The 142,479-nt window shown below is 38.7% G+C and overlaps 10 protein-coding genes, 1 long non-coding RNA gene and 1 pseudogene across 18 annotated transcripts in view; 6 read left to right on the top strand and 6 right to left on the bottom strand.

Moving 5' to 3' along the window:
- LOC110040763 (Na(+)/citrate cotransporter-like) overlaps positions 1-32,527 on the bottom strand; it is a 41,131-nt gene extending 8,604 nt beyond the window's left edge. Inside the window, exons 1-7 of one of the 2 annotated variants that reach the window (XM_020746033.2) lie at positions 32,430-32,527; positions 31,987-32,230; positions 24,398-24,663; positions 21,926-22,097; positions 20,523-20,680; positions 17,749-17,791; positions 16,023-16,156 (exon numbers count right to left, since the gene is read on the bottom strand). In XM_020746033.2, the coding sequence (XP_020601692.2) occupies positions 16,023-16,156; positions 17,749-17,791; positions 20,523-20,680; positions 21,926-22,097; positions 24,398-24,663; positions 31,987-32,217 (1,004 nt within the window). In that variant the 5' untranslated portion in view covers positions 32,218-32,230; positions 32,430-32,527. Of the gene's footprint in view, positions 1-16,022; positions 16,157-17,748; positions 17,792-20,522; positions 20,681-21,925; positions 22,098-24,397; positions 24,664-29,131; positions 29,656-31,986; positions 32,231-32,429 lie in introns of those variants that run through there. The other variant, XM_089278827.1, reaches the window with a different exon arrangement.
- LOC149097466 (histamine H2 receptor-like) lies at positions 1,044-13,843 on the top strand. Of its 2 annotated transcripts, XM_089278830.1 has the most exons (3): positions 1,044-1,936; positions 11,468-11,524; positions 12,636-13,843. In XM_089278830.1, exon 3 carries the CDS (start codon positions 12,689-12,691, stop codon positions 13,559-13,561), a length of 873 nt encoding a protein of 290 aa, XP_089134956.1. In that variant the 5' UTR covers positions 1,044-1,936; positions 11,468-11,524; positions 12,636-12,688; the 3' UTR covers positions 13,562-13,843. The 2 variants fall into 2 exon arrangements, with proteins under 2 accessions (XP_089134956.1, XP_089134957.1); XM_089278831.1 differs by lacking the exon at positions 1,044-1,936 and having other exon boundaries at positions 9,701-11,524.
- On the top strand, positions 18,351-41,272 carry LOC110040765 (melanopsin-like). 3 transcript variants are annotated; one of them, XM_089278828.1, is made up of 5 exons: positions 18,351-18,616; positions 22,916-22,985; positions 23,166-23,263; positions 37,263-38,040; positions 40,787-41,272. In XM_089278828.1, exons 4-5 carry the CDS (start codon positions 37,409-37,411, stop codon positions 41,268-41,270), a joined length of 1,116 nt encoding a protein of 371 aa, XP_089134954.1. In that variant the 5' UTR covers positions 18,351-18,616; positions 22,916-22,985; positions 23,166-23,263; positions 37,263-37,408; the 3' UTR covers positions 41,271-41,272. The 3 variants fall into 3 exon arrangements, with proteins under 3 accessions (XP_089134954.1, XP_089134955.1, XP_020601693.2); XM_089278829.1 differs by lacking the exon at positions 18,351-18,616 and having other exon boundaries at positions 22,765-22,980; XM_020746034.2 differs by lacking the exon at positions 18,351-18,616 and having other exon boundaries at positions 22,765-22,985.
- Positions 41,273-42,857: 1,585 nt separating this feature from the next.
- Positions 42,858-46,935, bottom strand: LOC110040817 (visual pigment-like receptor peropsin). Its single transcript, XM_020746089.2, has 3 exons — positions 46,629-46,935; positions 45,752-46,096; positions 42,858-45,095 (listed from the first exon to the last, which is right to left on the bottom strand). The coding sequence occupies exons 1-3, from the start codon at positions 46,910-46,912 to the stop codon at positions 44,609-44,611; spliced, it is 1,116 nt and encodes a 371-aa protein (XP_020601748.1). The 5' UTR covers positions 46,913-46,935; the 3' UTR covers positions 42,858-44,608.
- Positions 46,936-52,649: 5,714 nt separating this feature from the next.
- On the bottom strand, positions 52,650-54,399 carry LOC149097465 (uncharacterized; annotated as a pseudogene).
- A 766-nt stretch (positions 54,400-55,165) lies between these two features.
- Positions 55,166-67,107, top strand: LOC110040804 (solute carrier family 68 member 1-like). The gene is made up of 17 exons (XM_020746074.2): positions 55,166-55,474; positions 57,089-57,173; positions 57,504-57,577; positions 57,878-57,987; positions 58,454-58,529; positions 59,268-59,331; positions 59,926-60,058; positions 60,892-60,963; positions 61,387-61,415; positions 61,684-61,761; positions 62,437-62,481; positions 63,212-63,289; positions 64,453-64,529; positions 64,793-64,876; positions 65,177-65,285; positions 65,689-65,725; positions 66,369-67,107. The coding sequence occupies exons 1-17, from the start codon at positions 55,341-55,343 to the stop codon at positions 66,512-66,514; spliced, it is 1,431 nt and encodes a 476-aa protein (XP_020601733.1). The 5' UTR covers positions 55,166-55,340; the 3' UTR covers positions 66,515-67,107.
- Positions 67,108-67,755: 648 nt separating this feature from the next.
- On the bottom strand, positions 67,756-70,706 carry LOC110040758 (CD2 antigen cytoplasmic tail-binding protein 2-like). Its single transcript, XM_020746026.2, has one exon. It carries the CDS (start codon positions 70,644-70,646, stop codon positions 69,606-69,608), a length of 1,041 nt encoding a protein of 346 aa, XP_020601685.1. The 5' UTR covers positions 70,647-70,706; the 3' UTR covers positions 67,756-69,605.
- A 10-nt stretch (positions 70,707-70,716) lies between these two features.
- LOC110040797 (leucine-zipper-like transcriptional regulator 1) lies at positions 70,717-88,404 on the top strand. Of its 3 annotated transcripts, XM_089279913.1 has the most exons (27): positions 70,718-70,814; positions 70,996-71,251; positions 72,393-72,455; positions 73,458-73,514; positions 74,333-74,424; positions 74,606-74,702; positions 75,514-75,597; positions 76,039-76,093; positions 76,900-77,039; positions 77,570-77,716; positions 78,494-78,548; positions 78,672-78,782; positions 79,257-79,349; positions 79,628-79,723; positions 80,341-80,473; positions 81,012-81,070; positions 81,415-81,531; positions 82,382-82,504; positions 83,279-83,327; positions 83,421-83,527; positions 84,010-84,032; positions 84,623-84,674; positions 85,179-85,276; positions 85,522-85,573; positions 86,597-86,650; positions 86,855-86,935; positions 87,471-88,404. In XM_089279913.1, exons 2-27 carry the CDS (start codon positions 71,070-71,072, stop codon positions 87,576-87,578), a joined length of 2,328 nt encoding a protein of 775 aa, XP_089136039.1. In that variant the 5' UTR covers positions 70,718-70,814; positions 70,996-71,069; the 3' UTR covers positions 87,579-88,404. The 3 variants fall into 3 exon arrangements, with proteins under 3 accessions (XP_089136037.1, XP_089136039.1, XP_089136038.1); XM_089279911.1 differs by having other exon boundaries at positions 70,717-70,814; positions 78,494-78,782; XM_089279912.1 differs by having other exon boundaries at positions 70,744-70,814; positions 71,027-71,251; positions 78,494-78,782.
- Positions 88,405-94,487: 6,083 nt separating this feature from the next.
- Positions 94,488-96,258, bottom strand: LOC110040759 (uncharacterized). Its single transcript, XM_020746027.2, has 2 exons — positions 95,832-96,258; positions 94,488-95,680 (listed from the first exon to the last, which is right to left on the bottom strand). The coding sequence occupies exons 1-2, from the start codon at positions 95,977-95,979 to the stop codon at positions 95,250-95,252; spliced, it is 579 nt and encodes a 192-aa protein (XP_020601686.1). The 5' UTR covers positions 95,980-96,258; the 3' UTR covers positions 94,488-95,249.
- Positions 96,259-96,382: 124 nt separating this feature from the next.
- Positions 96,383-103,742, bottom strand: LOC110040799 (S-acyl fatty acid synthase thioesterase, medium chain-like). Of its 2 annotated transcripts, none has more exons than XM_089279915.1 (6): positions 103,609-103,742; positions 102,430-102,571; positions 101,538-101,637; positions 100,742-100,905; positions 97,657-97,736; positions 96,383-97,014 (listed from the first exon to the last, which is right to left on the bottom strand). In XM_089279915.1, the coding sequence occupies exons 1-6, from the start codon at positions 103,739-103,741 to the stop codon at positions 96,887-96,889; spliced, it is 747 nt and encodes a 248-aa protein (XP_089136041.1). In that variant the 5' UTR covers position 103,742; the 3' UTR covers positions 96,383-96,886. The 2 variants fall into 2 exon arrangements, with proteins under 2 accessions (XP_089136041.1, XP_089136040.1); XM_089279914.1 differs by having other exon boundaries at positions 102,430-102,574; positions 103,609-103,741.
- Positions 103,743-104,042: 300 nt separating this feature from the next.
- Positions 104,043-130,458, top strand: LOC110040757 (rabphilin-3A-like). The gene is made up of 17 exons (XM_020746023.2): positions 104,043-104,192; positions 104,787-104,933; positions 107,558-107,687; positions 110,344-110,430; positions 110,959-111,048; positions 111,227-111,305; positions 112,185-112,502; positions 112,648-112,869; positions 115,150-115,226; positions 119,106-119,180; positions 119,892-120,001; positions 120,134-120,260; positions 120,415-120,429; positions 121,179-121,321; positions 125,838-125,919; positions 126,785-126,881; positions 128,075-130,458. Exons 1-17 carry the CDS (start codon positions 104,119-104,121, stop codon positions 128,203-128,205), a joined length of 2,004 nt encoding a protein of 667 aa, XP_020601682.1. The 5' UTR covers positions 104,043-104,118; the 3' UTR covers positions 128,206-130,458.
- Positions 130,459-135,715: 5,257 nt separating this feature from the next.
- LOC149097464 (uncharacterized) lies at positions 135,716-136,683 on the top strand. The gene is made up of 2 exons (XR_016204357.1): positions 135,716-135,812; positions 136,098-136,683. It is a non-coding gene; the product is annotated as an uncharacterized LOC149097464 (long non-coding RNA).
- The last annotated feature ends 5,796 nt before the right edge of the window (positions 136,684-142,479 follow it).

Genomic DNA, 142,479 nt, shown 5'->3' with positions numbered 1-142,479 from the left:
TTCCTTCTAGCGACTTGCAATGTTTGCCCCCTGGCGATCCCAGAGTTCTTTGCGCATAACATGGGCATCCGATTACTGGCAAATCATCCATTGGGGTTCATACGAGCCAAGTGCGACCGGAAGGAAGATCATACTTTAAATTCTTTAAGGCAAAAGAATACATGTCCAATATCTTCTAATGAACAACATTGAACTGAGATAGCTCAACCCGCAAATACAAGAACCAGCACTTAGTTGAAGCTATAAGCGAGAAAGGCACTTGAAAAATAATTGTCATCCATAGGAAAAAAAAAATGAGGCTAAATTGTTGTGGAAAACAAAGTACGTCAGAGGAACGAACATTGCACGGTCGTCAGAGGAAGGAAGCGTAAATAACGAATAAACGAATACATACCGTAGAGTGCCGGTTATAAGCGCAATTATTTAAGGCGGTGCTACGGGGTATAATTGGTCAGTACTCTTTGGAAGACGAAGACGGCTTTACAGGTGACTCCTGCTAGTGAACCAGCACTTAGTTCAAGCTATAAGCGAGAAAGGCACTTGAAAAATAATAGCCTGCGAACAGGCTCCCGGCGAGGACGGAAAAAAATTTCGGCAAGCGCGAAACAGACAAAGGCAAAAGAATACATGTCCAATATCTTCTAATGAACAACATTAAACTGAGATAGCTCAACCCGCAAATACAAGAACCAGCACTTAGTTGAAGCTATAAGCGAGAAAGGCACTTGAAAAATAATTGTCATCCATAGGAAAAAAAAAATGAGGCTAAATTGTTGTGGAAAACAAAGTACGTCAGAGGAACGAACATTGCACGGTCGTCAGAGGAAGGAAGCGTAAATAACGAATAAACGAATACATACCGTAGAGTGCCGGTTATAAGCGCAATTATTTAAGGCGGTGCTACGGGGTATAATTGGTCAGTACTCTTTGGAATACGAAGACGGCTTTACAAGTGACTCCTGCTAGTGAACCAGCACTTAGTTGAAGCTATAAGCGAGAAAGTTACTTGAAAAATAATAGCCTGCGAACAGGCTTCCGGCGAGGACGGAAAAAAATTTCGGCAAGCGCGAAACAGACAAAGGCAAAAGAATACATGTCCAATATCTTCTAATGAACAACATTAAACTGAGATAGCTCAACCCGCAAATACAAGAACCAGCACTTAGTTGAAGCTATAAGCGAGAAAGGCACTTGAAAAATAATTGTCATCCATAGGAAAAAAAAAATGAGGCTAAATTGTTGTGGAAAACAAAGTACGTCAGAGGAACGAACATTGCACGGTCGTCAGAGGAAGGAAGCGTAAATAACGAATAAACGAATACATACCGTAGAGTGCCGGTTATAAGCGCAATTATTTAAGGCGGTGCTACGGGGTATAATTGGTCAGTACTCTTTGGAAGACGAAGACGGCTTTACAGGTGACTCCTGCTAGTGAACCAGCACTTAGTTCAAGCTATAAGCGAGAAAGGCACTTGAAAAATAATAGCCTGCGAACAGGCTCCCGGCGAGGACGGAAAAAAATTTCGGCAAGCGCGAAACAGACAAAGGCAAAAGAATACATGTCCAATATCTTCTAATGAACAACATTAAACTGAGATAGCTCAACCCGCAAATACAAGAACCAGCACTTAGTTGAAGCTATAAGCGAGAAAGGCACTTGAAAAATAATTGTCATCCATAGGAAAAAAAAAATGAGGCTAAATTGTTGTGGAAAACAAAGTACGTCAGAGGAACGAACATTGCACGGTCGTCAGAGGAAGGAAGCGTAAATAACGAATAAACGAATACATACCGTAGAGTGCCGGTTATAAGCGCAATTATTTAAGGCGGTGCTACGGGGTATAATTGGTCAGTACTCTTTGGAAGACGAAGACGGCTTTACAAGTGACTCCTGCTTTAGTTAACAAACGTCGAAAGGCTAACTGAATATAAAGAGGTAAATTTTGTTTCATTTATTTAATTTCTATTTGATCCGGCACAACAATCACAATGACCGGGGTAAAGTCTCCGTACAGTTTCGTCTAGATTTCATTTATTTTGAAGTTGAAGCTCTTCGCAGTTGTAAACGCTTCTTTGAAAAAAGCGAAATTAGGGAAAGTCTAAAAAGTTACTGCACATTAACAAATCTCATCTCTGATACTGACTTTCGCGGGAAAAAAATTAAAAACCCAGCGTTCGTCAAAAATTATATTTTTTCAGCAGAAATTTGGCTCGGAACATATACATATTTATATTCGTTTGAATCATCGATGAAATGACATTTTCCGGATATTTTTTCCTTCGGGGTCAACAAATATCTCCGATTACAAAATCACGCCGAGCCCACACGTTGCAAAAAACTCTGTTCAAAACCCTGATTTCGAAGCGATATATCACTTAAGCGTTAATAGCTACCACACATTGGCAGGCGGTAAATCTATTCCTCAACAATCCAGCTTTATCGTGTTAAAATTTCAGCGAAATCGAACAAAACCAGAGTTAATAAGAATTTTTTTGTGACCTCACTCCACAGACTTGACCTAACAAAGGAAGCCACGGTCGCCCATAGCAACCGAAAAACACGCACATAACAAAGCCGACGTTTCGGCCAAAAACCTCCAGAATTATCGCCTGAGAGCTTAAACTTGAATGGGAACATCTTTATCGAACTTTTTTCAACTGATTTAGACGAAAGACTGGCCTCGGCGGGCTACAAAAAAGACCAAGAGAAAAAACAGAACAAGTCAGCAGAACAAACCGATAATATTTCATCGCGTGGCTTTCGGCACGAAAACGAAAATACAGCTTACTTCTGGATAAACTCAGCCTTAGAAGCCAGCAACTGGTCCCAAATTACTTTCTGTATCCTTACAAATGTCCTGATTTCCATCTCCGAAAGATTTTGCCCCAATTTTGAGCAAATAAACATTTCGTCGCGGCGACCGCCATTACGGTGGCTTGCATACTAAATTAGCTAACTTAACAAAATTCTCCCGAGGGGGGGATATGACAAATTTGGTGAGAATCAAAAGTAACGCCAATTTTCTGTCACGTTTTCAATCTGTGGTCACTGGAGTGACCAAAATCGATACATCGGTCGGGATAGGGTTTTTTTATATGACTTGTGTGACTACTTTGCTAGCCCTTTACTCGTGGAAAACACCAATTAAATTTAATCATGACTTTTAAGAAAGCTGTTGTTAATAGTGTTATTATTGTGTCGTTCATATCGTTCATGCCCATACATATCCCGAAGAAAGTTCTAGATTAAGACCATTACGTCATTGGAGATTTGTCAACGGCTACCACTGATGGTGCAATAATACAGTTTGTGTTGATCAAGTGATGTGATGTCTACAGTAAGAAAAGAATCATCAATGACTGCTTTGGAATGTGCACAGCGTTCTGACGGTAGTGCTAAGCGAACCGTTTCATTTTTAAAGCGCGGTTATAAGATCTAACAGATCTTCTTGTTCGATTTGTATCCGACCAGACCCAAGCTTTCACTCGGCCAAATTTTGAGTCACGCAACCTGTGATGTTTACTCGCCAAAAGCTGTTGAAACATTAACAAATCTCATCTCCGATACTGACTTTCGCGGGATAAAAATTAAAAACCCAGTGTTCGTCAAAAATTATATTTTTTCAGCAGAAATTTGGCTCGGAACATATACATATTTATATTCGTTTGAATCATCGATGAAATGACATTTTCCGGATATTTTTTCCTTCGGGGTCAACAAAAACCTCCGATTACAAAATCACGCCAAGCCCACACGTTGCAAAAAAACTCTGTTCAAAACCCTGATTTCGAAGCGATATATCACTTAAGCGTTAATAGCTACCACACATTGGCAGGCGGTAAATCTATTCCTTAACAATCCAGCTTTGTCGTGTTAAAATTTCAGCGAAATCGAACAAAACCAGAATTAATTAGAATTTTTTGTGACCTGACTCCCCAGACTTGACCTAACAAAGGAAGCCACGGTCGCCCATAGCAACCGAAAAACACGCACATAACAAAGCCGACGTTTCGGCCAAAAAACTCCAGAATTATCGCTTGAGAGCTTAAACGTAAATGGGAACATCTTTTTCGAACTTTTTTCAACTGATTTAGACGAAAGACTGGCCTCGGCGGGCTACAAAAAAGACCAAGAGAAGAAACAGAACAAGTCAGCAGAACAAACCGATAATATTTCGTCGCGTGGCTTTCGGCACGAAAACGAAAATACAGCTTACTTCTGGATAAATTCAGCCTTAGAAGCCAGCAACTGGTCCCAAATTACTTTCTGTATCCTTACAAATGTCCTGATTTCCATCTCCGAAAGATTTTGCCCCAATTTTGAGCAAATAAACATTTCGCCGCGGCGACCGCCATTACGGTGGCTTGCATACTAAATTAGCTAACTTAACAAAATTCTCCCGAGGGGGGGGATATGACAAATTTGGTGAGAATCAAAAGTAACGCCAATTTTCTGTCACGTTTTCAATCTGTGGTCACTGGAGTGACCAAAATCGATACATCGGTCGGGATAGGGTTTTTTTATATGACTTGTGTGACTACTTTGCTAGCCCTTTACTCGTGGAAAACACCAATTAAATTTAATCATGACTTTTAAGAAAGAAAGCTGTTGTTAATAGTGTTATTATTGTGTCGTTCATATCGTTCATGCCCATACATATCCCGAAGAAAGTTCTAGATTAAGACCATTACGTCATGGGAGATTTGTCAACGGCTACCACTGATGGTGCAATAATACAGTTTGTGTTGATCAAGTGATGTGACGTCTACAGTAAGAAAAGAATCATCAATGACTGCTTTGGAATGTGCACTGCGTTCCGACGGTAGTGCTAAGCGAACTGTTTCATTTTTAAAGCGCGGTTATAAGATCTAACAGATCTTGTTTATTTCAATGTAATTCCTAAATCGAGAAGATAAAGCTACTGATCGCCATGTAAACGTAAGTCATATGTATATAAACAATAGCCTCCATTTGGCGCGAAACTATGCTAGGATACATCTCCGCGGACATTATCTGTTCCGAGAAGCGAACAGTTTTGTGAGAGCGTAGCTCGAGGAAAACTGTGAGCTAATGTAATACTAATTAACTGATGTAATACTAATTAACCACTAACGTAATACCACCATGCTTCTTTATTATAATACATTAGTGGTTAAAAATTTATTACATTAAAAGTTAGCTTTTGTATTACATTAGTGGTTGATTTTTATTACATTAGTGGTTGGTTATTACATTAGTGGGTGGTACGAGTGACCGATATTTCAGCATATCTAACAGGCCCGGAAATAACCCTAAAACGTTACTGCACTTGAAAGATTGCTTTCGTATATTACTATTTCTTTTCGACACTTCATTTCTTTTCCTGTTTCGGTCCATTTTCAAAATTCCTTGTTTCCGTTCCAAATTTTGGCACGTTAAGTAAAAGGTGCGTATGTGTTTGTTTAGTGCGAAAAATACATTAACCTCTTCCACTTGTCGATTGACGCGCTTGCATCAAGCATGAACAGAGAAAATTGCGCTCGCTTCCCTTACCAAAGTTTCGATGATGCTAATTGGAAGGCGCGATTAGTGTTGGACTGTGCATGAATACATGTATCGTACTTCAGTAAAATCATATTAAAGAAGAGCAAACAATCTGATTGACGTTTCCGGCACGAAAAGAGTTTGTCCGGCATAATCTCAGTGCGACCGTGATTACTAAACAAAAACTTTTAAAGCCAAATATTTTTCCTGAAACCAATTTTTTGTTGCCTAGTGCGACTGGCCCCCAAAAATGCGACAAATGTTCCAATTCACCAAAGTAATACACTCTTTATTTCTTATAAAAAGAATATTGTTTTTCCGGCCGAGGCTGAACTTTCTTATTTTACTGCCGATTTTAGGCTGAAAATATTCTTGTGAACATTCTTAGATTATAGCGTATGACATTTCTGTTTTTGAATGTATTTTGTGTCTGGATGGTGTTAAAGTAATTTTGGAGCCAGCCTGCGGGTATTAAAGCCTGAGTGACGCACGTGTAGAAATGTACTGGTGCTGTTTTTGTTGCTCATTTTTTAGCAAGTTTTTGCCGTTTGGAGAAAGGAAGAATTTTTATTGCATTTACAAACTTTCAACACGCAAAATTACATTCTTTTCAAAATCTCAGCCTCAGGTTTACTCTTAAAATTTCGCAAATTTCAGCGTCAAAATTCTTATTCCTACAAGAAACGATTTGGAAATACATGAGACAAGAAATATAAGTGATAGAAACTGACGTTTTGGTACATCTTGCACCATTATCAAGGTTACATAATTAAAGATAAAAAGCGGATTGTGAAGAGGCTAAGTTGAAGCGAATTTGCATAAGAGAGTGCCAAGGTAGTTACATGAATACTTAAGCACGAAGAGAATCAGACTGTACATTCAGTGCTGATTTAAGATCTTGAATAGCATGGCACTCTCTTATGCAAATTCGCTTCAACTTAGCCTCTTCACAAACCGCTTTTTATTTTTAATTATGTAACCTTGATAATGGCGCAAGATGCACCGAAACGTCGATTTCTATCACTTATATTTCTTGTCTCAAAATTCTTATTAAACATATTCTTATAAAAAAGAAAGAGTGTATTCCGGAATGGATCTATATATCAGAATTTGCTTTTTCTCGCCTTGTAAAGTTGAAAAGAAATATCCTCGTCGTCAAAAGAAAGTGAAAAACCGACACGTTTTTAACAAAACTGGAAACAACCATGAGAGGCCATGATAATTATACAGATTGTAGAAATTATATGCTTCACACAAACGAGGTAGTGAGAATTTCAAATTACTAAATGTAAGGGGGAATAAAACCTTTAGTCAATTGAAAAACATACAAACCGCTCCAGACATCCTGTGACACTTATAAGTATAGTTTCTTGCCAAGAACTATCATTGACTGGAAAAATCAATCAATCAATCACTTATTTTAACACGTTTCGCCGAGGAGCTAAGAGCTCGTTCAAAATACGAAAGTGTCTTCCACTGCTTAACAATTAGATTATGAGCTCGAGATTTCTATCACGTGATAGTTGACGAGGGCTGTGCCCTCGTCAACTGTTGCGTATAGAAATCGAGAGCGAATAATCTAATTATTTTAGTATAAATCTTCCAGTCGTTCAAAACTTTATCTAAATCCTGTTCACAGACACCTAGAAAACGCAAAAGAAGCGGTCGTCATTGTGCTAACAAGGGCACACTGCTACGCTACTCACCATCTACAACAGAATAGATAGTGAGTAGCGTAGCCAATCAGAGAACGGCATTCGTGATAGAACACTAATAGATATATACTTATTGTCGATACAATCTTCCACAAATTTAAAGGCCACGTTTTACTGGCCACTTTCATTTGTTGTAATTTTATTCCATTTTATCTAATTTTTCTCTATTTATTTTTTCATTTAAATTTTGATTAATATTGTGACTTTGCACTGAGAACCTAAATGTAAATCTAAATGCTAACAGCTGAAAGTAAGCCGTAACGAAATGCACATTTTCAAAACTGGTTAAGTTGTTTTTCAAATAATATAATACCACACCCAAGCATTAAAACCAAGTAAGTTATCTTCTCCGGCGAAATATGTAGCTAAAATGACTTGCTTTGTGAATGTTAACGAAGCTACCTTTAAAGTGAAGTCGAGTATTAAGAAGAAAGAAGCAATGTTTCGTCTTGACTCATTCATGTTATGAGAGTAGACGACAGTCAAACATGTCCTTGAAGAAAGAACACAAAGCAAAAGAAGGAAGGTCTGCTAATTAAGACAATTAAGGCAAGATAACTGAATATGACGACAATGAATCAACTTAAAGAGGTGCTGCGAAAATTGACAATTGTTCTTTAATGCTTCACGACCAATTTCTAGTCTTTAAGCCTGATGTATAGTTGTTGATTCAGGCTGCTGAAAACTGAAATAGGAGAAATGTAACCAATAATTTAAATCAACAGCATGGCATACTGTCATATTATTTACATGGGGTCTAGTAAATCATTAATTCTGAAACGTATTTTCAGTTTCCAGTTTGGTTGTTCTTGAACGGAACTGCGTTTTTTAGTGGCACTGTAGGTTACAGAGTCCCTGGACATATTTCCTAAAATTTTTACCACAGATATCATCCCTTCTGATAGAAATAACACTGACTGTTTCGTCGCTGAGTCTTGCCATGGGTTTATTTCCGGCTTCAAACTAAATTAGAAACCAGACGTTTTTTATTTTGATCTTGGACAGCTGAAAATCGAAACCGAAAAATGTTCATTCAATTAATAGTTATTTACCATAAGAGCATTTTGACAGATTGTTTACATTTAATTATTCTACTTAAACAACATGAAATTTATCTTTGTATTGTGACCGTTCTCCATTGGCACTGAGACCTCTCGCTTGGAACTAAGTCTCCTTTCGGTGACTTCAACTCTGTACTTTTTTAACTGATAGTTACTATCGCTGTAGGTTTATCCTCTCTTTCGTAAAGCACTCTGTTTTGCAGGTAGGTGAAACCATTTTCTCCAGTAGTAGGATCATGATTGCTGTTTGAAAGCATTGTATTTAAATAAGAACTCAGTTAAACATATAAAAACGGAAGGAACTGAGTTCTGTACTCATTTTTGAGTCAGTTCGCTTCCGCCACTTTTTTGTTGCATGAAGAGATGAAGTACCTCAGCACTAAGCAGACAGTTGTGATACTAATGTGAGTCTAAAGCTGCACAGTTTCAAATTATCTTATTCGAACACTTGTCTTTTGCGTTACGGTCATTTCACTGTTAATTGCAATGTCTCGTGCGAGTCAGTAAGAATAAATATTTTATGCAATACTTTTCAAAAATTAGGAAACGGCTGCCAAATTGGAACTTTGCCTCTCGAATTTTATTTTTCGTTAATAGAGCTAGCTGCTAAGACGTTGGGTTGAACTGGACAAAAGACGTGTACAGCCTGTCTATATGCAAACGCTTGTTGACTGTAAAGACATATTTTTGTGAGATGACCTCCCTGTATAGCAGAACTTAGAGAATATTCCTACGACTAGAGTTGCTCGAGAGTACTTTCAGGAATTTGATCTGCGTTAACGTATGAACTCCTTAGCAGCGAGAACTAGTCGGAAAAAGAAAGAAAAGCTCCGAATGCAAATATTGAACAATGTCTATTTTACTGGGCTGAGTTATTTCATTGCTACACGGTTCTTTTCGGTTCAATTGTGGCAAATTACTTGATTCCGACTGTTAGAGAAATTTCGAAGTACTGAGCGACAAAGAAACAGACGAATTTTAAAATCGAAATTCGCTTAAGGTGGCCGCACACAGTTTTCGCGCGCGCTTTTGCTGATGCAATTCAGCGCGCGCACAAGGATTGAAAAACAAACATGCCTTCAATAGAGCGATCATTTTATTTACTCAACACCCGCACTATATGCGCTATTTTTCTCCATTATTGAACGCAGTGTATTGGTGCCTTTAGTCTTTTATTACAAAGCTATGTTAGAAAAGGTAACGACGCAAAGAACCCAGCAATTCTCAGCTTTTTCTTTGTTACCGAAAGAACCCAGTTAAATGCAGCGCATGCGCAGTTGCTCGAAAAATTGAGACCGATTGCTTTTGCAGAAACTTGCCGATTTCTAACGATCCAGCCGATAGAATTTCAAGAAATTTGGCAAAAAAATAATTCAGAAACCACTTGAATTATCTATCGCAAAAAATCTGAATTTTGACACAGGGAATTTTTAATAATACAGAACATGCAGTGAAAACAATTTACGGCGAATTACGAAAGTCGCCTATGTCAAAATTTTATTAGAGCAGTGTTGACAGAAGGGATTTAATGTCAATTCATAGTGGGCAAATGATGAAAAAAATCTAACGACTGAATTTTTTTTAAATAAACAAAAACCATTTTTAAGCCTTGTTTTTAACCAGCCCCGTTGCCATGGCAACAGCACTCACCTTAGCCAAAATGTGAGAATAAACCATTCTGTGGTTAACCTTGACTCTTGCAAAAAACGGGCGCCAAAGCATAAATAGCTTTAAAGTAATGGTGAATTAGGCAGAGGCTCTTGAAAACTGTGTTCGGCCACCTTAACCCTTTGAATACCAACTACGCATATATGCGTAATTAGTGGTCGTGCTCTTTGTACCACTTGTGACGTCATCAATTTAAATGTCATCAGATATTCTTGATAAGCAGATAGTAGTGCTAGGCTAGCCCTTTCCGCACAATGGTCAGGTTTAGATATCGACGACATTCCGACGTCGCAAATCGAAAAACAACGTTATCAGTTTTGGTGCAAAAACGGTGGTAAAATGGTCGACAACGCCTATGATTGATCAAGGTCCATTTCTAGGCTTCGCCCGTAATTAACATCCAACTTTTCACTGCAGCCAGAAAGAAAATACAATGCAAAAGGTAGCCAGTGTAAAAGGGCCGAGAAAAACAGAAAGGAAAGGGCCAACAAACAAAATTGAGAACGGTTAATGGCATGCCCGAAATTGAAGTTTTCATCAATTTTGTACCCAATCCTCGAAAAATCTCTCCTTTTAGTAAAAAAAAAAGCGTTTTTAGCAAAACTTAGGCTTATTTAGCGTCACGGCAGCTCAAAAAGCTGACTAAACGGTTAAAAACGGTATTTTTTGGCGAAAGTTTGGTATTCAAAGGTTTAACTCCAGGTCATGCTTCGCAAACTGCAAGCCGACTACAGGTAAACAAAATTCGACAAAATGTTTTAGAATAATTTTAATTAAAAAAGCTCCGGCTTAACAACAACTCTCATATCATGCTCCTTGGACAATGAATCGCTTGCAAACATGAATTGATGTACAGCAATAATTTCTGACACTGTGCAAACAGCAAAAGACCAACGACTGCCAGTGGGTTTTCCAGAGGACAAAAGGTTTGAATTTGATCACGTGCGTACATGACGAGGCTATGTCACTGTAATTTTGTAAGGGCAGCAGATATTGTCAGCAGTCTCTTAAACGGATACAGTTTTGAATCTTATCTGTCACGCATAAGTTATAGTATCGGCTAAAACTCGTCAACACCAGTATTTTTAATTTATTGGTCCCTGGTTGTGGATGGCAGCTGATGATCAAACAACTGAGCGGCTGCGAGCAGAGGTTCCCTCTCGTCTCAGTTTTACTGTGAAGAAAGAGAAGGGAAACGCAATCCCGCAGGGCAAGACGGTTATTTACGTTTCGGCTTCAATTTGTTCCAAATTTATCGGGGATCACAACATGACCATTTTCGCCTGGAAAAGATAAATTTGCACTAAAGAACTTTGTCGCTGAAAAGCAGGTGGTTTTGCAGACTTAAATGCGATTTAAGAAGCTATGCATTAAAAATTTAAATAAATATGGCAGAAGCGTTTTGTTTTTCTGATATGATATTGTCCGGGTAATAATTTTTGTCTGGCTACGGCCCTGTTCGAACTATTGTTAATTAAAACTGGTATTTTCCTTTGCAGTCAAGTGACTGGTGCTTTAAGAAAAAATTTTCCAGAGGAGAACTTTTTGTTGAAACGGTTAGTGACAGGTTTTTATGAACGTCTTTGTCCTCTATGAACATTTCCATCTTGTTAATACAACCGTTCTTTTATCTAAACATTATTTATCAGTCCGATAATCTAAGAGGATAATTGCTCCCTTTAAACTGCTGATATACCCCAGGCATGAGTTGGGTTTCTTTGCTGGATGGGTTTCAAGCAAGAAGGTTGTGATTAAGCTTTCCTTGCCTAGTTCCTAGCAGGCCTCAATATTTCGCCGTGGTCAATCGCTTTTGGGTCACGTGGTCAGGGGCGAAAAGTGTGACCCGGGCCGTTCGTCTCGGATACATCACCGAAATCAATTGACCGTGAAGGCCTAGAAAAAAGCCGCAAAGGAACTACGCAAAAACTTTCCTACAAGTCGAGCTACGATAGCCGAGCTCGGAGCGAGAACATGTCTGCGATGCTCGAGAGCGCGAGGTAAAGAAGCGCGGGACCACCTACTCAAATCGTAAAGAACTTTCTGAAATAAATCTAGATTGTGACTAATCAGAAGGTTCTTAAAGAGGATATGAACGTAAATTTTGGAATTAATCTAGCCAGGAGCCCATAACTAGGAGCGTGCAACTCCCACACTAAGGCTATGTCACGGAATATTTTACAGACCGGTCTATTTTTAGACTTTTTTTCCCGCGAAATAGGTCAGTTCCGGTCTACATGAGCGCGAATCGGTAAGGAAAAAAATGGCCGCCCTCACATCAGGAGCCCATCACTTCTTCCGGTGAAAATTAAGTCCGTGCTTGTAATTGGTCACTGAGGTTTCTGCGGGGTCTGAATTCTCGGTAAATTCAAACTAAAAATATATCAGTCTGTGAAAACGCCGTGACAGGAGTATGGGGTAGTTGAACGCTCCTAGTGATGGGCTCCTGATCTAGCTAATGGTTCGCGCAGGTTGCCTTTTCAAGTCCCTTTGACGCGCTGTGCTTAGATGAAATACAAAGGAGGCATTCACACAGTAACTAGTCAAAATTCAGTCGTAGATGTGCTAAAATAAAATCGATGATGTGATCTTTGAATCGCTGTTAACTGAATGCCGTATGCCTTGTGAAAAAAAAAGTCTGACAAAAATAATTCTGACTTCTTTCCGCAGACAGACGAGTAATTACGTCGAACAGCAATACGAACAAAGGGCATAGCTTTGAGATGTTTTCTCTATCTGAGTGCATAGCATGGATGACTATAGACTTAACCGTGTCTGTCGCTATTGTAGCATGCAATCTCTGTACGATAGTTGTTTTTACAAAAAGCCGTAATCTCCGCAAGCGTAGTACGTACCTGCTGATAAATTTGGCATTTGTGGATATGTTGGTTGGAGGATTTTCTGTGAATGCTCTGTTCTATTTGGTTGGAGCACGCTGTAATGTGTGGAAGAGACATTCAATTGATGTTTGGGCCAATCATACACTATTTACACTCTTACTTTTTTTCTGTAGTGCGTCATTAACAAACATTGCCATTATTGCTTTAGAACGGGCACACGCGACGTTATTTCCATTTCGACATCGCGTGCTAAAGAAATGGGTGTATGGAATAATAATTGCCATTGTTTGGGTTACAGCAGCGTTGGTATCAATTACTTATGTTCTTCATAAACGATTTGAATTTCTTTACCTAAGAATTACATTTTGCTCGATTTGCCTTTTGATCATTTGTGTTTCCTACACGTCCATTGTCGTTAAAGTCCGTCGTGGAGCGCAGCCTCACCACCATAGTGCAACCAGTAGAGAAAGAAAACTGAACATGACATTGTTGATTGTGACTGTTGTATCTCTTCTGTTTTACCTGCCATACGTTATATTAGCTTTTATCGTTTCTAGCTTTGCATCTGAATTGTGGCGTTCACTGCCCGATTCAGTAGATCATGCCATATTTGTTTTATTTTATGCAAACTCACTTGTAAATCCTATATTATATGCTATCCGCCTGCCAGAATACAGATCAGCTGTACTTGTTCTCTTTCGCAAACGACCTCGGCGACAAAGACAAGTTGGAGATTTGCCTCTCCGGGACGTGTAATGCCAACGTTTTGTTATTTTGAAATATTGATTAACTGAAATCTTTAAGTGTCTATACGGCCAACACAGTTTTTTTGCTGGTTTTGTATCTCTCCAAAAGGTCTAGATAGCAGCAGACATGTAAAGATTTTAAGGAAAACGACCAATTTTTTAAGTTTGCAAGACATGTTTCGACAGAGCTTCTGTCATCTTCAGTTGAATGAATGATTACAAAGCAAGTTGAATAATAAGTAGGCAAAAATGCTAATTAAGACAAATAGTAACAACAGAACGTGAAAAGGTGTAAGTTAATTTTTATCCTTTTAACTTACACCTTTTCACGTTCTGTTGTTACTATTTGTCTTAATTAGCATTTTTGCCTACTTATTATTCAACTTGCTTTGTAATCATTCATTCAACTGAAGATGACAGAAGCTCTGTCGAAACATGTCTTGCAAACTTAAAAAATTGGTCGTTTTCCTTAAAATCTTTTGTATCTCTATAATGTGTAAAAAGGTATTCTAAGAAAAAATAGTGGATTCCAACATTTTAACGCCCAAAGATCTAATTTCAAAGTTCCCGCTTCAGCCACGCCCAGTGAGGTTGACCGTGAGTCAATGTAAAAAAAGAGTCTAGGTTTCTGAATGGGTCGTGGCGACAAGTCAGGAATTGCCAAATCCTGCTAGTTCAGGTCACTGTTGTTTAAGTAGTGGTTAGGACTGAGTTTCGGTCGACAAAAAGCAAACAAACCGAAGTTGGTGAAACAATGCGGTCGTCAATCAAACAAAATAAAAACATGAACCTTTGAGATGTTCCTGAAGTGACGTCATTCGCCACCAATCTTTCATTACGCGGTCAACTTCATTGGGCGTGGTCGAAGCGGGAAATTTAAAGCTTGATTTCATGGCAAAAAAGCACCAGAATTAATTTTTTTGTTTTAAATACATTTTTACAAAACCACAAATACCCTTTTGGCCGTATGGACACTTTAAATGATAGTATTATGAGGCAAAGAAATCATTAACTTCGTAAGAAAGTTTGACTTAAAACAAAGAAACATCGTTTTCATTTTAAGGAAAGTTAACAAGACACTGCTGTTTAAGCTTAAACGTATATATAACAGGTGTTGGATTGTCTATACCCCGAGTGTCAGCGGATGACTCGGTTGAGACCTGTTTGGTTGAATTCGTGAGCATCTCATTATTGACAACCTTGTCAATTTTTAGAGATTCAGTTTATATTGAACGTGAGCTGAACAAAAAGCTTGCAATTATTAGCTAGTGTTCAATCTCCATTCAGAAATAGAACACTTCAGCCTTATGCCCAGTGGGGTTTTCCTCTCAAGTTGAGAAACAAAGGTCCCAAAAAAAACAGTACTGAAAGAACTGCCACAAAGCCGCAAAATCGAGCACAAATCCTTTTCGCTGTTGGCTTCGCCGACATTTTCTCCATCATTTGTAATCGAAATTTTAAAATTTTTGCACATTAAAATGTCCATAAATTATCTTATTCGGTATAAATTATAAAAATCAAGAGACCAATAAAATGGCAGAATCCAGGACCTCTTTCCGTACATCTCACTTTCGCAGTCAAGCGCCCCAGGTTGAATGGAGTTGTAAAGCATTTTTAATGTACATTATTAAAACTTCATAGCTATTTAAAAGTATACTTATTGCTATATTACATCTTTGATTTTGTTTATCGCTGTAAATAATAAAACAAATAAAGATTTACTGATGTTACACTTTTCTGTGTGTGTGAGATGTTTATCTAACAACATTGGTTCACAACTTCATTTCGCCCAGTTTTAACTAAAATTTTCATGTGCAACTTAATCCAACAGCAGCATAAACTTAGCATTACCAAGTTAAGTGCACAAGAAGTTGAGCATGAATTGAATAAATACTTAACAATGGAGTTATGCATTGGCGTGCATCATCTTGTTTCTATTTAACAATCAGATTATGAGCTCGAGACTTCTATCGCTTGATAGTTGACGAGGACGCAGCCCGGGTCAACTACCACGCATAGAAATCAAGAGCGAATAATCTGTTATAAACCTACTAGTCGTTCAAAACTTTATGGTAATTTATGACGTCAGTATGGAGTCTACAGAAGAAGATTTCTCGTTGGGAACTGTACATATTCATCTGGAATGTGATTCATAAACGATTAGATGCACTTCTATATATCACGCGACGCTGTATTTTAAAAACGCCCTACCGCGCATCAAGCTTTGCAAAAATAAACATGGCGGCGCGCGGGAAACTCGAAATGCTAAAATAGAAGGAACGAAACGCAAGCATTCAAAACGGGCAATCAATTATTATCGCCTTCAGATCGCTGAAACAATTTAACACGAACACCAACCTGTAATTTTGAACTAACTGTTTCCAGCGAAGATTTTCTTTAAGAGGTAGTGTTCGTCTGTTTATTTATTTTGCTTTCGTAAAGAAAACAACAGGCGCATTCGAGTTACATACCTGTTAACCTGTCCACTGAAGACCAGATTCGGAGCAGTTCCCGTCAGTGTAGCTGTGCCGCCAATATTTGCAGCGTACGCAACAGCTAACATCATAGCCTTGCACAATCTGTTGTAGTACATAGTTTCTGCTGCCTGCAGATTCAAAACAAAACAAAATCTGGGAAAGTGGATTTATAAGGTACTCCTACAGATACATAAACAACGACAACTGCTAAGGAAAGAAATGACGGTAAATATATATTAAGCTTGCTAATCTTTTTTTTTAATTATGGAGCTTAGCTTCCACTAGCTTTCACGAGATCTATTATTGCTACTGCTTATTGTCCAGTTACTTTATTAGACAGTCCAATTGTTATATGATTACCAAGTTGCGATTCTTTCTTGTAGCTGTTTAAGCAACCTCTAGAGTCTTTACAATTACACACAGTGACCCCCATAGTTTATCCACAATATATCTCGATTTGAAGAAAAGTTTAAAATTCTGTTTAAAAATGTTTTAATTTTAATGCTTTAAAGAACACGTCTTTAAGGGTATGTGCGCACGCAGAGAAGTCTTAAGTTTGTAATATAATCGTAACTCCTGTTTAACTAACATGGTTTAAAATGTAATTTCAGGGTCTATTTTGTTTAACTTAGTCTAATAAATTAATCCAATAAGTGCTTTTCCTAGAATTTCTAGTGCCCCTTTCTGCTAATTAAGGTTAAGTAATGACAAACTCGTCGGTCGCAAAGTTGTTATAAAAGCCATCCATGTTGTGCACAAAATGGGCACGGTGACCCCTATCTTTTTTACATTTTTCTAATATACATAACATGATAACCAACTGGATGAAATTTGAGACATTTTTAAATACTCTTTCTTTTTAAGAGGAATCACCTTAAGATTTAATCCTATGTATTATTTTTGTGGCGCGTACATTGTATCGTATCGATCTTGTCAAAAGCGTTTTCCCACATGAACCCTATATTAATTGGTGATTCGCGTCGGCCTCTCCACAAATACACGGATATTTTTTGGGATATTTAGAAGTTTCCGAGATATTTAGGAGATAAAAGTAAATATATGAAAGAACGTATACACCTGATTGAATAAACGTTGTCGGATGAAAAGTATAAACCATGAACGACATGACTTCATGAAATTATGGAAAGACTGAGGAAGCGTGTGCATATAATCGTGAATATTCAAACACTAAGGCCGCAATTTTCCTAGTCTCCTCCGCAGCCGTTATTAGGGTCGTCACGCAACGCAACGTTAGTGGGGGAGAAGCGTTGCGTGACGACCCTAATAACGGCTGCGGAGGAGACTACAATTTTTCCAAAATGGCACATGCTTGTAACATCGAGGTGCCTGAATCTTCTTCCTCTTGTCCTTTTACTGCTGCAAAAAGTTTTTAAAATTGTTCCCTAAGTGATTCAAAATCGGTTCGTTTTAAAATATTAACAGGGTCTTTCGACTGAGATATTTAGAATTAAATTTTTGGAGAATTTCCAGAAATAAATTTAGGCCATATTACGTGATATCTGTGGAGAGGCCTTGCTGATTAATAATTAATTTCCAATCACAATATTAATAAATTATAAAGCAGCTGACAGCTGACGAGAACAACGAAAATAATAGCAGCGAGAAATAGTCTATTTTGTGAAACACTAAATTCTCATAACTAACGTTGAGGGAAATGTAAGGAAACAGAGAAGGGGAAATTAAGAAGTGCATCACTCACCTCAATCTCGTTTTCCTCTCTCAGTAAGTTTACGGCAGACGTTCTTTAATTAAAAAAAGTTAACTCAAAATTAATTAAATCGGTGTCACTACCTTTTAGTGGATCAGTTTTACAACGCGCGAAATAGTCAAAGTCTTGCCCTAATTTCTGACAAACATCACGTAGCCAAAAATAAAAAAGATGATATCTCACACCACTCAACTTTTGAAATCAAACACAAAGCCCGCATTGATAATTTACACTTCAAACAATAAAGATACAGCAGTAGGCTACAAAACGTTTTCATTTAAGTATGCTTTCGGAATTACACTTACACAGTAGACAAAATACTATATGGCGATGTTATCAAAATACTGGTCTATGTTGTAAGTTGAAAATTAAAATTAATGCTTTAAATTGTATTGCCATATGTGTGTTTTCTTATAACCCTACCGCTTTATATTACACATGAAGCTTTAGAGTGCTTTCAAATCCGGAACTTGGCGGAACTGAGACGTCACAAATCAAAACTAAGTTCAAATCACAAAACGTTTCAAAAAAAAAAGATAAATGAACACTTGAGTCGACTTAAAACAAAAAAACATAAATCAACGAATCACTTTACTCAAAAAACAGGAACATTCAGCTATATACTGAGTCTAGTCCAGCCTTCAGTTGTGTTTTACTTTGGTTTGTTTGCTTGTTAGAGATAAACGAGTGGGATCAATTTTGAAACCTAGTAGGCCGGTGTTTGAATTTCTTTCAATGAACTAAAAAAACGCAACTAAAAAACCGAACTTATTTTCGTTTTCTGTAGGTTTTGATCACTCGTGTTGCATAGACGCCATCTGTAATAAACATTGGTACAGTTACAGCACAAACATCCGAGGTGAGTGGCAAGAATCAAAACTGGAAAGGCCGCTGTTCATAGTTAGATTAATGAACTTTGACTTCTTGGCGAATTTCATGTTACACTAACAGGGGGGAACGATGGAACTATCTAAAAGTACACTTCGCTACATGCTTTTTATTAGAAAATCAGCATTCAGATACATTACGTAGTTGCTTTTGATTTTCGTTTTGCTTACTGTTCGCATTTTGAATCATAGGTGGGATAAAGTCGAGCTCTTTTTCTGTTTCTTTACAGAGAATGCGTCAAGATTTTTGGCTGAAACGGTTAAATGAGAATGTTCAAAATTGCCACTGATCATGCAAATTGATTTTCTTGTAAAGATACATGTTTTGTCATGCGTTTTTTCATGGTAGCTCGCTAGATTTACGCTGTGATCTACCGGCAACTTTTTGTCATACCATTGAAATTTTGCAAAATGAAAACTGACAGACAATCAGTTTAAACCTGTCTGAATGCCTGCATGAGAAGTATAATCAAATATTGGCTGCGTTCTTGCAATCTTGTCGTTAAAACACAGCTAAATAATAGACTGAACAGTGGTCAGGGGAAGCAAACATGACCCTTTTCCTTCTTGTCCTCACATGTAAACTAACATGTATTTTTAAATTTAATTAGTGCGGCATATATGGGAAATTCTAACCCTCAGCCACTCCCTCAGTTTGAAAGCAATCAACGTTATCAAGGCTGTAAATAAGACGACTGTTTTTTTTTTTTACTATAAATAAGATTGTTTTGCTGGCTGCTTGCAATTGTCGGGTAACTCAAATGAAACCGAAAACACGGCAGTCAAAGAAAGCCGAGCAAAAACCAGAAACCTTTTGTAAGAACATGTATTTTGTCACGCGCCATTTTGGACAACCTCCAGGCAGCTATTTCCGCTGAGGGGTTCGTCACGAAAAACAAATTAAACCAAATCACCGTCTAGTTGTGTCTACAAGCACAAAAGCTTCCTCGTACATTACCTAATTATGTTTGAAAACTTACAACTAACCCACCCCCACTATGTCTGTATAGCTTACAAAATATTCCCCAGTAGACTCCGGTTGGGTACGAAAAATATCACTAACGATAGACAAGTCTGAATACAGGTGAGAAAACTCTTTTGGACGGGAAACATAGTGGAAATGTCTTCAAACATTAAATAAAAACACAGAAAAATGCAATATTTGATATGTTAGCGCGTTCAAATTCAGTGAAACTAAAAGAGAATCCACGATAACGGTCAAACGCCGCGTCAAACGAAAACGACTTACTTCGCCATTTGATTCACCCTGCATCCGTGCGAATTCTCTTAATATTTTCTGTCTGGCTTCTACCATTATATTATCATCACCTATTAATCAATTAGATTTTGACCTGGAGATTTGACCTGGAGCATAAAATATAATTGTTTTTGAAGAATTCTAAATTTTTTGAAAATAATTTCCAATTATTTCTCTGCAATTTAAGTAGTAATGCATTTTTCGCTTTAGCTACAACGCCTAGGGGCTGAATTAGCTCTAGGTGGATGTGAACTTGCGCTCATGAGTTCAAACGACAATTTTGAGCTCTTTGAGGGTCTTCAGGATGGATGTCTTTCTTTATATCCTCTCGGGAATTGAATCATCTAGTGATGTTTCTAAACCTTTATCGAAAACTTCGCAGAAACGAGAAAAAGTCGATAGTCCATACCTCTCTATCAAAGCGAGGCCTAGTGCTCAACCATTCATATGAAAATCTGTTTAATTTGCATGTGAATGAAATCTCATTTTCATATGAAAGGATGGGCACCAAGACTCGCTTTGGGAAAGAGGCTTAAGGTAAATCGGAAATGGCCTATTACATCAGTATACTGTACCATCTGGGGTGTGCCGTTATATGATTTATACACTCCAAACAATACCTCTCATCTTTCTTGTACTGGAATCCGCCATCGTTTTCATTTTTCTCCCTGGTGATCTCGGGTTCCTGGATACTGACCGTCTTCCTCTCGTCGTTTTCGTTGCGCTCTTTCATGTAACCAAGCTGAAATGTTGCATGTTGAGGAACAACTTCGTCAATCTGTGGTTATCAGGAAAAGCAAAATCGAGGTGTATGAGTAAAGTGAATTAATAGCAGGCCAGGCAAAAATGACTTGAACTGGGGTTGCCACAAACGCATTACGAATCACTTGTAAACTGATAGCCAACTGGTCTGCTTCCTGGCAGTTGGGATTTCTAACCATGTTATGTTCATTTGCATCATTTGTTTCATCATTTGGTTTCATTGGCCTTGTAAAGCCCCATTGGGGGAGTGGTCAATTAAGATTTATTAGTTTATTAGTTTATTAATAGTGCATATGTTACATTACAAATTATGACAAGTCTCATCTCACGATAAAACCATCTGCATGAGGTCCCAGTCATGAATCGCAATTTGATTCCCTATGCACTGATACCGTTGTCTCTTTGCTTTCAGACCACACGTGTTACAAAAATCCCTTTGGTAGACCAAAATGTCACTAGCTTTGGGTAATAGAAATTGAGAATTTTCAGCCGTTCGTATAGTGAGGGTAGCTCTGAAAAGAAATGTTGTTGGTGACTGACTTTTTGACAGCCTGAGCGGAAGTTATCACCAAAGTCAAGCAAATAGTGTTTGTCAGTCGATGGTGTTATAAGTCTGGTCCGTTGAATCGGATTGGTCAGTTAAGCCGTGATGGTATTTGCTGCAATACCCGTATAAAGTTTGCCGACAGTCATTGGTCAGTTTCAGCAAATTTCGATCCGTCTCCCTTTATTTTGAGTAAAAAAAAAGAAAAAAAATCACGAAAGGAAGAAAAGCCCGGTAAGGCAAGCAAAACAAAACCCTCACCCCCCTTAGCTCAAGGTCTGGATCCGCCACTGTAATGTGAGTACAACCACTATATTCTAGCTGGCCGCTTGTTAACTAGTCACTCATTATGCTTGAACCCAGTCTTTCTTCATTCGATTTCGGTCTAGGAAAAGATTGGACAGGATCTCTCCTCGCCCAATACACCTGTACATAACGTTTGGGAATCGGCCAGGACCAGGAATTAAATCTAATAGCAACACATGTTATACACTATGAGGAATCCCTCTTTCGCTTAGTCTGTCGTCCGTGACGCGAAAGAAAACCGCGAGAAAAAAATGGTCGCGCGAAATCCTGGGGGCGAGAAGCACGCGCGCGTCTCGCCCCCAGGATTTCACGCGGCCATTTTTTTCTCGCGGTTTATTTTACGGTCTCGCTCGACGTACTAAGTGAAAGAGGGACTACTCGTAGTCTAGACACGTAAGCTCTGCTTTTCACCTCGTCCGCCTGAGTATTATCCTGGTTGTTTTTCTCAAGTTGATTCTTAATGCTCTCATTCTTTATTTCACCCAACACCGCCTCAACAATCGGCACCATCATGGCTGTTGTAGCTGTGTTGCTGATCCACATGGAGAGAAATGCTGTCGTCAGCATAAATCCAAGCATCAAACTGCAAAACAAGATTAAATAGCGTCTTCATGCATTTGATTTAAAATCACGGGCAGAGAAATAGAGAATGGCGTGTGTGTGTTTCGGTTTGAAGATTCAGCTAGCTATCTGGCGAGTGAGTTACTGAGTTCAGTTCGAAAAGAAAAATAGCCATAGTTCGAATCTGTCTCGCTATATTCAAATGTTAACCTGACTACCGAGGCCAATTGTTCCTGTAATCTTTGTATCGATTAGTTTAAATATTTAAATTTTTATAGTCTAATTCAATTTTATAGTCTAGTTTTTCAATTTTCAATTTTATAGTCTAGTTTTTGTACTTTTATTGAGTAGATCACATATTTAAATTTTACATTTTTAATTTAACATGCACGTTCACATTTAAACGAGCCCCAGGCTCACTGGTGAAATGTGTCTAAATAAAGTACTTACATACTTACTTAGCTCATTAATATTTTATTTTAGGCTGTCAATCTGTCATTATCATTTTGAAATAACAACGTCTCCTTCAAAACACACACGGATATTTGCCTGCAGACATTATCTGTTGCCGAGTGAACAGCTCCCTGAGAGCCTCAAATAACAGATGTGCTCCAAGGACATCCGTAACTACGCTTCTAGGTTGATCAGGACATATGGCAAATTGTTACACGGTTGATATAGCATTTCGTGGCAACGCATAAATTTTAAGCTCTCTGATTGGTTAAAACTCTTTTGCCGACTTTTATCATAAGAAAAGTCCGATTTCATTGTATTTTTCCGATAATGTGATACGATATATATATAAAATAATCACGCCCTCTCATCTATTGTTTTTGATAGAGGGCTAATCTGTAACGAAGCTTAGGCTGACTTCGAAGAAAAATATTGGGAAAGAAAAACTTCCTGTACGGTAAGTCACTCTAAATTTTGTAACCGCACGAACTTAGAACGCTAACAGTCACGGTGATATCACTGTCCTCCATTCCCTGCACAGCGCTAGACGTGTGGTAGAAAATAATTTCACTCTGAAACCTGTTCCTGTTTGAACCGAGAAGTTCAAGACTAACGTATAATATATTTTGACACACAGAGAGCCGGTCTGCAACCAAAAGTTGACAAAGAAAATAAAGGAATTCTAGGACTTCTTTTACTTGGATTACGAAAGGACAAAACGGTCGCTAGAAAAAGGTGGGTTTCCTTTTTAATTAAGTGGCAAAACTATATGTGAATGATATTGTTTTCGCAGCTTATTAAAAAAAAAAGGTTGACCATCGTCGAATAGTCATATTAACAGATTAGCGCAGTACTCTAAGACGCCAAATGGTGGATACCTATAGTGCCTATTCCTCGACATCCTTTAAGAGAGAAAAATTCATTGCGGCATATACTGTGCAAGATATATTTCGTACTTGGTGGCTGTCAGTTAATGCTTGTGGAAACCATTACTGTCGTCAAGGTTCGAAAAGCTATGCACTGTTTGCACGTAGTTCTTTTTCTTTCCAGGCGGTTGGTCTCGTGAATTCCTTAAAGGGTAAAAACTATTCTTCTCACCAATGTCTCATATGGATATCAACAACCGATCGCTAGACTTCATAATTGGGAAAAAGGACTGTTGCGTTAGCGAACAGTTTACACGCTTCACAACCTCGGGATAGAACTCTTCGCATAAATTTCCGTGGCGCACGTACGCACGTACGCACCCACCCACTTACGCACGTACGCACCTCCGAAAATCCAGAGAAAAAAAAATAGATAATTATAGCGTCCGGTTGGATTGACAATCTCTAGGAACTCTCCTATTGAACCTAGTAACATGACATGTAAGTAGCATAAATTACTAAATATTCAACGTCAGTTCCAATGTTTGTTTTGATGTATGAAAGCATTGCTTGGAAAACGGCATTTTCCAGCCCCAAATGATATCATTTCCTGGGCACGCACTCAAGCCTCTCTAGCGGCTCGAGACTTTGGCACTCCATTAACTTTATCTTGGTGCGTATTCCATGAAAAAAGCACTCCACGCCTCTTTATAAGCTTTATCCTAACGATTTTTAACGACTTCCGACAACGTTCCGAGGATTTAATTCAGGTAGATTAGACGAACATCATACGAACGTTTTCGGAGGTTTCTCAGCATTTCCGAAGATTGCCGAGGAACACTTGATGTTTCGACTATACCGGCCATCACTCATTGGCCATCCTCAGCGAACACGACACTTTGCTGCCTAAGTCTAATCATCCCACCTCATCCCTACCGCACCAACCTCGCCCCCTCTCCTCCCCCAACCCCTTTTCATCGACTGAACAGACACAAATTCATACCTCCGAGGTTGAGCTCCAACCAACAGGAGAACTCGAAGAGCAATTCGTTTGTGTAAGTTCCACTGCTCTACAGCGACTGCCACAATCAGGCCACCAAGGAAAAGCACGTTAGTATCCTTGAAGTAAGGAGTAGAGACTTGTTTAGAGCCCAGGACCCCAAACAAGGGGAAGAGAACCAATGGCAGAAGAGCTGTGACAGCTAACTCCACAACCTCGGTCACCCAATACACCGCCATGATCAGAATACAATACGCACAACGGGATTCCTGGTAAAGTAAAGGCAATGATCATCAATAAATCACACAATAAATAAATTGGCTCATTATATATACAACTTAAAAATTTTAAAGTATAGCCGAGTTAAGGTCACGCAGGACCCTTGCTCAAAAATTCATTAGCAGAATTTCTTAAGTGCATAAAAAGAGGATAAATTTTACAAATGCTTCCATTATTTGAAGTTGTTAGGCCCACCACTCCCTGCTACTCTCTATAGCTTGATTCTGATTGCATGTTTTAAGTGATAAAAGTAGGCGGGGTTTTTCTGGAGGCGGTGCTTTTCTCTCGTGGCTTGCAACGTCCGTTGTGGCCGCTTCACCGCTAATTTTTGCGGCACCGCCGCTAAAACGTTACAAGCAACAATGCCACCACTGAACTATGACTACATTTGAAATACTTCTCGATCTTGGCTACACAAATTTCGGACATTTCTCGGTTGTGTTTTCCCAAGGTAAAGCCTATTGGTGGCAATTTTGGAAGGGACAATTTCGTCCATAAATTCCCACCACGATCCGCTATTCCGTAAATTTTTCTTCGCTATCCCGTTAGCCCATCTGTGATTATGTAGCCGGGGATATCACTATTTTCAACAAAGCGCAAATATAAGATCAAATCCTTTATTTAACGTAGTTAACAAAAAAGTAATTAAAAACTGGAGGAAACATTGTCACGAAAACATTGTTTCCGTACCAAATAGTTCATTGTTTGCGCACCAATGAAACAACTTGGCAAACAAATGTTTCCACACTTGCGTGTACCTTTACTATAATGCTTGTTTGACCAAAGCAAGATGTAAGTCAACAGGCAAGTTAAAAAATGCTATTGTTTTTTAAAGCCATGGTTTGATTAGCTAAATTAACGAAAATTAGCATGTTACACGTCCGTTCTAATATGAGATTGGTGAGTTCTCCGGCATCGTTTTAGCATCACATCGTTTTTAGGCGGAAATATATAGGTAGCAATGTAAAGACAGTGTCATTAAAAACCAGGATGAAGAAACATCAAGTGTAATTGGCCGCATTTATCGAGGAAGACGTGTTATTCGCTGTGAAATAATGCTTTTCATGATCAAAAGCTTCGCATCCTCACTGCCGCTGTCAAAGCGTTTTCCCCGTTCACGCTAAAACGCTCGAGAACACTGATGAGCTATGAGAAAAACCACAACCGTCGTATACGCATGCGATGTGGTCAGCAACAGCGTTTTCAAAAGCCTACGTTTTCGCTGAACTTGCTAATACGATAGTGCTCCGTTTAAAATTTGATAAGGTCGGTACCTGTACTTATTTATTGGCTTAAACTTAAAAGGATCCGTTTGTTAACTTATGTTAGGGTGGCTCTATAGGGTAATCATTTTTCGTGTTGCGCGCGCTACTGAAAGCTTGTTGTGCAGTCGTTTACAACCAGGTTAGTCAAACCAGTTTACTCAAACTTGTACAAATGTAATAGTGCTTCACAATCATCTCTGATAATTTTAGTCTTGACTTGAAAACTGCTCTAGAAAATGCATCTTTCACCGTTTATGCGTTTATGTGGTTGTTGTGATTTTCTTGAAGTTTCTTCGGTGAAATCTTCCAAAATTTTCAGAGCACATCGAATCTTGCCGAACAAGAATTCAAATACGATAAAAGAGGTACTAGTGCAAGCATCTCTCTCTTTTTTCGTTTTTTTGCAAATTTATGTTTTTTCCTGACGTGTGAAAACTGGTAAGATAGATTTCCATGAAAATCGAGCTCCAACAAAAGTAAAATATTTATAACGAGTCCGACAAATTTCATTCAGTTTCTCAATAGAAAATGCGAGAAAACAAAAACACCGTCAGCTTTGCTTTTTGTGGTCATGCTGACGTCATACAATTTTGGAAAACCGTGACGCTTTTCTCTAGCGCCTTTAAACTTCTAAAGCTTCCGTCCTCAGCCCGTGTGCGGTCGTAAGACTATAGGGAGTCGGCATACAGATAAGAAAAAGATCGTAGCCATGTGTGCGTTTACTTTTTTTAAACATGTATTATCATCCGTGGTTAAATCCTCAATGCCGAATCCAATTTTTAAGGCAATTAATGTTAACTGTGTATTCTACCTGCGTTGCGGTACAAAAAAAAAAAACAGGAATCGTGAAAAAATTTGTCCCTGATCTGATTAGAAGAACGGGTGATGTTCAATATTTAATGACACTTATAACAATAAACATTTCAGAAGGCTTCTTTTAATTAAGCTCTCGTCAGGTCTCCGACGCTAAGAAGCTTTTGTAAACTCACTGCAGGGCGGACCGGAGAAGGGTGTCCTCCTAGCTTTAAACAGAGTTCATTTGAAGACGTTTCTCGTGATTTTCAAATAGAAAAAAAAAAGAGAGAGATAAGTTTCGCAAATCCAGGCAAAGAGGTTAACACTGTCACATTACCGCAGTGGGACTCAAGGCGACCGCAATTCGTTCAGATAAATCTCATAAGTGTTATTTTTCTTTTATCGATACGTGCTACCGGCCCTGAAGTTCAAATCCCTAAATCTGATTGGCTAACCGCGCAAACTCCGCTAGTCCAGCTTTTTCCAAACGGACGGGATTTATCGGCTCGGATTCCACCCGAAGTAATTCAGTTTGCAGCGAGAAGGACACAGCGATGGAAGCTTTACTGTCAGACATAAGAGTTGCTGCTCATCAAAGTAACGTGAACGGATAACTAAACAGTGGAGTAACAAACAGACATTTAAATTCTCGAAAGGCAAGTATTCTTTCAGTCAACAAAATTAATTCGTAGTTTAGTTACCTTTGTTGTTTGCATTTCGTCATACAGTTTAATATTTCCCACGCCATAGCAGCTAAATAAACTGCGAGACTCCGAATTAAGACTACATTAGGCAGTTAAAATATCTTGCTTTCCCGCGTTTTACTAAAACTAAACACTGTGTATACCCTTCATTGGGATAAGAGAAATACTTTAATTACGATCTAATTATTTCTTGTAAGATTGTGCTCATTTCAGCATCATTTTCATCAAGATGTATTGCTTTGGGAATCAATGCACAGGATGTTTCTTTAACAAATGTGCAAAGCTAGAAAAGAAATTGTCTTGCAGTTGCTTTTTCTACGGTGAAACAGGCTCAAATACCTAATTTATCGAGATAATTAAACTTCACAAACTGCGATTGATGATTAACCTGCTGCTGATTTGCGATGCCTTTGTTTTTGTGCTGCATTTGAGCTGCATGTAAGCTTATTTCAGTCGCTTCTTAAGAATCTCTCATTTGTGTAATTCATAGCGGAGCTCCCGCGCATGCTAAACGCGCACGCAACCGGAGCCCTATATCTTTAAAACTTTTGTACCATTTCCAAAATTTTGATTTGTCCGTCCGCCATTAAGCACTTCCTTTCGTCAGTAAGCACACAGAGCGCACGTTTTACTAAAGCGGAAAATCGCATACAGTGTATAAATTAAAAATCTTCCAAGTTAACTACCACCCTGTGTTTTTTGTACAAAAGATTCTTGATTAGATTGCTTGTTTTTTATGGACAAACGGACAGTTTATTTACTCAGGAGGGAAAAAAGAGAAAGATTACCTAAATATTAATTAGGCGCGTTAACTCTTTAGTTTTCAGCAGTGACCAAAATCTCATCTCTCCTTGCAATATCAACACAGGTACTTAATCCGCAATGACCAGGCGAAAAGGTGACTTGTAAGAATTAAGAAAATGGTCATAAACCATAAATTGGACACCCTTTTCTAGATATTCAAAGAAATTCTTCCGATTAGTACAGAAGAAAATGTATGAAACTAAGTAAAGGGAATTAGTATGTCGATACTGAAGTTTGAACCCTTGTTGACAATTACAATATTCTCCCTTAAACATTCGACTTTGTTTTCCGTAATCCGTCCGCCTAATCTTTGCCATTCTTTCACCTTTATGATTTGCCGTTACCTCTTTGTTCACTGTAGTTCGTGCTTTAATCATAACTGATGTCTTTAGCGGTTTCCTAGCGTCAATTTGACTTAGTCGCCAATGCCGCTTCTTCAAAGTAATTTTATAATGAGCGCCAGCAATCTCACGTTTTCCTATCGTAAGCGAAAACATGTGCAAATGGCAATGCGTCCTTGTCAAAGGATTGCGTGTACAATCATACTCCGCATACGGAGAACCTTTGTTTACTTTACGTGTAAGTTCATGGTACAATATGGCACAACTTTATGCATAGTTTTTCTTCGAGATGCATGCCCTTACATTGCCGTGAACTTAGCGATCTGCTAACCGAGCTGCCAAACCGATTGGCTTACTTCTTGATCCAAAAAAACATCCATAATGAACATGAACAACTAGAACACGGGTGTGCGAAACTCTAACAGTTAAATCCCTAATCAAAACACATATAAATAGCGAAGTTGGCATTTAGGGCTTACGTTTGCCTAACCTGGTTAAGATAAGCCTTTCGCCATTGGAACAAATTTAACTTAATTAAATATTGCTCACCGTTGTAGGCACAGCAATCGGTAATGGCGTTAACAATATCGGCGTGAAGAGAAGTATTAGGTACTTGCGCCATTTTATAAGGCACTTCGCGACTGAGGTATTTTTCTTCGGAGAAATCGTCTGTGGATACGAAGATGATTCCTTCTCTGAATTCTCTGGAGTCTCGCCGGCATTTTCATCGATGGCCACGAACGAAATGCAAGCTACGTTCGTTTTGCCTGTCTCCATTTAGACGGTGTATTCTTAACTTGCGGAGCGAAGGGTGTTAAGTTGAAACTTGCAAACAAATTGTTTTTCTTTCCCACGAACTTTGCGGTCGTCAGGTTACTTAAATCGAGCGGGCTCAATCTTAATCACCGAACATTTCCATACGGGTAAATTCCATTTTCTGTTAAGGGTTTCCAGTGGTTACAAACAATGTTCAACTCTGACCAAGTCGTGATTTAATATGGTTATACACACACAGATTGCCAGACCACTTTTACTTCCTTTGTTTTCACAAAGCAAATATAACAATATCTAATGCAGGACTTGTAGAATGAGGTTTTAAGAGTTTGATTAGCAGCCAATCAATCAAAAAAGATCAGGCAATTAATGCAAATAAAAAAGGCACTTGAAGATTTGAAACAACCGGACTTCGTCAGATAGTGACGAAGTTCTTGAATACCAGAATTCGGTTCGTTTTGACCGACAGTAGAGCAAGCCTTGCATGACGCTTATACTGCTAAGCGGATATAAAGAAAAACAAAGAAACCTGGAACACTTTGTTCGTCGATTTTCAACAGCTTAAGTAACGAATTAAACGCCGCAATCTCACACGGTAGCCGAGTCTACAGTAGCTCCGAAACCAGCAAATTTTGAAAACCAGCCCAGTTTTTAACTAACGAATGGCATAATTGATCCATCTGGGCTTGATTTGTCATAAAAACTTCACATTGAGACGAATAAGATGACGGATAAGTAAGACTTATAAGGAAAGATTAACAGCGAACGTCTGTGTTCTTGTGGTTACTGGCTTTCAGCCAACCGTAATGTCAACAGGTGAGTAAGATGGCCGACACTTTTTGGAAGCTTTCGGAGCAACCTCACGAAGCGAGGCCAAAAATACCTCGAGATTTGCTCGAGTTCCTTTCATCGATTTTCACCCTTGAAACGCGAGTTTTAATGAAAATAACTTCTTTTGCCGTTTAAAATTGGACGCGTTTAATTTGATATCAACATTGAAGTGAAAAAATTGCGAATTTACTAGCAGAAACATAACGTTACGGAGCATTACGAATGACTACGATCTCTAACCGCTGACCGCAGGAAGAACATTGCAGACTGATTTTCCCGCGTTCTTCGGAGTGACGTAGACAAGGTTTTCATAGTTTTTTTTTTTCTCATATAACCAGGCACAGCTATCACCGAATGTGCAAAAATGTTGTTCTCGAATAATCTTGCAGGATTTTGAGCAGTTTCCGAAAGGTTTTGATTGGAAATACGAATTACGTGCCTTGAAAGCAGCTATCGAGCAAATAAAATGCATGTTTATTTCATGTGTTTGTTTTCGATTGTTTTATTATAAATATTTGCTTCAGTTACATACAAGATCGATTCTAAAACGCTCTGCTAGCAAAAAGATAACTGACGCAGGTCGATAAGATCTTTTACATAATTTCTTCATACGGAAATTCTGGCTTCTCTCAGTACTATTAAATATCGACATATCAGGAATGTTTGTTTCACAAATATAGAGAAGAGTAAGTTCCGTGTCGTCTGTTCACCATCGTTGAAGCCGCTAACAGGATAATATTTTCATGCTATCTCTAAAGGATGTCATTTTAGTTTTATGAAAAGCTTTTATGAAGCTACAGTAATTGACGTCGCCGTCCTATACGAAAATTACACAACTTTAGCATTTGTCTTTGGCGACACGACGGGACACGCGAAAGTTTCCCGCGCCCACTGCCGCTCCCGTCTTGGCCTTCCCGTCCTTGCATCGTATAAAGTCCCTAAAGTTACTCACAATGATGCAGAAGACATAAATGTCAAGCACTCAAATTTTAAAATACTACTTAGCAGTAAGACTAAAACTCCGCAACTCTTTTGTATACCATTGTGGTTATTTACTATTCAGTAACCACAAGTCCTCTTAGAGGGCTTTTATTGTATATTGCGACGCGTACCATTTTCAAAATGACGGATCGATCTGGTCCCTGAACTCAACAGCCTTTGCATTCTTTCTAGTGTTATGTTCTTCAAAAAACTCGGTCATTAATTTCAGACAAAATTGAACGTCCGAACAACTGTTGCCTTCGTAAATTACAGTAGACACATATGTATGCAATGCGGACCTATTTTTCATTAGACTGTGCCGAGAAAGCGTCTGTTATCATTCTAATATCCCGTGCATATCGGTTAATTGATTGATTATTTGGTTGATTGACTGTTACGATAAATGATTTTAATCATTTATCTTTTCGTTCACCAGTTGCCCAGTCTAAATCGTTCCATCGGCAAGTGAAGGAAAATTGAAACTAAGTGGAACATGACAACAATGTATCCTCCGCTTTAAACTCGAATAGAGCACCACTTGTTGTACCAGTTGCGATGTAAACTAATATAAAATCTAATGTAAACTAATATAAAATCACGTATATGGGGACATGATTCATCACAATACGTCGAAAAAGAAAGACGCAAACGATAAAATGAAATGAGAATGAGATGCAAATCAAGTATCAAGTTATCATGTTTTATAGTCAGACAGTATAGTTTGTAAACACAAATGGAAGTCAGTATTGGCTGCCCGAAACCCCGGTCCCTTCTCTAACAGAAGCAGAGCATCATAAGCGTCCCTCTCCGTTTCTTACCGTTCCTTTTACAGCAATGGGTAGGGGCATCAGAAGTATTGGAGTCAAAATCAGGATTAAATATTTTCTCCATTTTAAGATTTGCTTGAACAGCGAAGCCTGGTTTACTTGAAGCGGCTTGCCGTGATCGACGCGGTGAGATATTCTGGGAGACCCATTGCCAATGGGTAACGGCTTGGCTTCTGTCTCTTCGAGATAACTATACCCTCTGTCCCGTTCGGAATCAGTCATTGTCCTTCCAAAACTGCAATATAAAATAAACAGATCAAGATCACATTTGCGGAATATTCTGCACAAGTAATTTATGACACCACACATTTATAACGAGGCCAGGATCAAGCCGTGATTTTGCCCATTAAGCCCGGACGTTTATGAATGAACTAATGAAGAATTCTCGCGACAGGTCAGGGATTCAAAACGAATCATTCCTATTCAACATTCACCTTTTCTAGCCGTAAATTCGTTCCGGCAGAAGTAACTGATCAATATTCGAAGCGTATGGTGCTGAAACTCAAATTTGCATAAACTTGATTTATAATGTCACGCCAGTCTCATCTCCCATCACGCGTGTCATATGACTTACCAGCCTGGTCCTATCAAAGGCGGTGACTTCACCAAAGATTGCCAGATCCATAATTGCCTCATTTCTGGTGATATTTGTTTTAATCTCTTCTGCCTAGCTTTCGCTTTAAGTCGAAAGCAGTTGCCTTTTGATACTTGACGACGGCAGATATTCGTCACTTGATGAATGCTTAACCTTGTGCTAAAATAACGTACTTATTTTATCAAGACGAGGGCAGCATTCTGCAAAGTTAATGTTTAATCATACCTTAATACACGATTACAACCAAAATCAACCAATCATATTGCCGCATTGCCGGTCCAATATTCGATAACTATTGGTCCGGGCACTGTCCCGAATGATCATTGACTATCACTGTTGAAGATTTCTTGCCTTGTTATGGCTTACATTTCTCACAGAACTTCAATCCTGGTTAAAAGTCTTTGCGACACTCAACTGCCAACTGTTGGCGCATAATGCCATTGTTATTAAAGAGAGAGATCATCATTCGAACCCCTTTCCCCCTCTCTCTCACGCGCTTACGCTCTCGGATCGCGCTTACGGCGCTCTGCGCCTTCCGAATAGGGAAGAAGAAACGACTGTTTTGCTGTCTAAGACTTTAAGCTGGGATTGTTGGTTTCGCACCAAAGATTCCTTTTCTTTTTCTTCCAGCCCTCTTTCCCTTCTGTTTTACTTAACACCGGGTTAACATCAGACGTGATACTGAGCATACTCCTAGTCGGCGCCCAATCAGAATTGCTCACTTGAAGTTTGCGATGTTTTTCCAGTCCGTGATTGTGGCTTTTTTTGTAATAATTACAAATCTCTTATTAGAAACAAGCTTGCTTGGGACCGTACCGAGCGAATATCGGCCCTCGGTCTTTTTTGAACCGATCATCGCTGCGCTCGGTCCGCACTGTCAACTCCTCGGACCGATTTTCTCCCAGCAAATCCTTCGCGCTTGCTTAATGAGATATACGTAAACGATACTCTGTGATATTTACAAGACGTGCAAAAAACCTTCTTTTTGACCGCCCTGGTAGACTTCGCTGCCCGGCATGTCCCAGGATGCCCGTCGATCGCAACCTCTGCAGACTCCTATTCCGCTCTGAAACAAACACTGATTGCATGAGAATAAATCTGCCAAAAAATTCTTGTAAACTTTGTAAAGGAAATGACAGCAATGAAATTCGATGGGAAGTAACTGCAAACAAGAGCACATGATACTGCATTTACTCACAAAGTTTAAAATTTACCGACGTTAATGAACACTTCCATAGTTCATCGGTGAGCAACTTTTGCAAATTAAGTAAAGACAAGGGAACTCGCAAAATCGAATAAAGGAAATTTTGGCCATATCTGCTATGCGTCCTCTTGCCCATTCCTTCTCAGATATCGCTCGACAGCGAGACAAGAGGGACGCCTAGGCACTGGTGACCCACAACCTGGCAAAGGTCGCGAAAATTGCAGCTAATTTGCATTCTAATAGCTGTGCCATTTCTTAGCGAGAATGAAAAAAAATGATCAAAAGCTAAAGCTTTCGTTCGTTTGATTTAGAAAAACAACCCGGAGTGGGAACACATCGCCCCCACCTTCCCCACCCATGAAACAAACTGGTCCCCACGGTGCCCCAGTCGAAATCTCCAGCTCCAGCGAAAAACCATCAAGCAGGCTCTGCTGAATTCAGAAAACGCAATTTCACTTATTATTTACAAAATCTCGATTGTTAAATTGCCTTTACAGTTAGTTATCTGTTTCGAGCGAGACCATGTAAGAAGGAATGAAGCAAAGACCTACAATCGGGCAATTGAAATGACAATTTAAGACCACCCCTCCTCAGCCTTCCCTCCTCTGATCCCCTTCCCCCACCCCCTTCCCCACCCCCCTCTTTTCAATGATGGCGCATTTTGGCTTGAACTAGAATTCATCGGTGATTTGGAGGCAGGGGAAGAGCAGTTTCATTTCTCTTTTTATTCCGTCTACGATTGTGCATCAAACAACGACTCATTGCATGCTACTATCGTTTATCATATACAGCAATCGCTAAAATCGACATCTGGAGAGCGGTTTCCGTACAATGGCAGCAATCGTTGCGATCTTCGAAATAGATCAAGATAGAAGTCTTCGTTGAACAGTTTTTTTGTCATGAATTGTAATCCAATACAACAATAGCTGAAGTATTTTTCGGCGACTACAGCGTTCATATGGAATTTAGCCTTGAAACTCGCCACTGAACTCTCCTACCCGCGGGGAACACGCTCCGAATTCTAATGCGATTACTATTTTCTGTAATTTTTTTCGTGACGTAAATTCAGTTTTAAATAGCAAGAAGCCTTTTGACCTTTTTCTGGGGTAAAAGCACAAACAAAAAAGCTTATTTTAGACCAAAACAAAAACTCGATAGCTTTGATTGGGAATTGCAAGATTGATACAGATTTCGAACACCGCAGCTGTAGGACAAGGCCCCCCCCCCCCAGGGGGGGAATTCCCTCACATGGGTTATATAGGCGTATAAGGTCCCAAAGGGTATGGTTTTGTAGCTGTTTTGGTCAGAAAAAAGGTATCGATTTTGGCCAGTTTGGACTCAAATAGGGTATGGTTTTTGCATTCTATTCTTGAATTGGGTATGTTTGTTAGAAGGAGCTACTTTTTCATCACGACGTCATATCCTGAATCTACTAAAAGCAAATAAACATTGCCTCTGAACATCGGTCTGAACTAGCCTAAAGGGAACTAATTATACAGAATTTCTAAAACAGGGTATTGAGTTAAGGGTCAAGTCTTAAATAGGGTATCGAATTTTTGGTCAGGTCAGCGTAGGGATAATCACAGATTTTGGTTTTAAATAGGGTAAGGGTTTTGGGAAGCAAGCCGCGCACCCCCACCCATTTTTACTGGGGATACCCCCCGGAGGACAAGCCCTTTGCTCTCCGTTCTGTGGGTCGTTAGCTCCTGGTTAGTCAATTACTAAAACCGAACAAAATAAACTCTACACGTCAAGCTGTCTGTGTGGACAAGAATAAATCCACCATTATTTTCATTTCACCGAGACGTCAAAATACCCCGAGCAACAAAACTACAGGGGTTCCCTTTCTTTGTCAGTTAAAAACATGTCAACTGCAACAATACGAAAGGTTAATGAGATTCTCACCGGAGAGATTGTCATCATCGTTTACACCTGCTTCTCGTTAATTTGTTTCTTTTCTTTTTTCTTCTCGTTTTTCAGTTCCAGTCTGGAAATCCGGTAAAAAGCTATGTATAGTCAAAACGACAGAGGTCTTTAGATATCAGGTGCTATCGAATACAGGAAGAAACTGCGGGGTAAAAGTCAGACGACTAGATTCTACTTCTTTTCTCTCCAGCGCACGCATTTACATTAGAATTGCTAATTAATCAATCATTCATATCGGGATGTGTATTTTTAGGTTCCGGCTGCATGAAGTAGAATTACTTATCAAGAGATGATAAAAAACCATTAATTTGACACAAACATATATACTTGGCTTATTCCGGCCGCTCGATATCAAGCGCACAGAAAGACATCAGTTAGAAAGATAAATAGCAAACTAGCAGTTGTTTTTATCCTGTTTGAAAACAGCGACAACAAAAACAAATTATCAACAAAATCACTTTGGTGAGAGTGACGTGAGTAACAGCAATAAGCTATCTCGGGGAATCGCATATAACATATCTTTATTGAACATGAGGTCAAACGCATCGAGAAGGCTGCACCCAAGGAGCAATTGTTTCTCACAGGTACGGTTGACAGAAAATATGATTTTTTTCTGAGTTTTACCCTCGTTATTGCCCACCAACTTCAGATGCACAAATTTTAACCACAGATTAATTAAGCTTTACGATTTCGAAATTCCACTGAAAACTTGAAAAATTCAAATCAACAGAAGAAGCTTTGAATACACGTCTATCCGTTTCTTCGATAGAGTTGCAATATCAAATACAAACACAAGAGTCCTTTGAAAAATAACGATTTACAAGTTGGTTGTCAAATTTATCAAATTTGTGCCTATGCCCCTTTTTGACCTTTTGCACCTAAGTTCACGAACGTGTTCCTTTGAAGACATGACCTTTCGTTTCATTGTTCGGCTTCAGCTGTTTTTTTGTTGCAACTCATTTGTTATGATCACTAATAGATCACACATCTTTTCAATGCTATTCTTCCGGACATCAAATCCCATCGACATTCCATGAAAAACATTCATAGCGAAATAAGGTTTATTTGTCATATATGTTGTTTCATAGACAAGAGTTTTCAGATAAAAATTTAAATCCACTTAACATATCCACACAAAACGTCGAAAAATGTTTTTTTCTTTAGTATTCTATATCCTTACTACTTAAGGTCTGAGATAAGACTCAAATCTGAGTATACGTCTTTACTGATACAAACCGGAAAATAACGCTCTCATTCACTGACTCACGCAGTTAATTTCGCGTGCCGCTTTCCCGATTAGAAATCAAGCCACGTCATGTAACATGAAAATAATTTGGAACAAATATAGCGCAGGAAATAATAAAACCTTTGAGCAAACTCTCCTTAAGATAATTAGTTTGTTTTATTGAGCACGTTTCAAAACAGCTTTCTCCATTTGCGGCATTTTTTATTAATTACAAACGTCTCACTAGAACATGAACACTCCACATTTCTGACATTTTGATCAACAGTTTTTATTATGACTGTTTGCTTTCTTTTCAGGTGATTCTTTTGTTTCGATGAAATATTAGAGGAAAACTCCTTGGAGAACTGCACACAGATATATGCCTTGAAGTCTTATCCGCCCTTTGAAGACAAAACTGCCAGAGTCAACAAATAATCTCAATCAATGAAATTAATAATACACTATGAACATGACAAGCAGTCTTGAAACAACAGGATCTTCATTTGATTTTCAAAAATCTGGGTACGGTGTTTTCATCACAGTAATGCTTGTCATTCTCGCGTTGGGTTTCCTGGGCAACGTGCTGACAATTCTCGTCCTTTACCAGCCTTCACATCGCAAGGAAACCCTGACCCCACTAATGTTGAATCTCGCCTTTGCCAGTGTTTTCATCACGGTATTCGGATACCCGATGCCGATCGACGTGATAATGACAGGAAGGAAAATTGCTACAGATCAAACCCGGTGTAACTGGTACGGGTTTGTGATGGGCACCGTGGGGATTGCGTCAATAGCGACCTTCACTGGAATGACATTAGTCATGAGCTATAGCGTGCGGCAAATGAATCCAAGGTTCAAAGTCTCGCGCAAAATCAGTTGCTGTCTGATTGCGGCATCCTGGGTGTATGGTGTAGTAACAATGCTGCCTCCGTTGTTGGGTTGGACTGGCTTTGTGCCTGGAAATTCTGGGGTGATCTGTGGCCCTGATTGGACGGATATCTCACCGTCTGGTAAGGCTTATAATCTTCTTCTGATCGCCGTGGGATTCGTTGTGCCACTTTCATTGATTTCTGTGTCTTACTTCAAGATTTTCAGGTATGTGTCATTCCCAGCAGTCCATAGATGAACATACTTTCCCAGCAGCCCATAAATGAGTATAACTTGACGGTTTACAAGGAGTAAGAGAAACTTCCATATTAAATGGACAGGATTGCTCGTCGGAAATTTTGAAAAGAACCCCTTAGAAGTACCAAGATCCTGTTTTCTGGGCGTGGCTTGAAATGTTTTTCACCGCTAGGAGGTACCATTCTAAAACAACACATTATCTCCTGTCCTAATTTTTCGGCTCAATACCCTAAAAGGTACCGCCTCTGCCTTCGATGTGAACCTTTTGAAGCTCAATCTCCTAAGAGCAACCAAAACAACGTTTTTAACCCCTAAAGGGTACGACGAACACCCTCTCCTCTTTGTATGGGGTCCACCAAGTTCCCCCCCCCCCCCCCAGGGGTTAGAGAACCTTTCAAGAACGCGCGAATCTCGCTAACCGCTTCTTTTTACACTGAAAATCATTTCAGCCGACTATTCAAAATGCATGTCAAGTGCCAACCTCGTCTCCAGGGTGAAAAATACCTGGGACAAGGTTTTTCAGGTGCCTGGGTTATGATTTTTTTTCCTCATCTTAATTCTCTCTTCACCTTAGGTGCATGAGACCGTCCCGTTATGACCAACCAAGTCTTTACCTGGCTTTTGATTGGTAGATGTTAATTCGAGAGTACATTGACAGTTCGACATAGTTATGACTGATGAAACCGTGAAACCACGACAACCTTTAGTTGAGTTTTTCAGTTTCAAAGTTCGGGCGTGTTGACGGGCGATGTTGCTGTCGATTGATAATTGACGCTTATTTTTGCTGAAAAATCGTATTCTTGTCTCACCCCTAAATGGCCAGAATTGTGACGGCAAAATGAAAACAAAACGAGAGTGAATGGGAGTTGGAAATCTTTCGTTCGCTCCATTTCAAACCGCTAAAATCTGCATGAAAGTTGCCGTGTTATTCTTCTGCTTATATCTGCTTACTCACAAGTCGTTTGACCCGTAAACGTGGATGACATTCAATAAAAACTGCGGAAAACTTCACCTCCAAATGTCGACAGATTTCAACCCTTCTCAACCTGCTCGTTCTGATGCATCTTGAAGAATAGGCCAATGTTTTCAAGTTTGTCGTCGTTATAATCCGTGTTTTAAAATCTCCCCCAGTGGAAACCAGTTTTGTTTATTTTTGGTTTCTTTGCTGCTTTTCAACAGCTGGAAAACAATTATTCTGGTTCTCCTTAAGTGGAAGTACTTTTATACATCAGAAAAAGTGACATACAGTAAAATGTGCTATAATAAACACTCGGCTTGTGCTTGATGAAAAAAACAGAAGCTGTCCTAGTGGGTTTTATTTCGGTAGTGCTTACTATTGAAGAAATTTTGCGGTTTTAAAAATTTTCGAGATTCATGTTTGGAAAGAATATCAGACCACAGTACGTCTGAAAAAATTTAGCTGTGTTTAGGGTAATACCGCATGATAAAATTATCTAAACATAATGATATGAAACTCGACATAGGTTTTAAGTCATTATTAAACAAACAGGAGTCTCCCAACATTTTTTTGAGATGGTGGAGAGCTTATTTCAGATGGAATTTTAGCGTCTTTACTCGCGGAGAGGGCTCACTTTCAGAAGAGCGTACCTACTTTGCAGGGCATTGAGGAGGGCTGGGGATAGGGTGGGTAGGGTATTTTCGTCCACGGTAGCTTCCCTAAGGCCTCTTCAAGAAGAAAGACTCTGACTTAATAAATGCAATTCAATTAAAGTTGATATCACAAAATTAACAAAGCCCCCTCAACGCCAGTTGCTCTTCAGCTGTCCGGCGAAATCCTTCTCTCTGTAGCGATGAAAATATACTGAAAAAACCCCTAACGTACCCACAAAGACTGCGAAATACAAACACGAGAACAAAAATCAAAACTCCATTTTGATTCTTGCCCTCCTTTTGGATTTTTCTTGTGTTTTTATGGACGTTTGAGCTCGCACGTACGTTTTCCTTGCTAATGAAAACCAGGAAATGACTCCAACTTTTACTGACATTACACAGAAAAGGATTTCTCCTGACAGCTGAAGGGCAACTGTATTTGAGGGGGTTTTGTTAATTTTGTCATATCAACTTAAATAGCCATTATTAAGTCAGGGTCTTATCTTCGTTTAGTTTCAAGACAACCGACCAATTTTCTTTATCGCTAAGTTCCTAAATTTTTAACTCAATTGCTAACCACGAATTAAGCAGCACTTGCTAAAGATTTCCATTTTAAATGGTTATGAATGATAGATAATGTGGTTAAAAACAGATGAATTTGCGGTAACAGATCCCTCCACGATCAACATGGCGCCATCTTAATTGGTCTGTTATTTTATTTCTGCCATGATGTCTACCTCCAAATTAGCTGAGAAAGTCTTGCGTCGAAAAGTGACAAAAATAGCCTTTAACTAAAGCAATATGTAAAGTCCAGTGTAACTTTATTGTTGTTCAGAACGTAATGCATGTGAGTTGTCGAACAGGAAAAACGAAAGCGCACATAGGGTAAAGGTAAAAATCTTCAAGATGATCTTTTCTTTAAAACACCGTTAGATATATAAATACACATGTAAAAGAGGTCAAATATTTCATAGATAACGCTGTTTTCTCAACTTAGTTAACCATTACTTTGAAGTAAAACTTTCATTTAAAGGCAATCTTGTGTATCACTAGGAGGTCGCGTAAAGACTTACTACATAAAAAATAACTTTTTTTCTTCCTGCAGGATTCTTCGTCAAGACGTCGTCCCAGAAAACAATCGCATCAGGCAGCGCCGAAGACAATGGCAAATAAAATTAGCGCGCCTGACAGCAGTTGCAATGGCCGCTTTTATGCTAAGTTGGTCTCCATATTGTTTCGTCAGCCTTGTCAGTATTTTCAAGGGCGACCATTTACTTTCTCCTGGTGAAGCAGAAGTTCCTGAACTTATGGCCAAAGCGTCGGTGATCTATAACCCATTCGTGTACACCATCATGAATAGACGCTTTCGCAGGACCCTGAGCGCCATGGTATCGCGCTGCAGATATTGTAAATGGCGCCATTTCAGGAAAAGCAAGGACTCAAGCACTTACATTCGGGAGTGCGATACAGAAATTAGATTTTCAACTTTACAATTTCCAAGTCGTTATCAAAAATCAAGGTCAAGTCTACGTGAGCCAAGATGTACTCAGGGGAGTAGTGAGGATGGGGCATATCAGGAGGAGGGGTAGGAAAACTGCCCCCCCCCCCCCCACCACCACCACCACCCCCTAATGAGTAAAGAAGTGTTTGCACGGTTCAGCATCTGATGTCTGCAGACTTTCTCACCTCATGCATAGTGCAAAGTGTCTGCAATGAAAATACAGGTGCTATTACTTCGTTAGGTGTTGCCTTTGACTTCGACGGTAAACTGAAGGCAGAAAACATTCGCTTGGCGAATATTCTGTGAGCGACATCTCAACAATGTATTTTCGTGGCGAAGCCGACGAATAATGCGACATTGTGAAGAACGTCTCTATATTATATGTGGCATCTAACGTTTATTTACTCACCTTTCGATTTCAAATAGCCCTGATAGCTGCCGGGCAAAGCTTCCTGGGGCCGGAGAGGTATGGCCCTACCACTTACTTGGTGCCTAAACTACTTGAGCTTTGCGAAGCTCTAGTTTAAAACGAGAGAGTTGAATAACGCGAAATAGAAGAGATTCAGAAAGGACTGGGTGGCAGCCAAAATGACTGGCACGGCCATATTCGCGCGTCACATCAGAAAACAATACGCCCTTGTGAAAAGTAGCTCTTACTGAGTCTCCTAAGCAATCAAAGCAATCGACTAAAAACGAGTCTTGCTAGTTTTGATATAAATCTGGCTTTTGCAATAATAGGTTAGGAAATTCGTATGTCTGTTGGAGGCGCCCACCACATTTACCATTACGTCACTATGTGGGCCAACTGGGTTCGATTATCTTGGAAGCCGGGAAGATTCGAAGTTCACATCCAAAACTGTTAACTGCTGACGTTAGTTAAATGGGAAAAGAGGGATATCTAGAGAAATCTTGAAATAAACAGTAAATATTTGTAACAACGGCTTATTACAGCTTCATTTACGTGTTGTCTTGCGCTTTGTAGTTACACAAGTAGTTCCAGTATGTAATATGCGCGCTCTTCTCCGGTTTCAGGATTAATCAAAACTATAACAAAATTCTCGAACGTGATTGGCTATCAGCAGCCCGATTTGAGCATTAATTGGACAGTGTACGCGTTATGCTTGTAATTGGACAGTACGCGTCATTTTGCGCGCGCTGTTGCGGTGCACTTTGTTGAGTAAACTGCTGTGTTTTTCAGCATTTAGTACATAACGACGTTTTAAAATCGTTCAGCGCTCAATCGATGGTTTGTTCGTCTCTCGAATTTTGTCATAGTTTTGATTAATTGGTAACAGGGCTTCGCGTCGTCCAATTCGGTCTGTAATCATACTCGTGATTAACAAATCGGACTCCCGCTTCGCGGTCGTCCGATTTTGTTAATCACTCGTATGATTACAGACCGAATTGGACTCCACTCAGTCCTATTACCATTATTAATCAATTTTTTTCGTGTTCAAAATGGCTGAATGATTACGCTAATAGTGCCTACATGTCAACCGACAGACAAAACTGCAATTGCTGGTTGTCATGAGCTGAAGGTGTGCCTGAGACCTGCTAGTTTGGAATACTAGCTATTTCAGAATAAGGAAGCGTGTATCACAGATACCACATTCTCTCGCATGCAGGTCCTCATCACTGATTCGCTCTAGGGACTTGATTTATCTCTTCTGATTGATAATCAGCGCAGCAGCTAATTTAGTATTACACTGCCAAGCTTTAATTTTTCTCAGTTGTGCCTGGCAGACAGTTTTGTTTAACCTTTCATTTATAATAGCGGTTATCTATGCGTTGAGAGAGAATACAGGATACTTATTATAATCATAATAAACACTGCCTTGCGACTTGAACCAGAAAGATAAAGAGAGATCGAGTTGTTTTGGCGCTAAATTTTCAGTCTGTTTAAGTTTTCTGGAACCTTAAAGAAGGTAGTAATGCCGATAAGTCATAACTTTTCTCTGACGATTTCGCGCCAAAAAAAGCAATCTCTCTTTAACTAACTAGTGCTTGTCTTTAACGAGTGCATTTGCCTAAAATAGATGTATTTATTATTTATTTAGTTATACCATTTTCTCTAACTTGGTTATATAGAGCATGTCGCTATAGCAAGAAACTATTATCTATCGTAGTCTCTTGGTTATAATTATTGTGAAATTTTAGCCTCAATCTTTATTTTTTTCTGCAAGTTAATGAACCTTGAAATTCATCGGCTTGGTCCATAAAGATGCAAATAGGAACTCGACCAATATTGGCTCAATCTGGACTTCACGCTAGTTCAGCAGAACCTGTGTGATAACACGGGAAGAAACCAGTCAAACTATCTATTGAATTTCTAGCCCTCCTATTGGTTCTCTTCTCATCCGTTATCAGGGCATAACAGACAGCTGACCTTATTTGGTAAATCAATGTCTTGAGATCTGTTTACAATTTTGTTTGTCTTTGGAAGAATTTTCTCTAAAGGAGGTGAAATCATTAAATATACGGAGCATATTACCATGGAAATGTAATACAGACAGTTTGACGTGAGACGTGTAAGAAAGGCCTTATAAATGAACTACAAAAACGACAGACCGAAGACGAAATACAGCAAAGAATTTAGGCAAAGAATTTCGTTGAGAAAGTGAAGGATTTTCGACATGGTACTTTACGTAAATATACAAATAGATATTGCTTTCGTTAAAGTCTGTTATACCTGCCAACTCTCACACTTTAGAAATGACTTTGATTCATTAGGGTCAAGGGACTCTCATGGAAAAAGGACGGGGGTGCTCGTCGCAATTCGTAGGGGTTAAAAAAGCGGTTTTAGTACCTCTTAGGATTTTCAACCTCAAAAGGTACACAGCGGGAGTTTTTTGTGGTAGCTTTTAGGGTATTGAGCCGAAAAAAGGTCAGTGACAGTTAATGCCGGTGTAGCTTTAGAATTGATACCTCTTAGGGGTGAAAATCATTTCAAGCCATGCTCACAAAACAGGATCTTGGTTCATCTTACCGTTTTTTTCGAAATCTCCGACGAGCACCCCAAGCCTTTTTATATGGGAGTCGCCCAGGGGTTCGAAGACTTCGATGCCATGCCAACTGACGCCTTCGAACCAAACTCTCAAACTAGCTAAGAAAATTTGAGCCGTTACATCATTAGCTAACACCTACTCGAAGATATATATAGTGGAAAAATAAGGTTTGTGTAAATGACAGTATATTTGCCCAGTTCTCCAATTTTCTAGGTAGTTAAAAGTACTGGCCGCAACATTCCTGGAAATGTTCCAAACCCCGTAAATCCCTGGGATGTCCTCAGAAATCTCCGTACATCTTCGGATATGATCGGGTCTTCTTCGAAAACCCCACCACTCTTAGGATAAGAATCTTACTCCTTCCGGAAAAAAGTTGGCAGGTATAGATCATGTTTCGGAATATAGATATCCACGCTTTCAGCTACGACACTTGTGCAATATCCACAACGTACATACCAGTGAAGGAATCCCTCTTCTTCAGCGGTTTCACAACAAAAGCCACGTGCCTTCTTCTCTTATTAACCCGGTCATTACCGTCCTGATACTCGATATTTTCACAGTATGTCCGCGGAGATATATTCCGTCTGACAGGCGCCACAGAAGAATGAATTTTACAGGAGATAAGTCTCGTCAGACTCCCTCTAAACCTATCGTTCATTGCAACGTACACAATAGGGTTATAGATTACAGAAGCCTTAGCCATCAGCTCAGGGATTTCGGCTTCCCCGCTGTTGAACACGTGACTGCCCTTGAAAACTGCGGCGATGCTGACGAAGCAATATGGCGACCAGCTTAGCATGAAGACAATTATGGCTGTCACAGTCATGCGCACTACTTTGGTCATGTACAGCTTTTGTCGCAGCCGAAAGTCTCGGTTCTCAGGGGTGAATAATTCACGGCGCAGTAACCTGCAAAGTATGATATTGCCGATAACTAAGGTTTCCTGATCAAACATAGTGTGCCTTCAAGACTGGTACTCCTACTTTCACGTAATTGTTATCACTTCACTTTACAGTCTAATAGAGACAACATGTTTTTAAAGTTCGGAGCTAAACTAGTTCCCAAGTGATAAGAACCCTAGATTTTTAAAATTTGATGACATCTGAACGACGGGTAATCAAATAGTGACGAGTGAAATTAGGAAATAATCTCGCGCGAGGGAAATAATAAAAATTTAATTTGACAAAACGCAAGTGAATTTTTGTTTCTAATTTCACGAGTATGCCACTTGAAGACCTTTTAATATCATGGCTGACAAATTACGTTTATAATCGTAGGTTTTTGACTTGGTTATATATGGTTATGATTGTACCGAGAAATTTAGCGCCAAACGTTGCCATAGCAATTTTGTAATTTCACGTGTGAAAGTTTTAATTAACGCTGAAATTTTGCGCCAAGATTAAGGAGTAACTCGTCACCCATGAAATTATCCGCTATATCTTCATTGTTGAAAATTACTGAAATCTGAGCCGGCCATGCAGTTGCATTGATCCTAAATACAACCATCTTCTACTCACAAGTAGAACAAATCATAGAATTCAAAACCATAATTTGTCAATAGTACCTGTAGATTCCGTAGTAAGCCCTACACATTACCGAAAGAGGAAGGAAAAAGCCAACCACCACCAACACCAGACTATATGTCATCCCTGAAGTTGATTTGTCTGTCCAATCAGGTCCACAACTGATCCGCGCGGCACCTGGGGCAAAGCGACTCCAGCCTATCAACGGCGGAGACATAAATAGCAGTCCATAGAACCAGCTGCCAGCGATCAGCCATCCTATTTTCTTGTTAGAGAGTCGAACGTTGGGGTTTGCCTTGTGCAAGCTGTAGTTGATGACCAGGCTCATCTCTGTCAGAGTGATGATACCCGAGATTCCTACGGTTCCATTGATGAAGGCGTTCCACCTTAGAAGATGAGAATCAAATTAACTATGTTATGTTCTAGGTGATGTTCTATTCTCATGCAAAAATTTCCTAGACCTTAGAATGTGCGATTCAAATTTACCATGTCATGTTTCAAACAATGTTCTATTCTTATTCAAAATCTCCTATTGTTAGAAGTCGTGTTTCAAAATTTCTGTATAGTACGCCTTAATTTTGCAGCTTTACTGCAAAGAAAAAACGCCCTAAAATTATGATGCGCACCCCCCCCCCCCCCTCTTCTGAGATGAAGCCTTCTTCTTCGTATTCACTTTTAAAATTTGTTTTCCTCACCAGTCAGTTACGCAATTTCCTAGTGGTGCACCCTCTCTAAGAAAAATCCTGGATTCGCCCCCGTGCGTAGGGTTAAGTGAAACTCCCTTTTTCATTGTGACTTACATGATGTAAGGAATGGCAAACTAAGATTGCTTCGGCATATTTGACTATTTTTCCGCATCAAAATTTAGGGACAACTAACAAATGGCACCAAATTCAACACCTTCATTTAGTTCCGCACCTGCAGGTCGGATCGTCTTCACCAACTTGTCCCCCAGTCAAGAGAAGAGTCATGACGACCGGATATCCCAACACAATGATGATGAGACTTCCTATAGACAAGTTAATCATGAGAGGGGTCAGAGCTTTACGGACATGCTCCGGTTTGCGTAAGATGAGAACCGTCAGCGCGTTACCAATGAAGCCAATAGAGAGGATGAGAAACATTACTATCCCGTATGTTAGGTACCAAGCGTCATGCCAACTGAAAATGGTTCCATGTTCCTGCTCCTTTGAATTTGACATGTTTCTTTGTCAAGGAGAACTGAAATGTTAAATGTCTTTATCGCTGCACTTCTTGACTTGTCTAAAGAACAAGGTTTCTCGTAAGTTCTGTGTTTAATAAAGGAAAATGAAGAAGTTTAGCAAGATGTATCATTAAGAGATGCTTACTAATAGCCATTTCCATTTCCAAATGCCAATTTTCATGATTTTTAAAAGAATCTCAACATTACAGGTTGAATTCGTAAAAAAGAGCTGCGCAGAAATTTAAAATTTCAAACCACTACTAAGACTATATTTCTACATTTGCTTTGCTCGTACACAATCTTTACCTTAACAGCTTTGACAGCCGGATTACTGAGGGTAGCGTGGCCGAGTGGTTTAGGGAGCTGGTGTTGTAATCCAGAGGTCCCGGATTCAAGGCCTGCACCCTGCCGCTAGCTGGATTTGTTTCTCGGTAGTCCCGAGTTCAAACCCTCGGTCACGCTTTGTAAATAGCCAACTGGTCTGCCTCCTGGCAGTTGGGATTTTTAACTATTTTACGTTTATTTGAAATATTTGTTCGTTTGTTTCAGTGGCATGCTTGTAAACTATAGCTAAGCTTAGTGCTTGTATTGCTAAGTGCATAATCACTCTAAATAAGATTTACATTTTTTTTTTTTACTCTCACACAACTAAGTAATTAATGTTTACAAATTTCTGTTTTTGTGGATTTGGTTTCGCCTAAAGTTTTTTCCTCTCTCAAGTTTAGAATTAAATAGGGAAATCTTGGTTTAAGCTCAGATTAGTTGACTTAGATTCTCGTGACATTTCCAAATTGAGTAAGCTTTTAGTCCAACTTTTTCCGTTGATATGATATCTAAAAAAGTTTGAATCTGTGTTCCTTCTTGTATAAATGGCCTTATCAAGGCGATGAACATTTTAAATCTTTTAGTACACGTATTGTCATCGGCAGTTATCTTTCAACTTCAAAATCGCTCGGGGTATAACTTTTTTTCATCAGTGAAGATCCTAAGTGAAGTAAAATTACCGTAGTTGCTTTCACGTTTAAGAAATACTTACTTCTATAATGTTCCTCTATTGGAACATTCTCACTCTCAATATCTGTGAAACATTTGGTCACGAAGAATTTGAAGGAATTAAAAGGTTGCCAAAAATTAACATATCCTCTAACTCCGTGATTTGAGTGAGATATATTGCTTGAAAGGACAAACCCTTCCTATACCCACACTCTCAAGATCTCTCAAGTTTGCGACGTTAGGCTTTCACACTGTCAAGAAAACACATTATGTTTTCATTGCATATAAGGCTGATTTTCCGAATATTAATGACAAATCGCTACCTGATTCCTATATAAGTCCAACCTATTTTTAACCCTTATTTAAAAATCCTACCTCAAACTGATTTAGTCAAAGGACAGTTTCATGACCCCAAAAGGTTAAACGTTGTTTAACCCCAAAAGGCAAACCGCTGCTTAAAAACATGAAAAAAAAAAAAACATCCGGATAACTTTAAACGGCTATAAAAGTGTATCATCTTGAAGTAAGTGTGAATGAAACAAATTAACTCGACACAGTGGCCCATTGCTCTAAATAATACTCAAATTTCTTTTAAGTACGATTCGGAGATAAAATGTTCTGCTATGAAATTAATCTTTTATCAGTCAGAAAAGCCATCAATCTTCCGCTAGTATGGAAGAGGCCACCTGCAGTCATGTTTATTAGCTTTTCTGCCGTCTCTTCTCAGCTTGTATTTCGGTGAATGGAAGAGATTAAAGTCATGTTAAGAAATTAGTTCCAACTGCATGAGGTCGAATCGGACGAGCAAATTGCATGTAGTCAAAACAAAACAGAGCAGGTTTGATTCCGCAAATAGAAATCTCTTTGAAGGAACTAATAGTGGGAAAAAAATAGACAAACGTTACTTTTACGGTTAACCGTTAAAAAGAAGGGCCGCAATACGCTTAATTTTAGGAGAGTCATGCCGTTGTTATTTGCCGAAAGATTAGTAACCGGAAAACATCAAGTATGCTTCTAACCAAAATATGAATAATAAACATACGTCCATAACATGTCAGTGGGAAATGACCAATGGGCACTTAAATTGGGAGCACCGAGTTGAAGAGCAAAAAAATAAGTGCTAAAATTCATAGTTTGCTTCAATTCTTTGTGGCAGAAAGACAAACTTGAGACAACCATTTAGAATATCACAGTTACTTTATGCCTCTCTGCTAACAAAAGAAATTTGATGGAAAACGATTGATCAAAATTGGGAAAGCGTGAAAGAAAAGGTTGGAGGTAGCAAATGTCTCTCATATCGCAAAACAAGATCCCGGCACTTGCAGGAATCGTTGGCCGAGAAATTCAACAATACTAAAACACAATCGGCGCATGGCGGACAAGAATATAAACGGCACTGACCGCCAAATAAAATTTTATGATGTTCAAAAAAATATACATTGAAAATAAAATTGTGCTAAAAAGTCAAGTCATTAGCGGACATTTCAGGCCAGGCCCTTCTTCATGTGCTTAGTTTTGAATGAATTGGTAACAACAAGAAACAGGTTAGAAACATCTGCGAATAATTTGACTTTTTGGCACAATTTTATTTTCAATTTATTACTTTTGAACTATCCACACCGTGCCACGCTACCCACGGATCCATTTAGAACACTGATATTTTTTGAAATGAAATAATGTTACCAGTTAGAAGAAAAATATTTGATCAGGTTTGTGATGGTTTGACTGTCAAAAGAAATAAATAATAAAAACATGAACAACGTTTCTTTTGAAATTTTTCCTTCTACATGCTTTTACCTTAAGAGACTTCTTGATTTCCCTCCTGTGTTCAGATTCAACAGCTCCAACGGTTCGAAATTTGAAAGTTTCAATCAATGAAGTGACCTTTTCATTCCGGTCTGGCTGTGAAGCCAAAAGTCTCCGGCTATCGCGCAAAGAACACGCACAGGTTGTGAAACTCTTCCGAAGATGCTCTATCATTTAACACTGATTACATCAGTGACGCTTTTGAAATTGCAGCGTCCTGATTAGAATATAAACTTCTGAGGTTATGTAATATAGCTGTGGTGTTTACTGCGTGATGTAAAAACAATTTACCTTGGAAAAGTAAAAACATTGTACCAATCTGTTATTGTTTGTTGTTAAACAGAACGAACAGGGGCAAAAACAGGATTTTTCAGGGAAGGGGGGGGGGGGGTGGCTGGTTGGTACCCTGGGGTTGCAGAATCAATGGGGCATGCCCCCAAAATGTTGCAATATTTGAGAACTGGAACGTTAATGAAAACTGTTACACTAGAAGTACTAGCAATTCGTCAAAGTTGAAATTACAATGAGGTTCCTGTCCAGAGTGTTTCCTTTTATTTCTACCATAATTGCCACAATCTTTTTCAATTTTTCTAATTGTGCTTCTCCAAAGGGGGGTGGCTAGCCACCCAGTCGTCCCCCCCCCCCCCTCGCCCTCGTAAAGCCCGGACGAATCAGGAGCATGCAGCAAGCATTAACTATTTGAGTGATCTTTCAATTAAACTTTTTTATCGCATTTTTGTTTTAAACAAAACTTTGCCCCTCGGCGAAAAGCCCTCAAGCAATTGCATTTTGTCAATAGCACGGCATTTGTTTGGCGTTATCTATACTCGTTACGTAATACTGCACTATGTTCCCACCAGTCCAAGCGAACGTCTACCCTTTTTTTCCTCAATAGGTATACTTTTTCTCTGTTTGTTCTTTTTATCCCCATGAAATACTTATTTCATTGGGGAAACTCAGAGAATAAAGTGAATATTGAAGTCCCGGGCTTGTTCAGAAGTTTTTACTTTGTTTAATAAGGGGCAATTATGGCATATAGTTTTGCATTTGAGGAAGATAAATATGATTTACATGGAAAATCTTTCTTTGTTCCCGAAAATAAACCAAGCAAGCAAACATCGCAGGATACAGTTGTTCGCGGTTTTGAAAACTGGAAAATAACAGTGCTTGATAAATGCCATCACTTGTTCGTTCGAAATAACTAAAACGTTTACCTGGCATCCAGTATACGTAAAAGAGGCTGCATGGTTTAATAGACGACAGAAAAAAACAACAACTGACAACCCAGTCAAAAATAGAACATGTTTTAACCATAAACAACAGCCGACTAACGTAACAGATAAATTTGTTTTGGGTATTTGCAAATTTTACGCCCGAAACGTTTGCAGTACGAGACATACACAAACTTCATATCTGGAAACTAGTCTGACAGTTAAATCTGGACAACTTGGCTCGATGAGATTATATTAAACACAAGTGGTGGGTCTAGTGGCGTGAGATTTCACGCAAGAAAGGGATTGAAACTTTAGCTGATAACGCCAAATGTAGCGCTTATTTAATTAATGTTCAGAATGTTCTGTCTCAAAATATTATTTACCTGTGTTTATATTTTCTTTAATCATATTTGATCGCTTTCAGTTTGGAGGCGTTTTTGTTTGCTTATGACCAATTTTCTTTCAAGGCTTGAAACCTATCTCTCAGTGAGTGTTTACCAACGGAATGAAACTCCTCAAAAACTCTTGATTGTAAATTTTGATATCTAAGTAATACTTGAAAAACAACCGAGTCTTTTTCCGTCACAACGCAGTAACGAGAATTCGTAATATTACTGAGTTGTGTTCGGGGAGAGTTTTTTTTTACCGTTAGAAGAGTTCATTTTAATAATCACTGAAAGGGTGGATTTACCTCGTTTCCTTAATTTTTTTTCTCCTGAACAAATGCTGTTTTTACAGGTATGACAAGATATAACTGATACAAATCGTGCCCAACGCACGCCTTGAGGACCAAGTTTTATATCTTCGATGGACAACATGGAATTACATAAGAAAATCTTTAGAAACTTGAAGATAAACTAAAATTCAAACCATTATCGCAGTTCAGTTTTATCATTTCGCTTTATGTTAAGTGACTTATCTTCTCAAATGTGCACTTAACTGAAAAATGAGAGAAAACTGCTCATTGAGGACGACATTACTATCGATGTTATACAAGTGAATTTATAACAAAACATACATTGGATCTGCAGAGAAAGATAGGAAAACATGATTGATCATCGCAGTTACACACACAACTTGACTTAATTTCACAACTGCTTAATTAAGTTGTGTGTATCACTGCGATGATCAATCATGTCTTCATATTGATGTTAAGCTCGTCAATGTTTTGTTACCTGTTGTGCACATGTCGCTGTTTTGATAAATTTCACACATTACAGGGGGCGTATTATCATTAAGTGGCTGGAGGAAAGTTTACGATTTTCAGGGTTATGTTTACATGTACTTGATTTGAAGATGAGAGAAAAGAGGAATCTCTTATATCATAAATCAGTTAAGCTGAGAAACAAAATGATGGCTATAATTTTATCATAAGGTATGAGAGAAGTTTGGATAATTAGTTAGTTTTATTAATTTATTTGTTTGTTAATTGATCAACTGGCCGACCGCTCCTCTCTATGATCAGTAAGTGAGTGAGTGAGTGAGTGAGTGAGTCAGTGAGTCAGTGAGTGAGTCAGTGAGTGAGTCAGTGAGTCAGTGAGTCAGTCAGTCAGTCAGTCAGCCAGTCAGTCAGCCAGTCAGTCGGCCAGTCAGTCAGTCAGTCAGTCAGTCAGTCAGCCAGTCAGTCAGCGAGTCAGTCAGTCAGTCAGTCAGTCAGTCAGTCAGCCCGTCAGTCGGCCAGTCAATCAGTCTGTCAGTCAGTGAGTCAGTCAGTAATAATAGTAATAGTAATAGTATATCTTTATTGCGCCTTACTCTCCAAAGGGAGGTATTGGTCTAGTTACAATAAAGGTTTCAACGTTAACTAATAATAAAACAAAATAATATTTACCATATTGGTATCCAATAAATTGGGAAACTCATAGTGCTAATTACTTTTGTGAATTGAGAATCTCTTTTCTTTTTTGAAACATTAAATGGATATATTTACCTATTATTTTAGATGTAATCGCGTTTTCTGCTCTAAGTAAATACTTCGTCTTCTCGTTATCACTGACTTAAACTGGGGTAATGGTTGTCAGCGTTTGAAATATGTGAGTGCAGCTCACGTCTTAATGTCAGTGAGTCAGTCAGTAAGTCAGTCAGTCAGTCAGTCAGTCAGTCAGTCAGTCATTCAGTCAGTCATTCAGTCAGTCAGCCAGTCAGTCGGCCAGTCAATCAGTCTGTCAGTGAATAAGTGAGTGAGTGAGTGAGTGAGTGAGTATAGTAGTATAGTATAGTATATCTTTATTGCGCCTTACTCTCCAAAGGGAGGTATTGGTCTGTTTACAATAAAGGTTTAACATTACCTAGTACAATAAGAAATAACATTCACTTGATTCTTTTATAATTCAAATAAAATTAAATAAAAATTATAATGCTCATTTCGTTTGTAAGTTGGGAATCTCTTTTCTTTTTTTAAACATTAAGTTGATATATTTACCTATCATTTTTGATGTAACTCTATTGTTAGCTCTAAGTAAGTTCTTAGTTCTCTCGTTATCGCTCAGATTTGCGTAAAGTGCATCTTTGTTTGAAATGTGAGAATGGAGCTCAACTCTTATGGTAGCGTACCCCTGGCAATACATCAAGAAATGCTGTTCGTGTTCTACGCAATTTTCTTTGCATACTAAGCATGTTCTTTCCTCTACTGGGATTGATGCTCCTTTATTTTCATATTTTCCAGTTTGTTTTCGTAATACGTGACATCCTAACCTAAGCCTTGTCAGGCTAATTCTGTGTGCTGAGTTTGTAACCGTTTTCAGGTAATTTTCAAATTGATAACTCTTTTTAACTTCCTTGTGCGTAAATTTTTCCCTTGAAGTTGTTGATGAACTGTTCTTAGTCTCAAGCCAGTTTTGTGAATACTGATTTCTAAGATTTTTGTTTATTTTTAATCGACCGTTCTTGATGTGTTGCCGTGTTACTGGTTCTGTTGATTCTGTTACTTGATACCCCCTAGTGATCTCTTCATTAATTGTAACATCAAAGAAAGGTGTAGAAGTTGTTGCATATTGAAATGCTTCACGTAACAAAACGTTGCTACAAGAATGCTTCAATCTTTGCCAATAGCTAAAGATTGAGGCTTTTATATCAATGCTTAAAGGGTACCTCCCAAGCTCTGCCCTGCAGGCAATATTTTCTGTATACCATGGGATGTTCAGTGTTTGTTTACAGAACTTAATGTGGACTTGTTCAATTGTGCTTTTATCAAAATGCGTTCTGTATGACAATAGTTCTGGTCCCCAAATTTCACATGCATAAAGTAACACGGGTTTAACAAGGGCATCGAAAAGTTTGTTCTTAATCGCAATAGTTGCTGAATCTGAGTTGGAAAAGGATCTTTTTATTATCGAGAGAACTTTTGTGGCTCTTTTGCTGAGAATTTCTCTTGCATAGGTGTAACGACCGGATGAAGTCATTTCTACACCTAAATATGTTTGTTTATCGACAATTTGTAAAGTTTCATTATTGTATTTGAAATTTGTATTGTTTTTGTTTCGCCCGTTACCACTAAATATGATTATGTTCGACTTTTTAGTGTTGACTTTGAGCTTCCATTGCTGAGCTTGTTGATGAATTACATTGAGCGATTGTTGCAGCCCTTCCGGAGAAGGACTGATTACTAATACATCATCTGCATACATTAAGCAGTTTATAGAGCGGTTCCCTAACATCACACCTGGAGATTTGTTCTGTTTAAAATATTGCGGTAGATCATTCATAAATAACGAAAATAAAACTGGACTTAGGCCATCACCTTGTCTTATCCCTTTGTTACATGAAAAAAGTTCGGTAAGCGTGTTTTGATTAATTTTAACACAACTCCTAATTGACGAATACATGGACTTAATAACATTCAAGAATTTTCCTTGAATGAGTGAGTCAGTGAGTCAGTGAGTCAGTGAGTCAGTGAGTCAGTGAGTCAGTGAGTCAGTGAGTCAGTGAGTCAGTGAGTCAGTGAGTCAGTGAGTCAGTGAGTCAGTGAGTCAGTCAGTCAATCAGAAGTCAGTCATCGGTCAGTCAGTCAGTCATCAGTCAGTCAGTCAGTCAGTCAGACAGTCAGACAGTCAGACAGTCAGACATTAAGACAGTCAGTCAGTCAATCAACTTTTAAGACCGTCAGTTATTCAGGTAACTTTCATGCGCGTTCAAAGACTTATCATAACCATAAGGAGCTTCGATAGAAACAGGAGAAATTAGGAGGGAAAATGAAGTACCTGGTCCCACACGCAGTGACCGCTGACATGCTTCGCCGCAATTGGTGGACAAACAACTAGACAAACAAACGTATCGCGCTCAACAGACCCCAACACGTAAGCAATGTCCATAATGCTGAATGCTACCTAGATCTTCTCCCCTATTTGGTCACATTGAGGTCTACTCAGTCTTCCTTAACACTGAAGAACGAATAATTTTCGTAAGCCGTCTTAAATGACGAAGAGAAGGACAATGAACATGGAGCTCAACCAGAATGCTTTGGCCTATTCTGCCACAACCCTGGCAGCCACAATGATGAATTCTATATTCCAATTCTATTACGTGAAAATTTTTCTGAACGTATACAGGTGAGCTTAAAACACGATATATGCTGGGTTTCGTAAAGACTATACGTAAGATACGTTTTACTGAGGAACGAGAGACCGTAATGTGAAGCCCTCTTGGAAATAAGGCTTCCTGATCGGGCATGCACAAAACTTGGATTGGATCAAATCAGATTGCAGACTTGCATCCTATATTGGGCATTAAAAAAAAGTTCCTATTCAGTGAGATCAGAGTTGCTTCAATCCAAGTTTTGTTCCTGCCCATCCCAAATCTGAGAGGAGACAGGCATTTGTTCTGTATTACATCTACATCTACACCTACATTATGGGGGTCTTGCAAAGGGAGGCATGCTCCCATCACTGCAAGACATAAAATAAAAACTTGACACTTACGCAAATACTTGTCACCACCAATGTTTTGTATTTCTTTGTACCTTGTAACCAATAATGGGTTCCTTCATATAATCATGAACCAGTTGTGCCTAAAGTTGCTGACTATACTGATCAACTGTCACGTCATATCGTGAACCCACTGTCACAAAATCCAAACAGATTTTAACAATGCCGCCTAAGGCTTCCAAGTTTAAGAGTTGAAGTAAACAGTGACTGACACACCTTGTCAAGGTGTCCTGCAGTTAAAACAAAAGGAAAGCAATGTAGTTCAGGTTTAAGCAGCTGTTTGTGGGAGAGGTATGGAGGCAGGGTGGCCTTAAGGTTGGCACAGTGAACTCCGGATTGACTGGCGCGGGTGTGAGCCCTGGCTGCAATCATTTCATTGTGTAATTGGGCAAGACACTTACAGTAACTCTCACATTACCTCTCTCCACCCAGGTGCATAAATGGGTGCCTGCAGCAAATTTAATCCTGGAGATAACCTTGCACCAGATTAGCTTCCCATCTAGGGGAGTAGAAATTTCCCAAGTCATTTCATGCAACAGAAATTGGGCCTGCTCCGGCTCTATGAGCCACTCACTGGTTTGACACAAGCTTTATCTCACTCACTCGCATGAAGTGACTAGGGGTATTTCTACTCCCCCGGGTTGGGATGCTAGTCCATCCCAGTGTTACCCCCAGCATTAAGGTTGCCAGTACTCATTTATATACCTGGGTGGAGAGATTATTGGCAGTGCGAAAGTAAACTGTGTTGCCCAAGAACACAACACAATGTTCCTGGCCAGGGCTTGAACCCGGACCACTTGATCCAGAGATGGGTGCACTAACCATGAGGTCACCCTGCCTCGTTAGAGGACAGGGTACTCCTCATAAACTCCTCTGCCATTTACTTTTATTATCAAAAATTAATATAAATTTTCTTTATTCGCACAATCATTTAATGATCAAGCCAGTTTCTGTGCATGATTGAAGATGTACAAGATGTTTTCTAAACTTGTACTAACAGTGAAACCCCGTTGATACGGTCACCAACTGGCCACAAAAATCTGGCCGTATCATTGGGGTGGCTGTATTAAAGGGTTTCTTAGGTAAGAAAGTGACTGACTGAGCTTTTCTTCAGGCCAGAAAAAAATTGGCCATAATAACAAGGTGGCCATGTTAACAGGGTAGCTGCAAGGTGGGACTCTACTGTATGTATTGTATACTAATTCTTTGTATCTACATCTTCATCTGTTGAATGTGAAGGATTTCAAACTACTGGTTCAATTTAGCTCAAATTGTGTTCCTCATTTGGAATGCCATCAATGACCCTTTGTTTGGATATTTCCAGGTAAGAGAATAAACCTTGGGCTTTCTTAGATTTGGTGGGGTTTTTTGTCATGGTTTATGTATAAATGTGATGTTTTGAGCCAGTCTGCTTTACCTTATACAAAAATAGGTTCAATCATTAATGATTTGTCGTATTTTAAGCTATGAATAACAAAAATGTAATGACAGAGGTTTTTGGAATTAGCTAGTCAAGACCAGATACAGTGAGGGCACTCTTTTCCCAAGTTTGATTTGCATTGTTCAGTGCTAATTATCACATTTGTGTCGTTATGATCAATGCATGATCCATGACATTATTTGATGTGCTTTTCATTCTTGTCATCATTTTAAGGACAGTTCCACCTGGATGTTTTTAAGAAAAAGAAGGTTGGCTATATTTTATGGTGCCCCCTTTTTTGCAATTAGGTAAGCTTGCAACATATTTTAACATAGGTAATAAAAATAGTACACAAACTGTACATAGATTATGCAGGGTGACTGCACTAGTGCAGGGTGTACCTTTTGTATTCTGAAAGGATTTGAGGTTACCGTAATGGTAAGCGGTATTAAGACTAAGTTTGCATTCATGTCCTATTTCATGGCTTGTATGTGTTAACTAATAACTTGGTATGATGGGACATGCTTATTTGACATTTAATTTATTATCCCAATAATTAGCATTACTGAAGCCGCTAATACATGTGTGTTAATTATTTTTTTTTGAAGCTTTTTAACTCCTTGGTTTCCATGGACATGGTTTGGCTTTTCTGAAGATTGGGGAGTTGGCCTTCATCTTATGACTGCACTATGTTTTTACGATGGAATGTTCACATTTGGTATGTAGAAATTGTAGTCAAACCTCTGATCTTGTATTGATTAAGTAGTCACTCATTTTAGCAGGGAAGTTGGTCCCATGAAAGAGGTATTCAGCCTACCTTCATAAGCATGGTTTTAAATTCACCCAAGACAGAATGTTTTCAAGAGAAATTCTCATAATTATTTGATTGGGGTACAAGACGTGTGAATGTGGCCACAGCCCAAAAGACATTTAATTTCACATTTGTACTGACGGTTTTTTTTTCAAATACATCAAAATGTTTAGTTACTGTCTAGCTAAACACAAGCCAAGACCATTTATTAATTATCTTACATGTGACATGTGTATGCACTGTACACAATGTACGTGTAGATGTCAGATATTGTATATTGGCAATATGAGTAGTTTTGTAATGTATTTACAAGTAATATAACTGACATTAAGCTTTTTTAATGCTATTTACTTTTGTTTTCATTTTGTTGTAGTGGTACTTGCCCAATGTGCTCTTTTTGCTGAGATTTCAACTGAACAAGAGGAAAGACAGACTACTCTCAAATATTCGTAAGAAGCTAACTCATTTAAGTTTGAGAAATTTGTTTAAATAGTGTTCTAAAATGTGCCATGCTGTAGTTGTAGTTGTCTTAACATGATCGAACATAGAGCATTATCAACTGGTTTCCTGAAAAGGAAATTTTCACTTGTTAGGAGTGTATTGGTAGTTGTGAATTGTAACAGGAATCTAACAACATACATGTACAGGGGATAAATTACAATGGCCTGCAGTGTAACATTCCATCTTGGGGGAGTAGCAATTCTTGATGCTGACCTCACTTATGCCTGGAAAATTGAATTTTTCTTTGTTTATAAATCAGTAATAAAATCAGGTCTAGATCTGTTCAGAAAAGCATTGTACGTTGACATGTATGTATATGTATGTATGTATACTTAATTGGCCACTCCCCATTAGGGCTTTTCAGGACCAATATAAACAAACAATGATAAATAAATATTCAACTAAACATAACTAGGTTAAGAATCCCAACAGGCGGGAGGCAGACCAGTAGGCTGTTTACAAGCGTAGCCGAGAAGTTGAACTCGGGGCTACAGAGAACAACATCAGCTAGCGGTCAGAACGGGATTTGAACCCGAGACCTACGGATTTCAAATCCGGCGCTCTAACCACTCAGCCATGCTGCCTCCTTTACATGTACATTGCATTGAATGGAGCTGTTCAGAGCACAGAATCAAACTTTATCAGAGTTTTGACTGATACATGTATCTGTTTTGGTCATCTTTCAGGCAAGTGGCATCCATTATTGGCACAACAGCTCTTTTAGTTAGTACAAATGTGTATCAGAATGAGGTAAGCTAGACCTAAATTATGAAAACAACAAAATACAAGCTTAGCACCAATATGTAGAATCTAGTCAGTTACTACAGCGTTCACATGGGTTAAGGCCTGGCTAAACAGATCCACATGTAATCACAAGTTGAACTGCGTCAAGTGCTCATCCAGACTAGCAAGTTCACTTGCAAGAGGATACAAGTTTCAAAATAAAATTATGACAAATGATGTGCAATCAACTTGCTGAGGAACTTCAGCTGTCTTGAGTGTGAATGTATGCCAGTTGAACTCATCAACACTAGATGAGTGTGGGGAATGTGCCTGAAATGCTGGTGGAGCAAGTTCTTACAAGCTGAGCATGCAGGGCAACCATGACAACCCAGTGAAAGGCAATCATGAGGCACCGTCACAGCAAAACGAGCGAAGTGGCCTGAACTCAAGAGGAGAGTTCCTTGCAGAACCCCACAGGCATAGTCAAACCTAATGCAGTTTGAACACTTGACTGTGTCTTCTTACGACTCTATTTAGAAAATCTTGGAGAACATGTGTGAAAACTATTATTTTATCTGCAATGTGATAATTTCTGGTTATACAATTTTTGTTATTAAACAGCAAAGTAACTTCCAGTTATTCCAAGCTGTGTGCATCGTCATTGCTTTCCTCAGCTGGTTGCTGATGAGGTACACTGGCATGAATGTCCAAGTTGCTGTGGAGGCAAGCACCACCAGCACTACACAAAATCAAGGTTCCATAAAAATTTATAAAAAGCATTTTATTTTGTAAAGGTACTGATAATTGAAAAGAGTGAACAATCAAGAGTCACTGATTCGTCAGTTTTAATTGCAACCACTCGTGTGTGAAAAACAAAAGTGTCAAGTTACCATTTGAAACTAACAAATAAAAATATCTTCATTGTTACATTTACCTGCAACAAAAACCAATTCCACCTCAAGGTAACATTTTCTCTGGTTTCAGTGATTTCTGTTCGTATTTCCACAGTAGAAATCTGTATTTGGAAACACCTTTTCTCCAAAAAAAAGATGTTCATTATACTTTCAGTTCCCCTGATTGTGATCCTGGGTGAAACAATGTGAAATGATACTAGTTTCTTCGCCATCTTGCCCAAGCGTGTTTAGCCAATGTCAACATCGGCATGTCCGAACTAAGAAGCGGCAATTGGATTGGTTTTTCATAGAAGCTTCAATATGATTGGTCTGAGACACATACATCGGTCCACCCAAAAACCATTCAATACATACACCTGACATGCTGCCTACAAGGTACTTTTTTTGCAAAAAAAAATAACCCAAAAATTGGATGATATATATTTAATACCAGAATGTAGATCTGTTGAACATGCTGACTATACAAATGTGTACAGATTGAATTATGGATGCATGCTGCCTCTATTAATTGCACCACACAACTTTTTTGAGCTACATTATATATCTCTCATTTTTATGGTATTATTATTAATTGCTATAGTAATGATTGTTGTGTAACCGAGGGTTGGTACTTGTACCTGTAAACTGTAAGTTATGTTAAGACTCACAAGGCTCGGTCTGTTTGTTGTTTTAGATGGGAAGACTTCCAAAGATTCAGTTCCTCTCTTCACATTGTTGAAGCAAATACTAACACAAAGAAGCTTTGGTAACTACATTAGATATACATTAATTTTTTAAGTGAATCAAGTAATCAATGACTGCTAGACAGATGGCTATCAGAGTAGATGGTTGGGTAAGGACCAGGCAGATAGTCATATGGATGGACAGTAAGGCAAACAGACTGACAGACAGACAGACAGACAGACAGACAGACAGACAGACAGACAGGCAGATGGATCAGAAATAGGAAGGTTCAAGGAGTCAATACAACTGTGAAATAATCATTTGTTGGAGGACTGTTATAAAATTAATATTTAGTGTAAGGAGAATATAGTATGTTCAAAATTGTAAAAGTTCATTCTGTCCGTGCAATTGATTGCCATGTGTTGTTGAAAATGAACAATCAAAAGTTTTATTTGAGCAATGTGACTTTTTGAAAATTATGTTTGTCATTATTTTTGCTTTGCAGTTTGCTTTGTGGCTATGAATTTCTTTCAGGTAAGCATATCTTTATCATTTTTAATGACACAAAATGTTTTTGTCTGTTTTTGTTGTCTCTTTTGGTATTCGTGCTACACTAATTTGACTTAACAACTGAGGGTTATTTTGATGTATTATAATATTATTTTGGCGTTAAAATGCAGGGCTTTTTTTTATGAAGGAGTCAAGTTATAGAGCCATGATTGTTCATTAATTGGTAATAATCCATATTAATTTTTTCCATGCTAACATGAAATTATCTTTGCCGTTGCATTGCCATCTTCAGGTTTTTCATACTACATTTTGTAGCAACTTCTTCCTCATTTTTGCTGAGCACCTCATTGGACCTGATGTGATACCAGCTGTAAGTTATAGTAAGACTTATCATAAGAATTAAATTGAATAATAATTTATTGGTTTGGGGTATTCATTGGTTTGGAACTTTGAAGCAGTGAATCAAAGTTATGCAATCATGCACACAGTCGGACCTCTTCAACGGCCACCTTGGGGACAGAGGGAAGTGGCTGTTGTATAGAGATGGCCATTATGGGGAGACAGGGGTGTAACATGACACGGTCTGTTTTTTTCAACAACATTTTCTTTCAAAAATTGCTTATTTTGGCTTAAATCAAAATGTATCAATAAAACCGAAACTTCACAGAAACAGAGACCTCAATGGTGCCTGGTGCAGATCAAGTTTGCTGACTTTTTTCAATAAAAAGGGGTTTTGTATACGTCATTCATCAGCCACTGATTTTGAGAGGTTATTTTGGCAGTTGGAATGGGTTTTAGTGGCTATTGCCATTGTAGAGAGGTTAAAATAATAGTGAATGTATGGACTGTTCACCATGACCAAAAAAAGAGGCTGTTGTAGAGAGATGGCCATTAGTGGAGGTTCGACTGCATTTACAATAAGGACTAGAATCATGCAAGTGCCAACTGTACTGTTCAAGTGATGACCTTCCCTGGAACTAACTATATTAAGTCATGATATAAAATTATTCCTGGTTGCCAATTTGTTTTAATTTTATTTTTTCAGATCCTTTACAGCCTACTAACTGGGTCTGTTTTCTTGTTACCCAGGGTAAGTAATTTAACAATTAAGTTAATTTTTATGAATTTATATAACAAGCTAATTGCTTTTGATTTTTCTATTGAAAAATTTTGCATTAAAACACCTTAACATCTACAATGTACATCGAAAAGGGGACACCACTGTAATAAAGACATTGCATTAAGGCATACAGCCAGTACTAGCCACATTTCACTTGTAATGATCATTGGCAATTAGAAGATATATTTTTAGGCTAAAAATGGATTGCATCCCTTGGCAAATTGGTACAATTAATACTTTATAGCCCAGATATTGTAAAACACTGTATTAACCCATATGACTACTTGTTGAAGTTAAGGTCTTTGTCTATTCTGTTATCAGTAAATTCCAGCAGGATTACTGTTGGCTGCATTAGCTCTTTGTGAGGCAGACATCTCCTAAAAAAAGACTGACAAAGCTAGTTCCTTAAGGGTGTCTTCCTTAGATGAAATGAAACCTCTACAGTAGACCAAGCCCTGAAACTACTACTTACAATAATTTTCCCTTGAAGTTCTCCCATACCGTAATAATGAACATACTTTAGACATGTTTGTTTTTGTTCCTTGCTGGTGGAAAGCTGATTAGGTTGATATTTACATTATGGAAGGAAGGAATAGTACTGTGATATAATAATTAATAGTTTGATTCTTTCTTAAATATCAGAAGGGCATTCAGCTAATTAAAAGTATTTTAAACTAAATATTAATTTTGCTGTTTTCAGCTACTTGTTTTGTTAACAAGCCCATTGTTAGCTAGACTTGGTTCTTACAAGGTCATCTTGTGGTCGTTCTATATAAAGGTGGGAATTGAACTACACTCAAGTAAACTTAACATAGTCTTTATTTTGCTTTATAATATAAATTTCACGCTTATATACTTCTCAACTGAAACTTCCTTCTTGTGTTGTGGATGGGATTTATTATTTTCTGATCATAAATTACGTCAACCAAACAAAAAGGAAGGTATCGCTTTGACAGAGATTTAAATTAAACAACCTCAAAATAGATTAACTAATTAAAATTAAGCTTTTTAAAGGTTTGGTTATTTGTAAAGGGACATTTTTATTGACTAACATGACTTTCATGTTACAAGTTTGGTTGAAGATTCTTTTATTTGGCATAATTATGATGGGATTGTGCAAATCTTGTTTCATAATTATTTTATTTCTTTTATAGCATTAATGTTGTTAATTTTATGTTATGTAATGAGTGTACATGTAAAGACCCAGTAAACACACACAGCCTTTCTGTACAACAGTTGATTGCGACATTGTTGTGCACACCCCATTCCACATGTTTGACCAACCCGCTCCCCCAGGGGGGTACTCCCAGGAAAATTGCATGGGAATAGGCAGCAGGCTTCCCAAAACCCTTACCCTATTTGAGACCAAAATGGCCTAATTAATCGATACCCTGTTTCTGACCAGAGCAACTAAAACCACTAATATTATCCTTTGGGCTGCACATACTTGTGTAGCCCATAGAAGGGAGTACCCCCAAGGGGCCAACCTGTTGCACCCTTCATCATCTTTATTATTATAATAGGGTGGCCAAACATGTGTGCAACATGCTGTCACCTTAAAACATTAATACATGTACATGCATGCAGAACCAGCATAATAAGCCATAAAATGCAATTTCTTTTTTCTCGAGAACATTTGAAATAGTCCTAGGCTTATGGTTTGTTAATTATCACCCTGTAAGCAGAGCCTTTTCTTACGGTAAATAATGATTATTATGCTTTTTTTTCAAAAAAGAGATCAAGCAAAAAGAGATTAAGAGGCTCTGCTTGAAGGGTGGTTAAGTATATAATCGTAGTGTATTTTTAACCAAGCTCAGTTGCCCAGTCTTGTAGTCTGAGCTATATTAATGTTATATTTACTATTTGCCATTTGCTACTTTCAAAACTTGTAAGACCTGTCTAGTTTACAGTTACTGTAGTCTAACTTTTCCCCTTTTTTAGGTTTCACTACCTGCTATTGTCTATTTTGCTGGAAGAAATAACATTTGGATCTTGTACTTTTTTCTCATAATTGACAAGTAAGGCTTTGACCATTTAAAAAACAAAACCACAGTTTTTAATATTAATATTAATGATGCACAATCATAATACAGGTTAATTTCAGTTTCACAGTTTAAAGCAAAATTTTTATCTCAAAACATAGCTTCTCTTTGCTTCACATTTAGGAACATCTGAATAAAACTCCAGTAGCTTTGGCTCATTAGCAGAAGTGTGTAAAACGTTTCAAGATTGTGTAATAAACTCCACTAAGTTTTCCTTTTGCATGTATATTTAATTGCAGTTCCCTCCCAGATGCCACATTCTCATTGTTCAATTTATCAGTCTCGGATATTATTGATCATGACATGGAAAAATACCAGAGAAAGTAAGTAAAGGATAGTCTGGAAGAGATTATAAGGTATATAGTTCTGATATACTGTAGACTGATTTCTCTGTTTTAATACCAATTTAGAACTATATCAAAGAATACAGGCATTTAAGTCAATGTATATCATCATTAACTCAGTAATACAATTATTACAGGGCTATAATTACCACAACCTGAAACTAAATGGTGTTTGAAACATGGTCTGAACTCGTGAATGACTTTTGGTTTCAATTGTGTACTAACTAAGATGTTGCAAGTGTATCAATTCAAATACTGACATTTGTCCCATTACTGTAGTGCACCTGTTTCATCGATGATATTCGGTACGAATGCACTGTTTACCAAGCCAGCTCAGTCCTTAGCACCTATGATGGTCGTACACATCCTGTCTTGGTATGGATACAAGGTGAGGCAACACTGGATACAATCAATCTACAGAAAAAAGATCACATTGCATCAGACTTGTTAAGTAAAATAGCAAAATCGGCCATGTGCATTGTTGAGTCACAAGGACCAAAGCAGAAACTGCTTAGAGCCTGAGAGATTCCAGTAATGCTATGGTCACAGCTTTATGTCACACTCTATTTGCTTTACATACAGATGTTACTTGTCATTGAAAGTATTAGGATTTGCACCACATATTTTGTACATTACTTTCTTAATTATTAATTTATTTGGGGCAGTGGCTAGACCTTGCTTGGTGCCGGTCTAGAATGGAACAGTAAGGTGCCTCCTTCCCTCCACTAGCCTGGGTGTTTCTCTGTTTCTGTCTGGGTGTTTAATCGTTTCTCTGTGGATATTTTTTGCAGGAAACTCTGGGTGTAAATAAAGACAAGGCTTCTTCAGGTAATTAAATTCAGTACTTTTATGATTCTTTATATCAATTACAATTGCATCCAAATTATTAAATATAAGAGACAACATTTAATCACATTTCCAAATTTGGACAACAGAGTGGAAAATTATGATGTGCAGCAGAGTATTTTAGGTGAATTTCAGGGTGCTTGGAAATGTGATGAAATACTGTTTTTAGTGCTTGATATTGTACATCAAAATTTAATTTTGTCTTTAAGTTAATGTTATTAATTACTGTGTTTAACCAGTTATTACTAACATGAGTAAGTTCATCACAATTTAGTCATGGAATAAGCTGTGAAGCTACACCTGTCTCTTGGCAGTAATTAGTCATGGTGCAATTGGCACTGATTTAATTGCCTTAAATTCAACAGCTTTCTGACATTTTCACTTTAGATAACTAGACACTAGAAAGCACGAGTGATCATAACAACGATTCAGTTGGTTATGTTATGGGTCCTGTTTTCCTTTGCTTTTCTCTTTTTTCTTTCCAGTCATTTTTTTTCGAACAAAGAGGGGCCAGATCTTAGATAGAAACATTTCTTTGTTGTCTTTGATAGAGTCATAAGCTCGTAATCATTAGGTGACCACATCTTCTTTGGAATTATCCTTATATGGCTGTTCTTTCTTTCAGGAACATCACCACAGCTTTTAGATGCAATGTTCTTTCTTTTGTGTCTCATCCCTCTTGTGATTGCCATTGTTCAAATCGTTTTCTGGAAGTTGTATCCTCTCAAGAGGCCAAAGAAGGCTCCAGATGGCTCCAAGATACTTGCATAGCAGCAAATCATCTCAAGAAGAAAGTGACCAAAACGTTTGCTCCAAAATTAGCTTCTTTTCAACTTACAGTAGTTAAGATTAATTGTTGAGGCCAGTTGAGTCATACACAAGCTTTGTAGTTTTGCTTCCATCTTCTTGTCACTTTTTCTCCATAGTTTATTTTAATTTATATTTTGTCTTAGTTCTGGGTGGGAAATGAATTAGAAAAATTGAAAGTTTTAAGCAGTACTTTAGAAGTAAACAGTTCTTTAGAGGTAATCATTTAGCTCATGGAAAGTAGGAAGAGGATCAAGAGAATGCCTCATTTGCCTCATGCCTCATTGCACAAGGTGCAATTTTATGTGGAATAAAAGGGAGAGAAGAAAAAAAAAACCAGAATTCATGTTCTTTTAGAGGAGCTGTGTTAAGTTATACTAACGGTATGTGAAACACATTGTAAGTATCACATGGGAAAGTCAGGAAACTATAGAGAAGATGTTTCACTCACTATTGTATATATCTATGTATGTTGTAAATTTGGGAGATAGACATTAGTAAGTTACAAAAGCTGACAGCTTAAAACTGTACATTAAAGAAACAGTAATGTCAGTCAATATATGTTGTATTGTGCAGTCCGTCCTTCAAGTCCACATTCGTAACAGTGACTGGGTACTAGAACATAAGACTTCAGTAGGGTTTGAAATGCCCTCCTTGATTACCTTGGTTCCAGGGATTTTCTTTCTTTCATTTACTGAAGGGAAGGTAGTGGATGTAGAGAAGACAGAGAACCTCTGGGACCAGGGTGTTACACATTTTTTTTCCTAGCAATTATGCCAGGGTGCTACTCCAATCAGTGCTAAGCCATAACTGTCCTCTGCTCTCTCAACCCCCCCCCCCCCCCCCCCACCCACCATCTCTCAAACACACCCCTAAGCTATGCTTGAAAATTGTTAGAACCACTTTCTACACATGATTGGATGCTGGCTAGGCTGTTACTGCTATGTTTGCATTTCATGCTTCACCAAATTGAGTGCTGATTGGCTCAAAATTTCTCAGTTGTGATTGGCCAGTACAGATTGAGTATGTTAGCGTTGAAGTTATGACAGACATTTGTATTTGGCTGGCACAAGGTCTCACAGTCTTGAGAAGTCTTTGAATATAAGAAGGGCTTCAAAACATCCCTCAAGAATTACTCTTCCAATTACTCTCTCCCCTGCCTCTCCCCCCTCCTCCCAATTCTTGCCAATATGAAAATTTCAATCTTTGGTTGTTTCCTACAGAGTTAAAAAGTTGTTTAATTTACCTCCAAAACATATTATCAGATAGTTGTTATCAGTGTTAGGTTAATTAAAGTTGTATTATCCTGAATTAGCAGACGGCCTGAATTTGTTGTTTGCATAGGAATCCTACGTGATCATTTCAAACTGAACTTTGTTTGCAAAATATTGATCTATGAAATGTTAACAGTTTGCAGACTCAAGTGATCTTACTCTCGGGATGTAAATTTGTTGTAGTTGGGTTATGGATGTATGGCCATTGTGTTATTCTTCTCAAAATCTTCTTTTCTGGCATTATCAGGGTAATAGAATAACCCTCACAGTCTTAAGTACAATTATAATAAAACGTAATTTGGCAACTTTATTGTTCCCCCTTTTTTCAAAATCTCCTTGATATTTCCGACATGCAAAATTGCTATTGTAGAATCAATTTGATGTTTAAGGCCTGAGAGAGAGCTGAACATAGCCTAGTGCCTGGACATTAACTCTTGGTCTTGTTGTGTAAGTACAGCATGTCAAGGTTTTAAGCCGAGTGAGGCACACGAAACTAGGCAAATTCCTGATCATTTTGTGACTGTAGCTAATTTACCTTTATCACCTTGAAGTTAACAGCTGTAGCGAGTTTATTAAGCTGATGTTTAGTGTGTTAAGCCTTCATCAAAGCAAAGTGCTTTCAGCTTGCTTTTTGGACAAGTTTGAGTTACTATCAGATCAGTAGTAAACCTGGGGGAACTACACCCTCCTACTCCCACTTTCATTGCAAAACTGATGTCTGCATGGGGGGAGGTTCTTCTTGGGGCAAGAAAGTATGTGTACTTCTGGATCTTCCACTTATTGTGTGCTAAAGGCTCTTCTCATTGGCTGTACTTCCTCTTCCAACTAAAACATTACATGTATATGCCCACTGGGTGTTCTGCACTGTATCTTCTGTGTATTTATAAAATAACTTGCACATGCACAAGCAATATATGCAAGAGTATCACACTTTGAACTAGACAAGACAACAATCTACCCATCTGTTAGATAACCAGTTTTTGATACACAACAACTCTGCACAGCTTGTTTGGGGTACGGATAATCATTTACAAATTCTATATTTTTAACATAGTGTTTTGAAATGCAAGACCCCCATTTATTTTGTTACCTTCAGGTTTTCTGGCATTGTTTCTATCTTATTGCTACTCAGAATCTTGGAATATATCTTAAGAGCAGTTACTTTTCTGTGGAACAAAGTCACTTCTTTTGAGAGTGAAGTCACTTCTGTGTGGCATCATCTAACATTTTGTGGGAGCAGACTAATGCTGAGTTATCTCAATACAGAGCAAGTGACTGGACAAGCGATCAGATGAGTGACCGGACACCAAGCATAATTGTTACAAATTTAGATGACCACCATTTTGCACCTAAAATTTAGCGCTGTACCTTTACCAGCAGCCTGGGAAATAAGACAGTTTATTCCCTGGGAGGCAACTATCCAAGATCTATGCTGAAAGATTCTGAATAAAAGCAAGTTCCCAGCTATTTTCTCTAATATTTTTCTACCTCCCTGTTCTATACTGTAGAAGAGTTGTTTACACTTTTTTATTCGTTCAAAATATAGCATTTCAAAAAAGGTGACATGCTTGCCGTTACTTATGGGTGCTTCATGTGTCCTGCTTATTTGCAAGGAACACAATGATAAATGCATCTTGAAGGATTGAAAAGAACTGTTTCGCAGATGGTTTTCCGTCCAAAACCTCTTGCAGGACATAGCATCCATGAATTTTGACAAGAAATGACTCTTGTCTTGTATTTTACCACTACAATGGAAACCAGTGAATGTAAAATTTTGAGCTTTAGGTGTAGAGTTCGAAGTCTATACGTTTCGAGTTATAAAATGGTCCCTCATCTTCCCCAACTTTTCGCACCCACACTCCATCTCCAAAACATCCCTGATCATTCCAAATCAACATATAAGTTGATGAGTATGGTCCATACACAGTTGCATTTTTTGTGTTTTCCCACTTGTATTGCCAATACACTTCATCTTCATTGGCTGTTTCTGTTTTAGCAGTGTCAGAACTTTCTGTCTCCATGGCTGCTCCATCACCCTCTCCTCCCCCCTGTCTAAAAGCAACCTCCAGGGCATCATCTTCGTCTGCTTCTTTCAGACTTTCCTCCATAGATTTGACTTTGTGCGCCAACTTCTCATATGTATCTTGATATATGCTGAAGTTCCCTGCTTGAAGCAGATGGTCCGCCAGCTCGGTAAGTTTTAAAAGTGTTTGTTTATCTTCCTCTGAAGCAGGATGTTCGCTGTTATCCCCGGAAACTTTTGCTTTCTTCGCCTTCAGCTGCCAGCGTGCACTAGCAGACGAACTTTTTCCGCGACCACTTTCCTTTCCACCAAGACGTCTGAGCGCTTTCAAGATTGTTTCCCCAGGTAATACTATGCCTAAAATCTCTTTCATTTTGTTAATTTGATCGGCTGGTTCATCGGCGTCTTCAAATTTGCTTTCATCATCGCTGATGTACTTCCGAAACTGATCACCTCGTTCTTTGACTTTCACCCAGTCCAGCGAATCCAGCCACTCATCACGAATCACCTCCTCTTTCTTCTCAAAGTAATTTCCCTCTGCATCAAAGTGGCCTTCCTCCATTTCCTCCTTCAAATTGAACGGTGTAATTTTGATTCCTTCGTCGAAGTCGATCGTTGCGTCTTCTTGACCTTCCAAATCCTCTTCTCGTAGGACATACTTTTCGTCGTCTTTAACTCCATCGTCATCATCACCCTCTTCATCGCTGTCCAAAGAGTGTGCTTTGACTCGACCCAAAGAAGATTCTCCTTGAATTTCTTCTCCATCTTTCTCAGCAAACTGAACTTTACGTTTCGACATCGTGCAAAGCTTAGCATTAATGGCGACAAATCAAATTTGGGACCAGACCTCCTCGAGCCTTGTGTGATGTTTGGTCACGTGCTTTCCTGTCAGATCTTGTGCGGGGCCGGGAAGAAAGGAAAACAATGAATATCCCAGCCGAAAAATAATATTCAGTGATCTGCACTGGTAAGGTTTAATCGACTTCTTCATTAGTTCGTTTTAAATTGTTTATTTTACGCTGTTACCAAAGGATATAAGTATAATCGCTCTTACACTGTGACCACTTAGTAGCTTAGTTCTAAGCGCAATTCAAATGTTAAGAAAAACACAGAGGTTAAAGTTCTAAGGTTTTTTTGGTTTGTTTCAGTCATAAAGATATGTATTTTGTCACCCTAAAGACAGGGTGCTAAGGGATTGGATCGGTCAGAGGCCAGCCATTTTATGCTGAATGTGTCTCACGGATTCAAAATGGCTACCGGAAGTCACTGCAGTCCTACTCTCCGACCTTTTGAAATTGATGGCGATATGGAGGCTATCGATTCACTTTCGCTTGACTTCGGACGCTACGAGAGAGTCAACAGATGGAAGGGAATGCCAGAATGTGACGAATTTGTGGGAGCAAGGTATAAAAGCAGGGAAATTTCATTAAGAAATATTGAAATAATTCTTCTTTTGCTGACATTGCGAAAATTGCACTCAGAAAAGTCGATCAGTCAAACCCAATCAAAAATGAGCTTACTGAAGTCCATTGGTTTGTTGGTTCACAGTATAGTCATAACAAAAAAGTGACTGATTTCTGATTCAAAAATCAAAAAGAGTACACATGCATCTGACTTAATTGGAAAACTTCCACATCCTCCCCCATCCGGGCAACCAGAACTTCATGTTTACCTTGAAACAAACAGTGCAGCACAAACTGTTTAGTCCTTGATACGTCTAATCCACAATATATTCAAAGAATGGTGTTAACTTCCTGGAGTGGGGGAGGGGGGGGAAGGGGGGGCGGGGCTCCGATATGAAAAGGTTTGGGATGCTTGTCGTCTCTCTTAGGGGTATGATAATGAAAAACACTTTTATTTCTGTTTTTATGCTTGATTTCTGCTGGTCTCTGGAGTCCAGTCAATTAGAGCAGGCTCCTTTCCTGAACAGTGGCTGGTAATCAAGCCTATTCAATTTTAAGTGGCATCTTTTAGGGGTCAAATAAATCTTGATCCATCCCCAGACTGGACTCCTTGGGCTAGTAATTTATAACAATTTTCCAACAGGCATCCGCAACCTTTTCATATACATCTCCCTCCACTCTGGGGATAACTCTTGATACCTGGTAGCTTCACCATAATTCTAAGGTAACTTGTTCAAATCTCTCCCTACCCCTTTCCATATATGTCAAACATATATCCCACCCTAATATCCACAACAGATATGAAATCTCCCCCTTGTGGTGTGTGAACTGGTCGAATGCCCAGAGTATGCCCTGGAGGGAGGGGAGGGCATGTTGATCAGTACATTATGATGAAATGGACTTTACGTACACCAGATTTCCTGGTCTGTGATAACTCATCAATGGTTTACAGTCCCCCAGTCTTGTGTGTTTGGTGAGATCATATGAGTACCGGTAGGTCAAATGGCCACTATAATTTCATGTGGCAAAGGGAGACCTCAGATCTATGATCACAATGGATTGTAGGTCTCTGCAAACTGTACTAAAAGAAAAAGTGTCATTTGGAAACACACATTTTTAACTCCATCTTTTTTCATTTCCAGACGCAGCAAGCATACTCTTGTTGCATGGAATGATGCCTTGTACGTGTTTGGTGGAGACAATGGGTAGGTGACAATTGATTTTAAGTGTTTCATGGCTTTCAAATTGGCTCAAAGAATTTTTTAAATCAGTACTGGAAATAACAGCTGGTCATCAAACATTGTTCAACCAAATTTGTGGAATTGTCCAACTATTTTTACATCATGTACACATGACATGACCAAGTACCAAAATGACAGGTTTTGGTTGCGAGATCTTGTTCCTAGACCATGTTTGCTTTGAAAATTATATACCGTACACGTAAATCCTCGAATTAGCACGCGGGGCGCTTATTTCAAATTTAGGAGAAGATGGGGGTTGCTTATTCGAGGGGGGGCACTTATTTAATTTTTCCGAAATCGTGGCCTGACATGATCATTTTTTTTAATACATCATCTGCACGTAACCAACAACATGAACTGTTTATTGACATAAAAAGCTGATCCTAAAGTTTAAATCGCGGCACTGTTAATACTTAAAGTGTTCAACGTGTTCACTTAACGAGTTCACAAACTGAAACAATGTAAAAATCTAAGCTCTACATGACGAAAACTATACATTGTTGTCTCATTACTCGCCCACAAAATGGGGGGAGGGGAGGGGGCGCTTATTTTAAATTTCAGCCGATAGGGGGGTACTTATTCGAAGGGGGTGCTTATTCGAGGGGGGACGCTAATTCGAAGATTTACGGTATGTTAAAAATCACAAATGATACTGATCAATGCACAGGCGGCCAAAATATGGATTGAAATAATTGACTTTTCAAGCAAAACTGTTGCGTTCCCATACAAACCTTTATAAATGTGTTACTTTAAGCACATGTATTACTTCTTGTATTGCTAAAGATAGATTCATCAGATTATTCGTGGGTGCAAATTACATTAGTGTCCAACCAAATTCAATTTAGTACTATGTGACTGGTCTAAATAGAGATTTAAAAGAGCACAAGTCATGCCCTGATATATCATGAACATTATTTCTTAAGCACTGTAAATGCTTCATGAAGATTTGTTTTGCTGAATTTACAGGAAGAGAATGTTGAATGACATGTTGAGGTTTGACATCAAAGACAATTCATGGAGCAGGTATAGCTTAAAGTATTAAATGCTATTGTTTAAGTCTTTGTTTGAGCCAAGTGGCCCTATCTGACCATTGCCAGGTTCCCTAGCATGAGGCAACCGCAGGAGTACGGGCAATTCTACTCCTCCCTGAAATGTGATGATAAGTGAGGGATTTCAGGTAAAACATCCTACAAGGCCAGCTGCATGACCCGACAAATAAATATTAAATAAATTTATAATGATTTGGTAGGAGCAGTGGGAGTTGATCCATTGTTTTAGTAATTCTTTCAGTGTTGGCACACTGCCTTGAAAACTTATCTGAAGCCCTGTGATGCTAGTTCACTGCAGGGATACCAGTGGTGGATCTAATGGAGGGCCCCCCCTTATTTTGGGTGGAAAAAGAAGAAATGACTGAAGGAAGAAAAGCCAGCAGGGCAAGTAAAACACCCCCCCCCCCCTTCCCCCCTTAGCTCAAAGTCCACTGGATACCTCCTTTTGTACACCTGGGTGGAGACAGGCAGTGTGAAAGTGTCTTGCTCAAGAACACAACACAATGACCATGGCAAGGGCATAAACCCAGACTACTCAATCTTGATTCCAGTGCATCAACTGTTAGGCCACCACATTCCCTCCACAATAAATGCTGAAGTACTGTTAACTGATATTTTTATTTGATCTGTTATGGGTTATATACTTTCTCTACAAACATCACTTATTTGTTATGCTACATGAGTGTTTTGTTATGAAAATTAAAATACCGGTATCTACAGATAGTATTGTGTGTCCACAGTGCATCATATACAATGTATGCATAGAAATGATAACCTGTCTCAATTTTTCAGAGCTGTAACCAAAGGTGCCCCACCTGCTCCTCGGTATCACCACTCAGCTGTCATCTTTGGATCCAACATGCTGGTGTTTGGAGGATTCACTGGTATAGTTAACGCTTCTCTGGCGTGTTTCCATTTATGTTTTTAATTTGACCTCTTGATATGCCAGTGACATGGACGTAAACATTGACTCACTGACCTTCAAGTACATGTACTTGTTTCTTCAATCACTTACAGGAGTGTTGAGTAACATCGATTTATTACTTGATACAATTTTGACTACAGGTGATCTTTACTCAAACTCTAACCTTCAAAACAAGAATGACTTGTTTGAATACAAGTTCAACACTGGACAGTGGACCGAGTGGCGGATGGAAGGAAGGTTTGCCGATATTTTCTGATTCTCACTGACTGATCCTCAGAGTAACCATTATGATATTAGAGTTATATTTACAGTGATGCGTGCCATACCAGATTTCTACTTGCACTGTTATCATTTCAGAGAAATCTAAAACGCTGAGGCTTTAATAGCAGAGTTTTTGTAAAATTTTTGTCTTTTATAAACCCTTTGGCAGTTCTTGACTGCAGATCTGTTAGTGAAATTGACCAATGTTTGAGTTATGATCAGCTTTCAAATGTTACATGTACATGAATTCTTATGTCTTAATATATTTTTATTAAGTTTATCTCCAAATTCATAAACGTTTTGCTCAGTTTATTTGATTAATCAAAACTATAACAAAATTTTCGAATGTGACTGGCTTTCAGCAGCCCGATTTGAGCACTAATTGGACAGTGTACGCGTCATGCTTGTAATTGGACAGTACGCGTCATTTTGCGTGCGCTGTTGCGGTGCACTTTGTTGAGTAAACTGCTGGGTTTTTCAGCATTCATAACAACGTTTTAAAATTGTTCAGTGCTCAATCGATGGTTTGTTCGTTTCGTGAATTTTGTCATAGTTTTGACATCATGTCATCCAATTCAGTCTGTAATCATACTCGTGATTAACAAATCGGACTCCCGCTTCGCGGCTGTCCGATTTTGTTAATCACTCATATGATTACAAACCGTATTAGACTCCACTCAGTCCTATTACCATTATTAATTTTAAAAGCTCAGTAGGTAACTAAACGTTTAAAAGAAAAGATCTGCAGTTTAATGTCCATGCGATAATTCCTTCTTTTTGCATGTAGATTGCCTCCTGCAAGATCTGCCCATGGTGCAGCAATTTACAAGAACAACTTGTGGATCTTTGCTGGCTATGATGGTAACAAAAGGTACGTACGTGTTCATGCATATAACATAAACTAAGCCCTCCTGCTTATAAGCCCATCTAACTGTAAACAAAACATTACTTTCCACTATAAGCTCCCCATGATTTAACGCCCCCCCCCCCCCCGCCAGTTTAAAGTGAAATGAATTTGATTCATTATGATGTTTTAAACCTTAATTATTATAATAAAAAAACCACTGTTAGAAGTGTGAAAATTGTATTTCAATCAGCAATGCTTTAGCTCATTTCGAATTGGTTTTCTTTATTTTGCCTATAAGCCTCCCTGGATATAAGTCCCTCTGTTGATAAGCCCAGGGCTGATAAGCATCAGTTTACAATACCTGGCTAAGTGACAACATACATGTCTTTTCTTAAAGTCACAAAACTTCTAACTGCAGAACTAGATACAAGGAAACAGCCACAAAATGGTACATTTCTGTTGTAGGTTGGACGATCTTTGGACCATTTGCTTGACAGACCTCAACCCACGATGGCAAGAGGTAAATAATCTTTTTGTTTGTGTAGATTTACAACTTTCAACCAACCTTCAACATTGTGCATTCTTTGTAACAAACAGCATCACACTTTGTCCCATATGGCCTACATTTAAAAAATAAACTTAAATCTTGTATAGCATGATTAGCAGTGTCACATGAAAGTGCTGCTCAGTAGCTGGGAGTGGATAACCTAACCTAGCCTCCCTTTTGGCACACTGGTACCATAACTCAACTCGTCATCATCAAGACTTATTCACGTAACAATATAGTAGTGGTCAAGGTTGTCTTATAATTAACAATAAGATTATGAGCTCTCGATTTCTATGAGGTGATAGTTGTTGAGGCCAAAGGCCGAATCAACTATCACCTCATAGAAATCGAGAGCTCATAATCTAATTGTTAATTATTAAGATTCTAACTTAAATTAACGCAGATAGTGGTTTCCAAATATTTTTCGACGCATCATTGAACTTTACACTGTAACAGCATCGTATGTACTGAATTGTCCTTGGTAAATTTGCAGTTGTTTACGTGCGCGCACCAGTTTTTTCAATAATCTCAAGTTTTTAAAGTCAAGAACCCGTTTATGTCCTTCTTTTTGTCTTCTCAGGAATATAATTACCCATTTAATCTAAACTTTCTTCCAAAAGTTCGGAAAAAACGATAAAAACGTCGCATTTTGTGAACGACCGACAGCTACTGCACTCTAATGGCTGATAGTTATACGAGTAGCTCAGCCAATCAGATTGCAGCATTTGCATTAGTATACTAGTAGAATTCTACTAACAATAATCATCTGTGTCTGTCAGGTTCAGCAGTCAGGTGATAGACCTCCTACATGCTGTAACTTTCCTGTTGCTGTGGTTAGGGACAGCATGTTTGTGTTCTCTGGACAAAGTGGAGCCAAGATCACTAATGACATGTTTGAGTTCAATTTTCTGGACCAAAGGTGAAAATGACAAACTTTATTTTAGGAACTGCCGTGTAGCTGTTTACTTGGAACTGGCTAAGAACTGATAACCTAACTGAGAAGACATAAGTTTTAAAACAGCTGTTTATGATTGTCAACCGCAGAATAAATGCTGACATATTAATTTTTGCATTGTAGGTTTACAATGCTTTTCCACATAAACTTTAGCTTCCTAAACTGGCATTTTTCTTTGTAGCACTCTTTGAAAAGCAAATAGTAGTAAGGGATTAGAGTAAAGCAAGAGAGAAAGATCAAGAGATGGAGATTACTGTGATTCTTTTTTTCAAAGTGGAATTAGAACCAGACTGTTAACTTGCAAGGTGCATTTAGGGGTGATCTACACCACTGTCTTTTGTAAGTTTTTGTTCTTCGCTCAGCGGTTGAGGGCAAGCTTATTTTCCCCGGGTATGTGCAGTAATTGCACTTACTGTAGGTAGGTGCACTTGACTAAACACTTCAAAGTCAGGTTGACACCTCATGCACGCGTTGCGTGCCTGTTTTTTCACCAGATGGACTCGTATTCCGTCAGCGCATTTGTTGCGTGGTTCGCCCGCGCCCCCTCAGCGGCGTTATGGTCACAGCATGGTGGCGTTTGATCGGTATTTGTACGTGTTTGGTGGAGTAGCAGATAACACTTTACCGTCGGATCTCTACAGGTAGAGTCAATTTAGTTTTATTAATTTTGGTCTTCCCATCACGACGTTTGAAATTTACCACAATTAATCCAACTGAAAAGGACGAAAAAGAAACAAAAAAAGACGTTAGGATTGCATTACCCATAACATTTCTTACATAACTGTATAGAGTGTGTCAAGCTTCGCGAAGGCGTTAGGGGGCATGTCATATAGGGTTTACTAGCGAAATGATGCTCAAAAAAGTGACTTGTAGAGGTTTTCTTTGTTCCCTCTCAAACTTTCTAAAATGCACCAATCCGCTTTGCTGTTAGATTTGTTTTTTATTACATGTAGTTGTTGGGCTTGCCTTTGTGTGGTCATCCAAACCAAGTTAGTCTGTGGAACAAACATGCTAGAAACATGTACGTGTCGGCGTGGTTGTTGTACCTTGATTGGCTGCGAAATTTGGAAATCTAACAAAGTTGTCGAAACCTTGATAAGAATTCAAACTTTTAGCGAGCGAAAACGGTACGGAAAAAGAGTCTGAAGCAGCTTGGTCTCTTCAGATTCACTAGCTGAAATTAGTTACTGAACATTACAGATCTGAGGACTTTGTTGTTGCGGAAGCAACAAGAACCTCGTCTTGAAAGTCGTTTCCAAATCTGCACTTGTCATATTCATGTTCACATTGAATCTGGCTGGAGACATTTCTTTCACTCGTGTGACCGTAACTCTCGAATAAAACTTGCTTGCTTATTCTGACACCGGTGTGTTACAGCGCTACAAAGTTAACGTATTCACTGTTCCCGCTTTTTTGAGGTTCTCTCTTGACGACAAATCATGGGAAGTTGTTCAGCCAGCACAAGATAGTGAGGTAAGGTATTTGGATCGCAGTCTAAATAACGTTGTTCGTAGTTTGTTCATCAAACAATATTCTAAAGTTGTGAACTTCATTTTGGCGATGAATTTTGCACTTCTGTGTGTTATTTCTCCGCAGGTTCCATCAGGACGCCTTTTTCATGACGTAGACGTTATTAACAACGAAATGTACATATTTGGCGGAACTGTTGATAACAATGTACGAAGCAGTGAACTGTACAGATTTCAGGTAAAACTACACTACACTTACAAGGAGTGATGATCACGTGTATTTCAATTTTCAAAATAAGTTGTCACTTCTAGGTGGTACCGCGTTCAACCGAAAACGATTGGAAAAGTGTCCTATTGAGAAATGCCAACCCCATCAGCCCAAACCGGTGTCGGTTGAAAACGGTTGATCCCAATAGAACACGAACTTACTGAATCAGTTATTTCACACCCTCCACCAAATTCTGAGAGCTTGCATGCAGCAAACTGCTCAAAAGGCTATAATTATATATAAAAAAAGTTTGCTTGACCCAAGTACTTATAATTAAATCTATCAATGTGGCTTCACACAAACATCTACACTTAATAAAATCGTTGTAATTTAGGACCAGAAGTGACCATCATCTAATTTCTTATAACTAGTGCTGTAGAAAGGGTATGGAGCCCAGTAAAGGGAGAATTTGTACGTGGAAGCTGACTTTGACTTTTTGTACAGTTGGCAAGTTATCCTCGGTGCACACTCAGAGGTGATTTTGGTCGCTTACTGGACAGCAAACAGTTCTGTGACATGGTTTTCCTTGTGGGTGAAGTAAGTGAAATGGTGGTGCTACTAATCTAATATTAATTCTAGTCCCGTGCAACGTAGTAGTTCTACAGTTCTACATGTGTGCATTCTGATTTTTTTTTTAAAATTATTATGTGGCTGCGTAACGGAGAAGAACGCACACCAGCTTGGTTTAGAATCAACAAAAACGTTGTCCAGCGGCAGTCACACTACCGCTCGCGACTCTCGCCGGGTTTTCAACACGTATTCTCTTGTGCTAAACCGTCTGTCAATGTGTGACCATGGTTGTTATGTACTTGCAGGAAGAAACTCGATTCCCGTCTCACGCGGCCTTTGTTGCGGCCAGGTCGCCTTGGTTGAGAACACAGTTGTTGCGAGCACGTGAAAGATCATCACAGGTTAGACAATCGTTCTTTAAACTGTTTTAGAGTGTAGTAGATAATGCGAAATCTTCAAGACAGGAGAGTTTTGTACGCAGTCGAAAATAATGCTCATCTTTGACAGCCAAGAGAAATGTCAGGGCCATCCTTTGCACCTCTGCCTGATTCCTCATCTTTTCCCGTATGGAAGTATCTAGTTCAATCTCCTGTACACTTACGCTTTATAAATGCAGGTTGTGTCCCTTCGGTTTTCTTGTTTAGTGCCAAAGAAGAACAGAGAGAGGTGATTACGATTTTGTTGGAGGATCTGAAGACAATCACTTAAGTTTGCGACTTTTCCATCTACGAGCTTGTGGGAGAACCTGGTTCATCAAAGGTGTACTCTCGAAAAAAAATGTCTCTGATCGAATCTCCAGTCTAGTGACAATCAGGATCAAGTTAGCATGAATCAGTTCGAACGACTTTTCACAAAAAGATTTGTGAGTGCAAGATAACTGAAAATGAAACACTCCCTCTAATATTCTCCGTCGCGTTCACTGCGGGCATTACTAGCTTTTTGCATTTCTTCCATCGTAGTTTTCTAGTAACTCTTGAAACATCCTAGAGTTTCTAATTTTAATTGTGTGCACCCTCAGAGACCAATTGAAGACAGACAACAGAATCAGGTCAAGGAGAAACTGCAAGTGAAGCTGCCCGAAGCTGAAGTCCAGTCTTTCGCAGTCGCACTTCGCTACATGTATACAGACTGTATATTCCCCTTGGTGAAAGGTGAGCATTTGTCATTCCATCGTTGTGTGAAATCTCTAGAAAATGTTTGCGTCTTATGCGCAAACGTTACGAAGAGAGAAAGTCGACTGAAATTCACGACGAAAATGACATTGCGCTGTGGGTGATGTCCGTTTAGCGTTCCTCATTGGTTGTTAATCTTGCGCGCAAAAACAAGCAACAACCAACTAGACAACGTGCTTCCTGGATGAAGAATTTTTTCTGCTCTCTGTCTGTTTCACTGGATCGGAGTTGGTTTTGACTACGCAATAGAAAGGTCTCTTTTAACAGGACATTTTCAGACAGTCTGTCTCAGTAGTGCTCCGTTTTGTTCTTCTATACATGTAAAAGACTTATTATCAAGTGTTTCGTTTGTTTACTATAGTTTTAGGTGTGTTGTGATTTTTGGGTCAAAGAAAACGCAAAATGTTCTGAAACAGCCTGACCTAACTCCTTTTAATGCAGCGCATTTCTCCCACTCCGAACAGTGTGAACGAACCAGTAAAGAGCGCTGTACAAAACAGTATTATTTTTCAAACAGATTGTCAGGGTTTACAGGAGATCAGTCTAATCATGGATGTTTACAGGTTGGCGCTCAAGGTAAAATCGTTTGTACAATGACTGTGCCAACTTTATTTAGCATTGGTGGTTTTGAAAAGATCAGAACATACTTAGAGCATAGAAAACATAGTGAAAATATTTTTGGAAAACAACAAATGACAGAAAGTGTTTAGCAAGTTAGGACAACAACAACAAAAACAACGAAGGTGAGAATGGAAATATATTGAAATATGTAGAAAGTCAGAGAAAGGCTCGCATTTTATGAAATTTTGAATTCATCCAGTGGAAGGAAAACAAGAAATCTAACTTACGCATTATCAGAATGGTCGAGTAGATGAAGATAACCAAATAAATCCTGAACTATGTGTTTTTGCCTTTTACAGCTTGAGATTGGTTCACTGGAAGCGCTGTGTGTTCAGTACATCGAGTCTTCAATTTGTCAAGAAAACGTCTTAGTGGCACTGGATAGCGCCGCGCGGCTACAACTGGATCCACTAAAGGTTTGACAGCTTTGCTTGTTCGTCGTGAATCTCAAAGACCACGGGGTAAAATCACATGAGCTACAAAGCGCGCCGGAGTCTAATAAAAAACCTGTGAACAGGCTCCGGTTGGAATGGTATGACCGCAGCTGGAAGGGTCGGGAAGGAACTGGGTGAGAGTGAAGTGGCCGAGGGAGGAATGGGGTGGGTGTTGGGTTACCTTCCTCTCTCTCTCAGTTCTATCCTCTTTCTTCTTCCCGCTTTCTCTTCGCCCCATACTCGACTAGAGAGCCTGTTCACGGGCTATAACCAGGGTAAAGCTTGAGTCATACCTCGCCTTCAATTTGGTTTTGGCTCGTACTGTCTTCGTGATCAACTTCCCACTGGGAAATTCTACTTTTTCTTGCCAGATGATCAATGGAGGCGCGGTGGAGTAATAATTAGTGCGCTGGACTTCGGGTGGAGTCATCCTGGTTGGGGGCCAGGGGCCCGTTTTTCGAAGGTCCCGAAAAGTTTTCGCACCCGGAAAGCCGTAGCAAAATCTCAAACCTTATAATTACAGAGCTGTTTTATTTACATATTCTTAATATGACCAGCAGTTCCCTTCATACAAGAAGTTTCAGGCGTATACACCTTTCTGTTTTAGATACAGATTAACTAAAAATGGCTTCTCGGGCCCGAAAGGTTTCCGGGGCTTTTGAGAAACAGGCCCCTGGTCATTACTCTCCTCGTCGGTTTATGAATGGGTATCGTTGAATTTTCTGGGAAACCTGACCAAAATGCTAGTGAGGTTGCATGCGATGGGTTTGTCTAAGCGCTATTGTCTCCACGGACTGAGTAACGATTCCTTGTGTTTTTCCGTTATCTACAGGATTTCTGTCTTCGTTTTATTGTCCGTGAAGCAAACTACAACAACATCATCATGAGCAAGAACTTTGAGTCTGTGCCACAAAAACTCATGGTGGAGATCATCAGAAGACGACAAGTCCCACAGGTACATGTGATAAATTGCGGAAAACAGTCATATCACAGACATCACTCATCAAAATTCCCTGAGTTTTCCCTGATAAAAATATAATTTCCCTAACCAAATAGCTACAAAATCTAGATTTAGTAGCGGCTTCTGGCTTGAACTTATAGCCGTCCTTTCCACTCGTTCAATAAGACTGGTAAGTTTTCAAGTAATATATCAAATACGAAAGACCCTGTTTGACCACATTTCCAAACACCGAGAAGAGAGTTGAAAATACGACGCGCAGCGGAATATTTTTGACGAACTTCGAGGTGTTTGGAATTGTGGTCAAACACTGTCTTGAGTGTTTGATATATCTTCTCAATCGAAACTAAAACTAAGAAGAAAATGAGAAATAAAATCGTAAAAATCAATACTAATTAAGATCAGATATCCAAAACACCGTCCTGGTCACGATTTCCTTTGTTTAAACTTGATGAATTATTTGAGAATAAATTTTCCTTCTTCGTTAAGGAAAAATATCGTTGTGATCACAGTGACCCCAAATGTTTCTTCCAGCCTTCAATGGTGTTAAATCAGCCGTGTTAAATGATTTCAATTTTCCTTGACTTTTCTTCAAAATGTCAATTTTTGCTGACTCTAAATAAAATTCCCCGACTTTTCCCTGACCTTGAAGATTTTTTTCCCCTGACCATTTCCTGACCTGTGGCAACCCTGACAAAGTACTTGGTTTCTGCGAAAATTTGTGTAAATCTTTAAATTAAATGTGGTATTAATACTTTCTTTGCTTTTCAGGCGAGTGTTCATAATCCAGGAGACAACCAGTGCAGATCTACGCATCCAGGTACACTAAAACAAATCACCTTTCGAATTGAGGAAGCTTTACTATCGCTGATTATCTTAATTCAATCATCGCGCGTGTATTTGTACTTTGCAGAGAAGACCCTGCAGCAAGACATGCTGGACTTCCTCCAGGGGGCGCGCGGCCAGGACTTCCATGACATCACGCTGATTGTGGACGGGGAACCAATAGGAGCGCACAAAGTACGTTTCGTCAGGATTCTTGTCTGAGAGTTGATAGTCTGCGAAATTCGCGGGAACAGGGGTTGGGATAACTATCACGCATAGAAATCGAGAGGAAATAATCTAATTGTTTTAGCATTAATTTACTAGTCGTTCAAAACTTTAATCTAAATCTTCATAACAGACACTCAAGGAAGCAGGCTGCCAGTTTGTTAGCAAGCGCTCACTGTCACGCTACTCACTATCTACAACAGAATAGACAGTGAGTAGCGTAGTAAATAAGAGAACGGCACTCGTGATAGAACGCTAGTAGATTTATACTTAAACTCGCTAGAAACACGGTGCATGTGTTCTATTTCTTAAGTGGAGTGCTCTCAACAGACACATATTAAGACTGTAAAAAATCTGCTCTTCAGATGGCAGAATGCCTTAACTTGTTTCATGTACGTTCTAAAATTGTTGTAAATGAGTCAGGAATTGACTGTTTTTTGTTTTCTCTGCAGGCAGTCCTGGCTGCAAGGTGTAGGTAAGTTGATCAAAATTGAATTTCACCTTACATTATCAGTACATTGCCAAGTAGACAGGTCACGAGAAAATATACAACAAAGGGACATTACTCTGATATGCCGCCATATCTCAGTAAGGCACTCATTAAGGAGAGTTAGAGCTTAGTGTTACGTAGACAAACTAAAGAAGAGACTAAGTTTTGGGTAACGAAAAATGGAAGCCTGCATTGCAGGCGTTATTTGGGAACGGGACGCTCGCTAAACCAGGATTTCGATGCCGCCATCTTGTATTGTTATTGGATGCTTGGGGCAGAGAGGGGTGGGGAATGGGGCACTTTTTTCTCTTCCCGTTCCTTTTCGCGCATTTTTTCCATTTCATGCCTACTCCCTCGGGAAGTTTCCCTCGCCGCAACCCTCCACGGTTACCAAATCCAAGATGGCGGCCTAATACGAGAATGTGCACTCGCGCGCCCAAAATACGCCAGCATTGCAGGCTAGAAAAATGGGGAGTACGATTCCCAACCAAGACGCGTATTTTTATTTACACCATATATGCTTCTTTTGATTATGTTATCAAGCTGTCGTATATTTCTTTTTTTTTCCTTTGTAGTTACTTTGAGGCAATGTTTCGATCATTTATGCCCGAAGACAATACGGTAACGGTAAGTAAAATTCAGTTTATCGGTGATAAAAACTGGTTTTTTTTTAATGAACTCCGAGTGTCACTAATGACAGAGACCGATTTCTCGTTGAATTCTGTGTTGCATAGAATACCCACTCAGCAAACTTGAGTTCATAATGTCGTCGTTAGTGATCCTCTCTACCAAACTGGTTCCTGTCGTTTGGCGAATATTAATCTACAAAATCAATTTGTTGTTGTCGTTGGCGTCTTTCCTGTGAATTGTGGATAGTATTGATTTATCATCTTCTCGGAATCAAGCTACCTACGCACGCCTGTAAGTATTTCGTCCCAGGTGATACATGTTAGACCATGTCTCCCTGCGGTGCACGATCGAACTTGCCCGTATTTTTCGTCCCGTCCTTCCCCTATCCACTCTGCCCTTCTCCCTCTTCTCTCTCCCTCCTACCGCCAAATAATTTTCCTCAGGATGGACCTTGTGGATAGGTTCATCCTTAATTCTTGTTATCTTCTTTCTACTTATCAGATCACAATTGGGGAGACGATTCCTTCGCGAGAAGCTTTCAACTCGCTTCTTCATTATATTTACCACGGAGACGTGTCCATGCCGCCAGAGGATTCATTGTATCCTATCTTGACATACTACTGACTAACAACCTGTACCTTGGTCATTGTAAAGTAAAATGGCGCCAACATGGCCAGGAGAAAATTATTTTAATCGAAATCTGTGTGAAATACTTTGCATAAATTTGGTTATCTGGTTATGTGTATTTTTTTCCAGAGGGTGGTCTCTTTTTAGTGGAACTTTTTCAGAATTCAAGTGGGGAAAAAAAAATGTGTTTTTGGTTTCTCTTAACGCTGTTTACAAGATATCTATTGTCTGCTCCTTACTTCTTTGGCTTCACCAACAATCGACTTCAGGTGTGTATTATTCATAGCAGGGTGTAAGGTTGTCAGTTCGGTTAAAGTAGGAGATACTGAATTACCCATAAACGTGCTAGTTGTATTTAAGCTGTCTTTTTTAGGAGTTTCTGTGACTGTTGAAAAACGGAAATCAATGAAAGTAATTACACCTAGCCAATCACAACGCACCAATAATAGCACACTGAACCAATGGGAACTCGAAGGAAAAACATACAACCAGAAGGAAGCGCGGAAAAACGCGCGTCGGAAAAGGTCACGATTGGTATTGGTGTTGCCTCTGATTCATTGAAAAACAGCATAGAGCGGTTTTCATTTGAGTGTCGAAAAGAAATTTGTTTTGCATCAACTGCGCTTTACGATCGGCTTAAAAACCTCGCGCCACTTTTTCATCCAATCAGAAGTAAAACTAAACCCAATCATTAATCGTTCGCACTCGTTTTCCCGCGCCTTGCGTCAGCTGCATGTAATTACTTCAAGTTTTGATTGGTTCACCTTATTGTCTGTGTCCTTTGTGATTGGCTGGAGTGATAACTTTGGTTTTGGTTTTACGCCACTTATTTCTCAAACTCATCAGGAATTCATCAAGTTAAAACAAAGAAAATCACAACCGTGAAGGAGGTTTGGATACCCGGTCTTAATTAGCATAGATTTCGACGATTTTACTTCTCCGTTTACTTCCTAGTTTTTGTTTCGATTGAGAAGATATATCAAACAATCGGGACAGTGTTTCATCGGCTATCCAATCACCTCGAATTTCGTCAAAAATACTCAGCTGCGCGTCGTATTTTCAACTCTCTTCTCGGTGTTTGGATAACCCGATGAAACACTGTCTCTCGTGTTTGATATATTACTTGAAAACAGCATATTTGGCTCTGATTGATACGTGTGTAGCCAAATGTAATCTATTAAAACGCATGATCACACGTGATTCCTTTTGGCCGGAATTTAGACCTTTCTTTGGCTTCAATGAGTCATCGGTAAATTGTTTATACTCGCCACTAACTCTTATTCTTCCTGTAGGCTTTCTGTAAACAGAACCTGGAAATGAACGTGTCATTTGAAAATGTAGTCGAGGTAAGAAAACAAATATTGCTTGTACAATTAAGTAATGACTGCAGCATGCTATTATGTTACGTGCTTCTAGTAATGAATACGGACATCTTCAGAAAAATGTTTCGCGTGAAGATCAGAGTCAATGGCAAAGATTATAAGACATTTGTGAAACGGTTTCGCTAAGGCTGAGAAACATACTTTACTTTTCTTTACCTGTTTTGTCAGATTCTCGAAGCTGCTCACAGGATTGGAGCTTCGGACATGAAGAAACATGCTCTGGATCTTGTTGTCGGCCATTTTGTAAAGGTAATCAAAACAGGTGGAGAGGGGCCAGACTAGACACTACCCTAGTGCTCCCGGTTGGGTTTTTTTTGCGCAGGACTAACAACCCTGTTAAAAAAATCTCGTTACTGTAACCTTGAGGTCTGATGTTGCACTGGGCACGAGTGGGTGAGTGAGTGAGTAAATCAAAACAGTTAATACGGTGTACCTTTCTTCCAGTTAGTAATAATAGTGGAGCTTATTTGCCACCAAGACAGACTTGATTTAAGCGACTATATTGCGATATGGCTAAAATAGTAATGAGCAAAGCAGCGCGCTTCTCATCCCAAACTCTAGCGATTCGTGCCGATCATTGGCGTCAATCTACAGAGGTCCGTGTGTCATCTGTAGTGTCTGTGAAGTGTCAATCAAGCAACCAACCACCAATCAGAGACACATGTGACACGGATCTCGAAGATACGTCATAAGCATGGAATTTTTCGGGTTTAATCAAAGACGTCTCTCGAGTGAGTGCGGCCAAACCATTGACTCGTTTCTTGTCCTCTCTCTCCCACTGAAGGTTGCAAAATCTCCAAACCTCAGGAGACTGAGCCGAGACCTGCTCCTGGAGATTCTGGATGCCATAGCAGACTATCTAAAAGATTGCAACATCGCTGTTAGCTCGTGATGAAATGGTATTCTTCAGCTGCGTGGAAATGAAGAATGCGTCGTTGTGTTCAAGACGGGATTGTTCTCACTTGAAGTGAACTCCTAATGCGAAGTAGTCTGGGCATTTAAACCTTCCCTTGCCTACTCCTATTGGGAATTGGCGGAAGAATGAGCGACTGAGCCCAGTGTGAGGCTGATTGAGACTGAAATTCCATTGAAAGTTGAAGTTGAAATTTAACGCCGGAAACTGTTGGCAACTTTGCTTAGTGTGCAAACGAAGAAGAAAGAAACACTGAAGCGAATGTCCCCCTTGCTTTAAGAAGTTGTAGACAGCTTTCCGCAGGGGTTTCATTAAGGGTCGGGCACCGGGCAAATTGACCGGCTCAGAGGATAATTTTGTCCGCCTGATTTGACCATCTAGAGGAAAGTTTTATTTAATATAAGGAAGTTCAGTTCAAAATGTTTTTCCCGCCTGTAAAAACCAGTTGCCCTCCTGATGAAAACGTTAATGATACCCTTGAGCCTTGCTAACCGATTTTGCCGCTTTCAAAATGTAAATTGAAGGCATTTTATGCTTATAACTAGTAGCAGAGGCATCACATTCTGTCACTGAGTCCATGTTTGACTGTTTACCAGTTTAACCTGTTTACAAGCGGCTACCAGTAACAAACAGATGAGCGGTATTCACACATACGCAGCTGTGTGATGTAAATTTTTTACAAAAACTATGAAGGCATTGTACAGATGATAGATAGCCTGCTGTATAAATGTTGTGTAGTAATCTACCGAACAGGCATTTAAACCTTTACATATCAGTTATTATTAAATACCGACTCAACCTCGGATTCTGGCTTTCTGATCATTGGTATTAGGCTACTTTTGATGTGTTGAAATTCAGCTTGATAGCTAGACCTAGAGACACAAACAAGAGAAATGAATAAACAGGCTCATTCAAGTTCCTATGTTTGTGTCCTCTAACGGCTTATTTCCAAGCGGAATTTTAATATATGGAAAACAGACTATTAATCTTCGTTATGAACCTTATATGGAAAATGAGTCCGCGGAAAAAATGTCGAAACACGACAGATTCGAAGACATCATATTCATATTTGCGGCGTTTTGTAGGTTTTCTTGCATTCTCAAGAAAAACATGCTGTACAAGTGACTTGCTCAGCAGATTTGTCTTGAGAATGCAAGAAAAAACGCAATTCTTGGACCTACAAAACGCCACAGAATTTCGCTGATTAATTGAACTACGTCAATCAGGGTTTGAAAGGCTTTACTGTATAAAATGTATAAAAACAAAAGCGACTGAATTGGGTGGAGAAAAGCTGCATGGAATTCAGGGGAAGATAATACAATTTCTTTCCGAAAGTGAACACGGCATTTAATCTTAAAATTACGCATGGCACCGCAGTAAGGTTTGGTTAAGCGTAGCTTACCTTAAATTTAGGTCCTGCTTCTTCATATCTCGTTGAACTTGACCGATTTTTGAGCAGTTTCGTCTCAAAATAACTTGTGGAGTCGTGGAGTCGTGGAACCGTGGAGCCGTAAAAAGTAACTTGCCCTCTGCACTTAAAAGTCAGCAACGTTATTACTTCGGACTTTTATCTTTTTATATCTGTTCGTTAAATTAAAATAGGCGACTTTAAAGGACTTTGTACGAGGAACACAACGGAAGAAAGCTCAGTCTCGCTTTCTTCGTGTTTCATTCAACGCCACACGTCGCGCCGCACACTTTTGCCGCCTTTTTTCAAACCATCCCTTCATTTAAAGGACAATGAAACATCCACAACATCAAGTCTATCTATATTTTTTTTTTATTCCGTTAGCTTTTGTTGGAAACGAGACGATTATCATGATTATGACAATCTCAGCACCACAGGCTTCGTTTGTTGTTTATCACCAATCCAATGGGGGTTCATGAAATACAGTCGACCCTCCCGTACGCGCTTACTGGAGGTGGTCGCTTACGAGAGGTAAAACCATATTGGGGTAAAGTTTTGCCTCATTAGCATATTGTAACTGCAGAGACTTACCCCATGTTTTAAATGTTCTATTCACGTGAAAAGTCAATCCTAAGAAAAAAATCCGATCTTTCCCATTGAGAAATTTCCATCTCTTGTCCTCGCGATAATGTTACACAACCCTATTACAGTATCCAATTTTCATTCTATTATCTGTCAAGTGGTCGCTTACGAGAGGTTAAAAACTAAAGGAATTTTCAAACTTTTAGCTCTAAAAGTGGTCGCAGTCGCTTACGAGAGGTGGTCGCTTACAAGAGACTGCAAATATAGTGATTTGACTTGGAAACTTTTGGTATTTTGGAAAACTGGTTGCTGAGGAGAGGTGGTCGCAACCGGAGGTTCGACTGTACTCAGAATTGTTAATTGTTTTTGCCTTCTAGAATTAACGTTATATGGAGAGATTATAAACGAGGAAACGTTGCTTCCGGAAGAAAATTGTTCCAAGCGTCACATGTTTCGGGACAACATTTTAAAAATCCGCTTATAAGTATATTTACTTAGGATACGAAAGTCAGAGCCTCCCGAGACACATGGACAACACATGGCATGAGAAAGGTTGATCGCTTGATACCACGCGAAATGTAGAGATGAAGGAAAAATTCCTCCGGCCTAGTTAAAGGGTTGAGGTAGTTGATCATGCCGGCCCAGGGGTGGGGGTGAGGGGGCGGGGGGCAAACACTTATCCCTTCCCTTCCTACCGATGAAGTCTTACTTTTAACGTTCCAGAGTAAAATGTAATTTCTGATGATTGAGGGACGAATTAGTCAGAAATTATCTTTCTGACGACACGATAGCTTATTGGATAAGGTTCTTGTGATATCCAGAACAATCAAGGTCGAGGTAGGGGTTATCAGCCTCAGCCTTCGGCTTCGGCTGATAACCCTTACCGAGACCTTGATTACTCTGGATATCACAAAAACCGAATCTAACAATTGTTTTATTATACATTGAACGAAAAAATTGGAAGTCACGTTTTAGCTTTTTGACTGACGGCAAGCAACACAAAGCGCGCGAACTTGACATGAGTACCCGTGACCTTGAGTGTTCTTAACATGGTTATTTTATGATCTGCAGAGATGACGTCACAGGCGCTGATTTCGAAATTTCACTGTACGCTTTTGACCAATCAGAAAAGAGATAGTGAGTTCAATGTATAATATTAGTTGTAATTTGCAAGGATACAGATTATGTGTTAAGACTGAATACATCTATATCAGATGACTGACTGACGCATCCTCAATAAACTATTCACATTGAATGTCGCGTGTTAGTGTAGTCAGAATTCCAGAGTAAGTAATGACCAAAGAGTTGCTAGAGTAAAGACTCGCTACTTCGGAGGGATGTGATACTCAAAAAACGTTTAATAATTAATTGTTAAAAGTAAAAGACGGAAAGACCTGATCTTGGTCGCATTGTTACTTCTGGCAGCAACGGGTTAGCAGTGTTTTTCCACAAGTAGCAAAACGATAATGTAAAACTAACACAATACAACAAAGAAAACGTTTTTTTTGGGTGAAGATAGGCTTCTGTGATTGTAATCTGCCTATTTATGTAAAACGACAATCAGTTTTTTTGAACTCCGAAAAAATACTTAGTTCGTGGCAAGTTAGGTGTTAAGGAGAACTTCTAGGTTGATTATTATATCACTCAGAAAATTACGTCACTGTGATTGGCCAATTTATCGTTAATTTTTAATTTGCACCTCAGTGAATATTGACGCGCGCGCGTTCGTAATTTTTTAAGCCAAATCGTATGAATGTTCGAGAGATTCATGAAGGATGAACACTATTCGTGATGTATTTGAAAATTCTTTAAAACTGCACTAGCCTAAACGCTCGTGCAATTTTGAGAGAATTTTCAAATGTCATTCCTAGTTGAAATTCTTAACTGCACTTCCATTCATGCATACGAACACCTGTAATAACTGGGACTAAAAAAAACTCAAGGCCGTAAAATTTGGCTCATTGTTCCAAATAAGGACAAGTGTTTATTATAAACCTTTTCCGCTTAATGTTTCTCAATTTTGAATAATTATGTTTCCCTGGAAAAACATTTCTTACTTCATTGCAGCCTTTTGAACAGTAATAAACTCAGAAAGAAAATCAGTGGAAACTATTTTAAGAAAAAACTTCTTCGGTTCGAAAAGCTGTGTTTTCATTTCATGACAGATGGCATTAAATTTTAAAATTCATTGCATGTGCGTATTTCTGCGAATAAATAATATATATGAATGCAAATTATCAGTTAACCAAGCCAGCTATATTTGTGTTCACGTCTGCCAATTTTCCTTTTTTTTTCATACGTTGAGTTTTTTCGTCTATGGAAACGTCTCATATAACTTATAAATAAACGGAATTTCATCGTTTCATTTCAAAATTAACAGACCATATTTGAATATTGAAAATAATGCAGGCTGTAAACAGAATGATGGGTCACTCAAGATCTTGTCATATCGCCAATGTCGATTGATACCTCAACAATAAAATTTTACTTCACTGCCTTCTAGAGTAAATAGTATGATATGTAAATATTCTGGCAATAGTTTTAGATTTATTGCGATCAGCGTCGCTAGCTACCATTTCAGACTACACTAAAATAATTGTTGGTTTTCAATGGCGATTTTCTTTCATCAAAAAAATGAATGTTGCGGCGAGAAAAGATAAATCTTTAATGCACGTAACTGGCAAGAGGTTGAAAAACAACAAGCACGTTTCTATTTATAAAACGCATTATTCACAATCCCTCGATGATCGACGAGCATAAAAAAAACACAAATTCAAATTGTCTATCGGACGGTGTCAATCGATTTAGGGACTAAATGCACGGACGAAGAATATTCGCGTATTTGTTTCTTCGGCTGTTGGTGAACCCCAGTTTTGAAAATCGCTTCCAGTTTTGGCTCCTTGATAATTTTTCTCGACTGATAATGTTCGAGGCAACGTGGCACAAAACATACAACATCTTTGTACAGCGTATATGGTCTTGCATTGTTCCTGGCAGGGTAGTGAACCACAACAGAGATGTGTTTTTTCTTCACCACTTTAGGGTAGAAAAATATCTCGCTGACGTAACTTTTCGTCGACGTAGTTCTGATAGTGTAGTGGTAGGAATAAACTTGTGTCGGCCCTAATGTGTACAAGCAAATTCCGTCCGAATATAGTTCGGGAACTAGCTTTACTTCATCATTTTTTACGTGGCTGGCTTGAGCATTTGATCTGTTTGACCGAGGCTGATAAAATCCACTTTTTTCCAACCTGTTTCTGTGCATTTTTTCTCCCCGGCTCGTCCAAATTTTTCGCCGATGAAACCACACTGAAGCCAAAAATGCAACTTTGCTTTAAAAGGAGAAATTGAAACGTAAATATCAATTCCAGGCGGGTAGCAGTTGCAAACGTCGAATTCGCAAATTTTCGATGTTTTATTTATTTTGGTCTTTAATGAAAGCGCTGTGTGTTGCCTTCACACGACGTGACGTCATCCGAATAGGACGAATTATCGATCGCTTTATGATAAACTTTCCAAGAATCACAAACAAATCTTATTTTTCTCGGTTTTTATTTGCCAATCGGTTGATTTAGGCTGTCAGGAAGGGATTAAACAACGTGTCAATCACACGAGGTTTTGCAAAAACAACACACCACAAACTGAATTGATTTAAAATGAATAAGGAAATCGAGGTCACGTGCCTAAATTGTGTCGAATGTAAGTGAAAACGCGCAGTTATGAATACTTTTTGTTTGATTTTTGTTTGAGGGCCACTGGTTTTTCAGTGATTACTGTTCTGTCTTACCCTCAATAAATAAAGTTGATTATTATTATTATTAAAAGAAAGGTGGAAGCGAAAGCGTACAGGATAGAGGCAGCTGCGGGCCGACTGAGGAGGCAGCTTGACCGAGTAGTTTGCGCGCAGGACTTGACATCCGGAAGTCGCGGGTCCAATCCCTGCTCTGACCACTTAACTGGAGTTGTTTCTCGGTTGACGCTAGTTCGATCCCTCGGTCATGCTCGTAGCTTGTAACTGGTCTGCCTAGCTCCCGTCAGTTGGGATTTTTAAGCTTATTACGGTATGTTTTAGTTGATATATCAGTTTCTTTCAGTTTAAGTGACATGCCTGTGAACTAGCTAAGTGTAGCTAAGCCCACTGACCACTACTTAATTAGACATTTGAAAACCACGAAACCGTTATCGCAAGCCAAGAAAGTGAAGGAATTGTTAGAATAAAACTTTACAAAGTTTGTGCTTTCACTGTTCTGCCTAATACTAATCCTGCCGGACACTAGTTTCTCTCGATCAGTACGTACATGTATGTAGTGGTTCCTCTCCGATCAATCAGATTGCGAGTTTGCTAATAGTTCATCATGATCAGTGGTAAGAACTCTCCTCCCCAGAGGATTGGAACATTTTTTGTCTATTTTGCATTAAACATAAATTCCTTTGAGCCCTACTGAGTAGGAGAGAGCAGAAAAACTAAGAAACTTGTGGAAACCCGCAGAGAAAATACTCGGGCCCGGTATTAAAATAAGAGTTAGGTAACGCGGTAAACTAGCCCAAAATCAATGCAAGTACACTGTCCATCACTTTCGACAGTGAATAAAGATCTATATAAGAAGAAAGGAACATAATAACTTGTTCTCAAATCCAGCTGGAGTGCTGGTAGAACCAAACACTTGTCAACCCTTGTGAATAGACATTGTAAACTGACAATAAATGTTCACTTGAAAATACAGCTCCTATCCTTCGTCCATCGCCCATGCTTTTAGTGTTACTCTTTCCTGAAAATTAGAGCTTTAAAGAATTTCCTTCCGCCTTTTATTTTCTTACTGTTCAAAAGCCAATTGTGGTGCGTGCAAAAAGAAAGCTGGGAAGGTCCAACAACCTAATAGCAGATCGTCCACACAATGGAAAACTATTGAATCGTTCGTTGTATTCGCTTTACAGAGTAAACATTCAGGTACAATACTACTTTTGTCTTTTGTGACACTCTTTAGTCTTCAATATATTATCCCTCTGCTCTTAAAACTCAATTCACTCTACATCTCTCACGATGAAAACATATTCACATATTTACACATTTTGAGGTCTGCAATAAAACAGCCTGAGCTATGTACAGTAGTTTGTCGTACAAACCAACGGGGAATAATAGTACAGTTTAAACAAATGGATGTTATGTTTGGTGTATGCTAATAAAGCTATTCTGAATCCGCGTTAATCCTTCTCGTTTGAATGCCGTTAAAATCCAAAAAATCGATCTCACGTTTTTCGCGAGCGAAATACGTTATTTATGTAACGTGAAAATCTAGCTGTCAAAGATTCCTTAATAGTCCTTCTCAATGAAAACAGAGAAGGGGTTTTTACACTGTGTAAATAACCTAAAAGTTATCTTTCGTGTGTGACCTTGTCACGTACGTAGTACTGAGTAAAAGATTAATTAACACGTCCTTAATTGTTTTCTCAAATTTTTGTTCATATGTTATGGAAAGATCTTTGACCGAAAATGTCAAGAAGTCGACGACAAATGTAAATAAATTATCAAGCTATCTGCTATACAGTTAGGTGTATTATCTGGCTTTGCACTCTCTTTGAGAGAAGCTTCCGCATTTCAGTCACAAAATCAAATACACTATAAATAGTTTTCGCTGAGTTGCTAGGCCACAAAAAGTTATCTACGCATAGAAGCTACTTTGAGGTTCTCCACCCGTCCTTTTGTGCAAAAAATCCATGTATCTTTTCCTTCTGTGTAATTTATAGATTTTTAACCGTTCCTCTTCCTCAGCTGGATCATCACACTTTGTAAAGTCCCATCTTAAAGTCTCGTTTATTCGAGTTAAAGTCGACGACGATGCAACGGCCAATGTGCTTGTGTTGACCGCGTTTTCTCGTGAACGCGTTTCGTTCGAAGAAGCTGAATTTGTACAACTTGTTGCGCCGAAGTTTTCTCCACTGCTGCTTGTGCTTCGGCCGTCCGAACTGCTTGTTCGCCAGCTACTTGAAGAAGGATTTTGTGTGCTTGAAGAGCAAGATTTCGAGTTGAAATCGCTTGCAACCTTTTTCTCGGTGTCTGCTCGTGACTTCGATCTTGACTTTCGACGGGTTCCTACGTCAACAGACTAAAGTCAGCTCAAGATGTTTCAAAAGGTTGTAAGTTTAGCGTTTGGCAAGTGCGAATCTCTTTCAAATAAGAACATTCAACTTAATGGCCTTTCTTTTCAGTGTAAGAATAAACAAACAGAATTAATCTAACAAACCTTCACTGGAGCTATCAGCGCCCGAAGCGGGCGTTTTACTGCCGGAATGTCGACTGTTTCTTCCCGACTCTTTTTTCTTCTTCTTCTTTGCTTTAGCAGGTCTCTCTGTTGGCGTCACAGACACCGATTTCTTAGTCTGTGTTGGCATTTTTGTACGCTTGATATGTCAGCCATTCGTCTCTACTCAAGGCGTCCATGGCAATGTATAAACACAAAAGCCTTTGTAATGTAAAATCGTGTTTTCTTAATAGGTCACAATGGTCATCCACGCGCGCGCGTTCACGTATTAGAAAACCCGAGGGACGGGACGAGATAAAATAATTATCTTTTGACCTTACTCTAAGCGATTTTCATGAATTAAGATAGTTTCGAACGGAACAGAGTGGAACAATTTTATGGTTGCATTAAAATGCACAGGAATATGTTTCCTTGCGAATAACTTGATCAGGAAAACTTCTTAACTGAACATATCAGTAACGGTTTCCACGGAAAATTTTAAACTTGCACCGGTCATGGTATCAATTGCGTGAATTTCGCAAACAAAAATCATGTTTGTGGTTACATCTTTTAATACCCTTCAACATGAGCTTTGAAGAAGGCAACTTATCAAAATCAGACCGTATAATCATTTATTATTAACAGTTGTTTTTCTTGACGTACCTCTCCAAAATTACCAATATTTTTCTTCGCCGGCAAAAAGCCTCAAGTAAGAGGGAAACTTGAGGTTTTCAGATAAACCCAAAAAGACCTTCGCTTCATTAAATTCTATTAAATTCTAATTCATTTTCCAACTGATTTCTCTTTTTATATAACTGTTCCCTTAAACTTATCACTACGTCACCGCGTGGTGTGAAGACACTAAAAGTGCGATCAGCTCTTGTCATATAAGCTAGAGACATTGTCTGACCTATCACCAAATTCTCCCATCTAACATTCATAAATGACTTGCACACATTAAAGAGAATTGATCAGTAATTCGAGCTCGGGACTGCAGTTAAGCATGCAGGTACGAAAACCCAAATCTACAAAATTCAAATTTATTATAGATGCGGAGATCATTGGACTCCCAAAGCCGCAGAAACAAGCTTTATGACGGAACGTTCGTTGTCTCTTTCCATGAAGTAAAAATGTCCTCCTGGCAGGACGTGTCTTTTAAAAGGTCCCTGGATGAGTTCTGTCCAGCCTGCGTGGGCAAGAAAGTGCCTAAGTGACACTCAATTTCTCCTTAGCATATATAATAGAGACACGTAGCCATGTTTATCAAAATCCGTGGTTCTAGAGAGTCTAGGCGCCGCTCCTTTTCCACCCACCCTTTGGATTTTGAGCGTCGCAAAAATTTTAGGCTTTCCCAGCTCGACTTGATAAGTCTTCGACAGAACAACGATTTCTCAGAACTTACACTAAAAGAGATATGTGGTGAAATGTGAGGAGAATTAAGTAAAAATTTGACCTCGGGCAAAAATAAATTTCTGAAGGTTGTTTCGAAGCGCTGATTCGTTCATGGTTCGAGCTTTTCTACGATGGCCGTTGTACGGAGCTGACCGTTGTAGCGAAGATTCAGCAAGAGTTAGAATATAAATCAGTGCTTGGCTAAGCGGAAAATTCCTGGGCGGTGGGAGGCAGTTAAATTAATGGGCGTGAAAAAGGCTCTGTAACCGAACCTCGTTCCTACTACTTGTACAGATTAGATGTCTGAAGACTTAAAGGGCAATCATTTGGTCTCTTCTCCACAAACCCGCACGACTCTTTCCCAGTAACTTAGACCAGCTAGCAGAAGATGGGTAACTAACGGCATCATCTACGAGCATTATGATCACCAACTTACCGTCTTGGTTGTGTAGATCTTCTGATCCATCAAAACAAGTTAACGAACAGTCCAGGATTGCGTTGTCATCAGCTTCAAACCTAGAAATATTTTTAAAGCTGTTAAAAGGAGAGCGGCGAATGAGTCTGTGAAAAGTGTTATGACGTAAGCACGCATCAGCGGCAAGACTTCAGTACTAAAGAGGTTCACGATTTTTATTTCCGCAAACAACTCTTGTTGGAGGGAAAAATATCTATCTTATTTACATACTGCTTGAAAACAGTAAACAAAGGTCGGGTCCACACTACGCCAGTTAAATTGGAAAACGCAGTTTTATTTCTACGGTTAGGCCTAGCTAGCGTCCACACTAATCCATCACGAAAATGGAAATTTTCGAAAAATGCTCTTCAAACCGGAGGGATTTGAAAACGCCGGCTTTGCGTTTTCAGTAGTGTGGATGGAAAACATTTTGAAAACGGAGCTTTTCGAAAACTGTGACGTCACGATAATTATGTGATTTCGCTGCCCGAGTCTTCCTCAAACTTAAATCCAAAATCATGGGCAATTGTTGGGCTTTCAAATTTCTCCAGCGTAGTTTGGGCGGAAAACATTTAGAGCGTTTTCCAGTCAGAGAGAAAACGCCGTTTTCAAATTTCTCCGGGGTAGCGTAGACGGGGCAAAAATCACGACGGCGACCTCAACAAGAACAACGCCAAATAAATACCCGGGGGGGGGGGTCCCATATAAAAAGGATGGGGGTCCTCATCAGAAATTTTGAAAAAAAAAAAAAAACCAGGAGGTACCAACATCCTATTTTGTGGGCGTGGCTTGAAATTTTTTTCACCCCTAAGAGGTACCAATTCTAAACCAAAACATTATCTTCTGTCATGTCTTTCGGTTTAATTTCCTAAAAGGTACCGCAAAGCTCCCGCTGTGGAACGTTTTAGGCTGAACTCCCTAAGAGATACCAAAACCGCCTTTCAACCCCCATAAAGGTACGACGAGCACCCCCCGTCCTTTTAATATGGGAGTCCCCCCGGATAAATAACTGCACGTGCGCTGTGAACCACAACGATGGTCAACGATGAGATTTCGGTGTTTGCATCTGCTTTGAATTTTAACGTTATCTTTACATTTCCAGCTTACATGAGATAGTTTTGTCACTGAGATGCACCAACTCAAAGAATTTGATAATCGCCAAATACGTATGACATCAGTGCAAGGTCAAGTAATTAGCCGTCAGAAGATGTTCCCTTATCATCTCTGTCATGAAACGCACACAGTGATATGGCAGTTATCATAGTCGTTCCATGATGTATTTATTCCAGTATCTGATAATGAGGCGGTAAACAGGGCATCATTAGCGCAACGTATTGCCTCATCGGTCCGATATCTATTAATTCATTTTCCACTGACATTGAACTCCATTATACGAAGTCATTTGTCCACATTTTGCGGTCATTGCTTATCAGTCAAGAGCATACATTGTTATATATAGCTTTTATCTCGTTGTAAACGTGAGACAAAGAATTTATTTGTTCGCTTAGGGAATTGTTACAAGTAAACACTTATGAGTATCGCGTATCGGGTCATTATCTGTCCTTGGAATTATGAGTGGTACAGACCAGCACAAGAGAAGAAACAAAACGGATGTGCCATCGATTTCTACTACCCACTGATCGATACAAAATTTCCCAAGATCTTTCGCGTTTTTTTTTTTTTTTTTTTTTTTTTTTGATTTTTAACATCGTGGAATTTTTTCTCTCTTCATCTTGGCTTTTGCATCTCGACTTGTGGGAAATATCCAAGCTTGCTCCCAAACCTCACGCTCGAAAAGGCTATATCTGCACCTTGCGCCTGCAGGCCAATATAGTACCTAATTCAAGCCGTGCATTCGTTTCCGTGTGAAAGTTCTCAATATCTTTGTCAGTTTAAATAAAACATGTTTAGAACGCATGGCTAGCAGTAAGTTCTTCTATAAAGCTCTTCAAATGAGCGATCGGCCCCTCAATCGTTACAGTTCTTGAGCAAGACACTTAACTGGCCGAATTTAATTCATAATTGGGACGAATTATCTGTTCAGAGGAATTGACCAAGTGAGAGGGGTAATTAGTCTGCTTGTGACGGGTACAACGTACTGACAAACAAATCAACAGAAGACGAATTTGGCCGCAAAATGATTCGTCTAATCACTGGATTTATACCTAGACGATTTATCCGTCTGAGGCGGATAAGTCGTCTCAGAGGAATGAACCGTCACCTAACATAAATTCAGAGTCGGGTAATTCGTCTCCAGCCCAGGCGTATCAGTAGATAAGTAAAGCCGACCGAAGAAAATGCTGGGGGATACTGGGAAGAACTAGTATCCCATTCTCAAGAGGAGAAATGCGCTAGGTCGCTTCATGCTTCTGAAGCAATTGGATTCTCCAGTTTTGGTGGTTGGTAGCGTGCAAGGGGAGCGGGAGGGAGGAAACTTCCTATCTCTTTAAGAAGGGTTAGGACGGTCAAGTAATGCCCGTAGTAAAGACGTGGGTTGTTTAAAATAATAAAGGAACTAGTACATACGATTTGAACCAATACATTACTTGCAAAAAAATTTCGGACGTTTCTTTTCGGGCGATAAAATTTCGGACACTTTTTATCTCACTTCGGACAAATTTCAGACAAAAATTTCGGACACTTTGCTGAAACATAGCTTCCGTAAATTTACGCCTACAAAATACGTTTTATACTGAAAAAACATAATATTATGTAAAAATTATAGTTTTACTGCACCTTCAAGGTTTTACAGAGACAACGACGGGAAAATACGAAATACTCTATAAAGCCCTCACGCATCTCAAGGAGTTTCTCAACTAGAGTTCTCTCCATAAAGGAAACTAATGGCTTTGGGGCTATTTAAAAGCTCGGATGGTTAAAAATTTCTGACGGTTTCATTTCGGACACTTTCTTTGTCCGAAATTTAACTCGTCCGAATTTTTTTTTGCAAGTAATGTAGGAAGTGTAAACCTCTAATAATCGTTTCGATCATTTTTCTGTAAAAATTATCATGCCCGTCATCATATGAACAGAGGAGAGATCTAGTGGGAGCGGTCTGTTACCATACCTGTAGTTGTGTAGGAGTGTGAGATCAGCTCTTAATACACGCACTGCGATCTTCATCATGTCTTTGTTTTCTGTCAGTGCTTTTGGTGTTCCACCCCAACTGCGAATTTTTTGAATCAATTCATCATCACTGAGAACTGAAACATCAAGCACTGTTCTTGGTATCTGTGAGTAAAAGAGGGAATTGGAAATCGCACACCTTAACAAGGAAATAATATCTGGCATTGAGCAGCTTTTGGCTCGATGGGGCAAGGAGGGGGAAGATTTAGGGGCACAAAATACTGCAATGAGAGCCTTTTGGAATCTTGGGTTGGAATTAAATTGAAACAAACACCATTCTGTTGTCCAGAGCAAAGCAAATAAAAGAAAAAAAAAAAAAATGAAATACATAAAAAGCAACATAATTTAGATTTTACCAGTGACTGTCTGTCATCACTGGCATAATGAACAGTCTTCACACTGATGTTTTGTTACAAATTTTAATATTATACTTTCAATTTGGAAAACGAATAAAGCGAATAGAAATACAATGGCAGGGACAGATAGACAAGGATTACAAACAACAAGCTTGAAAAAGTTTCCTGATGCTCTACATCTGCGACGTAGCTTTAGTACTCCCACACAGAAATTTTTGGATTGTCAGGCAGTTCTCCCTTAAGAATGTTCATGGGCGGGGGTGGATAGACCGTGTGACAAACCCAAACTATAGCTCCAGCATCCTACACAAAGGTTCTCTTGGTATCTCACGCAATCTTTCTTCTCCAATGGTTGTCTATTCATAATGAACTTCTACTGACCTGGGGTGCTGTTGCCGATGATATTAACATGTGGACTGGTTGCATGTTGTAGTGCAGTTTCAGGTATCTTGCTGCCTCAAAACAAATTCCAGCTCCTAGACTGGAATAATCATCACAACGTGATTTGTCAGTGACCCATGGATTGGTAAATACTATTTTTTGGATTGATAATATTGGTAGACCAAGATTTTTGTTGCTTTTTCTTTATCATGGCTTCAAAGTTTGAGAGAGTATACGAGATATCCCAAGTTGCATCAGGCCTGATTTAAAATTCCAGAGAGTAGCAGCACTCAGCCTGTAAAAGCAGCCACCTGTTTCGCCTGCATCGTTAGTCGATAGCTGTAAATTATATATGATTTAACACCCCCCTTACAATAAGCTCCGCCTTTCCACTAAGTGCTCCCCACTGAGTTCTGTTTTTTAATACGCACCCCAATTCCAATAAGCACTTCCATCCAAGAAGTCATTGCCCCTGTAGTGAAATTAACTTGGTTGCCATGGAAGTGGGGAGGGGGGAGTGGCCAGTGGCCAGTGAGTGTATTATGTTTTTATTTTTAATCAAATTTCTGTGCTTACATCTTGTTGAGATGCAACAACAATATCGTGCACCAGTCAATCTAAGAAAGAGGACTCTGTAGAGGGGACATATATACTCAACATGGGGTATAGTCACTTTAGCACCTTGCCTTATGACCACCTTATTATTACCACTTTTCCTGACCTGCAGCAAATGGTTGGTCAGCCTTTTTCTTATTTTCATTTTAATTTATTTACCGGTATTTTTTTTTCTCCTAATATGACCACTCCTTTAAACAACCACAGTTTTGTGGTCTGATGGTGGTCATATTGAAAGGGTTTGAAGCTTGATAGAGAAAATAATTATAACACAAACCTGTGACCCCAGAATGCAAATGGTTTTTCCTTTAAAATCCCATGAACATCCTTACAGAAGTCTTTCAGAAGAGATTTCCAATCATCAACAATAAATGGCTCCACAAATCTGCTCTCTCTGCCCGGCAAGCACACTCCATGCACTGCTGACAATAGTCAGTACGGTTAAAATAAGAAACACTATTCCTGCCATTTTAGGAGTTCACAGATACTTTAAATGTTCTGGTAACATCATAAACAACTGATTCCTCAGTAAAACAACAAACTAATATATGTTAAAAATATTGATAATAGATAGAAACAGGACTGAACCATGGAGAGATAATAAATCCCATGTGAAAGGGCATGGGATGCTGGATAAAACTGAATTTGACCCAAACAGGAGATCAACCTGGGCATGGCTCAAGTTTATTTGACTGCTAAAAGACACATGAGGGGTGGACTAACCAGGGGAAATTGACTTGGCAAGCCTCCCCTTGGGTAGGGATTTTGACACTTAGGTGTTGTTCCAGAGGGTCGGGAATTGTACATGGCCACCATCTTAAAATACAGAGAAGACCTGGAAATGAGTTTCTGCCATCCTGGAAGTCACCATGCGCAAGGGAATTCTCTGCTTTTCTGTTCATCATGATGTGAGCGAAAGAAAACTATTTGAAACACTATTTGTAAGTTATGTAAAACCCCTCATCAATTATTAAGGTGTGTCTCTGACAGAAATAGGTTACCCTAGGGGAAGGAATTTGACATTTTACTAGGTGCCTGGGGGTGGGGAATTGGACTCTGGCTTCTTTGAGTATATAGCTATTATTTAAAGCATCAGTGTATTAAAGATTATGAAAGAGATCTTGTTTTCAGGTCTAATCGCCTTAAGAAAACACCAGGATCGACTTCCTCCGCTCTGAATATTTATATACTCGTTTCAAAATTCTGCTCTCCTCCTTGCCTCCCATGCAAATTTCAGATCAACTTCCTGTTCTATACTAATCTCCATTCAACATCTTTAACTGAGTCGATCAGACGGCAAACTAATGGATTTTCAATTGCTTTCTAAATACCGACATTAACGCATGATTATTAGATCAAAGACAAGCCGTCAAAACATCCAAAACATATCTGACATTCGCTTATCTCTGCTGAAACAAACGGTTCTGGAATCTCCAACAATAAAAGAGCATCAAACCTTCAATCTCGCCAGCAAACTTCTTTCCCCAGTTTGCATAGAATGCCGCTCCACCTCCAGCCCAAGGAAAACAGATCAGTCTAACCTCGGCACTGCTCTTTTGATAAACACATCGCAGCCATTTTGAGCTCATGCCTGCCTAGAATTACTAATCGGTTATAAATGAAAATATTAATTCATAGATTGTTCGATCACGTGGTACACGGAGTCATGGAAAACACTTTCGTACTGTGCTGGATTGTTTGACTTTCGAGTGTAAGTGGGAGGTAACGAGATTTTGCACAGATTTTAATGGTTTCAAGCATTGCTGTGGAGAAAATTCAAGTTGCTCTGTGTTTATTGCTGGCGTGATTTTTCTCCCCCGTTGAGTAAATTTGCACACCCACTTCAGGAAGTGAACTGTTCATTTGACTCGACGCAGGCTGTCGAGCGATGAAGACGACGCAAGATTTTCCCGCCGCTCCAACTTAATGTTAGCTTTGCTGATTTTCCTCGAGAAAAGAATCAGACATGGGAGAATTAGCCAGTGAAGAAGAACAACGATGGGTTTGCCCGAACGATCGGCAATTGAACTTAAGAGCGAAGTGAGTTAACTTTAGCTAGTACGTACCGTGACAGAATTATTTACCATATCTATAGAGGGAAATCTGGTTGTTTTGTTATCTTACGCACAGCGAACAGAACAGAACAGAACAGAACAGAACAGAACAGCGAATGAATGTTCTGTTTCCGGTTCCTAAATAATTCAAAATTGTTTTAGCCGCAAACACCTGGTTTTTACAACCATTCTTATCATCTCTTTCTGCTTTTTCTGTGCGTGTTGTCAGTTTGGTTTTGAGATACCTGCGAGTGGTCGCTTGTACACAACGCTTTGTTTGGCCATGAAAACACGATGTGTTTCCGTCCCAAGAAAGTCTTGAAAAGATTTTTTAAGAAAACTCGTACGAGATGGCCCAAGTCTTTGGAGAATTTGCTGTTAGTACATTGCTTTTTTCTCTCTGGTTGATCGTTCTATTTTCAATCAGGCTTGATTCTTTATCCTCTTTCAGTTTGCAAGATTAAATAAGCTTACGTTGTAATTTTGTGAACTTTTGGATGCTAATTAAGAGTAAGCTGATAGATAAATGCACTAGCTTGAAGTACATCGTTAGTGAGGGTTATTTTTCACCTCATTTTAGGCTAAATTCGGGATGGTCTTTTCATTCAAGTGGGCCCGCAAGGAAGACTGGCAGAAAGACAGATATCACTGACAACGAACAAGAGATCATCAGAAATGTTTTGGAGCGCGCTGATAGAATTCGTCAAGTCGAAGAAGAGAGGATCGGGTAAGAAATATTAAGCCGAACTAAAACATCATTAGAGATCCCTGAGGTTGAGTTTTTTTTGTGTGCGGAATGAAAGAAAATGTAAATGTAATATATATTCTACATTAAAATTTAACACTTTGGCTGCCGTGATTTGCATTCAATTGATGTTTACATTGAGTATAATTTGTTTTCTTTTGGTCAAAAAGCGTTTCAGTGCATTGCGGTCAATAATGATAATCGCAGTACATAATGAACGTTTCTGGTAGTTATATTTTTTGAGAACTGCCTCCCCATAAGCACTTGAAATAAAGATGCTTGTTGGAGTATTAGTGAATTGATATATTTTTCTAATGATCAATACCTGCTAGCTAATGTTTGATTGGTTGGTTCTGACCATTTTGATCTGTTAGGCTAATTAGAAGACAATTGATTGTATCCAGACATCTAATAGACTTACCTCAGTTATTCGTAACAAAAAAACTTTTATATAGGACTGGACTTAATGATCTCTGTAAATTAAATGCAGTGCTTTATTTCGATAAAACAGCCTTGACTTTTCCCGGTGAGCTTGTGTTTTTCATTTCTAAGCTTGAACTGGCCTTTAACCCTTACTAACTGAATTGAAAGGTCACTGAATCCTTCCCGCCCAAGGACAACCAGTCTTCATGTATAATTAAATTTTGTCATTTTCATGATTATCAAGGCTCTCATAAGTTTGAATTACCATATTACCTCTTTTTTGTGATATTTATTTATTCCAACAAAAGAAAGAAAAATACTTATAACATGATTTGCTAAGTACAAGTGCTATTATTTACATATCAATACTGGGTACTCTCACTACTTAAGATACTGTGCTCTGTTCTTACATGACCTTTAAGCCAGACTAAAATTCTTAAAAAAGAAACTGTTTCTTGTATATAATTCAATTATTTCTTTTATTGCATTAAGCCTATTATGGAAACTTGAAAAAATAAAAAAAAATTCCAAATTTTTGCTGAGGCAAGTGCCTCGGTTGGCGTGTTACTAGATACAACCCTGTCGTACAATACTTAGACTGCTTATAATGAGATACTTTCACATGAAACGTACAATTAAAAACATTACTTACAATACAATGGTGTTCTCCCAAAATGCTACCCAATACTTAACTCTAAGTACATTTATTTACTTATTGATTTGGATAATCTACAACAACATTGATCAGCAATGCTACAGCAATTACTTAAAAAAAGACTGAACGTCAAAATCAATCATTGAAAGAGAGACAAAGAGTAGAGGTATTTGCATGGCTAATTGCTAAATGTGATGTAAATTAAAAAATGAATTGCTAGTGTAATGTGAGAAAAAAAGAGAAGTTTTCTTTTCTGGGGGAAATATTACACACTTTACATATATACTCAGATGTTGTGTTTATGGACTGAGTTGGAGGCAAGGTCCATAAACTCGCAAAAAAAAAGAACAAGGCCAATATCCAGCCATCTTGACCTCGTGGCTTTTAGGAGATTTTTTTTCTTGTGGGACACAGGAGGTAGTCCTGAGCAACAAGATAGCTCTATCTTGCCTGCTCGAGTAGCCAATCACAGTGCAGGACTTGGTTCATCTTGCCCACTCATGGAGCTAGCCATAAAATAAATTTGCATATGTATGGTATTGGTGAAGCCTCTTTTTGGAAGATATTGAGAGCACAATTGAAATTTGTTTTGGTGGAATAGGTCAAATGGTCTGTCAGGCCGGAACTTATCCTGGTTTCTATAGCATAAAGCAACTAGGTGTATTTCTTCTCCACTTGATGGGATGCTAGTCCATCGCAAGGTTACCCCCAGCATTAAATTTACCGGTACCCATTTATACACCTGGGTGGAGAGAGGCACTGTGACAGTAAAACATCTTGCCCTGCCAAGAGTTGACACAACACAATGTCCCAGGCCAGGGCTCGAACCCGGACTGCTTGTTCCAGAGTCCAGTGCACTAACCATGAGGCCACCACACCTTCCACCTCTATCATTAACCGGTTTTGAATATATATTCGCCCTTTGATGCAAATAATTCTGATTTACAAACTTTTGGTTAATCTGTACTTAATAAAATGTAAATGTTCCTGAAATGGAAGACATCAGGAATTCCAAAAATTCTCTGTGACAATCTGTTTTTATGAGGAAACCCTTTTGATAAAGGGTTGTAAATAGTGTCCCAAAAAGCTAAATGCAACCATAACATTAGTAAAATCTAGGGATCACAATGAGATGGTTAAAAAACACTGTAATCATATAATGCCCACTTTCTGAGAGTAAGCAAACAGGTCTAAATTACAAATTAAAATTAATAATTATTGTCAATAAGGGTCGAATCTGGCCAGATCAAATTTTATTCGTAAAATTAACAGAAGTAAAAATGTATCCTGTGTACTTGATCTAGCGTTACGCTTGCATTACATTTGTTTGGTTTAGCAGTGGATTTCTTCGCACTAGAAAGGTGACATGAGGCAGCTCAGGCAAGGGGTCTTTGATTAAGTTATAAGGTCATTTTAAGAATTTTCTTTTGGTTCAAACTATTTTATTTCTTTTTACATCTCTATAAATATTGTAGATTCATTCCATGTTTTAATCTAGTATTTGGTACTGCTGGATATTTCTGTCTAGGCGACTGGTAGAGAAGTTGGATAACATGCGCAATAATGCCATTGGAGATGGAAGAGATACATGCCTTTTATGCAGTTCCAAGTTCGGAACCTTGAAAGTTGTTGCAAAGAGATGTGATATTTGTGAGAAGGTACACCTTGACTAACAGTATACATCAGACACTAGACAATGTCTAAACGTTATGTCGCATTAGACCAGGGCTTAGAAGAAACTTGAATTATATTCCAGCTTTCCCTTTGGAAAAGCAGCTCTAAAGTTTTCCTTACCCTGGGCAAGTCTTACTTTTTGTTTCAAATATTTAGTAAGCAGATGACTTACCTGGGCCCTTGCCCATTGGGTGAGTGAGAATGAAAAGCTACTTGCCCAGCGGTAAAATCTACTTGTCCCCGCTGACCGAACAGCCCTTTTTGTGCGCCTTGTTTCAATGGATTGAAGGGTTTGCCAATTTGCTTTTAGTACATGCGGCTTGCGGCTTGCGGTGGCGGGGGGGGGGGGGGGGGGGGGGCAGAGGCACTTATCAGATATGGGTGCAATGGGGCACTTGTTTCATTTTGAATGTACGTAATTCATCTGAATGAGGTACAACAATAATTATTTAATATAAAACAACAGACTTTTAATTAACTCTAGAACTGTAATGAGAGCCCTTATATTCAAACATTTTTATACCAAATCAATGTGATCAACATTACATTCAGATGAGAAATCAATGCCGACTACATTGACTGGATAATTCATTTGTCTAATAAATTCTATGTTGATGGCTTGATTGCTATGTCAATTTGCTATGAGGGCACTTATTGGAAGGGGACGCTTATTTAAAACAGCAGGAGTGGTTATTGAAAAGGGGGGCACTCACTAGAGTCCCATTTCATTTATTGCAAGTCCCATTCCATAAGATTATCCTGCTCCATAATCGTTTCTGATACTAACATCATCGTTCCCTGTAAGGTTACTTCTGAGTGGCTCTATGTGCTTGCTGAGCAGGGAATGGATAGTAGACAGAGATTGTTAGTTCACTCAGTATAGTGATCTGGATGGGAAGTGTCCAAGTTCTTATGTTAATCACTTCTTCAAAAGATTATTTTACAAATTGTTTTGAAATCTCTGTTCCTTGTTAGACTAAGTGTTTGACTCCTGACCAACTCTTTTATGCTTTAGTGGAGGCGGCATGGCCTAATGGTTAGCGGGCTGGATTTGTAATCCAGAGGTTCCAAGTTCAAATGCTCCTCCCTGCCACTAGATGGATTTGTGTTTGGTGGTCTCAAATTCAACTCCTCCAGGCTTTGTAAATAGCCAAGTGGTCAACCTCCCACCAGTTGGGATTTTTAACAAGTTGCTGTTTAATTCCCAATATTTGTTTGCTTGTACAGCTATAGTGCTTAACACTTTGACATTTCAATAATAAATAAAGTGATTTATTTATTTATTTATTAAATCCATTTTGAAATCACTGGCTATCCTTGCAATCTGATTGGCTCTCAATGGTGCAATTTATTCACGAATCGCACTATTTTTTGCTCTAAATTGCATCTTTTTCTCAGCCATTGAGAATGGGACAGTAAAACAAAACAACAAATCAGATTTCAATATTAGTTTAAAGTAAACAGTAAAATTTCAGGAAAATGAAAGGCAAAAAGCCATTGTGTGGAGAATTTAGCAACTAGTATTGCCAAAACTCTGTTGTTATTGTGTTTTTTTTTCCAAAAAACTTGACGAATGTAATTAATTACAGTTTCTAAATGATGATTATTAGCTCCTTCAGGCTGAACACCAACTTTAATGGAAGTTTCCAACTTTCAGTGTCCATTTTGACGAATATTTTGGCGATTTTTCTTCAACATCTGCTCAAAATCCGTATCATACCGAGTCCAGTAAAACATAAACAAACGAAAACCACACAACAAATTCAGGGCCATCTCAACAAGGTAGATGTTTCCAGGTTTCTGGTAGTTTCAAATGAAGCAACAAAAGAGCTCAACTCTGTCGCTGTGAATAAACATAGTCAAAATACGCCCCGCTCCACAAAACAGTGAATGAATGAACATCTTACGAAGCTGGTGTTAGTCCCGCCATCTTGGAGATATCTTGAAACAAATGGCGCCGCAAGAACTTGACAAGGTCCTGAGTATTGAGTCCTTCGCCGAGGTCACAAAAAGAAACGGAGATGATAACGAGCTGGACTCCCTTAAAATCATGCCATTGAATGGTACGAAAGAAAAAAAACGTACCATCCACTGGGCATCGTGCACTCGAGGGAGTTTCACAACTCAAAAGAAATCCATCGCAGAATTACGCAGGATGCACCTTCAAATTCCTTCTCCAAAGACAATGAAAAGTCTCAGCCTCAACCACAGAAGAAAGAAAGACCTTCCATCATTGATTCAACCGACGAGAATTGAACTTTTATACCTGAAGCAGACTATTTTCGTTCTGACTTCAAAACCGCTTGTTTCTTTGTCATGCTCGGATGAGTTTTCGTCACATGACATCGTTTTGCATGAGACGTAAAGGCGTTTCCGGTTCCGCTTTTTTTTTTAACAAACTGGCTACTGGAACAATACACCAAAAGTCTAAAAATTAAGGCGATAAAATTGTGCAATTTCAAAATGGATCTAATAAAGTGGCAATTGAACTTCATGTCGTGCAATTTTGATCTGAAATCATACTTGTGATTTCAAATCGAACTCGCGCTGCGCACTCATTCGATTTTGAAATCACGCGTATGATTTCAGACCAAATTGCACTCCACTCAGTTCAATTACCATTATTTATATTTATTTCAGTACGTTTGTCAGAAGTGTGGCCTGGATACTCTTGATAGCGATGGTGATGTTATATGGCTGTGTATGTTGTGCAGTGAACACAGAGAGGTAAATCCCAACACCACTGTAACATTTCCATTACCGCAGAGGCTGTATATTCACAACCCTGTTTTCAATTGTCAGTCTTTCCAAGATCTTTTCAGGAGAGAGGAGTTAATAGAGATGTAGCCTGTGAATAGGTTCTCTAGTCAAGGATGGGTGAAGAGAAAAGATGGGAAGAAGGAGCTAGGAGGGGGATTAGAGGGAAGGGAGAGAAAACCTTTGTCTATAGGCCCTGACACCCCAACCCCCACCCCAAGCCCCCTCAGCCACTTTAGTCTCAACCAGCTCCTTCTCAGTCCTTCCCACAGCAATCAGACTCTTCCAGCCAGAACCTACTCACAGGCTATTTATAGAGACGAGGAAGGGTCTTATTAGAGAAATGTGGTACTAATCACTAATTTAGATAAACTTGTTGTAATAGACTGTTGGAAGTGTTCTTTAGTTATTAGTTTGGTATGCATGGGAGGGGTTATTATAAATTTCTGGTAATAAGTCTGGGTCAATTTCAAATCTTGTTATTTTGTTTTACTGTAGCTATGGAAAAGAACTGGTGCTTGGTTTTTTAAAGCTATACCCAAATACACATACCCTGAAGCAAGAAGCCGAGTATCCAGCAACAGAAAAGTGAGTTTGCAGAGTTCTCATTACTAGAAATTATGAATCATAGATTGAAACAAATAAGTTAAAGAAAAATTTTGCTCAGACATGTTTCCATGATAATTATTTTACTGTTAGTATCTTAAAAGTTATGGATTTAAAGACAGTAAAAAAAATTAACACAAGACTCATGGTTGATTTGCAGGACACAACTGCTTCAAATAGCTCTGACATATCAAATTATAAGTACAACAGCACATGGACAAGTTACTCTAAATCAAAAGGTGATCGATGGTTAATGTTAAGATAATACTCCAAACCTTTGCAGGTGTCTCCCAGAATAAAACTGTACACATGCTGTTTCAAGGGAAATCCCCGCAAACTATTTATCAGTTAGATAATATCAGCTGGAGATTTTTCTCGCGTGATAACTGACAAGAGCATGCACAGCCTAAGTCTATAATCACAAATAGAGTGAATAATTATTGTTTTTAATTAGTATAAATCTACTTGTCGTTCAAAACTTTAATCTATATTCTCTTCACAGACAGTTCAAAAACATTAATAAGTGGCTGAGAGTTGTTAGCAAGTGCATTCTGCTAGGCTTCTCACTATCTACAACAGAATCGATAGTGAGTAGTGTAGCCAATCAGGGAACAGCATTCACGATAGAATGTTTGTAGATTTCTACTAAATACGAAACGTAAATTTGGTAAAATTATATCCTGTTTTGCTTTAATCGGTCCTTTCCTAAGGCACAGAAGTTGGTGAATGCCGAAATGGCCCCCTGACATTCCATTGAATTGATTGGGCTACAAATGCGAGTGTTGATGCAAAATAAGTGTGCAGTGTTAATCGCAATGCATCAATCTGTCCAATTGTGTCAGCATTTTTCTGTGATTCTCTTGATTTTCTTGTTATAGATCTGTTGAGTTCCCATATGAAACAATTCGCAAAACGTGTGGCATTAGATGCTGCTGTAAAGAACTTTAATTAATAAGAATTTTATTGTAAAAATAAATAAAAGAATTATAAGCAGAAAAAATTATGATAGATGTATTTTGAGGAAAAATTATATGCTGGTACCTCTAAGACTCAATAACAAATAGCAAGAGGTCTTAACAATATTATTTGCAATTGACTGTTAAAATATTAATGTACAGATAATTTGGATGATGATATCAGAGAAGAAAGCTACTCAGAGGAGGAAGAGTCTAGCAGCTCCTCAGATGAAATGTTGTTTGAACATTCTAAAGAGTACACACATTCAAACAGAGGTAGATCTTCCCAGGACCCAGTATCCTTCACAAATCGGAGATCAGCGGAAATGTCAATGCCTGGAAGCAGCATATTAGAAAGCATAGACACTCCTCCTCCATTCCGCAAGAGAACTCTTGCGATGACACAAGATGAAAAGCAGCGTCGGCCATCTGAAATCAGCCAAAATTCAAGTTCACTTCAAACCACGAATGGCCAGCTCTGTAAGTGCTTAAAATTGTTGAAAGTTAATTATCAGTTTAGATGAAATTTCCTTCAGTTCATTCATGGTAGATTCTTCCAGTAGCTGACTATATAGAGGTTTACTTGGCTTCTAAGATTTTACTCTTTTTCCCTTCTGATTTTTAGCACCAGATAGCAGTCATACAAGGGCAGAGTCACCCAAAAGGGAAAAAAGTGGTAGTTTTACAGGAAGTGTCAATTCTACGGTACCAGACAGGAGAGACGAAGTTGATGGTAGAGCTAAGCCACTGGTTAAAACGCAAGACACAGAAGAAGAAGACATTGATGAACTGGTGAGGACATTTAAAGAGTCTGAGGCTGCTGTGCCTAAGGATACTGGGGATGCTGGTAAGCCACACAGTAGGTTTATTTTTGCACTTAAACGCTATATGTATAGTATCACCTTGCATTGGACATAAATGTAAACAGTACCACTTGAAAATACTGCTCAATTATATCTTTCATTTGGCCAATGTTGTCCCCAAAGGCCACTTTTCTTTTGGTCAGCACCAAAAACACAGACTTTGGCCAGTTCCGAGTTTTTGAGCATGCCTTAAAGTGCTCATTTTGGATTTTCAGCTAATCAGCATTAAGCTAAAGCTTATTTAAGTCCATGCATCATTACTGGTCAGAGTCCACATTCCATTTGGTGCTGACTAAAAGAATAGCGAATTCTAGGGACAAGATTGTCATTTGCATGGTCACCTCCCGGAGTTTCATTTGCAGAAAGTTAGGACCACCTTGTATGCGTAATAAACGTTGTAAAGACATGAATGATCATCACAGTTACATACACAACTTATTAAGTTTGAAAAAATTCAGTCTTGAACAGGATTTGAACCCTGCACGTTTGTCAAGGCTATGAATCCTGTTAATTGTTCAATCCTGATTTTTTTTTCAGGTTTCATTACGTTATGTACACAACTGTTATCAATAATAAAGTGTATTATCGTTTGTCTCGCGATGTAGTCACTTGAGATGTAGATTGCGACGTTTTGACTGCTTACTGCTAGTCTTCCTCAGGCGATAAGGTCGACTGATTGCACAGTATCATTTATATCACAAAGGTCGGCTGTGATTAGCGCATTTCGATCCTCCTATTGTTCCATTGTTCCGGCTATCCCAGGGATAGTGGAATTGAAATTCCTGAAGCATGGATACCCACGATCAAGAAACACAACAACAGGACAATGGTACAACAGCGGACCACTGAGGGAACAGCTACTCGCCGGAACAATGGAACAATAGGAGGATCAAAATGCACCAATCACAGCCAACCTTTGTGATATAAATGATACTGTGCAATCAGTCGACCTTATCACCTGAAGAAGACTAGCAGTAAGCAGGCGAAACGTCGCGATCTACATCTCAAGTGACTACATCTTGAGACAAACAATAATACACTTTATTATTGCATCTACCACAATGAATAACAACAACCTTTTCCTCGACAACTGTTATCGTGATCACTCATGTCTTTACATCTCTCGCCATGGTTCATATCATTAATTTAGTATATGATCTGTCATTTACTTGCATTCATTTGTATTCTTCACCATCTAGAGGTATATTAGGAACTCACAACCTTAACAGCCCCTTAAGAGGGGGGTGGGAAACTCCCATATGAAAGGATGGAGGAGCTTGGTGTGCCTTCAAGGGTTAAAAAAAGCAGTTTTGATACCTCTTAATCCTCTTAGGGTGTTTAGCCTCAAAGGGTCCACAGCAGAAGCTTTCAGAGTACTGAGCTGAAAAAAATATAACTACAGGACTTAATGTGTCGGTTTAGAACTGGAACCTCTTAGGGGTGAAAAAAATTTCAAGCCACACCCACAAAACAGAATCTTGGTACTTCTTAGGGGTTTGTTTCAAAATTTTTGACCAGCACCTGTGTTTTTTTATAGGGGAACCCCCACCCCCCTGCAGGGGTCAACAGCTCCCAGGTGGCCTGATAGCTCACCGTTATTTTATTAGTGCTGCACTAGTCATTCAAGAGTTCGAATACTATTTAAACCTCATTTTTTAAACGCTTTATTTTCACAACTGCATAAGTTGAGCACATAACTTTACATCTTTCTCCATAGTTCAAATAAATCTCAATATATGATCTTTTCATACATTCACTTGCATAATTAACATGTACCACACTGCTCAATACCTGTCATTCAAATGTAAAATTGATTTTACCTGAGGTCTTCATCCATATGCCTTTAAGTTAGAACAAGGGTAGAGTTCTAGTTTGAAGTTTGATCCATTTTGAATCAGACCAGACTTTCAAATTGCAATGTTTATTTGATTATATTAAGAATAAAAATCAGCGATAATAATTTCAAATGACATTTCAATGACTCATTCTGTCATCATTTTCAAATTCCAAAAGTGGGATTCTTAGGAGTTTTTTATATACTAAGAATGTGTGTGAAAGTCTCATTGCAAGTGATTACAAACTCTACGATGTGGAATGTAGAGAGTGTTAATTAAGTACCAGTTAAATAGTTTTACTTTAACTGAGTCAGACTGAGTGTTCAGTTTGGTCAGTGTTCATCTCTGTCAGTACAATTTGACACAGTGTGATCAAGTGAGTGAATAAGCTTAAATATATAATCTTGTTTCTTGTTCCTATTTTGGCAGGTTTGGGAACAATAGAGTTTGATGTTCATTATGATAAACAACACAGTCAGCTTCAGGTGACAGTCATTTGTGCAAATGTAAGTTTCTTATTACAGCCTGGAAGGAAATAAATTTTGAAATCCAGTTGCCCAGTGAGCCAGTGCATTTCACTTTTCAGTTGCCCACACTAATTGAATTACTATTGCCCAATAGGTGCGCAATGTTCATGCTTATCAGCTACATCATTTACTCTAGGTACTGTCTATAATCAAGTATGCTTGGATATTTTTGATTAATCCAGCTTTCAACTCTTTGTTTTGCCAATCTTGCAGTCTTAAGTTTTGAAATTGGTTTTGATTGGAAATTATCACTAATAAGACTACTGAGGCTAATTTCACTTGCCCACCAGACTTCCATTTTCACTTGCCCAAAAGCAAAAGATACCTGCCGCAGGCAATCAGATCTGAAATTTTTCCTGCCCTGTATAAGAGTGACAATTGGGTACTGTCCATGGTCCTGTGCACACCTGGGGGGGTACACACGGAAAAATTGGGCGGCGGTGTGTAGCCCGCTTCCCAAAACCCTTAACCTATTTATGACCAAAATCTGCCATATTCCCTACCCTATTTATGACCTGACCCTTAAATCAAAACCCTGTTTCAGACCTGCATTACAATTAGTTCCCTAGTTCAGACCAATGTTAAATAACCGTTAACATAATTTGTGAAGGGCTTTTGTTGATCTTCTTTTCAATAATGATGAAAAAGTGGCTTCTTCTTAAAAACATACCCATTTCAAGGCTAGAGTGCAAAATCCATACCCTATTTATGACCAAAATGGCTAAAATCAGCTAAAATCAATACCCTATTTACGATCAAAACAGCTGAAAAACCATACCCTTTGCCAGGCTCGAAATTAACTTTTTCGTTCGGGAGCCAGCTGACGACTAATGGAAAAATTTTGGTCGCAAGATCATAAATTTTGGTCACCAACTTATTTTATATATAACTTACACAGGAACAAGATTTTATACGTTAATTCGCATGCAAGAAAGGTCACAATTGAAGAGCGAAAACAATTAAAAACAACACGAGTAACACTTAGTTACAGAAAGCTACTGTTGTTCTCAGGTGATATGTCTCTGGTCCGAAGGTGATGGTTGTCTCCATAGTCATTTTAAATGAAGCAAAGCATAAAACGTTTCTAGTCCATGGTTTTCATTGTGAGACAAACACGGTCCTTGCGTATTTTCCCTTTCTACTTCTTCGAAATACTGTTCTTTATTTTCGATTTGCTTTCCTCAACGCTTTTCGCTGCCGACAAACAACACCATGCTTGAATCTTCATTCCCCGCACGCAAAGATTCACGTAATTCCTTCAACTGATTGGTATCTGCCGCCATTTTCGCGGCAAATGAAAAGCACATGGTGTTGAAGTGCACCTGCGATCCCAGTTTCGGAAGAAGCCGCTGAAACAATATGGTGCGCCGTGAACGCAGTATCGACGTGTTGAAATACACTCAATTTTTTCGATTATCTTGTAATATTCAGACATTATTTTACTGGGGACGGAAAGGTGAGTTGTATACTAGCTACCATATCTGATTGATTTCCTAAAATGAAGATTTAAAAACAAAAGTTGTGTCATGGTTTTATTTAGTTATCGGACAAAACACGAGTCACCAACTGGCGACCAGTTCTGAAAATTTAGTCGCCAGTGCTCAATTTTTGGTCGCATTGGCGACCAGTGAGTCACAATTTTGAGCCCTGCTTTGGGGCCGCACATACCTATATAGCCCATATAAGGGAGTAATCCCCAGGGTGTGCACAGTACATTTATTTTCATAAGTAACATACGTGTAATTAATCAGGCCGACTCCCTGACTCCTTAGAATCTACAAATTTTGAAATTCAAGACAATTCTAAGTTATTAGATCTAGAAAGAATGTTATATATCATTAAGAGAACGCTATTTCTCCCACACGTTTATATTGCCTGGCAAAAACACGGCAATAAACTAGATTTTAAAGCATGGAGGTTGAAAAGGCCAAATATGTAGAGCATCACTGCCACAGATCGTGGATCACTCTCAAGACAGTATCATCATCAATTCTTGCCATGTGCATCTGCACATAAGACAAGCCGGGGGGGGGGGGGGGGGGAGACTCCCACATAAATAGGTAAAGTAATTCCCATTTATAAAACAGAGGATCCGAGTCTTTTTGTTAATTATAGACCAATTTGCTGCCAAATTTCTCAAAATTCTTTGAAAAGGTCATGTATAATTGTTTAGTTGAATTTGCCGAAACAAACCAAATATTCCATCTTCGTCAGTTTGGTTTTGGTAAAAATCACTCGATATCACACACATTAATTCATCTGCTTAATAAAATCTCGTCTGCAATTGACTGGTAAATGTTAAGAAAATGTCTTACCTCATTTTCAATTAAACCTTGGCAGAAAAAATGTTACCACAACTTTTCTATCTCCCTTGGTGGCCAACTTTTAACGCAAACCAACGCTACTAAATTTCTTGGGGTATATATTGAGGAGCACCTTACTTGTAAATATCATATCATTCAGCTATTTATGTAAACAAATCTCCAAATCAATTGGAATGTTACTCAGGTCCCGCTTCTATCTATCCTCAAAAACTAAACTCACCTTGTACTACTCGCTAATTTATCCTTAAATCACCTATTGTAACTCTACATGGTCGTCTACATACATAACTAAGGTAACAGTAAAGTCTGCACGTGAGCCAAGTGGTCCATCAGGCTGGAGCTTATCCCGGTTTCTGTAGCATGAAGCGACTAGGAGTATTTCTACCCCCCCCCCCCCTGGATGGGATGTTAGTCCATCGCAACGTTACCCCCAGCATTAAGTTCGCCAGTACCCATTTATACACCTGGGTGGAGAGAGGCACTGTGAGAGTAAAGTGTCTTGCCCAGTAACACAACACAATGTCCCCGGCCAGGGCTTGAACCCGGACCGCTCGATCCGGAGACGAGCGCACTAACCATGAGGCCACCGTCCCTCCACATACATAACTAACTTAAATAGAATTTATTGTTTGCAAAAACGGGCTGTGCGAGCTATTACCAATTCAGATTGTAGAGTACATTCTGCTCCTTTATTCTCCAAATTAGGAATTTTAGACATTTATCAAATCAACACGTTTCAAATAGCTAAATTTATGTACTATTGTCATAACAACCTGTTGCCTCCATTGTTTTTCAACTTGTTTTTTACAAACAGTCAAATTCATGGCTATAGCACCAGAACAGCCAATAATTAGCACGTGCATCATTGCCGGACAAATCTAAAACAAAATTCACAATTCGTTACCAAGGTCCAAAGATCTGGAATTCCCTTCCTGTTACAAGCACTTCATTGTCAAGTTTTCCCACTTTTAAGAAAAAACTGCAAGAGTTTTTAGTAAAATAATAACTGAACTTGCAAAGCCCACACTGTTGCACTATTTATGTAACCGTATTGTTATGTACGAGGTGGCCTCAACTAAAAGCCTGATGGTTTCTAGAGGTCACCTCGCCTCACATTAAAATATTTATAAATACTGTACATTAAGTAAAGAGGCAAAATAAACAGAATGAATGAATGAATAAAGAGGAGGGGGTACTTGTCTGAAATTTGGCAAAGAACCCCTGCAAGGTACCAAGATCCTATTTTGTGAGCATGGCTTCAAGAATTTTTTCACCTTGAAGAGGTATCAAGTCTAAAACAACACATTATCTCCTGTCATTTTCTTTTAACCCCTAAAAGGTTCAACAAGCATTCCTGTCCTTTTTATATGGGAGTCCTCCACGATGACAAGTTCCTCTTGAAAAACTCTTTAATTTGAAAATATGACTCTCATTAATCTTGTTTGTGGTGTGTTATCTGGGTTATCATTCATAATTTGTAAATTTTATTTAACTTACAGTACTTATCTTTTTTGTTCTGATTCATTTTTTGCAGGGCCTGAAAGCTATGGATTCTGGTGGTACATCTGATCCTTATGTTAAGCTTCACCTTCTCCCTGGTGCTAGTAAGGTACAGTCTGTATACATGCGCCTACTAGAAATTGAGTTGAACCTTTGTGAAGGGACACCTCCGGTAGACAGATACCTTTCATGGCACACATTTAATCATGGTCCCATCCACGTAGAGACACTAGATTTCTAACCTTCCATCCTCTCATAAGTGGACATTTTTCTTGGTGAAAAAGTGGTGTGCCTTTGGCTAATTCGACTGTACTGTATATTAAGTACAAATTCATTATCATCTCATAATGGGGATTAGAAATGTGAATCGTCTCAAGATTGTAACAGATATACTCACCCCACCCCATGTCTCGGTGTCTTGCTTTGTGTGGTGTCTGATTTGTTTGAATGCTGTATAAGAAGTTTTCTAATACATGACATTTCCTTTCAGGGAGCAATGCTTATACTGTAAGTGGTATCACTGAGGGATTTCATTAAGGGCTGGGCATTGGGCAAATAGACCGGCGGTGAGGATGATTTTGCCCACCTGGTTTGATCATCTAGAGGATAGTTTTTCTTGTAAAGAAGTTCAGTTCAAAAAATTTTGCCCACCTCCAAAAACCAGATGCCAGTCCTGCTGTAGACATTAATGATTGAAACCCCTGGGTTATTTAGTGTCCAGTCTAGCAAGGCTGTGGGTGGCATACCATTTTCTTACTTTTAACATCATCTTTAATTGCCTCTACCTTACTTGATATGCCACCTTAAACTGCATTCCTAGAGTAACAAGTTAAGGACTCATACAAAGTACAAGACTCTTAACCCACAATTTGATGAAACGCTGGTATACCATGGCATCACAGATGACGACATATCAAAGAAATCACTCAGGTAGATAATTAGTTTATAATACCCGCTTTGATCCTCAAGTTAGTTGATAACTTATTATGTACTACACATGTACCATCCACAGAAACAGTGCACATAAATCAGACTTATTGCTTTTGCTTTCTCTTCCAACAGACTTCAGATTTTTGATGAAGATAAACTTGGTCGCAACAGCTTTATTGGGGAGACTTGTGTGACTCTTAAAATTTTCCACAGTAAGCCTTTGCAGTCACTGAAAAGGTCACTTGTCTCTAGAGCTTCTGTGAGTATGAAATTTAATATTATAAGTGTGCACTTTTCCGTCAGTGTTTTGTTTCTTTTTCCCCCAGCCATTATGTTAACATGTGTTGCTTTTTTCCTTGTATATCTGTACCTTTCTGTCATTGGTGGAAATCTTATTGTGGATCATGAAAAAGTTTGATGATGGACGGGTATGTTACCTTACTTTGCTTTTTAGAATATTAAACCATTATCAACTGCAATAAAAATTGTAATTGTTTTCACAATCCTAACAACTTGTGTTTAGAACTGAAATAAAACTCTGTGAATGTCATGTAACAGATGAGTTGGGCATTTTCTATAGACGTGTACCATAAATGTTTATAATATTTCCCTTCACCAACGAGCAAAACATTGAAGTTCTGCCTAAACCAATCAACTTTAAAAACTAAACAGACTTCTAATTCTCTACTTGCACAAATCCCATAATACACCTCTTTTACCCCCAAAAAATTTGCATAGGCATTGTTTTAGATTTCTCTTGGGACATCTTTATGTTCCAGGAGAAATTGCAAACAATGATTACGCGAAATATTGGGGGGGGGGGGGGGGGGAGGGGGTAAAAGAGGTGTATTATGGGATTTGTGCAAGTAGAGAATGCCAAAATTTTGTTCCATGGATCAAATCTTGTGTCAAGTGATCATGTAGTGGTTCTACTCTGTGGATGAAACCCTAGTGTGCAACCAATGAAATTTATAAATAAGCTGCAGATCACTTAAATAAGTACATGGGATGATGTTCACTTTTCACTTTTCAAAGTTAAACTTGTTTTTAAAAGTCTATCATCTTACTAAAAAGGTGAGGATTTATAAGCCTTAAATTTGCTTTGACTTAAGCAAGAAGGTCACCGAGGGAAAGCAAATTTAAAAGCACGGACTGTCAAAACTACAATTTATTGCAGGAATCTCCGGAGCCTGATCTTGGCCGCATTCAGCTCTCCCTTAACTACAAGTCACAGAAAAATCAACTTGTTGTTGGTGTGATTCGCTGTGCCGGACTAGCAGCCATGGACGCTAACGGCTATTCAGATCCTTATGTCAAGTGGTGAGTCTTCAATATCTGATTTCTCCTTTAAGTGACATTAGATCATCAAGCAGACAGGTGGTGAGAATAAGCAAATTGATCAGCATTGTTCAATTTTTACCACCGAAAAGGAATGCTTTCAAAATACAGAACAATGTTGGAAGGTGTTTGAATGAAGCTGTGATTTACTACACCCTAGCCCTCCCCCCGCCCCCCCCCCCCAAAAAAAAAGGAAAAGTGAAATAGATGTAAAGCACCAAAGTACCTAACCCTAACCTCTCTTTTCTTCATAAAGGGCTGGTTACTGGAGGTAATTAAGTTTGAACCCCAAAACACAAAACATCAAAATACCTTACCCATGGAAAGGGTATTCTTTAATTACTGTAAATAAATTATGTGTTATAGTTGTACTCTTGGGTTTTTTTGTTTTTGTTTTTAATTTTTTTATTAACCGCGCGGCCATGGGCCGAGCGCGGTTCATGGTTTACCCGTGGTTTTTTTTTCGTCTTGTATGCGACCAGAGCCAAGCTTTCACTCGGCCAAATTTTGAGTCACGCAACCTGTGATGTTTACTCGCCAAAAGCTGTTGAAACATTAATAAATCTCATCTCCGATACTGACTTTCGCGGGAAAAAAATTAAAAACCCAGCGTTCGTCAAAAATTATATTTTTTCAGCAGAAATTTCGCTCGGAACATATACATATTTATATTCGTTTGAATCATCGATGAAATGACCTTTTTCGGATATTTTTGAGTTATTTTTTTGTAAAAAAAAATACCTCTTAGTCGGCGCGTCGAGTATGTTATGGACGGGTCAATGGGTGAGTGAGTGAGTGAGTGAGTGAGTGAGTGAGAGATGTATGTATGTCACACCAATCAGATTGGATCTACTATGAACAGCCAATCAAATTTCTTGTTGTAAAGGTAAATGGTATGTGAGAAACACAAGGTATCTGTAAACACAAGGACTTTGGTGGTTGAAAAATAAAGAGTGACGTGTATGTTGCCGGTTTGTGATTTTTAGTCCGGTTTGGAGGAGAGTGTGACAGTTACATACTTACATTGGGTTGTTTTAGAGTGCATAATTTTCAGTGCAATGGTGGCTAGTTATGAACGAGATGAGTCTTGAGTTTTGAAACAGTTCATGAGTTAGAAGTAGGCAAATGGCACCAGATATTTTTATTTTTAATTACAAAGGGTAACTTGATATTTTTGTTTTTCACAAGGAGTTAATTCAATTAGAGGTCACGAATCGTCGGTTCTAGTTCTTAGGACATGTTTTAGAGGAGACGAGACTATTTAGATTTGAAGCATTTCTAACGTTTACAATAATAAGTGCAGGTAACGATTGTTTTGTTCTTATTGCACGCAAATATAACGAGACATTTTTATTTGTTAGTTACAATGGGTAATTTGACACTCTTGTTTTTCACAAGGTAGTAAATTCAATTAGAGCTGGCGAATCGTCACCACTTGTTCCCACGAGATGTTTGCTATTTTTAGTTACAAATGGTAACTCGACACTTTTGTTTTTCATATGGGAGTAAATTCAATTAGAGCTTACAAGTTATCGGCTATTGTTCCCAGGATATTAAACAAAAAAGAAGCTTTCATTTCTAGAGTGTTTTTACGTCTCTGCAGTAGTAGTTTAATAGTTTTATTTGATGACATTCATTTTAGTCCGATATTTTAAAGGTAAAAAGTATGAAAACTGTTCAAATGTTCTTTGAAGACTGCGTGGCGTCAAGTTAAAGTGCATTTAATTAAATCAGACTTTCAACGTGTCAGAGAGGTTTTTTTCTTCCTTTCTATTTTTGAGTTTTTTTTTTTCCAAAAAATACCTCTTAGTCGGCGCGTCGAGTATGTTACGGGTCAATGGGTGAGTGAGTGAGTGAGCGGGTGAGAGATGTATGTATGTCACACCAATCAGATTGGATCTACTATAAACAGCCAATCAAATTTCTTGTTGTAAAGGTAAATGGTATATGAGAAGATCTGATCCCGATAAAGTTCAGAACGGCCGTATTCATTCTTCTATAAAAGAGGAGGAAGTATTCATATATTGGGTTTACTCCGACATTTTCTGTGGGTTAGGCTGAGGATTTTAGTTAAATGAACGAGATGAACCTTGAGGTTTGAAACAGTTCGTGAGTTCGTAGTATGCAAATGCAGCGAGATATTTTTATTTTTAGTTAAAGGTAACTTGATACTTTTGTTTTTCACAAGGAGTAAATTCAATTAGAGGTCACGAATCGTCGCTTCTAGTTCTTAGCACATGTTTTAGAGGGGACGATACTTTAGATTTGAAACAGTCCTAACGTTTACATTAGTAAGTGTGGGTAACGATTGTTTTGTTCTTGTTGCATGTAAATATAACAAGATATTTTTGTTTTTTAGTTACTAAGTGTAATGTGACACTCTTGTTTTTCACAAGGGAGTAAATTCAATTAGAGCGGACGAATCGTCACCACTCTTTCCAACGAGAGGTTTGCTATCTTTAGTAACAAATGGTAACTTAACACTTTTGTTTTTTATATGGGAGTAAATTCAATAAGAGCTGACAAGTTATGGGCTATTGTTTCCAGGATATTAAACAAAAAAGCTTTCATTTCTGGACGGTTTTTACGTCTCTGCAGTAGCAGTTTAAAAGTTTTATTTGGTGACATTCATTTCAGTCCGATATTTTTTAAGGTAAAAAGTATGAAAACTGTTCAAATGTTCTTTGAAGACTGCGCGGCACCAAGTTAAAGTGCAATTTAATTAAATCAGACTTTCAACGTGTCAGAGGTTTTTTTCTCTTTCTTTCTATTTTCGGTGAAGTTGTGTTGTGTTGTGTTGTGTTGTGTGAAAAGGTAAACTTACGTCTCGTATAAAATGCGAAAAAGTCCCTAAATTAACTTGAGTATTTTTGAGCAAAAATTCCTCTTGGGGGCTGGAAGGGTTATGTGATCGGTGAGTGAGGGAGTTATGCATGTGCGCGTGTCACACCGGATTGTATCAAAGAACGAATCAAATTGCCTGTTAGAAAATAAGATGGTATCTACATTAATCTGGAGACATGTCAGATTACTGTAGTTTGTTCAGTCAAACATTTTATGGCTTACTATTTAGCTATCTTACCATGACCGATGTAACATCGCAACCAAAGAAAAAATGTCAAATTAACCAAATCATTACTGTACCATGAATGCTCCTATCTCCGACACTTCACACAAAAAAATAACTCTTGCACGCCTTGCGTGCCTATGTTTTCCTTCGGGGTCAACAAAAACCTCCGATTACAAAATCACGCCGAACCCACACGTTGCAAAAAAATCTCTTCGAAACCCTGATTTCGAAGCGATATATCACTTAAGCGTTAATAGCTGCCACACATTGGCAGGCGGTAAATCTATTCCTTAACAATCCAGCTTTATCGTGTTAAAATTTCATAGAAATCGAACAAAACCAGAATTAATTAGAATTTTTTGTGACCTCACTCCCTAGACTTGACCTTACAAAGAAAGCCATGGTCGCCCATAGCAACCGAAAAACACGAACATAACAAAGCTGACGTTTCGGCCAAAAAACTCCAGAATTATCGGCTGAGAGCTTAAACTTGAATGGGAACATCTTTTTCGAACTTTTTTCAACTGATTTAGACGAAAGACTGGCCTCGGCGGACTACAAAAAAGACCAAGAGAAAAAACAGAACAAGACAGCAGAAAAAGCCGATAATATTAATTTATCGCGTGGCTTTCGGCACGAAAACGAAAATACAGCTAACTTCTGGATAAATTCAGTCTTAGAAGCCAGCAACTGGTCCAAAATTACTTTCCGTATCCTTACAAATGTCTTGACTTCTATCTCCGAAAGATTTGGCCGCAATTTTTGAGCAAATAAACATTTTGTCGACGGTGACCGCCATTACGTTGACTTGCATACTAAATTAGCTAACTTGACAAAATTCTCCCGTGGGGGGGATATGACGAAAAGAGCTGAAAGATGGCCTATAATTGGCTAATGATGAGATCATCCCACTGTCCAAAGTTGGTGAGAATCGAAAGTAACGCCAATTTTCTGTCACGTTTTCAATCGGTGGTCACTGGAGTGACCAAAATCGATACATCGGTCGGGATAGAGTTTTATTATTAAATTATATGACTTGTGTGACTACTTTACTAGCCATTTACTCGTGGAAAACACCAATTAAATTTAATCATGACTTTTAAGAAAGAAAGCTGTTATTAATAGTGTTATTATCGTGTCATTTATATCGTTCATGCCCATACATATCCCGAAGAAAGTTCTACAAAGATTAAGACCATTAGGTCATCGGAGATTTGTCAATGGCTACCACTGATGGTGCAATAATACAGTTTGTGTTGATCAAGTGATGTGATGTCTACAGTAAGAAAAGAATCATCAATGACTACTTTGGAATGTGCACTCCGTTCCGACGGTAGTGCTAAGCAAACAGTTAAATTTTAAAAGCGCGGTTATAAGATCTAACAGATCTTCTTGTTTTTTTTTGGTTTTCTCTCTGTCTCTCTTCAGTTACCTTAAACCAGATGTACACAAAAAATCCAAGAGAAGAACCAGCGTAAAGAAAAAGACGCTTAATCCTGAATATAATGAAGTAAGACTAACTAGCTGGATCACTGATCCCATTTAATACATGTAATTATTGTAATAAATTGTCACTTTACCAGTAGCTGGCAAGAGTGAAGGAAGGAATCAGTGTGTTATTCCAGAAAATAGCAATACTCCCACAGAGGGTTTTTTGTTGAACCCTCCCCCTTCCCTAAATTCCTCTGGAAATTCCAGTTTTGATTTATACTTTCCTTTAAAGGTGTTGGCTTTTGAGACCCCCCTCCCCCTTGGGAGGATTTATTATAGGGGGTCGTACACTGTACATTCTGTAAACCGCCATATTATGTTCCTTCGAAACTGCCAACCACTTTTCGTTTTCTCCTAAAAACCAAAACCGCCCTACTAGTAGGACGATTATCATCATAACCTATCTTTCAACGGTAAGCAACAAATTCTTCTCAATAAATAATCGTGTTTCTCCTCACAAAGATCTTAAGAACTGAACAAATCAATTGTCTTAAGCCCTAAAAGGTAATCTTTTGCTGAGGGAGAAGCTTGAAAGCAAGATAAAGCCAACACTCAGTCATCTCAGTCATCTGAGCCTCCTACTGTTTGAATGACCGCTACAGAAACACGCAGAAACTGAAAACCGCAAGCTACATGTAAATTTATGATTTCCCGCAACTGTGCGATGATTTCTTAACCGTAAACCGCCAGTGAACTGTAAATGTACCCGCGAATCAGCACTCAAAACTGGCTTAAACTGCCAAACCGCATAAGTGTAACAGACCCTCTCTTGGAGTTTGGTGTAGTATTGGTTAATCAATATTTTTTGGCACCTCACAATACTAATCATGAACCTACTCTGTGAAATTGGCAAGTGCTCACAAGGTTTTGTTCCATCAACACAGGAGTTTGTCTATGAAATTGCTCACCATGATCTCGCAAAAAAATGCTTAGAGTTAACAGTATGGGACTATGATGTAGGAAAAAGCAACGACTTTATAGGTGAGAAACTCCAGCTTATGCTTACCGTAAATAGGGTGACTTTGACTTAAAGTGGAAAAGTTGTGGGCCCCTCTTTTTCTTACTGTAAACTGCCGCTTATAAGCCCCCCCCCCCCCCACGCCGCACCCCCTCCGCTTATAGGCCCCCCTGGTTACAGGCTCATCTACCTGGAAACAGGCTCATCTACCTGGAAACCCCAAAATACATCCGCTTATATGCCCCTCCCCCCGATATAAGTCCCCTCAAGCTTGCCTTGTTTTGAATTCAATTTATTATCATGATGTTTTAAAGCTCTATTACAAGTAAATGAAAAACGTATTTTTACGACAACTGCAGAAATTCTCGCGTGCTCATTGGCTAATTTTCACTGTCAATAAGCGGACAGACACATGAATTTATAATATGTTTATGCAATGCGTTAACGAACGAGAGTGGACAAGTTGGCAATTTGTTATCGTAAAAAACAAATTGACGTCACTTTTTCATGCGTCTGTCCTGTTATTGACAATGAATTTCGTCATAACATTGTCAAAGTAGTCTGCGGATCCACTCGGCTATCGCCTCGTGGATCCACAGCTACTTTGACAATGTTATGACGACATCCATGATCAATAACAGGACAGACGCATGAAAAGCTGACGTCAATTTTTTAATTCGATCAAGATAAGATAAGATAACTTTATTTATACACGGTTTTTCCATCAGTCAACAAAGTTACTGGACTATCTACCTATCTGCCTACGTACAATAAAAATTTAAAAAAGAAAAAAAACTGCTTTTCATGGAGGCCGTGTCTAAAAATGTACTTAAAATTAAGATAGTACTTTAACTGTGGCGACTTAATTTAGATTTGAAATCGCATACATATAAAGTTGTACAGTTTATGGTTTATAGCTCGTTTCAAAACGGTTTTTTTTTTATTCCGGTTATAAGCCCCTCCCCCCCGGATATAAGCCCCTCCGTTTATAAGCCCATTTAAAAACCCCTTACAAAGTTGTATAAGCCCAGGGCTTATAAGCGGCAGTTTACGTTACCTGATTGTCAACACCACTTCTGTAGCAAGAAATTCCAAGTTAGAAGGCACTTCCAGTTTGCCATTTTGGATTTTGTATATAGAATTGAAAGTCTCCAAAAAAGATTTATAATAAAAAATAAGTAGTAACAATTTGTTAATGACAACCTTTTTCTCTTAGGTGGAGTTGTAATGGATATTAATTCAAGCGGCAGTTCATTGATGCATTGGTACGACATGCTTAAGACGCCAAACCAGGTTCATACACACTGGCACACACTGGAAAAACTAACCAATCACGAACAGGAGTAAGAAGTCACCTGGCTGATGATGAAAATCAACCAATCAAAAGGTGGCTCGAGTCAAGTTACGCAACGAGTCGTTAACATGGATCATCGCACAACAAGGCAACAATGGAGACTAAAAAGTATAAAGGGGGATGTTCCAAATTATGTTATTTTTCAAGTGAAATGAACACGTAATAAAAACGAAAGGGATTTTAAATTATATTATTTATTTTTAGCAGCCATTTAACCATGATATTTTGCAAAGTTAAGAGCATGGCTACAAATGTAGGTACGGTTCAATCCCAATGTAGCAAGCAGTTCTGTGTGGTATTACTGTACTTAGATGTAACAAATAACAACAAAAACAACAGTTTATTCGTACCATGCAATAATGACTATTTCCCTTTTCGACCTAAAAACAAAAAGAAATGGTAGTGTAGCAATAATTATTTTCTCATCACGTGTGCAAGGGTAAATTTTCTCTTGATAGCTCATTCTTCGTTAAATTCAAGTACATAGTATGGTGCTGTTTCATTATTATAATGATGTCCTGTACATTTGAACCAAGGATTGTTACATTACTTGGTTCGTTTTTCCAACATTTCATTATATACTTGGGTTGTTCATTTAACTTTGTTGTTCTGAGTTCATTTTATTCAGTGATTCTTTATGCCAAAGGGAATATGGTGGAGGGGGACAGGGGGGCGGGGAGCCCGGGAGAATAGGGGGGGAGGCGGGAGAGGAAAGGGAGGGAAGTGGGAGTTCTAAGAAATGGGGAATCATTTATTAAGCGTTAAACTACTCTAAAAAACAACAACGCAAAATGTTATTTGACTTGCATTGAGCTTATTTTGAGGCTTCTGAACCAACGGAAAAACGAAATTTCGTTCTTGGGCTAAACAACTGAGGTTTACTTCCGGTAAAATTGGAAACCCTTTTACGGTGGTTACGTCATTGTCGTTTAAGCTTTTAAAAGACGTGAGTAACAGGAGCAAGGCTGAAAACAAAGGAAAAAAGGAAAAGGGAACGCCCAAGGATTGCCAGATAAATGACTAAGATGTGTTTTGAGTCTCCTTATTTACAGGGGACGGGAGCAAGACGGACAAGCGCGGGAGTCGGGAGATGCAGGTACAGAAAGCGGGAGAGCAGGGTACGGGAAGCGAAGGTTCTGACCCCCTTACCCCCCCCCCCCCCCCCACAATATGGAGTTTGTTGAGGTGTAATTGCACTATTGTGGTTGCAAGAAAAGTCAGGTAGAAGCTGTCAATTCAGCAATACAGTTGTAAACGGTATTAATATGCAGCGTACAGGACAGTGTTCATTTATACCTATGAATTTATTGGATTAATGACATAAGAAGCGTCTGTCTTCAATGTGGTAAAGATTTAATATGGTAAAGTCAATATAGCATTGTTGAATTCATGGCACAAGTGCAAAGTGGACGGGTGCCAAAAAAACGTAGGGTGATTTGTTAATCTTTTATCACATAAACCAATTGCAAACGACTGGTTGTACAACAAGAAATACAGTAAAGTAGAGTGAATTCACTCAGTTGCGCTGTGAATATAGGGAGCATTGGTAGTTGCTAACTTACGTACACTCTATGTAAATTCACTAGCTATCCAATAGTCAATAAATTATTATAAATAAACAACACTCTAGAAAGCTGGTTGCGGAACTTCTTCTGAGATCATTTTAGAGACATAGAAAAGTTCAAGATGGCAGCAGCCACTGACAACCAGAAAACCCTCTAAAAAGGTTTAAAGTGCCACTGAAACGGAATTTTCGTATGTGAGATTTTTGCTTAGTAATAAAGTTTCAACCTTACTTGGAAACACTGCGGACTTTTTTTTTGCATACGGTAAGCGAAAACTGCTTTTTCAGCCGTTCGAAGTTGGCTGGTTAAGCCCAAAATTGGCGGCCATCTTGGCGCGGCCAAAACAGCCTAGTGACGTCACTGGTTGTATTACTCTCATGCTGCGCTGAAAATTTAGAGTGATTATGGGAGAAGAGAATACTGTTCGAAGCCCCCCAAAAAACATCTTAAGGACATCTCAGAGCTGTAAAGCAGATAATCACAGTAGCCTTAGACAAGAAGAGGTGGAGAGTCGATCCTGGGGCTTTTCAGTCTATTTAATTGGATATTTGCAGGATATTTGCAGGATATTTTATGTAAGCAAGCAAACGAGTGGGAGTTCTTAGATCGCAAAATGATCGGGACTCTTGGTGAAATGGCCACCACTCAATTAAACAATACCTACACTCATAAAGTAAAAAACACATGAAAACAAGAGAAAGCGGCTTTTGAAATTATTATCCGGACTGCTGCTGCACGAATCGCAGCAACAACGCTTCGAGTTTCGAGTCGCTTCGCTTCGAGGAAACCGGACGCTTTGTGAGTTTCACCGCGGACGAGATTGTGCTACAGTGACCTTTAGTCCAGTTGCATCTGTTACATCCTACAAGTTATCAAATCAGCAACAATTTAAGAAACCCTCTTCTTTTATGTGAGGGAGCGAATTTAAACTATAAAGGTAAACTAAGCTGCCATGACCCTACAGGTATGTTTTCAGGAAACGAGAGAAAGCGTGACAATGTCGACGGCGAAAGGTGATATATGCAAATTAGTTCAAATTCTGTTTAATAAACCTTCGAAAGGAGTGTAAACAAGTGACGTTTTAACGAATTACTTTGAATTTGGATACCATTAAATGAAGATCATAGACATAAGTATGTGCTAAAGAACTCAAAGTAATCCATCGACCGTGAAATATTGCAATTGGGAGATACGTGTAAAAGAGAAGCGAAATTCGCGCTTTGTTTACACTGATACGTATGCGACGATAAAGCAAACCCTGCTGCGGATCACAATTTTCAAAGACACATTTTGTCTACCACAAGAACTCTCACTTATTAGTATCATAAAAAGATGCCCTCTGTGTACAAAGAAGTACTCGACTCAAAGCTTGTGGACCGTTAATAACTTCGTGATTATGCGGATGGCTGATGCGCTTACGGCTTTTACTGCAGTAAAGTTGCCGAGGATATATTCGAACCTTGTGTAATAGAACTTAGATAAACGTGAGAATCCAAATTTCAGAACCAGGCTGAAAACAGACGACTAAATATCGTGTTTAGGCTTTAGGACGTGATATAAAAGTTGCCACACTCGTCTTCGAAATCTCCAATCGAGTACTCAAAATGTTCGAAAAGTAACTGAGCTGTTCTAATCTGTAGCATTTATTTTGGTGAATCTACACTCTTTGGCGCCCTCCAACGTTCATGATATGTATTTCCTGTCAAGACTGGACAGAAATTACAAGGTAGAAAACTAGCAGGTATCGACAATATGAAAAATAGACTTGAATAAATCAAGTGAAAACAAGAGAGAATCTATAGCGCTTCTTGCGTGAATACAACCAGTGACGTCACAAGGTCCTTAAATTCGGTTCCAGAGCCCGGACACAGTTTTGCTCCAAAAAGTCGATTTCAGCAGCTAAAAAAAGCACTTTCCGTTAGGATTTGACAGAAATAAAGTTCACCATTATTTTAAGCACGTTTGAAACTACAAATTGGGGTAATAAAAGAGAGTACGAAAATTTCGTTTCAGTGGCACTTTAAGGCACAAGAATCTTTTTGTTAATAAGCACCTGCCCCCAGGCCAACGGAATTACTATTTGTTTTTAATTTACATATTTATTCAGGAGTGTCTGGAAAACCGAATAGCGAATAGCACGAATAGTGCGAATAGTCTCGAATAGTGGCGAACAGTCGACAATGTTCGTCAATAGTCACCGCTTTAGTTCAGCACTGATCTGCAGGATTCGTTCAAATTGATCACTTGGTGCAATAGCGTTTATCTACGGACGCTGATAAATTCGACCAAGCTCGTTCTGTGAAAAAACAATAAAATACAAATGTGAGGGAAGTGGTCTGTGATTAGTTTTTCAACTGAAACGAGCTGCTCTGACAACCGGTTCTAAAAACAAAAACGTCTATATCTTGCGTTAATTATCCAAATAAGCAACAGAATTTCAGTGAATTTATTACCTCTTCTTCTCCGGACTCAGGCTAAGGCTGTCCATCGCCGACATTAGGAAAACAGAAAACACAAGGATAACCTAATAAAGAAGTATTTACTCTTTTTTTTTTTTTTTTTTATTGCAATGCACAAAACTATTTACACGAGTTTCGTTACAATACTTTACTACTTTACTATACATAATAAACAGGACTTACGGTTTAACATAACTAATTCACACTCACTCAGGTACACACACTACGAACCAGTTTACATAGCAAAGTCACACCTATTTGAGCCTGACATATTCTAAGTTATTCAACTACTTCTAGTATTTATATTGCCCACTTCTTCCTAAAGATATCTAAATTATTATTTTTTGTACAGATGCATTTTTCAGTCTCATACTTTAATTTGACTTTTGATTTAAAACCTCGTATACTTGGAAGTTCTTTACTCCTTCTACACGCCCATAAATAAATTTTTCCTATGAGTAACAGATAAGTAAGGGAAGTTCTGGTGTTGAAAGACCGATTAATATATCCTTCAAATTAAGATGTATCTGCTGTTTTGTCAAAGATAAGTAATACAATTCGAAATCTTTCCAGAAAGAAATTGATTAAGAGCAATCATAAAAGAAATGCTGCATTGTTTCTGATTCACGTTTGCAGAAAGAACATAGATAATCTGCAATGTACCCGATTTTGTGTAATTTGGAATTCGTGTGGAGTATAGAGTTCAATATTTTGAACTGAAAGGCCTTGACATATGGCTCAAAAGCAACCGAATGGGGAAGAGAAAAAGCTTTTTTCAGTGCCTCATCAGTCAGTTAAATTAAATTCACACTTTAATTTTCTCGCGTTATTAGGAAAGCAAGCCTTTTTACGGACAAAAAGAGAGTAATAGTCTTTTGATTTCTTTTTAGTTACATCAAAAACGCCGCAGTCAATTTTGAAGGATGGATTTAGGGCTGTATGATCTGGATTATGATAAACATTCCTAAAATCGAACGGTACAGAGTGACGAAGACCGGTCCATTCCAGAAAGTTCGTCCTCTGTATGTGTTTTGCGATTACTTCATAAGAATCGATATTGTTAAGATCGAAACGCAAGTCTCCCACTGTCTGAATTCCATAATTAAAGTACTTTTTATAAAAGACGGGTTTGTTGTTTATTCTTATTTCCTGGTTATTCCAAATTCGGTAAAGCCAATTAGTTTCAACCGCATTATCTTTCCGAAATTCAGACCACCATTTCAGTAACTCCATGTAGAATTGAGAACTGATGGTTAAGTCTTTGACGTTATAGTTGCAATTAAAAAGAACCAGACCACCTGTTTCTTCTAGAAGATATTCTAAATAATTTTTCCATGCGCCAGAATTATCGCCAAAGATTCTTTTCAGCCAGGCGAGACGGAGAGATTTAATCATGCTCTCAATATCAACCATTTTGATGCCTCCTCCTTCATAATTGTTTATCGCAGATTTTCTGTTACTTTGTCTTTGCCTTTCCATAAAAAAGTATAAATCAAATGGTTTAATTCTTTAATTATATTTTCAGGGGTAGGTAACAAAGATGACATGTACACAACCCTCGGTAGGAGCAAAGATTTAATTATGGTCACCTTTCCATAAAGGGATAATCCTCTAGAGGACCAGATATTAATTAATTTTTTTATCTTGTCAAGTTTTTCCGTAAAGTTTTTCAAATAGAGCAATTTTTTATCGTACGAGAAGAAGATTCCTAGGGCTTTCATGGGATCCTGTGGCCATTTAATTCCAAGTGGTTTCATTTCACTTCCTTTTAAAAGATCCTATCCAGAGTCACTCTGTCTTTGAACTATTTACCTTTAAACCTGATACTTTTTTAAATTTGTCTAGCAATTGAAAAAGTTTATACGCCGACTCTGTATCAGAGAGAACCGCCGTTGTATCATCAGCATATTGTAATAATTTGGTCTCTTGTTTATCAATAACAATTCCTTTTATTTCCACGTTTTCCCTAATGGCAATTGCTAAGGTTTCAACAGCTAAAAGAAAAAGATAAGGAGACAAAGGGTCACCTTGCCTAACTCCACGTGTAAGGTTAAAATATTCTGAAGACAGGCCATTATTTATTACACAACTTTGAATATTTTTATAAAAGGTACTTATCCATCGCTTAAATTCGTGGCCAAAATTAAGGGACCGTTCATTTTTTATGAGGGACGGGGGGCTGGTGGGATTTGGGAAGCACCATTTAAAAATCGCATGACCCCCCCCCTCAGCTTACCAATTTTTTCACACGCCCCCCCCCCCCTTATAGCGGTCATTTTTTGGGATGACCCCCCACACACACACACACAAAAAAAATTTGAACAAACAATATTTAGATTTCAACTTTTTTAACATTTCTCTACCATCCCCCTATTTCACGTTATTGTGCTCACTATGAAGACAATATTTACAATCCCTCTACTACCGAGAGCTGTTGTTTAAAAAACAAATCAAAAGAAAGAGAAGTCAATTTCGGATCTCCTAGTTATGGCTCGCCCTGAGCGTGTGGCATTTGGCCTCTCATTGGCATCTTTCTCATCTGAATTGATGAATGCAAGAATGACGTCACTTGAGTCATCTTCTCCCCCAGAGTCAATGGCATCACTGTCATACTCATCATTGTCACTTTCATCCGTTTCACTGCTGTCAGCACTTGCCCTGTTGTTATTTTGTGTCAATGTCCTTGCATTTCTCAGTGTTGGTTGGCCAGCTCTGATAAGACTCTTCTGCTGCAAGCATGAATATCTTACAATTGCCTTTACTTTTTCACTCTTGCTGCTTTTCAAATGCTGCTTCAGCCCGTGGTGGTTCAAGTACTTGTTTAGTTCTGGAATACGTAGCTTTTTAAGCTTGGTTAGATCTTCGCACAACTCAGTCCAAGGATAATCCTCATATGATTTATCTTTTGCGTCCCTACTTAACTTTGCCTTTTCTTCTGCTCTCTTTTTCCTTTTAAATTCCAGCACTTCAAGATGCTGAAGATAATCCACCACAAACTTTGATTTGACAATAAACTTATCTGCAAATAGAGCAACGCTCTCTGGGTCAGATAAAACCAGCCTGCCACTTCCATGCTCTTTCTTCGCTTGGACCCTTGGCTGCCAGTCATCTGGATCACGCCCTTCTTTTGGGGTCTTCTGGTAGGAGAGGTAGCGGTATTCCGGTAGGCAGGAATGGTCAGGAACTGGTTTAGGGTATCTTTCTATGGGTGGTCCAGTCCATTCACAACAAAAAGAACAAATTTTTCCTACCTTTTCTTGACAGGACAACTTTAGAAACTCCCTGTAGTTCTCCCCCTCCTCATAGTGCTCATTCATAAACTTCTCAATCTTACGGAAGTAACAGTGGCCCGGAACAGAGTCTTTCCTTGCGCCTGCATTGTGATACTAAACCAAGTACGAAGTGTTGTGAAAAAACTGGAAATCTGTTGATGTGTTGTGTGAAACACATTCTTACATTTAATTTACAGATGTCTTTATTTGGAAGGTTTTTACCTCTATTCTAGTGATAGGCATGTATAAATGTTGCCCTGTGCAGGTAAAACAGAAAGCTGTTGAAGTACAAGAAGATGAGCCGGTAAGTGTTAATTTCTTGTCAATGTTCCTATTTTTATCTGGACATTAAAAACGCATGTATGCTTCACTTTTATAATGAGAAACTTCTGTATTTTCCTATTGTAAAGATAGCACCTAAAACTGTTTGAACATTTTTAAAATAGTATGTGTCTTTTAATATATCGTTTGACTCAGGTCTACATTTCACTACACGAATACAACATTAAATGGTTACACGAACCATGATCATTCAATAATATCAGTTCAATATAATAAATAAAAAAAATCGTCTTTCCTTTTCTGGTAGGTCACTAGTTCCTCCTCTGCTGATGATACAACCATACCTCAGGGTCTCCGGAAAACAAGCCTTGGCTATATTGTTAATCCAATCGGGAAAAGAGCGCATTACTACATGAGCATCATGAAAGAGGCTCATTCCAAAATGCGCAATAATGACGAAAGCGACGAGTCGTTTAAGAAAAGGTTTGCAGCATAACGATCCAGGCAGTTTGACATCTTACAAGCAAAAGAAGCAATCTTTCTAAGTGCGGTTGGCTGTTCAGAAAGGGCGAGTGAGTTTTCCATGCCAGGGTACCAGTTGAAGCCCAGTGATGGAAGAAAACTGAACTTCTCCATCAAAGAGCACAGAGCAATGGTGGAAAAGTTGAATGTCATATTGAAAGATGTAAAGGAACACGATTCCACACTCTTTCAGTCCAATGGGCTTGCTTTAAAGCAGGGCGAAGAATTTGCCCACAGTTTTAATGTAAAACAGATCAAATGTATAGAAGCTAAGTTGACAAAGGTCACGCAGGACATGGAAGCACTAGAAAATAAGAAGAGCAATTATAACAGCATATTCAAGGGCATACTCAAACAGCAAATCAACAAAAGGAGAAGGAAAAAAGAAAACCGCAGAAAGTCAAATGAAAGAAAGAGGAAGCTGACTGAAAACAACGTCCAACGAGTTTATGGAATCTGTGTTGGAAATCCGCTAGGAAATGATCTTCCACAATGCCTTGTGTACCCTCCTAGAACGGCCGTCCCGGAAGAGTGTATTAAAGTTGAGGATGTTGCCACGTCGTTATTTAGAGGAGATGGGCCATACATCGCACAGCTCTTGGAAGGGAATTATTTCACCAATGCTGCAAGAAACAGAATCACCACCAACTTTGAGTAGGAAGTCAGAGATTATGTTTACACCTTCATGTACCCTGAAGAGTACACTCTGACGGAAAGCATTGCTGCTTCTTGCAGCATCGGTGAAAGAGACTCCCATAGCAGCACAAGCGGCGACGAAGAACTCGACGACAGCGAAGATGAAGATGAGTGCCAGTGAAAGTTGCATTCGAAAATAACAGTGTTAAATACTTCTTTTCAGTAGTTACAAATGCTTTTTGTCGCCAAACGTTTTTTTAAAGCAGAAGGAAAGTTTGTAATAAATTTGTATCCTGCCTTCTATGTTTATTCTATAGCAATTTTTTTGATATTCAAACATTATCCCATTTTAAAGTTTTACTAAAATATTTCACGTGACCCCCCCCCCTTTCTCCCTTATTTTTTTGGGATGGCCCCCCCTCGAAAGCTATTTTTTTCGCATGCCCTCCCCCAAATCCCACCAGCCCCCCCTACCTTATAAAAAATGAACCGTCCCTAAAGGCGTCAAGACAGTTAAACAGAAAGTTCCACTCTAAAGTGTCAAATGCCTTACGAAAATCAATAAATATCATCAAACCAGGGATATTCTCTTTTTCTGTGAAATCCATGATGTCAAGAATCGATCTTACTGTCTCACTAATATAGCGATCTTTGACGTAACCAGTTTGATTGCTGTGAATGATATAGGGTAAAACATTTTTAATTCTTGAAGCAATCACTTTCGAGATTATTTTAGCATCAACATTGACCAGCGAGATGGGTCTCCAATTTTCGATTAGCGTGCGATCTTTCCCTTGTTTTTCTATTAAAGTGATGACAGCTTGCTTTTGGGAATTGGACATTTCTTCCTTTACGAAGGACTCGTTAATGCAATTAATGAACGGTTGACAAATAAGATCCCAACAGTTTTTATAGAATTCAATTGGGATTCCGTCATTTCCTGGAGACTTGTTGTTTTGAAAAGTTTCTAAAATCTTTTTGCATTCTTCTATGGTAATCTGGCCTTCACAGGATAGTTTTTGTTCTTCAGATAATTGCGGTATACTTAAATTGCTTAGAAAAGACTTGATAGAATCCTTGTCTACCGCTTTAGTTTTGTACAAGTTGTAATAAAAGGTTTTTTGTTCGGAAAGTATTTGGTATGGGTCTGTTGTTATAGCGCCGCTAATTACTAATTTTCTGATGTGTCTTTTAACATGATTTCTCTTTTCTAAGTTCAAAAAGTACTTAGTGCTTCTTTCTCCGTGCAGCACTGAAAACAGAAGAAATTACGTTTAGGAACACCTTTTGTCCTGATAAGCGTCTGTGCCTGTTAGCAGGAAAATCCCATCCCATGTTCCTGCGAGGTTGACTGTGAGATACTGGATATTCACACTAATCGAGACTATTCGCACTATTCGTACTATTCGCTATTCGGGACTATTCGGTATTCGGGTTTTCCAGACACCCTATTTATTCAGGGCATGAAACAGCAAATTTGACAGAAAAAGACAGATAACATAGAGCTGTACTAGATATATTACTAAATTGAAAGTAACACATTTTTTTATACAAATTAGGTTATTTTTAGTGCAGAGTGCACTATTGGGACGGTTTTGGGGGCTGCCTGCCGCTAAGGTACTAAATTGGTATGCGATATGTGCTATGGCGCTAAGGTGTAAACTTTACTGTTTGTTTAATTAGTTAATTTCAATTAATTAACTAGTCTAGGGGCAAGGAAGTGGTGGGGGTGCGGTGGGAAAGGTACATGTGTACTCTACGTAAAGCATGTTCCATCTACGTCAGTTGAGTGGGAACATCGCAAAGCTATGTATTTCTTTCAGGTAACCCTTTGCTCTCCTTGTGGTACCATTCTCTTTAGAACAAAACCGATTTGCTCTAAACGCATGCGCAGATTATTAGCGTTTGTGGCTTCTGTACTAGGTGGAGGATACATTGCATACGGAATCACGCACAAATGTTGAGTGGTTTTTCTTATGGTACGTAGAACTCAACATGTAAGACGCATGCGTTCTAGCATCGTTAGTGTTATACACTATGTTTCCACGCGGCATTTTATATTTCATGTCATGTCATATGACCGAGGACGGCAGTTATTTTTCAGGTAGCGCCAGTTGTCCCTTTTTATTGCAAAAGTGAAATGTTACTGTGGCTGTGTAGCTTTTGGAATTGACAGGTTGGTTCAACAAATATCATCTGCTGTTTTCAATCTACAATAGTGTGTTTGTCAGGGTTCAAATGTATTGCTTCTCCTTAGCGGCTTGTTTATTTCTTGCCTTAATTGCGTCTGTAAGAGAAACCAAAAAGTTCCCAAGTTGGTGGCTTTAATACTCCGCAAATTGTAAATTTGTGACAAAAAATCTGGAAAGTGCTCAAATATTGCTGCAGACTCCGTGGCACCGTAATAAAAGCGCAAATTAGCTTAATCAGTCTTTGAGGAGACTCTTTCATATCGGTCAAGTAGCGCTGTTCACCTTCAATACTTTTCGTTGAAAAGCTTCTCAGCCACCAATATCGTTGTGTATTAATTTTGAATTGTGTTATTGTGAACAACAAAGGTGGCAACAGAAAATGAAAGTGGTATTTCGTGATAAGAAAATTTGCGTTTTTAGTAACACAACATAGATCTTCCTTATCTTCGTCACTACATCAGATATTTAACTTTTTTTTCATTTATCTCCAAAAAACAAGCTCATCTTCCGTGTGTTTTGGAGAAAACAAGGGTTTCATATTGCATACCTTTGCGATGTTATGGAAATAGTAATAATAATAATAATAATAATAATGTTTATTAGTGGCTTATAAAAAATTACAACTAAAAATTCTTAGGACAATATATATGTCAGGGAAATACTAACTTACAAACGAATTACAAATTACACTCATTCTTTACAACCCTTATAAATTTGTCTATTGTCATTTGTCTAAAAAATGTAAATAAGAATAGTAAAAAATATTCTACACATTTAAATTATTATTATTATTATCATCATTATCATTATCATATACAGGCAAAAACTAACGATAGATAAATCCGACGTTTCGGCGACATCTTGGCGCCATTGTCAAGGGAAACTAATTAAATATGCGATTTCAAGGGTAACTAAGAGTTCAGAGTTTCTAATTTGCATAAGTTAGACAAAGACTTTAGCGCGAACTGAGTCTGATTGTACATTTAAACACGGTCGTAATTGTTTAATGAGTAACATCTCATTAATGAGACAATCAAACTTGTTGTGGCATTTTTTCAACACGCTAAAACAATTGCGAAGGTCATCCGGAATCCTGCCCGGAATCCTGCCTATGCTGGTTATGTCGGTTACACCCGTGGCCATCTGTTCGTACGCGTTGATGGACATAGAAGCAAGACCTCGTCAGTACGCAATCACTATGATAGTAGACACGCAGGCAGGATTCCGGATGACCTTCGCAATTGTTTAAGCGTGTTGAAAAAATGCCACAACAAGTTTGATTGTCTCATTAATGAGATGTTACTCATTAAACAATTACGACCGTGTTTAAATGTACAATCAGACTCAGTTCGCGCTAAAGTCTTTGTCTAACTTATGCAAATTAGAAACTCTGAACTCTTAGTTACCCTTGAAATCGCATATTTAATTAGTTTCCCTTGACAATGGCGCCAAGATGTCGCCGAAACGTCGGATTTATCTATCGTTAGTTTTTGCCTGTATATGTTTATCTAAATCATTGTTGATTAGAATTATCATTATCATAATCATAATCATAACCATAATCATAATCATAATCATAATCATAATCATAATCATAATAATAATAGTAATACATCAACAAAATACCTGGTAACATCAACATACATGAACTCCAGAAAATAACTCTCCTTTCAACCCCCCACCTTCTCAGGCGGACCTCTCCATCAAGTAGAAACCCTCTTTGCCTCCCAAAGTGCATGGTTTGGACTCGGATGCTACGAGAGAAAATCACCCACAATGACACTAGTAGTAGTAATAATAATAATAATAATAATAATAATAATAGTGATAATGATAATGATAATAATAATAATTTTAATTATAATAATAATAATAATAATAATACAATTATAAGTGATAGTATTTGACCAAGTGGAGTACAATAATTATTTAAGGGGCACCGGTAATTGGTCACGTGATTTCAAAATCTGACGAGCACACAGCGCGAGGCCAATTTGAAATTACGAGCACAATTTCTCCCTGAATTGCGCAACACAAGATCCAGTTAAATTTTGAGATTAATAAAGTCTCTTGAGAACTTCTTCTTCTCTTAGTGAGGAAGTCGGTAGGGTTTTCAATAAGTTGTAGCTCACGTAATTGACATGCGAATGGCGAAGGCGTCCAGTTACAGGTAACCAGTTATAAGAAGTCTAAATTTATGTGGTGAAAAAAAGATAAAGTCTGCATACGAACCAAGTGGCCCATCAGGCCGCAGCTTATCCCGGTTTCCATAGCATGAAGCGACTAGGAGTATTTCTTACGATGGCCTGGAAGGGACATGGACTTTTTTTTTATCCGCGACTTTTTTTTTTATCCGCGACTTCTCGTTTTTATCCGCGACTTTTTTTTTTTATCCGCGACTTCTTGTTTTATCCGCGACTTTTTTTATATATCCGCGACTTCTGTTTTTTTATCCGCGCCTTTTTTTTTTTCGCGACTTTTTTTTATCCGCGACTTTTTTGTGTGTGACATTTTATTATAGTTGGTAGTGGATTGCTCTGTGGTAACTTGAAGACGGTATTTCAGTATCCATGTTTCTCAGGGTCATCTTGATGCTTATTTTGTTTCCATTGTACTGTCATTGTGCTTTTCCAGACTGTCGCGAAGGGTTTTAAACCCTGACCCTATTTAAGGATGAAGGATATGAAAGTGACACCCTATTCCGAAAAATGACTCCCCATTGAAGAGAAAATCAAAGACTAAGAATAGCATGAAGGGGTCGTCTTTATTTCGTTTCTGTAACATTGGAAGTTAGCCGAAGGTTCAATTCTAACAAATCATTTGTTTTTCCGTTTAGCTGGGCACTTACGCGCTGCAATTGTAGCTGATACAGTTTAGGTACCCTATCTACGGATCACATCGGGACACAATGCCAACAGGGAAAAAAATAATACCCTATTTAAGGATTGAGAACCTCAAAAACCCTACCCTATCCCGCGGCACTTACTTATATAGCTCATATATGGGAGTTTCCCCCCCCCCCCCCCCCCGCTTCGGAAGAAAGAATTATTCTCCTTTGCAGGAGGTTGTTAACGCTGTCAGGAAAGAAATTTCCAGAAGTAGGAACAAAAGATAATGACAGGACTACACGGACTCCCCTCGTGAACTACTACAATCGTGGACGAAAGTCCTTGGGACACTTGTGTAATGTAACGAGTTATCTGTGTTTTAGAACTGAAGTTTGAAAAAAAGCGCTGCTATATCCTTTAAAAACGCGTTGCTGTCGCCCCTCTCCACCCAACACAATGGTACTAGTTTTCAACATTGAATGGGGGCTGGGGGACGAGGTTAGGCAGGTGA

The sequence above is a fragment of the Orbicella faveolata genome, unplaced genomic scaffold, assembly GCF_042242905.1.
Source record: "Orbicella faveolata isolate gen_17 unplaced genomic scaffold, um_ofav_v1 contig_47, whole genome shotgun sequence".
Lineage (NCBI taxonomy): Eukaryota > Metazoa > Cnidaria > Anthozoa > Scleractinia > Merulinidae > Orbicella > Orbicella faveolata.
The sequence above is the reverse complement of the archived record's forward strand: the minus strand, read 5'-3'. Positions and strand labels throughout refer to the sequence as shown.

Bases quoted from the DNA above. Each gene is read 5' to 3' on its own strand.
- LOC149097466 (XM_089278830.1), top strand. From the start codon at position 12,689: ATGTTTTCTCTATCTGAGTGCATAGCATGGATGACTATAGACTTAACC.
- LOC110040765 (XM_089278828.1), top strand. From the start codon at position 37,409: ATGAACATGACAAGCAGTCTTGAAACAACAGGATCTTCATTTGATTTT. The intron at 38,041-40,786 runs GTATGTGTCATT...TTCTTCCTGCAG, and splicing joins TCTTACTTCAAGATTTTCAG to GATTCTTCGTCAAGACGTCG.
- LOC110040817 (XM_020746089.2), bottom strand. From the start codon at position 46,912: ATGTCAAATTCAAAGGAGCAGGAACATGGAACCATTTTCAGTTGGCAT. The intron at 46,097-46,628 runs GTGCGGAACTAA...TCATCTTCTAAG, and splicing joins GAAGACGATCCGACCTGCAG to GTGGAACGCCTTCATCAATG. The intron at 45,096-45,751 runs GTACTATTGACA...CATACTTTGCAG, and splicing joins GCTTACTACGGAATCTACAG to GTTACTGCGCCGTGAATTAT.
- LOC110040804 (XM_020746074.2), top strand. From the start codon at position 55,341: ATGACGAAGAGAAGGACAATGAACATGGAGCTCAACCAGAATGCTTTG. The intron at 57,578-57,877 runs GTAAGCTTGCAA...TTTTTTTTGAAG, and splicing joins GCCCCCTTTTTTGCAATTAG to CTTTTTAACTCCTTGGTTTC. The intron at 65,286-65,688 runs GTGAGGCAACAC...TATTTTTTGCAG, and splicing joins TGTCTTGGTATGGATACAAG to GAAACTCTGGGTGTAAATAA.
- LOC110040758 (XM_020746026.2), bottom strand. From the start codon at position 70,646: ATGTCGAAACGTAAAGTTCAGTTTGCTGAGAAAGATGGAGAAGAAATT.
- LOC110040797 (XM_089279911.1), top strand. From the start codon at position 71,070: ATGCTGAATGTGTCTCACGGATTCAAAATGGCTACCGGAAGTCACTGC. The intron at 72,456-73,457 runs GTAGGTGACAAT...CTGAATTTACAG, and splicing joins GTGTTTGGTGGAGACAATGG to GAAGAGAATGTTGAATGACA. The intron at 84,033-84,622 runs GTAAGTTGATCA...TTTCCTTTGTAG, and splicing joins GTCCTGGCTGCAAGGTGTAG to TTACTTTGAGGCAATGTTTC.
- LOC110040759 (XM_020746027.2), bottom strand. From the start codon at position 95,979: ATGCCAACACAGACTAAGAAATCGGTGTCTGTGACGCCAACAGAGAGA. The intron at 95,681-95,831 runs GTTTGTTAGATT...CTGTTGACGTAG, and splicing joins CGCTGATAGCTCCAGTGAAG to GAACCCGTCGAAAGTCAAGA.
- LOC110040799 (XM_089279914.1), bottom strand. From the start codon at position 103,741: ATGAGCTCAAAATGGCTGCGATGTGTTTATCAAAAGAGCAGTGCCGAG. The intron at 102,575-103,608 runs GTTTGATGCTCT...GACTATTGTCAG, and splicing joins GTTTGCTGGCGAGATTGAAG to CAGTGCATGGAGTGTGCTTG. The intron at 100,906-101,537 runs GTCAGTAGAAGT...TTTTACTCACAG, and splicing joins CATCGGCAACAGCACCCCAG to ATACCAAGAACAGTGCTTGA.
- LOC110040757 (XM_020746023.2), top strand. From the start codon at position 104,119: ATGGGAGAATTAGCCAGTGAAGAAGAACAACGATGGGTTTGCCCGAAC. The intron at 111,306-112,184 runs GTGATCGATGGT...ATTAATGTACAG, and splicing joins AAGTTACTCTAAATCAAAAG to ATAATTTGGATGATGATATC. The intron at 112,870-115,149 runs GTAAGCCACACA...CTATTTTGGCAG, and splicing joins TAAGGATACTGGGGATGCTG to GTTTGGGAACAATAGAGTTT.